Source organism: Passer domesticus, unplaced genomic scaffold (assembly GCF_036417665.1).
Source record: "Passer domesticus isolate bPasDom1 unplaced genomic scaffold, bPasDom1.hap1 HAP1_SCAFFOLD_58, whole genome shotgun sequence".
NCBI lineage: Eukaryota > Metazoa > Chordata > Aves > Passeriformes > Passeridae > Passer > Passer domesticus.
In genome coordinates this window covers 776,763-894,000 of record NW_026990164.1, presented here as the reverse complement: position 1 = coordinate 894,000, position 117,238 = coordinate 776,763, and the positions used below count along the sequence as shown (strand labels likewise).

At 50.8% G+C, this 117,238-nt stretch overlaps 4 protein-coding genes across 4 annotated transcripts; 1 reads left to right on the top strand and 3 right to left on the bottom strand.

Moving 5' to 3' along the window:
* Positions 1 to 25,135: 25,135 nt before the first annotated feature.
* LOC135292920 (serine/threonine-protein kinase pim-1-like) lies at positions 25,136 to 35,994 on the bottom strand. The gene is made up of 7 exons (XM_064406976.1): positions 35,896 to 35,994; positions 28,331 to 28,355; positions 27,551 to 27,642; positions 27,387 to 27,437; positions 26,816 to 27,182; positions 26,023 to 26,199; positions 25,136 to 25,788 (listed from the first exon to the last, which is right to left on the bottom strand). Exons 1-7 carry the CDS (start codon positions 35,992 to 35,994, stop codon positions 25,682 to 25,684), a joined length of 918 nt encoding a protein of 305 aa, XP_064263046.1. The 3' UTR covers positions 25,136 to 25,681.
* Positions 35,995 to 42,577: 6,583 nt separating this feature from the next.
* Positions 42,578 to 46,688, top strand: LOC135292937 (zinc finger protein 892-like). The gene is made up of 2 exons (XM_064406982.1): positions 42,578 to 45,141; positions 45,332 to 46,688. The coding sequence occupies exon 2, from the start codon at positions 45,340 to 45,342 to the stop codon at positions 46,012 to 46,014; it is 675 nt and encodes a 224-aa protein (XP_064263052.1). The 5' UTR covers positions 42,578 to 45,141; positions 45,332 to 45,339; the 3' UTR covers positions 46,015 to 46,688.
* Positions 46,689 to 82,461: 35,773 nt separating this feature from the next.
* LOC135292919 (TOG array regulator of axonemal microtubules protein 2-like) lies at positions 82,462 to 89,943 on the bottom strand. The gene is made up of 6 exons (XM_064406975.1): positions 89,876 to 89,943; positions 88,973 to 89,125; positions 87,693 to 87,810; positions 86,579 to 86,682; positions 85,003 to 85,207; positions 82,462 to 83,832 (listed from the first exon to the last, which is right to left on the bottom strand). The coding sequence occupies exons 1-6, from the start codon at positions 89,941 to 89,943 to the stop codon at positions 83,389 to 83,391; spliced, it is 1,092 nt and encodes a 363-aa protein (XP_064263045.1). The 3' UTR covers positions 82,462 to 83,388.
* Positions 89,944 to 90,442: 499 nt separating this feature from the next.
* On the bottom strand, positions 90,443 to 106,177 carry LOC135292918 (TOG array regulator of axonemal microtubules protein 2-like). The gene is made up of 13 exons (XM_064406974.1): positions 105,969 to 106,177; positions 104,556 to 104,770; positions 103,551 to 103,711; positions 102,190 to 102,236; positions 101,776 to 101,987; positions 100,070 to 100,230; positions 99,573 to 99,619; positions 97,969 to 98,057; positions 96,855 to 97,005; positions 95,596 to 95,757; positions 93,331 to 93,463; positions 91,620 to 91,725; positions 90,443 to 90,882 (listed from the first exon to the last, which is right to left on the bottom strand). The coding sequence occupies exons 1-13, from the start codon at positions 106,006 to 106,008 to the stop codon at positions 90,643 to 90,645; spliced, it is 1,764 nt and encodes a 587-aa protein (XP_064263044.1). The 5' UTR covers positions 106,009 to 106,177; the 3' UTR covers positions 90,443 to 90,642.
* Between the last annotated feature and the right edge of the window lie 11,061 nt (positions 106,178 to 117,238).

Genomic DNA, 117,238 nt, shown 5'->3' with positions numbered 1-117,238 from the left:
AACAACAAAACCAAACAAAATCCAGGCAATCAAACCAGAAAGGAATCGAAAACCGTTCCTGTGTGTGTGTGTGACACAAGGACAGTGAGGGCAAGGATAAAAGGAATGTGGCCCAAAAGCTTAACAGAGCTCAAACTTAACAGGACTTAACTTATAACTTAACCTTAACTTCCACCTTAACCTTAAGTGATACCTCGAATTTCACAATTTAGCAAAAGAACAGAGCTTATCAGTATTTGACCTATGACCTATGACTTTGCAATTTAACAAAGAAATAACATTTAACAGTATTTAACTCAGCTTATAACTTATATTAAACATAACTACTTAGGAGAAAAAGAACTCTTAACAACATTTAACTTAGGTTATTCCTCATGACTTAACCTTACTTACAGGTCTGACTGACTCAACTATCCAAGGCACTCCAACCCCTCCGAGAGCAGCATTTCTGCCACATCTCCCCAGCACAGACACTCCTGTGTGCACACAGACACAAAGAGGCAGTGCAAGGCACCTGTGAGAAATTCCCCTGAGGGCAGGAAATGCTCCCTGTGGATGTTTTGGCATCTCCCCAGTGGGTGAAGGGTTGAGCCTGGAGGAGTGGGGGGATCGGCCCAGGCTCTGTCCTTGTTCAGGATCCCCGAGTGCAGCAAACGGGAGAGTTCCCGGCTGGGAGAGGCCCCACTCAGAGGGAGTCGCTGGCCCAGGAGAGCTCCAAGGGGTTCCTTTTGGAACGCTGTTTGTAGGGCCCCAAGAGAGGGGCTGCAGTCACAGCAATGGTTCATCCTGGCCACACTTGGCATCAACAGCTTTCTTTGGCAGTGTGAGAGCAGGGATGTTGTGCCCCTGAGGGAACAAAACCAGTTCCCAGGGCTGCTCCTCCAGAAACCAGGAGCTGGTTGGGCAGCAGCAGTGCCTGGGGCAGACAGTGTTTGTGCTGAGCTGCAGAGGAGCTGAGCCCAGGGGCTGTTGACCAAGGCCAAGGCCCAAGGAGCATTTCTCAGCTGGCAGGGCAGTCTGAGAGCGGCAGCAGCGCCCAGGCCAGGCGGGGCTCCACGGCGCCGGGCCCGGATGGCGCTGCCGGGGCAGCGGGCGGGGCTGGGGCCGAGCTGCGGCGGGCCGGGGAGGGAGCCCGGCCTCGGGGCTCACCCATGAACCTGATGGCCGCCTCTCGCAGGGGCTCCTGGGGGCTCTCCAGGTAGCGCAGGGCCCGGCGCAGCTGCTCGGCCGCTCGGCTCGTGTCCTCTGCCAGCTGCAGAGAGCGGCAGCAGGGAAGGCTCGGCGCGGGCTCAGCCCCTGTGGCGGGCGCTCCCTGCGCCCAGCCCCGGCCTCCCCTGCCCGCACAGCCCTGAGGCGCGGCCAGCAGCCGCTGGCGCCGGGCTCCGCAGGGGGCAGAGGGCCGGCTGCTGCCCGGGGAGCCGCGGGGCCGCCCCGCAGCCCCGCCGCGCCGGGGCTCCATGGGCACCCGGCTCGGGCCCACAGCAGCCTGGAGAAGAGCCCGCGCCGCCTCTGGCAAGGGAGCGGCGTGTGGGGTGGAGGCTGGCACCCCTGCGTACAGCACTTTACATTGACTGACTCCAGACTTCAGACCTTACAGAACATGGTTTCACAGTGACATTCACACAATAACAGATCTCTAGAGCTTTGGGCAATCACACAGCAGGTTCTTGTTTCCATGTGGCAGGATGGTAGATGTTATGAATAGAAAGTTGTATTTTTTTTAAGTTTCAGAGTTAAAAAAACCAAGCCAGACTGAGTCAGACTCCTTTAGGTTCCCTGCCAAGAAAAGCCTTTAATCACTCGTTGATGGCGGGTGATTAACTGATTGTTTCCCTGATGCTAGCTGTATGCCAAGGGAAACCCTCCAGGGTAAAGAGATGGGCAGTGACACCAGAGACAACATGCAAATGACAAATGCAGTGCACCCTGGGTTTTTACAGTTTTACAGTTTTTATAAGAAAAACCCCTAAAATCACGAGCCAATAAGTGACTTAAAGTGACGTCTAAGGATGGGAGCATTGTCCCGTACCTGCTTGAATCTTTTTATTTCTCACCCTAACCTGAAAAGAAACTGATTAAAGAGACCCCCCGGGTTTCTAAACCAACAAACCAAGGACTCAACGACTCTCCCGTGAGGACAGAGTCCCCAGTTCTGCCTGCAGACCAGCGGACAAAACTGCATCATCCTCCTGCTTCGTGCCACGCCTGGGAGCAGCGGCGGCGAGGGCGCAACCCGTCGATTTCTTCCCACCTGAGCTGATTCTTCTTAATAAAGGCATTAAAAAAGGAGAAAGATCTCCTGCCCATTTATTTCAGTAGAAGTGCTGCCACCTCCTTCGAAGCATCTCCTTCAGAAACCACTTGGAGCAGGGTCACAAGAACAGCCATTCATAGTCCATGCACACATGCACGCCTCACATAGCTCAGCAGAGGAAAGACAGGAGGGGTCTTTGTTTGATGTATTCCAGTGAAGGTTTATTGCATCCACCATGCCAAAGGGATCAGGGACAAAGACCTGGCCATGGGGTCTGCACAAGGTTAAGTAGGGGCCAGTGGGACACGGGGGCAGCACCAAGGGCAGGGCAAAGGGCACTGGCCTACAGGGAAGACGGGGCTGGCCACCAGGGGTACCACAATCAGTGAGGAAACAGGGAAAGGAAAACCAGGAGACTTTGGGACACATAGGGAAAGGAACTGGGGTGGATCATTGTGTTGCAAGGCTCCATGGGGAAGTTTTCTCTTTCAGCCTAGGTGGAGACTCTGGTATATTTTTCCAAGGCAAGGCCCTTGGGATTGGCCTGAAGGGTTCAAAGGATCCCAAAGGTTTTATATAGGAAGGAATGAACAAAAAGCACAGTTTTCACATCCAAGGCAGAGAAATGATTAAGGGAAAATTAATTTTCCAGCAAGGAACCTTATCTCAAGAATGTATGATGCAAGCTAACTGCCATGTGAATGAGTGAAAGCCTGGCAGGAAATATTTCCCCATGTAAACAAATACCACTGCTACTGTTAGTGCTGGATCCCCCAGGATGGTGTCATGCACAGCACACAGTGCAGCTGGGTCATGAGATGCAGGGAGAAAAGAGCAGCAACCTCTCTGAATGTATCATAAGGATATAAAGCTAGCAGGGAGCATCCAAAGTGGAGAATGAAGATGATGAGGGGACAGGAGGGGAAGCTGTATGAGGAACAGCTGAGGTCAACTGGCTTGTTCAGCTTGGAGAGAAGGAGGAGGAGAGAGAGAGAGAGGAGGTCTCAGCATTGTGGAGGATTTTGTGAACAGCTGTCTAGCTGACAAAGGTCACACTGACATAATACCGTTAGTTAATGAAGAAGGAGATAGGTATAGGAGCCAGCAGTCAGTGTCTAAATCAGGCAAGAGCACTGTGCCCTTGGTGCAACATCAGGATGGGGGAGAGGATCGTTAGTTAGAAATATGAAGAAAAGATGAGAACAGCTGCAACATAGTAGTCACAAGAATGCTAAGGTAGGCGTAGTTAGCTGATAAGTAACTAACCAATAATGAGCTCGCCTTTTGCAATATTAGCCCCATTAACACCAATATAAATGTATGTGCCTATCAATAAAGTTCTGAAATTTGCTGATCACTCATATTCAGTGCCGCATTTCTTCTGCCGATCTCAACAAATGGTGACCCCAGACGTGATACCAGTAATGGCAACCACGGTGGGTCAGTGAACGAGTTTGGGTCCTATAGCAGCAAGGATGGCGAATAACCACCCCTGAGAAAGCGAAAGGTGCCGCGCCCTGGGTGACCTTATAGAAGAGCCCGGCCGATACGTGCTGCCGAGACCTTGAAGGGCTGCAAGAGCATTGACGTTCTCAAAAATGGAAATGGAAAGGCAAGCAGCATATGATTTATTTAATTGCTTTTAAAAAAAGCGTCAGGTTAAGGACATAGACTTGCAGAATGAGCTCCCACAGTTGTTAACTTACGGGTATGCACAAGGGTTTTTTCAAAATCCCCATACAGTACATGAATTAACAGAATGGCATAAGTTCGGCGACAAGCTGAGGGAGGCAGCTATAGATGAGGATAAAACTGCAAGGAAGTTAGGAAAGCTATGGTGAGTCATGCACAATGAGTTATTACAACATCAGGTAGAAAAGAAAGCTGCGCAGCAAGCTAGCGTAGCATATGATAAGAATAAGAGTCATGGGGACTGCTCCGACTGTCTGTTACCCCCTACCACATCTACAGTCATTTTTCCACCAACAGCGGCTCCTTCTTCAAGCAGCAGCTCGCCCCCCGTGGGTGCTGTAACAGCACCGTCCGCACCGCCTGTGCCATGGCCAGACCCTCCGTCTCCTCCTCCTTGTAATGAGCCGATCCCTGGGGCAAAAAGTGACCTAGCGGGGGCCATTGCAAGGGAACGAAGGAAAGCATGGGTGGCGGTAGCAAAAGAGATCATGGATTCGGGGGATAGTGGAGCTATAGCTGCAGCAATGGAGGTTGCTTGTCCGGCAGTATTTTTGCCTTTGGCGGAGGGTGGGTATGAAGCCACAATTACAGCGTTGGACTGGAAGCTGCTGTCACAATTACGGTCCACAGTTAGTCAGTTTGGGGTGACTGGTGAGCCCACAAAGCAGATGCTTGATTATATCTGGGGGACTCAGGTATTACTGGCAGCTGATTGCAAAGGAGTAGCGAAGCTTATCTTCACTCAGCATCAGCAGCTCTTGTTTAATGCACACTGGCAGGCACTTTGCCAGAAATGTGTAGCGACACAACGGCAGCAAGGCGACCCGTTACACGGAATAACCCTGGATGAGCTAATGGGTTCAGGACCTTTTCTTCGTACAGAAGCGCAAGCGTTAATTGGTCCCGAAAAATGTCGGGAGGCTATGCGCTTGGTACGGCTGGCCATAGACAGGATAAAAGAGCCAGGCGGGGTCTCCTCTTATATGGGAATAAAGCAAGGAAGAGATGAATCATTTGGATCTTTTATAGATAAGGCAGCCGTTGCTATCGAATGGGCGGGAGTCCCTGACTTTATGACAGGTGCTTTACTGAAACAATGTGCACTCCAGAATAGTAACCAGGCTACGAGGAACGTATTAAATACCCTAGGAGCTAATTGGTCTATAAAAGAAGCGTTACAACAATTGGCAAATATGCCCATAGGGAATCAAGCGATGTTAGTAGAAGCTATTAAGGAGTTAGGAGTAGGATTACAAAAACAAGCGGCAGCTTCAGAGTCAGGTATTAGCTGCTCTTGCACCCCTACAAGCGGCGGCAACAAATAAGCCACAGGCTCCATCTCTTGGCTGATTTAAATGTTACCGGTGCGGAGGCATGGGACATACGCGATGAGCCTGTCAGACAGCTAGCGTCTGGTGCCAGAGTTGTCACTCTGATACCCACAGCACCGGACTGCTGTGGGTATGTTTGCCGACACCGCTCGGGAAACATAAAGACGAGTGCGTTCAACAGCCGCCGCGCCCAGACACAAGTAGCCGCTGTCAACACCTCAGCCCAGCTGCACACCAGCCAGCCAGTGCTGGGAGCTTCGGGCTGGATGTGGCAGCCTCAGTAGTGGTAACACTGATGACCACCCAACCGGAAAAGGTGCCGACTGGAATAAAGGGACCGATCATCATTGATGGACAACCTATGGGAGCTTTGCTTCTGGGACGATCATCGGCCACCATGACGGGATTATTTGTTTTAACTGGAGTAATAGACGCTGATTATACGGGGGAAATTTGTGTCACGGTACATATTCCTTTTCCACCGATACGAATTGAGAAAGGGAAGAGGATAGCCCAATTGGTTCCATTGGAGCAAATTGCTAAAACATTGCCCCCTTGTCAATTACTGTTGAGGGGAGAACGAGGCTTTGGTTCCACTGGAGGGCTGTAGCAGGCACAGGGCCTGCACGACCTCCTTGGCGATCAGAGGCCTGAGAGCTAGGAAATACCAAGTCAGCATGACTAAGGCTTTAGAAGCCCCTCTCTTCTGTCTTTCGGACCCTGTTTATCTCCCTGTAAACTCATAGGTCACTTTCCCCTGACCCTTACTATTGGACAGTTTTCAAAACCCCTGTAGGGTACAAAAACCCCTAATTCTGCCCGGTTGGAGAGAAGAGCTGTCACTGGACCCTTCGCGGAGACCCGAATAAAAGAACCCTGCGGAACCCATACAGCGCTTCTCCCTCTCTCTCTGCGTCTGCTGTGGCGGCACCTAGGGTGGCGGCACAGGCAAGCTGAAAGAGCTGAAATCACAAAAGAGCTGGCTGCAAATCACTATAGCTTGCCTAGGTTGGCTGAGTCCCCCCCGCTGAGCTATTCTGGCTGGCCGGCATTCCCTGCTGGGCTTCTGCCCTGAGGGTAATAGCCCAGCCATATGCGCCAGTGACCACCGCCATGGATTGCAGTGGCAGGCATCTCCAGCATGCTGTGGCAAACTGCATTCAACAAAATTTGACACCTACAACTCCCAAGCGCCGCCAGCAGAGGAGAAATCATCACCAAGCCTGCTCCAGACAGCAAATTAATGTAACTGTACAAGTTTTCTATAGAAATCATAACACTTCCCCTTTTATTCCTCCTTCCTGGTAAATATATTTTCAGTTGTATTTAGATAATTTTAAGTTTAACCAAGTTCTAGATCACCTTGAAGATATGTTTGTTTGATTAACCTTTTACAGCTCCCCAGTCTTCATTAAAAAGGAGTAACTTGATTTAATAGTATTAATTGAAGTGATGTAAGCTATTCAATACCAGTGTTCTTATTTTGTTGGTTAATGTTGATTTAGTTTTTACAGAGTGTTATTATCTCTTTTAATTTTAATATATACAAAAATGTAAATAGTTCTCAAGTAAAGTTACAAGAAGTTAATATGACAGAAACAATCCTAACTCCCATTATTCATGTTAAATCTTTAAATGCCTCTGTTTTAATTAATTGGAAAAATCGAGTTTCCAGAATGCACTCTTTATACCCTGTCTATTGTCCTTTCTGCAAGGAACCCCGCAGAAAGACAATATCATATTGTAAAAGTATGTGTCTGTCATAGGGTAAGAAGGAAGTGAGTTTTTTTGGGAAGCTGTGATTAAAGCAATCAGTGCTTAGATTTGAATATTGGCACTTAGTTTGGCCACTGAAGGTATGGAGTGCCTTTGAGAACACCAGGGGTGAAAAGAGCAGAGAACTCCTAAGAGAACTTTCCTGGTCCCAGTCCGTGAAGCAAGTCAGACCTTCCCTACCCAGCCAGGGCTGGGTGGGGGAGGCGAAGCCTTGCGGCTGGGTGAAGTAGGCCGGAGCTTCAGGCAAAGGAGGGGAGGTGAAGGCCTTGTAAGATGAAAAAGTGGAACAGCCCTGAAAAGCATTGAGCCACCCCCTACTCCCCAGGAGAGAGAGAGAGTCAGTGCCTGTGCTGCCTTAAAATTCAATATCACAGCCTGACAGCACAGCTGGCCAGAAGGAGAAGTAAGGGATGTGGCACAAAAAAAGTGCCCAGCAGCCGTGGGAGTTCTGATTGTAAGACAAGGAGTGATAGTATAGAATACTTGAAAGACTTAAAGGGAAGAGAAAGAGGAAAAAAAGGAAAAAGAAAAGAGAGACAGTGAGAGTGAGAAAAAAGGACTAGTTTACTTAGATTAACGGCATTAAGTTGAGAACAAAGAAATGAAAGAAAAGACTTTCCTTAAGTGTTACTTTGATTATTACATTAAACTTATTTTCTTACCTATACCTTTCAATCTTTACATATGCCAAAATTATTTTCTTGTATGTACCCATTTCATGTTTAATCTTTCCATTAAGATTGTTTATTGTCTGAAGTTTAGCTAAAATTATCAGTTCTATAATTGTCATTTACTTGTTAATAGTGTTTCACTGTTCATTATTATGTCCCCGGGAATCCCTTTATGAGTTGTCCTAATGCCTCTAGAAGTTACCCCATAAGTATGAAGGAATTTAAGTTGAAGAGTATTCTGGGGCCATAACTTAAAGATTGTTCTCCTGTTTCTAAAAGAAATAAAAAAGGGGGAGTTGTGTAGTGCCCCCGCCCCAGGTGGCAGGGATTCTACCCAGACAGACAGCATGGGTTGAGGGGTGTGATTTAAAGAAGATTCCACCCCTCCACCCTGTGGGGCATGTCCCTGGAAGTCCGGAAAAAGGCATTCCACTCCATCTTGTCAAAGAAGGAATGGCTCCAGAATGTTCTTCCTTTCCTGTACCCCCATTGGTTTCAATTCTACTGCAATGTCCTCACCTTAGTTTTTTCCATTGGCTGTCCTCCTTGATCCACCCATTTGCAGTCCCCTACTCCTTCTGCTATTGGACCCTGACCCTAAATGCCACCCGTAGCCTGTCATATAAAACCCATGACTACCCCCTTGTTTCTTGTCTTGGTCGCTGGCACAATAAAGGATCGAGGCTTTTGCTAAAGCAAGAAGCATCCTGTTGCCTGCCTTTCCCTGTTGGTCATCAGTGCCTGCCTGAGGTCTGAGACTCCAGGGCCCAGGGGAGTTGTTGCAGCACAGTCCCCATCCCACTCAATTTGGAATTTTAGGAGGTGGCAGGCCATGGGGGGCCACAGGCCCCTGGGCTGGATGCAGGTCCCTGGACACGAACGCCAGCCGTTTTTCATGGGCAACAAAACTGACCAGGCCAGTTTGCTGATGTCCTTTCCAGGAGGTGCTTCCCACTGCCAGGGCAGCCTGAGCTTTAGGTGGTACCAGGTTGCCTCTGGGAGACATCCTGCGCCGTCTGGGATTTCAGGAGGCAGCAGACTAGTTGGGGCCACGGGCCCCTTGCCTGAACGCAGGCCATTTTCCATTGGAAACAAAACTCACCACCCCAGTTTCATGGTGTCACTTTGCAAGAGGCACTTGGCACTGCCAGGGCAGCCCGAGTTGGAGGTGCTGGCAGCTTGGGTCTGGGAGACATCCTGTGGCATTTGGGATTTTAGGAGGCAGCAGCCCACTTGGGGTCACAGGCCTCTGGACATGAATGCCAGTGGAGGAAAGATATAATGTTAAAAGCATGGCCCAGGCAATGCTCCTTTGACAAGTTCTGCCCTGAGCTTTCCTCAGGAAGATCTGAAATGTTCAATGTCACCAGCAAAAGCTCCTGCAATGGCTGCTCGCCATCAGAGCAGGGCTGTCAGCTGTGAAACAAGTGCTGCCACAAGCAGCACCTTACCCAGGGCAGCAAATCAAGAGCTAGGAAGGAGCTGATCTGAAGGCCAAACTTCCTTAGCTCCTTCTAAAAGAGCTGGAACAGTTCCTCATTCCAGTGCGGTGGAATGCTGGGCACCACAGTTCTCGGTGAGAACTGGGCACAAGTTTTCTCTCACTGAGTGCTGTGATGGTTTCTGGAGGAGCTCTGGGCTCCTGTGCGTGCTGGCCACAATGAGGAGAGAAGGAATCAAGTGCACTGACACTCCTTTGCCTTGAGCATAACCCAGCCTGGACCAAACACACTGAAAGGTTTCCCCCTGTCTCAAAATGGCAGGTCCACTGTTTGACAACTCAGGTTGGTTTGGTGTCAAGGAATTTCCCTGAGAAATACTCAGTTTGTCTTCCTCTCTGCCTTTCCCTCAGCAGCCTTGGGGATGCTCCTATGTGAAGCCATCTGTCTCACAGAGTTTGAGACAACTTAAAACAGGATACTGTGCAATAAGTCGTCTCCTCTAAACTGTTGCAACAATCCCTTTCCAGCAATAGGAAATTATTACTAATAGATGAAAGTGGAAAAAAACCCCAACAGTTTATTAACAAACAGATCCCCCTATGACACGTGTTACAAGGTGGAGCCGGGATCTCTCTCGGGAAGAACAGGAGCTGTCATGGAGTAGTTCTAGCAGCTGATGAAAGCTCGGTGGCTTGTCTGGCATCGACTTTCTGCCAGTGGCAGAGCTCCATGGAACAGTCACAGCAGGTGAAGCAGCTGGGCTGGAGCCCCTCAGTGCCTTTTCTCCCTGGCGTGGCTCAGCTCACAGACTCTTGGGCTGGGAGCGGGGCTGCTCCACTTCTGCCAGCACCATGTCCCTGGGCTTGGACAAACAGTTTTCTGCTAGGAGAGCCCTGCACTCTGTTCCACAAATCTTTCATAAAGGCCCAAACCAACTCCAAACACTCAGTCTACAGCAGCTTTTCACAATGGGCTTCAGAAATCCAGGACTGCTGCAAGTGAGTGTTGGAAGGCTCTTGTTTTGTTCCTGCCAGCAGAATTCCTGATGATCTTATGCAATTTTATTAAGATGTAACATAAAAGCTGTGGTTTTTTATTGTAATATTTCATGATGAGTAACAAGCCTTGGGAGCATGAGGTACAGAACTGACATGTGAAAGCATGAGCATATCCTCCAAAGTGGCCAGTTTAATTGTCCATTTTATTACTCTTCTATTTACTCTACACTAAGAAGGAAACGCCAGCTTTGCTTGGAGGCAAAGCAGGCATGGGATACACTAGGATCCCTCGCAGGCTCACCAGGGCTGGCAGTGACAAAGCAGGCAGTCTGCTTCATTGAGAACCACTACAGAGCTACATCCCAATGCGCTTTTAAGTACTATGGTATTATTAAGAGCTCCTTTTCTGCATGAGATGCAAAAAGGAGGTCCCAAATGATCTTCATGCAAGCATGCAGTAAAGACCTGATCCTGCTATCCTAATGAGGCTTTTGCTTTGGCAATTACACTCTTCCCATTCATCTTTTGATGCAAACACTTGCGGTCTTCCCCTACACCCTTGCAAGGCTGGCAGTTGCTGCTTCCCATTTCCTGTTCTTCCCTAGAGCCAGTACAGTGGCTGCTTTGAAACAAAAAGCCCTGAGATCTGGATAGCTTGAAGGAGCATGAAATGCTAATTGAGTGTTCATGGTGGTCATACCCAGGTCTGCACTTCCCAGTGCTCTGAAGCAGCAGCAGGAGGACCGTGCATCATTCCTGTTGGTGGATGTTCATGTTTCTGGTGTGCAAGAGCAATGACTTGAGGAGGGACAAAAATGCCCCAATTCAAACAGTGGCTGTGCAAGGAGATGTGAAGTTTCACTGCCTTTTCTAGGATATTTTAGAAAGATGTAAGAGAATATTGTGGCATTGAGTAGGTCCCTAATTTTGTCTCCAGAGAAATCCCCAAAGGCCACATTCACTCTGCTGGTGATGGCAACCCCAGCAGCTCACGGGCTAGTTTTCCCGGCAACATGCCACCCTGCCCTGGCTTTACTAGGCCAGGACTAGACCCATAGCTAAGCAAACACATGCAGCCAGGTGACATAGAGTTTTACTTTCAGAAAGCCTAATTAACACAATCCCATGCCGTTTCTTCTGTAACATCAGAAGGTGGCAACCATGAGAACTTTGCTGGCAAAAGGTTACATTTTGCACTGGGCCTAGAAGTGTTTTTCCCTAAGGCAAAGCAAAGTGAAATGTGAAGTTCAAAATCTTCAAATGCCTATGAAAGAAAACTGTGGAATAATTTCTGGAAAGGCAGCATTGTCAATGATCATGCAGCCCACAAACAGGTGGAGCTGCATCCAGAATTGCTTCTTCCAGCTGTGCAGGAATTCATTTCAGTGGCAAGCACTGTTCCATGATGAACAAATTGTCCCCTAGCTCGGGCTGAATGGCACCCAGGCTGCAGTACAGATTTGAGGAACCTTTGTCACTTGTTATTGGCCTCCCAGTGCACTCATCCTTCTGCAAACAAGGTGCAAACAACACAGCTGGGCTGCTGTCCTGGGTAAATATACATAAAGAGACTTTTCCAAAGCAGTGCATCTTTTCCCAGTGAAAGACACGAATTCTTCTTACCTATGAAATTGTGATTCAAGACACCTGTGAGCCAGATCTGTGTGAGACTGCAAAGGAGCAAAGCTTTGGGGTTTGGGCACACTTCTCTTTGTTTCTTTGCTCAGGCCTTTTCTGAGCACAGAACACACCTATGTAGAAAGATTTTGACTATACAGGGTCTTTTGGATCCATTGTCCCCCAAACAAGTCAACAGGTGGCCCTGTCGTAATGCCAAGTAACAAAGAGCAGCACAAATGACACCAAGAAAACATGGCCAAAGAGGAAGAGGAGAGGCCCAGTGAGGAGGAAAGGATGTGGTGGGACACCGGCACATTGAGTGAGCTGCACTCCCATAATCTCTAGGCTAGCAGGACCTGGTCTCACATTCTTCTCCTGGTTTATTTAAATTTGATTTATTTATTTACTTTTTTTTCATCATCAGTATAAAATATATACAATTAAAAATATGTAATCAAGATGTAAAGGTACAATCAAAACACATTTATTCAAAACTACACCTAAAGATCAGAACATATGTACATCTGTAACTATGAAACCTAAAACATAAATCCTATTCTTCAAACAATATTCATACAGGCAGCAGCTTTTTCCTGAGCTTGGAGGAAAGAGATCTCTGTACAGCAGGCAAGGACTTTGTGGATAAGGGAACATCAGAACTGTCCAGAGGAACCTTCTTGGTAAGACTGTAACCAGTCAGATCTGCAAAATGGAGACACAAAGTTTAACGGGGGCCACAATGCAAACCTAAAGCAGCTAAATTCCATATCTCATGGGACACATTCCCTGCAAACTTCTAAAGAGCTGCACAGGGAAACATGCTCCTGCTGGCAGATACTTGAGGCAGGCCAAGGGAAAACCCTGGCCCACTTCCACAGGGCTGCCACAGGAGCACCCTGGCCTCTGGGCTGCCCTGGGACAGCAGGGAGCCCAGAGCCCTGTGCTCTCCAGCAACGGCTCAGCTGCACAAGCACCCTCCTGCTCCTCTGCCTGCCCCACAGCTGAGCAGCCCTCCAGCTCCACAGGCACTGGCAGCAGCACAGCTCATTGCAGGGGCACATGCAGGGCACAGCTGTTCCCTGGCAATGTGCACAGGCTCTCTGGGCTGCCACAAGACCCTTCCTCCCACCAGAGATTGGCCCAGCTCTACCCCCTCACCTCTGTGTGAGGCTGAGCCATGCTCACAAGGAAAGAAGTGAGTTAGGTGAATTCCCACCTTTATCATTAACACATATAATGGGTGTGGCACTCAAGGGGAATAATTTTTAATTGTAGAGAAAATTTATTTGGGTTCATTTTTCATGGAACTAGCCTGCATTTAATTCCTATGAACAGTATGAAGCTGGCAAGTCTGAAGGGAAAAGGCGAAGGCTCCAATGATAAGAGGAGAAAATATTCCTTCTTCAGTCTGGCCTGTGAATCCACAGGAAAAACCCACACCGCTGTGACTGCTATTTCTGTAAACCACCAAGTCCTGTCAGCAACAGGCAGGCCTTATTGGTGTTTCTGTAGCACTGTAATACCATCCTCAGGGTTGGACCTGACCAGCAAGCAGAGGAAGAATGGGAAATTTATCTGTAGTGAGACCTGACATTGATGGCAAGGAAAGCAACAGGACTTGCGTCTCATGACCATGTCCAGTCTGTGCTCAGCTGTGGCCACAGTCCCTGTCCTGGCTGACAGTATGAGTGATTTGGCTGCTGTCAAAAAGGAGAAAGCAGAGTAAACTAATGACAGAATGTTGTGATGCCATGGGCATCCTTGCAGGATCATCTGTATCTGTCAGCCACCTACTCTGACCCAGAACTGACCAGCATGGAGCAGTTTTCCCTGAAATATGGTGGGATTGTTTTTCCATTTGGCTTCAGCCTTTCAGCTCCTTCCTATGCTCACCTTTTCCTTCAGAGGTTTTTCCTTTTCCAGTAAACTCCATCTTTGAACCCGTGCTTCTGCCTGGCAGAAGGATCTGGGTTTGAATTTGGGAGCACTCTCAGTGTAGCCAGCGACAGGAGCTTGGTGCCCAGCCTCAGAACAAGGCCGGGTGACTCCGATCGCCAGCGCTCGGCACAGAGAGGCAGAGCCAGACGCGTCTGCTGCCGCTGCGGCCGTGCCAGCCACAACCTTCACAGTCTTCACAGCCCCAGCGTGGGGCTGCCCCTTTGTGACACAATAGCCCATGGGGCTGCCCCTTTGTGATGCAATAGCCCGTGGTTCTCTCATTTCCATGGCTGCAAAACCCCACCCCAACTCCATCCCTTTCCCTTCCCTTCCCAAGGGCAGCCAGCCTTAAGCCCAGCCTGGCCACGCCTGAGGGTTTCACACTGTCTAGGAAGTAAACCCTCTCCAAAGCTACTTTTCAAGTCCTTTATTTCTGGAATTCCCACTCAGTTCTGGGTTGCAGCTGGTTGGTGTGGGAATTGGTTAATTTCTCTTCACATCAAACAAAGTGCTGGGACACAAACAATGGCACCATGCTGTGGAAGTTAAAGCAGCTCTGCACTCCCCAGTAGATGAGCCCACAATTCAGCTGGCCAATAGCTTTAGGGAACAAATTGACCATCCAAACATTCCACTTTTGCTCTGCTTCATTGTTCCAGTGGTTTATTTCCTGCTTTCTTGATTCAGAGACACCCAAACCCAACATAAACATCATCTTCCTCAAAACATTTCTGACCCTGACAGCTCCTGACAATTCAAAATTTTCTTCATAGAAATAGCACTTGGCAGGTCATTCTAAAATACTCTCCAACAGAGCAGATAAAACTAATCATCCTTGATTTGGCAGAACTAAGCCTAACCCACGGGACACGTGGGTCTGATCCCTTCTTCAGCATCTGCAAAATTATTCTTCAAGTCTCATCTCTCTTATCTATTCAAAGATCTCTGCATTAGATGCCCCCAGTGTTCAGTGGGCTGACATGATCAGTGTATCTGTAGGGTGTAAATTGGCCATGCAAAGTTCTCCATTGTTGTGCAAGGAGTTTATTCCTGCTTTCTTTCCTGCAGACATACCCAAACCCAACATTACAACACCTGCCTCAAAGCAATTCTCATTTGGACTGTCCCTGAAAATTCAAACCTATACTCAGAGTGTTTCCCTGTCCCCAGGGACAGGCTCCAAGGCTGGGCTCTCTCCTGCATGGAATGAAGAAGAGCTGCTGCCCTTGCCAGTGGCTCCGGGGTCTGGTGATTAGGGCTTTGAATGCAGCTTTTGTACACACACTGCCTCTCTGGGCCAAGCAGCATTCCTGGACATTGGCAGCACCTCTGCAGGCCAACATCCTCCAGGCACAGCTGCAGGAACGAGATTGCAGCAAGTGTTGGCTGAAGGAATCTCCAGGCTGCAGCAGCCCTTCACCTCCAGCGGAATCATCTTGTGCTGCCATGGGAGAAAGCAAAGGGGGTGATGGGCTCTTTGCAGATGAGGGTCTCCTCCAAGTGCTGCTGCTCGCTGGGCTGATACAGCTGCTGGTGCCCTCCCCTGCAGATGTACCAGGAGCCTGTCTGGAAAAATAACACTGCCAGTGCCAGTGCCAGCCACCCATCCCTGCCATGGCCCTGCCCGCAGGGCGTCCTGCCTACCAAACTGCTCCAGTCAGGTGATGTCAGACACCATCAAAATACATTCAAACTATGCATTTTACACATTCTTTCCAAATCATGGCCATGCAGTCCACATGCTGGAGGCAGACTGCTCTTGGCAGAATGGGGGAAGCCCCAGCAGCTGCTCTCCCCATGGCTGGATGGCCATGGCAGCAGAGCCAAGTCTCTCACCGTGCCCACTGCTGTTGGGACCCAGTGCTTTGGACATGTTCTCACTGAACTCAGGCTTCTGCTACAGCAGTATTGTGCCTTCACACATTTGATAACTAAGAGTTGGAATGGCAAGGACTCCTTACAAGAGCTACCAAAAAAAAAAAAAAGAGGAGGGAGGGGGTGAGTGAGTTAGAATAGTTTGCTCCTTTTTAATACAAGCATACCTGGATTGAAGCAGGGACACTGGGCTAATCGTACTGGGGACTGGTTTGTAAGCCTTGTCTCTAGCAATTCCCACCAGTCTGCAAGCATTTTTTAGTAGAAAGGGGTAGATAAGATTTTACAGCACATCCATGAGTAAGTTGAAGCCAGAACTCCAAGTACAAAACAAATACTCCCAAATTGGCCACCCATGGGGAAAGGAAGAAGAAAAGCAGGTGAAACAAGTGCCACTGCAACTGAATTGCCTGCATTCATCCCATGGTCCAGCCTTTGTGGACAAAAGCACTTCAATTCAAACACACAGCTTAAGAGCAAGGAATTCAAGTGTTTTGAGAGCATTTAAAACCTGATTCCTATTACTTTCAAGGAAAGGCAGATGCTAAATTCCTTAAAAACACAAATATGTGTCTATTTGGGACTGCATCCTTCAAAGCAGGAATGGAAGTTCAGAATTGCAGAACTGTTTCCATTGGAAAAGGCCTTTAAGATCATAGAGTCTTCCCAATAACCTGACATCACTAACACTGCCAAGGCAACCACAAAAGCATATCCCAGGAAATGTTGGGAGATGAGACATCTTTCTTGTCTCCTTTGTCTCCCCAGGAGCCCCTTGGCAGGAGAAATGCCCACATGGGCTTTATCTGACTCCTTTCTAACCAGCCTTTCCCTCACTCCCAGGTGGCATTTGCTCTGCAGGCTTCACTAGCTCGTTCAACCCAGAGGAGCACTCAGAGGAGAAAACGCTGCCTGGCGTGGGGCTGTCTGATCCCTGTCCCATCTTGATTCCATCTGCCCCCTTCCCTCTCCCATCAAAGAGACCGAAGGATACCCCACAACCCCACGGTACTGCAGCAGATCCCTGGCACGTTCCCTCCTCCGCTCCTTGGTGGCCCTGGGGAGGCTCCAGAGCCCTCCCTGTGTGCGGGACAGCTGCTGCAGCACCGCTGCGCCTGCGGGCCAGCAGCGCCCAAGGAGCAGCTGCGCAAGTTCAGAGTCTGAAACAGAATCCTCAGCGCACACAAATGACAACTGGCATTTCAGGGGCTGGCAGGAGAAGCTAAATCCATCTGCTCGCTGCCCCTGCTAGCCATAGCCACGGTGATGCAACTGGAAGAATTGCCCCTGCCCAGGAAGCTCTCAGGTAGAAGAGAGGAGCAAAAGCCACGTGTTTCTGAGCTGCTAGCTCCCAGTGCCTCAGGTTTTCCTTCCAATTTCTAAAGGGTTTGGGCTATTTTTACTGTTTCAACCCTTGTTGTGCACCCCTGTGAGTGAGTAAGAACCACAAACCCTCTCCCTCAAAGTCTTGAGGTAGTGACAAAGCAGAACTTGTTCTGGTGATTTTCTCACTTCTAAAAGAACTTCTAAAAGAACTAAAAGAACTCACTTCTAAAAGAACTAAAAGAACTAAAAGAACTAAAAGAACTTTTCTCCTGGTGATTTTACAATCCCGTGCAGACTCTGACAGCAAACCCATGCTGTAGAGGAAAGATTGACCTTGGAATTGTAGGGCACTTTCTGGGTGGGTGTTTGTCTTGGTTTGACCCGGAAGTGAGTTTTTGGAATGGTTATGGTCAAACCAATCAGTGGCCAGATTTGAAATTGGCACCTGGTGTGGCCACTGGGATTTGGATACACCTCTGAGAACACACAGTGGTTAAAAGCAGAGCATTCGGAGAGAAACTCCATCTTTGGAGTCCGGCAGGCAGGTGAGCTGGTCTGACGTCTTCCCCCTGCCCAGCTGCGTCTGGGTGGTGGAGGGGAAGGCCATGCGGCCTGTGGGGAGAGAGGCTGGAGCCCCTGCAAGAGGCAGGGGTGGAGGAGAACTGGGACGGTTTGGGCAGCCCCCCCGGGAGAGAGTGATAGAGTCTGTGCTGGCTTGGAATTTGATATCTCCTGCCGGCACCACGGCCAGGAGGAGAAGCGCGGGGGCGCAAGGTGCCCAGCCGCTGGGAGACCGGGCTGAGCTTTTAACTCTTTTAGTATTGAAACAATGGAAGCTGTGAAAACACTGATCCTCCCCAGCTGCGAGTTTAGAGAGGACGGAGGATAAGAAAGAAGAAAGGGTTTGAGTAGTTGAAGGAAATGCCAGCAGATGCGAGTACCTTAGATGGAAGAGATGATTGGAGTGGCTTTATCTGAACTTTTCTCTCACATAGCCACAAGCGAAACAAATTTCTTCCAATAATGCAGAGACTGCACCTTGAGAGAGGCAGTTGGCCGGAAGCCAAGAATGATAAGGCCGCGAAGAGAAATAGAGAGAACAAAGACAAAGGGGGAAAGTGTGGTGGAGCCCTCTGCCTTCAGCGAAAGATCTCTGTTCCTGAGACCCAGACCCCAAGAGAATAAAAATATAGGGGGGACAGGTGTCCCAAATGGTAAGAGGCGGCCACTTCTTAAAACTGGGTGATGCATTCTTAAAAGGACCTAAGGAGCAGTTTGGATCCATGGCCGGTAGTGAGAGCGCTGGACATAGGAAGAAAATGGTCACCACAGCAGATTCTCTCGGGGCGGCTGCCACGTGTGACACAGAAGCACAAGAAGTTCCAACTGTGTTTCCGAGAAAGGACCATGGTGCTAGAGGGAGACTCCTCTCCCCTGATGAACTGGGGGAGCATGTGTGAAGGAGGGTATTGGACTGAGATTTGAATGTTAGAGGACTAGGGGGAGGAGGAGTGTTTTGGGAGTGTTCCATTGTGGATTGTTGTGTCTGTTTTTTTCTTTTTCCCTTATGTTTCTGTGTTGTAGATTATTCAAGTGTTGTGTTTTTCCCTCCATCCCCAGGTGGGAGCCTGCTTTGTTCTGTTTCCGGGTCACATCTCACAGTAACCATTTTGGAAATACACCTTTCATGGGGGCCCTGGCATTGTGCCAGGGTCAAACCATGACAGGCATAAAGGTGTCACCTCTTGTTCTTCAATGAAGTACTGCTCAAGTTCATTACTCAGAGCTCTAATTTGCATTCCCTTTAAAACCTGCTTAATTAGCTGCTATTCTCTGTTACTTTACCAAATGTCCCTTTTTTCTTGAGACTGTGTCTTTTTTTTTTAGACAAGTCTCAGTACTCCATTTCCAGCAAAAGGTGTCACAACAACTCTAACATGGAATCATGACACACCATGTGCTGCAATGATGACAGTGACTGCCACAAATTCATTTCACAGCAGCCTCCAATTTGGGAGCCAATCCCACCAGGAAGAATTTTCTCCTTTCTGCCTCTCTCCTCCTGATCTTTCTATCAAGGAGATTCCTGATGGTTGGATATCAAACCCAGCACTGCCAGACATTCCTGTAACATTTCTGCCCTAGAATAGCCCAGGTTCCTCCCTAGCCAGCAAGCAGATAATCCAAGGCTGTGTGGTTCTGCAGAGCCTCATTTGTGTTGGTTGGAGCTCACAGTATGTGCTATTGGACATTTTCACTGCATCACTTATTATTTCTTGTAATAATTGATTTAGCTCTAATATAAATTGGGGGCAGCCATGCACAGCCAGGGGTTTCCGTTTCCCCAGTGGGCCATTGTTAAGGGCTTGGAGCACACCTGGGAGATGGGTTCTCCATGGGGACACGTTCCCATCTCCTCATTTTGTCAACTGCTCTTTTAACAACCCCTTCACCTGTTCAATCAATCCTGCAGCTTGTGGATTGTCTAGCACATGAAAAACCCAGAAGTCTTAATGTCTTTATTTCTCACAGTAATAGAAAAAGCACTCTGCATCACAGTATCAGCAAACCCTATAAAAATACCCAATTTCATCCTGTCCTCCTTTATTCATTACACACAATATACAAAGTTTACCACTGACATTTGGGTCGTGGCCAGTCCTTTTCTGTAGGGTATTTAGTGTTACAGTGAGCAGCCAAAGCTAACAAATTACAGTTTTCAACATTATTTCACATTATCCATTTTTTATGGGAAGAGGAATACAACTTGTGTTTTTGGGAAGACGAGGGTGAATTTTGTTAATGACACATTGGAAACAACACCAACAGAAGGAAAAACTGTTGTTGGAACACTCCCACATGAAGTGACAGAAAAAGGTTTGTGTCTTGAGCTCAGGTTTGTTTGTGTGATATAATAATATTAATATTAATAGTAAATAGTTTCACTTGCACAAATGAACCTGACCTCAAGATTTAAACTTTCCTCTGTCCCTCTATGTGGGAGCATTCCAAAACCAATTCTTCCTTCAGTTGGTGCTGTTTCCAATGTGCAGTTAACAAAATTAATCTTCGTCTTCCCAAACCCACAAGTTCTTTTCCTTTTTGCATATGCAATTTTTGGATGCATTTTAATACATCTGGCATTAAAAGACTTTTAAGTGCTTGCTCACTGCTCCAATCTCTTTTTAGGGCATGTTTTCTGTTTTACCAAGAAAAAAAAGGAAAAAGAAAAGAAAACCAGGAATTTCTGGCAGGACTGATTCCTCATATTTACATTTAACAAGTGACATTTCGCTCTGATCTGGCCAGACTCTGCCAGTTTTGTTTTACCAGTGGGCAGGGTCAGCACCAAAGACACAGACTCCAACTGAAGGAATCGGTGTCATTTACTGCAGCTCAAAGCAGCAAAGGATCACAAAAGGAGCAGCTCAGCAATGCACTCAATCATCAGAACCAAAGATTGCCTGCAGTGATTAAGAAAGATCCAGCACCTGTTACCCTCAGCCTTCAGCATCCCCCAGATCCACACAGCAGCTGGGGGAAGCTGTCCCAGCCAAGGGCTGCAGATCCACTCCTGGACACTGGGAATTCCTGCAGGTGCCTCCAGCCACAGGTGAGGCTCCAACCTCGCTGTGAGAGGGCCCAGCTCTGACAGTGCTGAATGAACAAACTGACAGCACTTCCAGTGTGGGAACATCTGGTTTCATCCTCCTCTTGGGTTCCTCCCAAAGCCTGGTCAGGGCTCAAGGAGGAACCAAGGGAGCTGACTTTGATCCTCCAGCCCCAAACAAGGCCAGATGTCAGATTTCATGGCCTTGTCCAGCTTCTAAATACAGAAAGGTCAATACATATTTCACTAATAAGTGGCTACATCCATCACAATGCTAATGACCATGCATATTTAATCAGTGAGCAGATACAAAGATAACCTTTGGTTGGAAGGTTCATCCAGAGGTCACCTTTGGCTCAGGGCTTGCTGCTCAGGCCTCACTCAGGGCTGTTGTCCAGGCCTTGGCACTTCAGGGACATGGTTTAGTGCTGGGCTTGACACTGCTGGGTGAACAGCTGGACTGGATGAGCTCAGAGGTTTTTTCCAACAGAAATGATGCTGTGATTCCATTATTCTATCCGCTGCATTTAGCTAGGTCTATTTGAGCAGCATTACTTTGCTCTAAAAGTTCCCTCTTGCTCAGCTCCTGTGGCCTATGGTGGCAGCTCCTTCAGCTCCTGGTGCTAAGCTGCTCATGCTGAACAAGACGACTCGGAGAGTTGAATACAGTCCATGCAATTCCTTCTGGGACACAGAGAGGGGAGGGTGTGGAAACAGGAGCATTGTTTGGTATGGCCTCCTCTCTGCCCTTCATGCCTTTCAGCGCTGTGAACCAGCCAAGAGCTTTCTCCAAGAGTGCAGTGAAGCAGCTGTTCCTGTCCCAGGTCTGGCTCTCTCCAGTCTCTGACTTCGCCTGGTTTTGTCCCTCTTGCTGTGCCCTCTCTTCCCCCAAGGCTCAGTGGCTGCTGCCCAGGACTCTGGGACTGGCTCAGATCCAGTGGTGGAGACTCTCCTTTCTTTGGCCTTGGAGCTGCCTGGGCACAGCAGCCTTTTCCATCTGGAAGCTCCCCATGGACTGGGAGTCCCCAGCTCCGTTCCTTGCACAACCTCCAGGAGCCCAGAGCTGCCATCTCAAGTCCCTGCTGGCACTGGGGGCTCCCAGGTGCCTCAGGCTGCTGTGACACCGCTGCACACAGGAGGGAAGAGGGGCAGGGGCTGTCCTGAAAGTCAGCTCCATGTGCTGCTGCTGCTGCTGCTGTGGGGTCATTTGTCCAGCCCTGTCCCAGAGTCAGGGATCAGATCCAGGCCCTGCTGCTGCTCCCTCGGGATCAGCCCCAGTTTGGGTGTTGCTGTCAGGGTCAGCAGGAGCGGTGGCTGGAGCAGCAGGTGCTGACAGTGCCCCAAGCCCTGGGGCTGGAGGGGTCCCTGGGCTGGGCTGGGAGGGAGCTGCCCCTTGTTCTCCCTCTGCCCCAGGCAGAGCTGGGCTGGGCACAAGTGGGGCAGCACAGCCACCAGGGAGTCTGCGAGTCTCTTCCAGCTCTGGCTGCTCAGAGTTTGGGCCTTGGAGCCTCAGGTGGCCAAAGGCAGCTGCTCCTGGTCCCTCTGTGTGCCCCTGTGTTCAGCAGTGCTGCTCCATCAGTCTGTGCCCAGCAGTGGGGAAAAGCCTCAGCCCTGCAGGGCCAGGAGCTGCCGGGCTCTGCCTGAGCAGCTCAGCCAGCAGGAAGGGAGCTGCTCCACACGGGAACCAGGAGCAAAGGGCTGCAGCACCTCGTGCTGGGGCAGAGCCCAAATTCTGAGAAGGAATAACAGAGTTATTCATGTGCATTGGTGTGTCAGCACTGCAGGTGCTGTGCCTGCAAACACAAGGTTCAAGATCTGCAAAAGAATTCTGCAGCTCTTGACTGGATCAGGATGTCAGCAGTGCTTAACTCCAGCACAGTCCAAATGAAACACTTCACACCTCTGCTCATATCTGCTAGATAATTTTCTTCAGGGTATCCATAGAAAAGGAAACAGAGGAGGAGCCTACATTTTCATTGTTTATCAGAAATATTTCTCATTTTGCTGTACATTCCTTTTGTAGGACGAGTTCTCTGTTAAAAACACTGGACAAAAAAGGAAAGAAAAAAATATGAAAGATAAAACCAAAAATACAAATGTGTACTGAAAATCATCAGTAACTTTGGATTAAGAGGCAACTGATCTTTTCAAGAAGAGAAATCAGTTACTCTGTAAATGTTCTGATGGCATGGATTCATCTTACTGACCTCAGCATCCCTTTTTAAAACATTCAGGGTTTTGTTTGCAATATTATGTTATTTTAAATTGTGATGGAATCAATAGGAAATTGAAAGATCTATTATGCATTTATGCATTACTGTGTCTTGAGTGTAAAAATATTGCAGTTTGAAATTTGGATTTAAAGTGTTGCAAATGAAAGTTATAAATCCCAATAGATTGTGTGACAGCAGCTTTTCCTAGAGGATGTGCAGCACTCTAAGGACTTCATCAGTGGGTTTGGGGGTACTTGGACCTTTGTCCTGTGCCACTCTGAGAATGTCATAGAATGGAACTTCACCTGCCACCAGCCCAGGTCACCCTCTGCCACCAAAGCTCCTTGGACCTTGTGTCCCCCAGGCAAGCACAAAGTGTTTGAGCTGCTCCCCCTTTTGCACAAACCCACAGAGAGCTGGGATTTCTCCAAGTCTCATGTCTGCATTGGGCCAAATTCCTAGAGAAGCAGCAGCCCATCCCAATGAATATGGCGAGTTATGTGGATGGTTGTGAGCTCCACTTCCTACCTAGAAATCCTGAATCTGCTTCTGAATTCTGCTCCTTCAGCTCTTGGACGCCTTCTCCCACAGAGTAGGGAAAAAATCCCCTGGCCACCAGTTAAATGGTGAGTTATGCTAAAGTTACTGCACTGTGGGAAACCCTTATCCATCCATATCCTATTAATATATCCATACCTGGGGGTGTGCATGGTTTTGTCTTGTGTACAAAGGAAGGAGTGTGCAAGCAACATGACTGACACTTTCACTGTCCATGTTCATCCCATACCCATGGGTACAGAGACATTATGGAAACCCTGGCACAGACAGAGCCTTCTGTCCATGGATACAGAGACATCCAAGAGCCCCTGGCACACACAGAGCCTTCTGCCCATGGATACAGAGACATCCAAGAGCCCCTGGCACACACAGACCCTTCTGTCCATGGATACACAGACATCCAAGAGCCCCTGGCACACACAGACCCTTCTGTCTCTGGAGGATGGAGCGTGGTGGGTGGGGGCGGTTGGTGGGCAGCGAGTCCCAGACAGCAGGCCAGACCCGGCTCCAGCCCTGCCAGGCCCTGCCAAGGCTCAGTGCCAGCTCCTCTGGAATGGGAAAGCCCTTCAGCATTGTCCCTGCCCAGAGGGACAGTGCTGGCCTGGCAGCACAGGTTGTTTTCCCCTCAGGCTGCAGGAGATGAGAACACAACACTTGCCAGCACTGAGTGCGAGGCACAGCTGCGGGTGCTCCCCATGAACCTCAGCTCTGGGAGCACTGTCTGCCCCAAGCTCCAGGGGCTGCAGTGGGAGCCCGGCTGGGCTCTGCCCTGGGGCCATCCTGCAGGGACAGCTGGAAACAGGGAGCATTCAGCTGCCACAAACAGCCAAGCCAGGGCTGCAGGGCAGCTGCTCCAGCCCGGACTGCACTGCTGTGTGCTGTGCTCTGGGGCTGGGGCTCCCCACACAGGGGACTGGACTGGTGTGCCAGAGGAGACAGAGAAGCTTCAGCTTCAGCCTAACTGAGGTGGCTGCGTGGGCTGGGAAGAGTGGGGAGGCTCAAGGGGATTCACAGAGCTCATCCTGCTGCAAGGATGAAGAAAAGGGAGTGGGAACTCAGCAGTGAGGAGAGCTGAGGGCTGGAGAGTGGCTCTGAATGACACTAAAATCCCACTGGACCTCTGAGACATTGCTGCTCCTCAGCCAGTGACAGCACGAGTCCCTAAACCTGGGGCTCGGCCTTCCTTGTGGTCAGGGGCAACACGGAAGGCCAGCAAGTGATGGAGACTGCGATGGGCTGGGAATTCACTGGGGGAAAAAAGGGAGCAGTTGAGAAGTAAAAGGCAGGTGGGGGAAAGAACTGTTCAGAGAAGGGCTGAGCTACATCTTGAGCAAGCTGAAAAATGTCATTTGGAGTCATCCCAGATTGATTTGATTTCAGAAGGTATTGAACGATTTTAATTTTTGGGAGGTGTCATGTTTTCCATTGGAGGTGTCCACGCTGCAAACTTGAGCTGCGTTGTCAAAATGCTCAAGCAAGTCTGTGCTGCAGGTGACACCATTTCTTCTTTGGCTGATTCCAGCCCGGTGCTGAGCTCCAGCAGAGCCCTGCCAGAGCCCAGAGCAGCCTCAGCATCTGCAGAGCCCAGCTGCAAGGAGAGAAAGCAGAAACTGCCCGTCAGCTGAGGGCTCCTGTCCCCTTGTCCCAGCTGCCCGCAATGCCCAGGCCGTGCTGGCCGGGCTCAGAGCTGTGCCCAGAGCTGCCCATCAGTGCTGCCTTGGGAAGCAGGGCAGGAGGGCAGGACATGTGCCCAGCCTGCAGCCAGCCATGGCACATCCAGCCCTCAGCAGCTGCCCAGAGACAAAAAGCAGCTGGGCAGTCGACCGAAGAATTTGTTGCATCCCTCCCAGCAAAGGGGGAACCTTTGGTGCCCAGCCAGGCCATGCCATGCCCAGATCTGGGAGCATCCCCCTGGCTGTGGAACTCACCTGCAAATTGGGTGTGGAGTGTGTCTTTAGAGAAGCTGCCAGAATCCAAGTCCATCATCTTCAGCTGGCCAGGCCAAGGAAGAGATTGTCGTCCTTGAGGTTGTCCTTGCTGTCTCCAGCAGCAGCCCCACCTGGTACAGCTTCTCCAGGAGCTCCTTCTCCTTCCCTGGGACCAGACCAGGCTGTCAGGGCTCTGCCCAGGGCCCCAGCCATCCATGAACCAGACAAGCAAAACCAGGGGGGATGGTGGCCACCAGTGCTTGCCACACCAGATCTCCAGCTCAGCTGCAGCCCAAGAGCTGCATGTTCCCTTCTGCTGACCCCTGCTCAGAGCTACAGGCAGGACAAAACCAGTCTGGTTTGCTTTGCCACTGAGTGCCAAGAGATGTGTGGAGCTCCTACCTGCCAGGCCCCTGGATCCAACTGTGCACATGGATCTCTCCCATCTTCTAGGGCCGAGGAACGCCCTGCACCCAAGGATGGCAGAAAAGCTCTTTTAATGATGGCCTGTCTGAGGGTTGCATGGACAAACACCTCTTAATGACATCTTGGCACTCTGGGGAGACAAACCAGAAATCACCAGTCAGTTGGAGAAGTTGCCCCCCTGTTCCTGTGCCCAGGCCATACGGGGTGTGCCCAGAGCTGGGCCTAAACTTCCCCATGGATTCTCTGTTTAGAGGAGAGCAGGACATGTGCCACCTCCTCAGCAGCTGCCAGAGCAGGATGCCCATCAGCCCGCTGCTGTCTCCCAGCACTGGTATTCCCCCTGTGCCCAGAGATGAGGATCCACCTTGAGAGAGCCGTGGTGGGAACAAAATGCGCCCCCAGATGAACTCCTGGCCCCTCCTGAACGGGTGCTTCCCCACGACCAGCTGGTACAGCAGGAGGCCCAGGGACCAGATTGTCGCTGCCTCGCCATGGTAGCTTTGGTGCTGGGTCCACTCTGGAGGGCTGTAGGCCAGGGTTCCTGTGGAACACAGACAGAGCTCAGCAGGGGGATGCTGCTGCTCCCAGAGCCTGCCCCAGCATCCCTGGGCATGTGGGGGCTGCTCTAGCAACACACGGGGTGACCGCTGCCCTCTCACCATCACCTGGGACTTGTGTACAAACTCGGGGCTGGAAAAGAAGCCAGTGGTGCTGGAAGAGGGCAGCAGAAACCCTGGGAAAGCCCAACCATGACACACAAAGGAAAAACCCACCCACTGGTGGAGAAAACCCACTCTCCTCTCTGCCTGCATGGGCCCCCAAAAAATGTTAATAAGCCAAGGCAAACAAGGTGAGTGGAGCAGTCCAAGCCCCTCCTCCCCTGCACACCAAACCATCCAGGGCATGGGTTCAGACCCCCCTCTCCACTACCCCCATGGGGGTTTTTGTCGGGCTAGCTGCACCAGCTCCAGCCCCAGCCCAGGGCACACTGGGTAATGAAGGCTGTCAGCAGGGCTGGGAGCTGGCCCCCCTCACACCCCAACCAAATCAATTTGGCTCCAGCATTAATCCCATCCCAGCTGCAGTAGGGGGAAGCCCCGGTGCTACACCCAGGCTGGGCCATGAGATGCCCAGGAGCATCCCCTGCGAGGTCTCACCTGCAAACTGGGTGTAGGCTGTGTCTTGGAGGAAAGCGCCACAGCCAAAGTCAATCAGTTTCAGCTGCCCGCTGGCCAGGTCAAGCACGATGTTCTGAGGCTTGATGTCCCTGTGCAGGACCCCGCAGCTGGTGCAGTGCCGCACGGCCTCCAGCACCTGGCGGAACAGCCCCCGCGCCTCCTCCTCCGGCAGGAACCTCCGCTCCGCCAGGAAATCCGACAGCTCCTGGCACCGTTCTGGACGCTCCAGCACCATCAAGAAGCTGTTGGGGAGCTCAAGCCACTCCAGGAGCTGAATGACACCAGCACACCCACAGGACACCTTGGCCAGCAGCACGATCTCCAGGGGCGCGCTGGTGCCGTCAGGCTGCGGGAGGAGCGCGATGCCGTCAGTGGAGCTGAGGCCGTGCCAGGGCTCTGGGACCCCTCAGCCAGCCCGGGATGCTCTGCATGCCCTGCTCAGCCCACGCCCGCTCTGCCCACAGGGCTCCTGGCGGCTCCCACCCTGCCGGGCCCCGGCTCCTCACCGCCCGGCACGGCCCGGCTTCTGCCGCTGGCCCCGCTCACTCACCAGCTCGCTCCAGTGCCGGATGCGATCCCGCGGCACGCGTTTGATGGCCACCTGCGAGCAAGGGAGAGCAGCAGGCTGAGCTCAACGCCCTTCCCACTGCTCTCCGACATTCTCGTCCTTGTCTCCCTCTTCCCTCTCTGCCCGCCGCCGGCCCCGCCGCTCACCGGGGCGCCGTCCGAGAGCCGCGTTGCCGACCAGACGCTGCCGAATCCGCCGCGCCCCAGCAGGGAACCCAGGCGGTAGCGCTCCTGCAGGGCCTCCTGCGCCTTCCCTGCGGGCGGGACGCGGCTGTCAGCGCTCGGCCCGGGGCCAGCAACGGCCCCCGAGCGCCCCTCACCCGCCCCGGCCCGGCCATCCCCCAGCGTTCGGTTTTCGGAACGCGGCAAGGGAGGCTCGGGGCCGGCGGCTGCGCTGCCGAGCGGTGGAGCGCTGGCCGGGCAAGCTGCAGCGGAGGCGGCGGGAGAGGCAACGCCGCCTGTGTCCTCCGCGGGCCCCGGGAGGAGCCGGGGCCGGGGCCGGGCTCGGGGTCGGGGCCGGGACTGGACCCTGCGTCGGGGCCGGGGCCGGGCTCGGGCCAGGCGGAGCCAAAAGCCGGCGATGCCGCCCCAGCCCCAGGCATTGACGCCCGCCCAGCAGCGCCAGCGCCAGCACGGCCAGAGCCGGGCTGAGGCCAGGCGGCGGCGGGACGGCCGGGGGCGGGCACGGGGCAGCCCCGCCCGGGGCCGGGGGCGGGCCGGGGGCATGGCCCGGCCCGGCACGGGGAGTGGGAGGCGGGGAGAGGAGAGGGACGGCGGGAAAGGGAGAGCGGGAGAGGTACGGGGCAGCGGGAGAGGGAGAGGAGAAGAGAATCTAAAGTTTCTTTTGTCGCTGCCGCTGCCGCTGCCGCTGCCGCTGCCGCTGCTGCTGCCGCTGCTGCCGCTGCTGCCGCTGCTGCTGCCGCTGCTGCTGCCGCTGCTGCCGCTGCTGCAACTGAAGCTCCGGGGCCGTTTGTCCCCGTGTCCGTTTGTCCGTTGCCCGCTTGCCCCCGCCCCGAGCCCCACGTTCCCCAAGGGTAGCCCCTGAGCCTCTGCAAACACGGGAACTTTGCCGAGTTCAGCCAAGAGCCAGAGTCTGGACTCCTGCACAGTGGCTCAGGAATCCCCTCAGTCCCTGCTGTGCATTGTCCCTGCTGAGGGTCAAACACTCTCAGAGCGCATTCCCTGAATGCAGAATTTGTACCTGACCCAAGCACTGCACTTACCTCTCCAGCATTGATTTCCAAGAAAAACAGGGGAAGCCAAAGTGTGTGTAGGTCATGGTATCTTAAAATGTCTAAAACTTGCCAACTCATGGATCTTAGAAGTGATCTTAGAAGTGAGATGTGTTTGGAATTAATGGGATGGACAACTAGTGCAAGATGGAAAAGGGGAGCATAAAAACAAATCGAGAAAAACGTCTTGAATTGTTTCAATTTTCATTTAATTTCTTAAAAGCTCTTTCAGTTTTTCCAGAATCTTCTCCTCAGTCCTGTTTGCTTTTTCCAAGAACCTTTCCCGGAGAACGAGGTGCAGCTTCTGTCACAAGGTGTGCCACCAACTGCAGCTTTCCACACTGTGGGTGCAGCACAACACTTGCAGCAAAGCAGGAGAAATATTTGAAGAATTTAACAGCTTGTTCTTTTCTTTTCCTTGTGGGCTGGGCAGTTGTGCCATTGGTAAGGTTTTCATTGTTACTGTTCTACCCTAAGAAAACATGACAGGCTACCAAGAACTCTTAGGGAATGCAAGCCTGACTGAATGCAGAGAAAGAAACTCTAGAGGCTGCAGCCAGAAGTGGAGAGCTGTGTGATAATCATTCCAACACCCCCAAGGACATCTTGAAAATGATCTAGAAGATGCAAATGGGCTGACAGGGAGTTTGTTTCTGTCTTCAGTCCAGATTCTTCTACATCTGAAAACAATTCCACAGTCTCCATCTAAATCAAGAGTACAATCAGTTCATAAAAAGCACCAGAACAAACTGTAGCTCTCAGGAGATGACTGAAAGAATCTGAATAGGGAAAATGCAGGAGAAATGCATTTCTCAGCACTGCAGTACTTGCCTACCTGAAACCCTCCTCCATTTCCTCTGCATGCCTGGATCTGTTGGTGTCAGTTCTGTATTCGCTGGTGCCTCCAGCCCTGAATCCCCTCATCTACAGCCTGAGGAACCAGGAGCTCAAGGCTGGAGTGTGGAGACTGATCACTGGACATCTTAGGAAGCATTAAAGTGATTGCCAATTTCGGCAAATCACTTGTAATAAAAGTCATCTTTTATAGCTCTTTTAGTTTGGTTCTTTGATTTCCCTGTCATTTTGCTTTTTTAATATTCTTCCTAAAGCTAGACGATTGTTTCTGCCATCTCTGACTTTGTTTCTCTCCACCTTCCCTGTGGCCACAGACTGTGCCAATGAGGGGCTGCAGTCTCAAAGGTTTTAAAAGAACTAAAGGATATCCCAGCAAAGTTTTCTGCAGAGATCCCTCTATTCTTGCCTTCTCTGGAGCTGCAGCAGCAATGTCGGTGTGCAGAGCTGGGGCAGAGCAGTGCTGGCACAGCAGCTGTGCCCAGCAGCAGCAGCAGCACTTGGTGTTGCCAGTGCTGCTGCCGTGGCCCTGCCCCGCTGCCCTGGTGGCCCTGGTGTTGCTGCAGGGCCTGAGTGCTCTCGGGGCCGGGCACAGTCCTGGGGGTGGCAGTGCCGGGGCTGCAGCAGGGACAGGCCATGGGCACTGCTGGGGCAGCGCTGACGCCTCAGGCCAGGCCCTGGGGGCTCCAGGCTCCTTGCCCAGGCTCTCTCAAGAACACGGCCAGGCCAATGCTCAGCACAAAAAAGCCCCAGGGTGAGCAGCCCCACGCTGGCCGTGGGCAGGCTGGGGGCAAACAGCATGGCTGGGGCTCTGCAAGGGCCCTGGGGGAGACGGGAAGGAGCAGCAGAGCAGGGGCTGATCCATCCCCAGGGTGCTGCACAGCCCAGGGCAGCGTCCCAGAGCATCCTCATGGAGCTGCCAACAACATCCCCCCTCTGCAGCCCTGGCCTCTCCCCCAGCTCACAGAGGTGCCGCATCCTTGCAGGCACAGCCACGGCAGCACTGGCTCAGGAGCCCCTGTTTGCATTGCACAGAGCAGGCAGGAGCACACCCATGCTGCTGCTGTGGGGACATGAACCTGAGGGAGCACAAATGCCATCAGCCCCTGGGGCCAGGAAGGGCTGGGGGACAGCAGGGAAACCACTCAGCTTTATCCTGGCCTCTGCAGTCAGCCAGAAACTTTGTTCCCATTAGCTGGGAGTTACCTGTCCCACTGCAGATGCTGTTGCTCAGAGCCAGGGCTGCCTGACAGCCACCCCCAAAACTGTCCTGAGTATTTCCTTGGCTTCACCTTTGCTTTTTATCCCCCTTTTTTTTGGTACAAATTTCTTCCTGTTGCCCATCCCTGTTCCCTCCCCTGCAAAAAGCCCATCCCTGTTTGCCCTTTCCTCTCTGGCCCCACTCCCCATTGCAGTTCCTGACTTGGCACCATGGGAATGTCCCTTGGGGAGCAGGATCATCCTCCAAGTGCTGCAGGAAACTGGCAAGTCTTCAGGCTCCTGCAGTGCCTGGTGCTGCTCCCTTGTCAAAGGCACCACAGGCCAGGGGGGCACATCTGGGCTGCTGTGTCTGCCTGTGGGGCTCCCTGTTCTGGGCAATGAGGAGGAGCTGCAGAGGCTCTGAGGACTGACAGGATGGGCTTTGGGCCTGGGAGGAGAAGCTGAGGCACCTGGGCTGCTGGAGCTTCTGAAGAGGAGGCCCAGGGCTCATCCTGCAACTGCTGCAAGGGTGGTTTCAGAGAATCACAGAATCAGCAAGGTTGGAAAAGACCTTGGAGATCATCAAGTCCAACCTGTGCCCTGACACCACCTTGTCTCCCCCGGGCCACCTCTTCTCCAGGATAAACAACCCCAGCTCCCTCAGCCTCTCTTCACAGGATTTTTGCTCCAGACCCTTCACCAGCCTTGTTGCCCTTCTCTGGACACACTCCAGCCCCTCCAATTCTTGCTAAATTTGGGGTCCCAGAACTGGACACAGCACCCGAGGTGCTGCCCAACCAGCGCCCAGCACAGGGGAAGAATTGCTGTCCTGGTCCTGCTGGTGACACCATTCCTGGTCCATAGGAGTGCCAGGGGTTGGATGAGGGAAATGGTCGGGAGGGGGCAGGAGACACAGTCTGATTGACTCTCAGCCATGAAGGGTCTTGATTTTCATAGCTATTCAGTCTGCATTAGAAGGTGCTGGGGGTCAATATCAACTGGACATTGCTGATATCAATCTATAAACAGGAAAAAACATTAAACAGAACAAACTGTTCTCTCTGCATTGTTTTCAAGACAGTATATACACTTTGAATACACTTCAGATATCTGTCGAATTAATTACAGAAAACTAGAAAACTTCTGTTATTCCAAATGGCTTTTCTTCTTTGGGCATGTTGAACAAATGTTTATGAGCTTTTCTCACTGAATTCCTGAACTGAAGAGCTCAAGAAAGAAGAGGCCTTGGGTGTAGGAAAATTCATCATCAACCTCCAAGTGGCTGAGGATCCATCCCCATCAGAGCAGCAATGAACAGAAATGGGCACAGCTTTGTGGCTGCCCCAGTTTTGGGATCGGCCCTGGGCCTGGAGCAGGAGCAGCTCTTGAGGGCCCCAAGGCCAGGGCTTTTGTGCTGCCCTGGGCACATGGGATGGCAGCAGGGGCTGCAGAGCTCTCAGCACCTGAGCCAGAGGGGAGCAGGGCAGCCAGGGAGCCTCCTTTGGCCTTGTCCCAGCACCTTCCGCCATGGCTGGGGCTGAGTCCTGTGTGAGCTGCAGCTGCTGCTGTGCCCTTGGCAGGGGCTGAGGCCGTGGGGCCAGTGGCCAGAGCAGCCTGGCCTGAGCAGAGCTGTGGGGCCAGAGCCGGCTGGGCTGGGCTGGGGAGAGGCCCTTGGTGCTGCCCAGAGCTCAGGGCAGCTGGCAGAGCTTGCAGGGAGCTGGGCTGGGCTCAGAGAGCCTGCCCCAGAAACCATCAGTGTCCATCTCAGCCTGGCTGAGCGTGCAGGGGCAGGACTCAGGCCAGGCCTTGTGGGGCAGGGCCAGCGCCTGTGCAAGGCATTGAAAACAGGCAAGTGCCCCAGAGAGGAGGCTGCTCTGTGCCCTTGGGGGCACGGACAGAGCAGGGAGGGGGCCCAGGACATTTGTCACCACCAGGCTCTGTGCTCAGCCCTTGGCAGCCCTGGCTGCTGAGCCCAGCTTTGCCCTGGGCTGAGTTTGGCTGTGGCCCAGCTCCATCCTCCTGCGGGGCTCAGGGCCTGTTCCCGGCCATGGCCAGCCCTGGCCGGCCTCTCTGCTGGCCCAGAGGCCGGCAGAGCCCGAGGCAGGGCTGTCTGTGCAGGCCCACAGGTGCCAGGGGCTGTGCAGGAGCTGGCAGAGGCTGCCCAGCAGGGAGGCCATGGGGCACAGAGCCCCAAGGTTGCTGTGGGCAGCACAGCACAGGGGCCGTTCCCAGCCGCGATGCTCCTGGCCTGGGCTGGGCCTGCACAGGGGCTGGGCCACCATGGCTGGGCCAGCACAGGGCCACCAAGGGGCCACGCAGCCACTGCCGGGGCTGACAGCAAGGCCAGGCACACACAAGCAATTGCTGAGCATGGCCTGCGCTGGCCAGGGCTGACTGTGCCACAGGCAGAGCTCAGCTGCCCTTGGGGGCTGCAGACACAGTCAGGAGCCCAAAGAGCCTCCATGGCTGTGCTGGAGACCAAGGCTGGAGCAGGGAAATGCAGGGCTGCTGCAGGATGGGGAGAGCATGGAATTCCAGCACACACCTCAGCTCTCTGATGATCCCGGCACCATGCTGGGCCCTGTTTCAGACTGGGGCAGGGCAGATGTTGATGGGACAGGAGCCATGCAGGGTTGTCAGGGACCTGCAGCTTGCAAGGTGTTCTGCTCTCCCTCAGGTGCTCTCAGAGAGATCCAATCCCTGGGCACCTCAATGCAGAAGTGGCACTGCCTCTTCATGGACACAAAACTGATGTCTGCCTGGAAAGGGGCACAGGTTTTAATACCTGTTGCTTTCATAATATACCAGAAAATATTTTTTATCTGAGGCATTTGAGTACTTTTAAGAAATGGCAAAATTTTCCCACCAGGAAGGGGAATTTCCTGGATCTACTGGTTTCTTCTACTGATGTCAGGAGAAGAAATACTGATCTTCCCCTCAACCATTGCTACCAACTTTCAGTCTAGTATTTAATGGCTTTCTTCCTTCAGGTGTTTCCAGCTCTCTTGTTGAAATGGCCATGTCTAAGGAGATCTCTTGATTTGGAGCAGCTGGATCTATATAATTCCCGTTGTTCCCAGATCTCCTCCTGCAGCTGGTCTCTGCTCATTCCATTGTGTCTCTGTTGACTGCCTTAGTGCTTTGAGCATCAGGGAGTTGCCCAATCTTTCAGGAGTTTCAACACCTTCTTAGTGAACATCTTAGTTGTATTTGTATCTTTTATGTCACCTCTTCCTAAGTCTTTGTCTAAAATCCTTCCTGTATGGCAATCCGTTGTGGATGGTGGACATGTCAGATGTTGCTGGCATCACAAGCTGCTGAGGGAAGGGTTTTGATGTTTCTTAAATTTTATCATGTTTACATTTATTATGTGTGCCATGAAGAGAAACCTTTCTATGCCTCTGAGTCTCACCCGTTCCTGCTCCCTCAAAGCACACAAACCTGATGAGTTGTGGCTCCCACTCCAGGGGCTGCACTTGGATCTCTCTCCACAGCCACAGCAGAGCTCCCTGGCAAAGGAGGGATGAAGGAAACAGGACAGGCTGTGGGGATCAGGGCCAGGGCAGAGCCAGGGAAAAGAATGACTTTTGCATTTGATGGAGCTGTGCCTACCCTCGGCTTTGTTGGCTGACAAGAAATGAACATCCCTCTGTGTCTCAGGCAGCTCCTTCTCCAAGGAAAGCAGGTGGGAGTTGGAGCCAAGGAGCTGAAAGCTGCAGGTGCAGCCTAGGCTGGAGGGAGCTGAGATTTGCAGTGCCAGGGCTTGGATGGGGGAAATGGTGGGGAGGGGGTAGGGACAGAGTCTGATTGATTGTCAGCCATGGAGGGTCTTGATTTTCCTATCTATTCAAACTGCATGAGGAGGTACTTGGATTCAGTGTCAATTGTAGATTGCACATATCGATTTATGATCAGGAAAAAAAACCAAACAACTAATTAGGACCTAAATAATATTTTCTCACTGTCTTTGTAAGTATTCATTCAATTATACATTCACTTTGAATACACTTATGAAATGTGTTGAATTAACCACACAAGATTTGAAAGCTAAAATCAAATTATTCCCAAAGGCTTGGCTTGTTAAGGTGTTCTGAATGTTAATGAGCCCTGGGACACTGAATTCCTGCACTGAAGAGCTGCAGGCTGAACAAGCCTCTGGAGCAGTGAAATCCAGCAGCAGGCTCCAAGTTGCTGAGGATGTCAGCAGCCCCCACTGAGGCCATCCCTGCCCAGAGAGCGTGGGGGAATGGGCAGACAAGGAGAGCGTCCCTGGGGCTGGGCCAGCAGAACTCAGAGGCACCAGCGGCTCCAGCTGGGCAATGGAGTGTGGAATGTGGCTGGGAAAGCCCTGCCTGGGCTGTGCCAAGCAGGACAGACAAGCCCTGACTCCCATCCACTAAAAAACTCTCTCAAGGAGACTTTTAATAGGAATTACAATTCTTTGTGTACTCTGAGTTGGACTCCCTGGAGAAATACTGACAAGAGAAAGAGCAATACAGCCTTTACTGGCAACTTTAGAAAATCAGAGAAACTTTGGCAAAAGTTTTATTATGACATTAAATCAACAAAAAACACTTTTCAAAGCATTAATTTGGCACATTCAACTTCGCAAACTCTAAGCTGTTCAATTTTAAGTTCATCAAAATTTCCAAGGGGCATATAAAGTAGAAGCAGACAGGGAGAGAGAAAAAAAGTAAGAAAAATACAGAGGAGCACACACACAGCTACTGCCTCCTGGATTTCAGCAGTGTTCAGACAGAAATTCCAAGAGGAGGTAGGGTCAAGATGTGTGCTTGCCTTGTGGTCAGCCTTCAATACCCCTTGGTCTTCCTGGGCCCTTCCCCCAGGTGAGACTTGGGCTCATTTGGTCACTCAGGAGCTGGGCGGGGGCTCCAGAGGTGGCTGTGGAGCATTGCCTGTGCTGTGCCAGGGACTGGCAGACACTGCTGGGCTGGGATAGAGGCTCTGGGGGGATTGTGGTCCCAGGGCAGGGCAGTGCTGGGCTTCCAGGGCAGGGCTGGACCTGCCCCTTCCTCCCCTACACGTGAAATGTTTCCAGCCAACAATCTCCTCCAGTCTGTCACAATAGGGAATATTGGAGGTGAAATCCCAGTTGTGGTCATGGGCACCTGGACAAGAAGGACAGTTCTTTTCAATTGGAAGGAAAGCACAGAGCCCCAGTGTTTGGAAGGCAGGTGAGAGCCTCACTAGGCCAAGGTCAGCAGAGTTGTCAGCAATGGCAGATTTTGTCTGGGAGCAGTCTTTGGATTTAGGGAATTTTGGAGATGGAACCCCAGTCTTGGCCATGGGTGCCTGGAGAAGCAGGACAGTTCTTTCCCATAGGAAGGAAAGCACAGAGCCTTCACCAAGCTTTTGAAGACAGATGGGAAGTGACCATGAAACCACTGCCAGCTAGACTTGTCCTGGCAATATTCCTGTGGAAAGAATTCCTTGATATAAGGAAATTTGGAGGTGAAATCCGAATTCTGGCCATGTGTGCCTGGAGGAGAAGGAGAGTTCTTTTCCATAGGAAGGAAAGAACAGAGCCCCAGTGTTTCAGTAGGAGGTAACAGGAGATTCTCAACATACCAAGGTCAGCTGGACCATTCAGGGGGCCCAGAAGGCCAAACCAGCCAGACTTGTTCCGTGTTCCCTTAGTTTTATGGTGCCTCATAATGTCACAACGATGCCTGGGTTCCATGAAGCCTTGCATTGTCACAATGGTCTCTGTGGTTCCCTAGGCCCCACAATGACATGTGACTCCTCTGTTCCATGAGCACTGCAATGTCACAATGGACCTTTGGACCCTGGGGGTTTGCAGTGTCACAATGGTCTCCTTTGGCTCCACAGTGTCACAATAGACCATTGATGACAGGAGGCCCCTCTGTGTCACCCTGGAGCTTTGGTTCCATGCAGCCCTGGAGTGTCACAATTGTCTCCTTTGGTTGCCCAGTGTCACAATGGAGCACTGATGCAACGAGGCCCTGCAATGTCACAATGGAACTTTGGTTCCAGCCCTGCAGTGTCACAAAGGCCTCTTGGTTTCACAAGGCCCCACAGTATCACAATGTTCCTCTTGGTTCTGTGGGGACCCCCAGGGTCACAATGGTCTCACTGGTTCCATGAGGTCTCACAGTATCAAAATGCTTTGCTTATTCCATAGGGCCCCATAGTATCTTCATGATTCCATGAGTCCCCTCCTTGTCACAGCGGCCCCATGGTTCCATGAGGCTGTAAAGTCACTTAATGGTGCCTCCATGGTTCCACGAAGCCTTGCAATGTCACAAGGGACATTTGGTTTCATGGAGTCCCCTCAGTGTCACAGTGGCCCCTTGGTCCCATGACACCACAAAGTGTCATAATGGTCTCCACGGTTGCAGGAGGCCCCACGATGTTACAATGGACCCTTGGTGTCACAAGGCCCCAGAGTGTCACAATGGTCCCTTGGTTCCATGGGCCCTGTGCTGCTGCATTCCCCCCTCCCCTTCTCAGGCCGCCCTGCCAGCTCAGAAATGCTCCTTGGGCCTCGGCCTTGGCCAACAGCCCCTGGGCTCAGCTCCTCTGCAGCTCAGCACAAACACTGTCTGCTCCAGGCACTGCTGCTGCCCAACCAGCTCCTGGTTTCTGGAGGAGCAGCCCTGGGAACTGGTTTTGTTCCCTCAGGGGCACAACATGCCTGTTCTCACACTGCCAAAGAAAGCTGTTGATGCCAAGTGTGGCCAGGAGGAACCATTGCTGTGACTGCAGCCCCTCTCTTGGGGCCCTACAAACAGCGCTGCAAAAGGAGCCCCTTGGAGCTCTCCTGGGCCAGCGACTCCGTCTGAGTGGGGCCTCTCCCAGCCGGGAACTCTCCTGTTTGCTGCACTCGGGGATCCTGAACAAGGACAGAACCTGGGCCAATCCCCCCACTCCTCCAGGCTCAACCCTTCACCCGCTGGGGAGATGCCAAAGCATCCACAGGGAGCGTTTCCTGCCCTCAGGGGAATTTGTCACAGGTGCCTTGCACTGACTCTTTGTGTCTGTGTGCACACAGGAGTGCCTGTGCTGGGGAAATGTGGCAGAAATGATGCTCTCGGAGGGGTTGGAGTGCCTTAGATAGCTGAGTCAACCAGGCCTGTAAGTGAGGTGACTTATCACAAGGTCTAAGTGAAGTTAAATGCTGCTAAGAGTTGCTCCTTTGCTATGTTGTTATGTTTAATATAAGTTATAAGCTGAGTTAAATACTGTTAAGTGTTATTTCTCGATTAAATTGGTATGGCATAGGTTGCAAGTTAGGTGAAATACTGTTAAGCTTTTTTCTTTTGCTAAATTGTGAAGTTCGAGGTAGAAGTCAAGGTTTAGTCCTGTTAGGTTTTAGCTGTGTTAAGCTTTTAGGCCATATTCCTTTTATCCTTGCCTTCACTGCCCTTTTGGCACACTCACACACACAGGGAGAGTTCTTGTTTCATTTCTGGTTTGATTGGCTGGATTTGTCTTGGCTTTGTTGTTTCTTTGTTTCCTTTGTGTGCCTGAATTGCCCATTCAGGAACAGAGTGACTCTTGCCAAGGAACTTTGAGCTGCTGTCCCTTAATATTAAATCCGGTTTTTGCTGATCCCTTGCTGGGGATTTTTTGCGCGCTCTCAAGCGCTCGTGCATAAGAGGGTGAAAGAGCCCTGGCCCAGGCTCTGGCCCTGGGGGACACGAGGACGCTGCCGGGGGGTCCCTGTCCCCCTGTCCCCCCACCAGGGCCCCGACCCCCTGTCCCCGTGTCAGGCTCTGGGGTCGATCTCGTGGAACATCCTCTGGGGGAGGCTGCGGAACCGGGGGTGGGGGGAGCCAGTCAGGAGACCCCACTGTGCATGAGCAGCATTGGACTGCTCTGGGGGAACTGTGAGGGGGGGCTGGGGCAAAGGGACCTCCCCAGTGACCTCACACAGCTCCTGTGATGTCACACAGCTGATCTGTGATGTCACAGCCCCCTGTGATGTCTTACAGCTCCTGTGATGTCACACAGCTGATCTGTGATGTCACACAGCCCCCTGTGATGTCACAGCCCACATGATGATGCCACGCATTCTTCTGTGATATCACACAACCTACCCTGCGATGTCATACAGCCATTCAATGATGTCACAAACTGATCTGTGATGTCACAGCCCCTCTGTGATGTCAGAGAGATACCCTGTGATGGCATAATCCGTTCTATGATGTCCAGCCATTTATGTCACAGAGCCTACTCCTCGATGTCGAAGGCAACTCTGAGATGAAACACACCTACTCTGTGATGTCACAGCCTGCTCTGTGATGTTACACAGTCACACGGCGATGTCACAACCCACTCTCTGATGTCACAAAGCCACTTTCCATGTTGGCAAAGTTTGCTCCATGGCCTCACACCCTATTCTATGACATCACAGCCAGCTCTGTGATGTCACAACCCCCTCAGTGATGTCACAAAAACCTCTCTATGATGTGATACTGCCACTCTCTAATGTCACAGCACAAACTTTGACCTCACAGCTTGATCTATGATGTCACACAGCCATATCATGAAATAACAGCCTGCTGTGTGATGTCACAGAATCCCCTCTATGATGCTGTAGTTACTCAGTGACCTCTCACAACAAACTCTGTGATGTCATAGCCCAACCTGTGACCTCACACAGCCCACTCTGTGCTGTCACACAGCCCCTTGCTGACATCACAGCTGCTCTGTGCCTCTAGGACACAGCCACAGAGGTGCCGCTGTGACACAGCCCCCTCTGGGACAACCCCCAGCCCCTGCCAGTGCTGAGCCCCTGTCAGCTCTGTCTGTGCCCTGCTGGTGTCCCTGAGCTGCCCTGGCAGTGCCCCAGCCCTGCTGGGCTGTGCACAGGAGCTGCTCCTGGCCAGAGCTGTCTCTCTGCAGTGCTGCCCTTGCCAGGAGCTGCCTCTGGGCCAGGAGCCCAGCCCAGCTCAGCAGCACAGACACAGCACCAGGACTTTAATGACCCTCTGGGGCTTTGGTGCTCTTTGCATCAGACTCAGTCCCTCAGAGTGTGCTCAGAGAACTTCTCAGAGACTCAAAAAGAGACTGAAACACAGAAGTTTCTCATACTTTAAACCGATCCTTCTGAGGGACAGGTCTGAGAAAGTGTCCCCAGGTTTCAGCCAGAGAACAACACTGGAGGCAGTGATGACAGGTGGGGAGAAGGAAGGGAAAGATGTCTCTGATGCTGAGCAAACCTGCGCTTCTGTCCCTGCAGGCTGTCGTCATCCCCTGGCTGCCCCACCTGGCTGGCCCCTTCCTTTGCTGACAGCTCTGCCTCCTGCCTGCCTCTGCCTGCCCACACAAAGCCTTGGACTGCTCCAGGCGCCTTCTGGGGGATGTGTTGCACCACAGCCCTGCCCTGGCAGGGAAACTCCTTTCTCCCGCTGTCCAGTCTGGGCCTCCCCAGCTGCCCTTAGCACAATTATTTCTTCTTCAGGCTCATTCCCACTATGAAGAGAAGCTCCAGCCTCTATGAAACCACCCTTTACTCCCTCCCAGTCTACTCCTGTTCTGTCCTCAGTCTCCACACCAGTGAGCCCAGAGCTGCAGCCTCCTCCCGCTGGTTATGTTATGAGGCCTCCAAACCCCATCTTGGGAGATTTTTGGGTCCTCTCCAAGGTCTGTGAAAATAGAAGAACAGTGGTCAAAATTATTTTCTCCCAAATCTTGCAGTGAGAGAAAAAGGGTCAATGTCTTTAAACTGAATGAGGGTGGATTTACATTTGTTAGAAGGAGGAAACATTTTACAATTATGAGAGCGGCACAAAACTGCAACTGTTTTCCCAGAAAAGTAGATTCCCAACCCCAGGACTTCTCCAAGAGCAGGACCTTTGTGCAGCCTGACCCAGTGAAACCCTCTCATCCCCAAGGACAGAATTGCTGTTGTGTGGGTTCTCTGATGTGCTGGCTGCCCTCACTACGCTTCTGGCTAGAATGTCTGCTGAGGGCAGCCAGGCTGCTGCAGGGGCAGTGAGCTCACAGCCATCACCATGGCAGCCCTGTCCCCTGCGCCTGGCTCTCTCCTTTCCTCTGCCCCTGCCTTGTCTCTGCTGGCATGAAGAGTTTTGTCATTCATATCTTGTCCCCAAGGTGCTGGGGCCAATGGCTTCCCAGGCAGACTCCTGGAGCACAAGCTTTTCAGAGCCCAGGCAGAAATGAGCCCTGAGGCAGCAGCTCTGCAGTGCTGGCCACCAGGCCGGGCTGCCAAGGGAGGCTTCTGGCCATGCCCTGCAAGCAGCTGCTGCTGCCAAGGTGCCTTTGCTGCCTCAGGCTCTGCCTGGCACAGCTCCCAGCATGGCACTCTACCCTTGTGCCAGAGCCCTTCCCTGTGCTGGGGCTGGCCTGGGGCTTTTCCTGCAGTGAGACCTGCCCTGTTGATGGCACAGGAAAGGCAGTTCCTGCTGGAGCAGGAGGCTCTGCCTGCAATGGGCTCCAACAACTCCAGCAAGGCATTGTTGACTTCAAAATTGCTTCCTAGAACAGAATATTCTAATAATTGTTATAATTCCAGTACTGTGGTTAAGATCTTTCTGACTAATCATGATCACAATCCATCAGGGCTGTATTTATATAAATTTCTCTGGTACTCCATCATTAATCGTGTGGGACAAATTGCATTAAGGTTCAATTCCACCTCTCCAATCTTTTATACATAAACCTTTGACAAAGTCTGGGCTGGGATTGGATGCAGCCTCTCCCAGTCTCCTCTCTTAGAAGGAATTTTACAAGTCTAGGGGTCCTGCAGGGGTTTGAGGTTCCATGGTGGCTGTTGGAAGTAATTTCTCCACCTCATGTCTCAACAGGAGTTTCTGTAATAAAGAAATAAAGCTTTTGCCTGAAGCTCCCACTGTGCTCATGACAGGAACCGCTGTGAGTGTCTGGGACATCCCGGCTCTGTGGCAGCCTGGGGACTCCTGGGATGTCACCATGGAATGGCTGTGTCTGCCTCTGACCACAGGGCTCTTTACCATCCCCAGAAACCCCTGGGAGGTGTCCATGGAGCCCCTGTCTCTGCCTGTGACATTCTAGCTCTTAAACAGCCTGGAGACTCTTGGAATGTCCCCATGGAACCCCTCTGTGGGCCTGTGACAAATCTGATCCTTAGCAGGCAACCATCCCCAGCCCCCTGTTGCTATGGTCAGTTTCCATGGCAACCATCCCCAGCCCCCTGTTGCTATGGTCAGTTTCCATGGCAACCATCTCCAGCCCCCTGTTGCTATGGTCAGTTTCCATGGCAACCATCCCCAGCCCCCTGTTGCTATGGTCAGTTTCCATGGCAACCAGCCCCCGCCCCCTGTTGCTATGGTCAGTTTCCATGGCAACCATCCCCAGCCCCCTGTTGCTATGGTCAGTTTCCATGGCAACCATCCCCAGCCCCCTGTTGCTATGGTCAGTTTCCATGGCAACCATCCCCAGCCCCCTGTTGCCATGCTCAGTCCCTCGGCAGCTCCATGCAGACCCCAGTGGTTGCCATGGACACCAGCTCAGGCCTGCAGCCAGAGCCCGTTGCCATGGCAACCATTGGCAGTCCCATCCCCAGGGTCATGGGATCCCAGATCCACAGAATTGGCTGAGCTGGGAGGGACCCATCAGGATCCTGGAGTCCAACTGCTGGCCCTGCACAGGACACCCCAACAATGCCAGCCTGGGCCTGGCAGCGCTGTCCAAATGCTGCTGGAGCTCAGAGAGCCCTGAAGCTGGGAGCCTTCCCTGGGGAGCCTGGGCAGTGCCCCAGCAGCCTCTGGGGAAAAAACTTTTCCTGAGATCCAGCCTGAGCCTGCCCCGACTCAGCTGCAGCCGTTCCCTCCAGTCCTGTCCCTGGGCACCAGAGGGAAGAGGTTCCCACAGCCCCAGCCAGGGACCCACTCCCAAGGCTGTTGCCATGGCCAACAGGGCTGGGACCAGCTGGGATGCTCGGTTTCCATGGACCAGGGTTTAGGAATGGGATTCTCCCCCACTCCCAAGGATGTTGCCATGTCCACCAGGGTTGGGACCAGCTGGGATGCTCGGTCTCCACAGGCTGAGGTTTAGGAATGGGATTCATTCACCCCAATGTGAGGAACGCAAGGCTGCTAGAAGTCCCACAGGAAGCCCAGCTCAAGTAGCTAGATTCCTAAATTAGTCCTGAATTCACAGGCTTGGAGACTTTGCCACATGTGAAAATCATAAGTGTCTTCGTCCCTGTCACCTTTGTCACAGCTATACAGAGTTTTTCCTTCCTTTTAATAATCTTGGGCCAAATTTCCATCTTTTTTTTTTTTTTTTTTTTTGGAACCTGCCAGCAGCTGAGCTGGAGCTGTGCAGGAACCGATGAAACTTGGAATTGGCACAGAATTGCTTCCATTGTTGGTTTATTAATGTTTGGGATTTGTTTACATTTCCATCACAAGTGACTTGTGGCAAGAGCAAATGTTCCTCAAGGCATTTAACATGGTGTTAAGTTTGATTTCTGCCAAGTTTATTTTGTCCAGTGCCCAGGGGATGCTTGAGGGATGCTTGGGAGGGGCTTGGGGGGATTCTGTCCCTGTCCCTGTCACCTCAGGCCATTCCTGAGGTGGTGTCCATCATTCTCACCCCAGGGAATGCCTGGGGGTCTCCCTCTCTCTCACCCCCATGCCAGGGGTATGCTCGGGGCAGTCTCTGTCCCTCTCAGCCCAGGGGATCCTCGGGGGTCTCTGTCCCCTTGCCCTGCTGGTTGCTCGGTGGTCTCTCCATCCCTCTGGCCTCAGGGAATGCCTGTGCAGGGCTGGGGACCAGGGGCTCTGTGTCCCTCTCACTGCTGAGGGTGCTTGGGGCTGGGGGGCTCTCCGACCTTCCCATCCCTGTGGAGGCTGGGGGGGTCTCTGTCCCTCTCAGCCCTGGTGTGACCCCACCCAAACATCATCGGGGTCAGAGGGACAGAGACACCCCAAACCCCCAGAAGGGCTGGACCTGGGATCATGCTCCTACCCACATTTGTCTGTTTAGCCCAGAAATGAGTTCTGCACATTTAAGGCTGGTTCTGAGAGCGAAGGGAGGGAGGAAGAAGTGAGCAGTTTGTTTTACAAACTGCACTCACTCCTCCACATTCCAGCTCCTGGAGGGACAGATGGTGGGACAGGGCTCTCCTTGGCTTTTAGGGGTTTTTTAGCTCTCTGAGGCAGAGAAGTTCCCTGGACTGTGATTTTTCTTTTTCTTTGGAGCTGTTTTAACCTGCTCTGGACTGAACACCCAGAAGGGCACTGGCAGCTCACACCTGTGGCCCATTGGGCTGAGTCTGGGCTGTGGCTTTTCCAGTGATGGAGGAACTGATAAGAGACAGATAAGAGACTGATAAGAGAATGAGTGTGCTGAGCTACAGCCCAGGGAGGGACTTGCTGAGTTTGTCATCTCTTTTGAAGTGGCAAGAGGTTTTGTTGTTTAATATTGGTCATTTGCTCTGCTCGTGAATCCCTTGCCTGTTAAATAACCAGGTTTTTTCTACTTTTCTCCAAGGAAATCTTTTCCCAAACTGGTTGGTGGAGGGGCCGCTTGAATTTGCTTTCTAGTGGAATCCCCTTTTCGAGGTTTTCTCCCAAATTTGCCCTAAACCAGGACAGGACAGTGGGGAGAGGAGAGAGCCCCAAGTAACTGGATTGGGTGGAGGCTGGAGATGGGGACCCTGGGACCCCAAAGTGTGACATTGTCCCCTGTGTGTGTGGCCTTCTCAGGGAGAGGGTTTTACACCTGAGCCAGTTTGGGTAGGGGGGGTGGTGTTCACCCCCCGAGCAAGGATTACCCCACTGTTTCAGGTTGCAGTGCAAGATGTAACCAAATGCATGTTTTCCATCACCACCTTTAGAAACTGTTATAAACAGGCGGGGCAGTGTTCTTTATCTCTTCCATGACTCAGCCCTGATAACATCCCCAGGGGCTATCTTAGGTTAATGGGCCATTGAGTGTCCCTGCAGGACTGGTAAAATGACATCATCCCATTGTGGGATGCTCCACCCAGGGGGAGGAGCCACACATTCCTACCTGGATATAAGCTGAGACTTGCAGCACCAGGAGCACCTTGGCTACTGGATTCCCAGAGGACAAGAGCTCCATCACCACCACTGGACCTTAAGAGGAAGACCAGACCCTTCTACAGGATCACCGCTTCGACAGAATCACGTTCATCACTGCAACAGGACTGAGGCCACCATCTAATGGGACTGCTACCAGCACCCTGACCAACAGGGTGCCAGGTTATATCCTGACTGTCAGTTTAAGGCAGTGTTTCTGTATCATTGCCTTAATCTTAATTTTCTTCTTAAATTGTAATTCTGTCTTAGACTGTACCCCTGGTTTACCCTCAAACCTGTACATAACTCAATGCACTCAGCTCTTGTTTTCCTCCCAAAACAGAATTTCCCATCTCAAAACCACTGCCAGATGGAGGAGAAGGCTGCGAGGAAGAGGAAGATGTCCCGGGACCATCAGGTAGGTGAGGAGGAAGTCACAGCCCCTTTCCCTCTCTCTCCTGCTCCATCTCCCTGCAGAGCACAGCCCAAGGCTGCAGGACAACCCTGCTCCCAACGCCGTCATGCCAGGGATGCACGGGGAGAATCTCCTTCCCCTTCCCTCTGGCATGGTGGGAAATCCCATCCTCTCCTTGCCCTGCCTTCCTCAGACAAGGAGATGAGGATGGAGACCAGCGAGGACAAATCTCCACAGCAGAACCTTGTGGAAGAGGCCGTTTTGAGTGGCTCCATGGCACAGGAATCCAATGGGGAAGAAAATTCCCTGAGATCCTGCAGGAGGAGGTGCTCCAAACCCAGCCCAGGGTGCTCTGAGGAGGAAAGACCCAGCCTGTTGCAGGAAGGTGGACAGAGCTTCAGCCAGAGCTCAGAGCTGATGGTCCATGAGCAGCTTCATGATGGGGAGAAGCCCTACAAGTGCTTGGAGTGTGGGAAGAGCTTCAGGCAGAGCTGCCACCTGATCTGCCACCAGAGGATCCACACCGGGGAATGGCCCTACGAGTGTGGGGAGTGTGGGAAGGGCTTCAGCTACAGATCCACCCTTGTGACCCACCAACGCATCCACACCGGGGACAGGCCCTATGAATGCCTTGAGTGTCAGCAGAGATTTCAGACCCGCTCCACTCTCCTCAGGCACCAGAGGATTCACAGCGAGGAGAGGCCCTTCCTCTGCCCCGACTGCGGGAAGGGCTTCAAGCAAAACTCCCACCTTGTCACCCACCAGCGCATCCACACTGATGAGAGGCCCTTCCTCTGCCCCGACTGCGGGAAGGGCTTCAAGCGCAATTCCCAACTCGTCAGCCACCAGCGCATCCACACTGGGGAGAGGCCCTAGGAGTGCCACACCTGTCAGAAGAGGTTTCACAGCAGCTGCAATCTCCTCCTGCATGAGCGGATTCACAGCGAGGAGAGGCCCTTCCGCTGCCCCGACTGCGGGCAGGGCTTCAAGCACAACTCCACTCTCGTCACCCACCGGCGCATCCACACTGGGGAGAGGCCCTACCAGTGTCCCCAGTGTGGGAAGAGCTTCACCAGCAGCTCTAACTTGACCCAACACCAATGGAGTCACTGGTAAGGGAAGCCCTGCAAATGCCCCTGCTGCAGGAAGAGCTTCATGAACTGCTCCAGCTTCATCCCCCACTGGATGACCCATGCTGGTCAGAGCCCTGGTGATCCATGTTTCCTGTGATCCATGCTGGGAGGACACCTGTCCCTTTTCCTGCCCCTGCCAATGACATGATGTGGAATCGAATAACATGAGGTTGTGTCCATGGCCGTGACATTCCATTCACTCCCACCTCTGGTCATTGCCAGGGGCAGGAAAGGGAGTCTCTCTCTCCCCTCGAGGAGAAGGGTGTCCTTCCCAGGCAGGAGGAAATTGTGGCCGGGAAGAGACAGTCAGCTGAGTTGTAGTTTTCCATTTTTCTTATCCCTTTTGTTATCAATATTGTTGCTGTTCCTGTTTGTTCCTGATCTTGTTGCTGTTCCCAATAAATTCTTCCTATCCTAGCCCAGGATCTTTGCCTTTTGTGCTTTCCATGGGAGGCAGGAGGGCAGCAATCGGCAGCGCGGTTTTAGGGGGAGCAGGAAATTGGGGAATCCCATTCCTGAACCCCGCCCTGTGGAAACCAAGCATCCCAGCTGGTCCCAGCCCTGGTGGCCATGCTAAGGATCAGATTAGTCACAGGCCCACAGAGGGGTTCCATGGGGACTTTCCAAGAGTCTCCAGGCTGTTCAAGAGCTGGAATGTCACAGGCAGAGATGGGGGCTCCATGGACACCTCCCAGGGGTTTCTGGGGATGGTAAAGATCTTCTGTGGTCAGAGACAGTCACAGCCATTCCACGGTGACCTCCCAGGGCACCTTGGGCTGCAAAGGCACCCATCTGTCACAGGCACTCACGGGGGCTCCACGGTGACATCCCAGTGGTCCTCAGGCTGCCAACGAGCCGGGATGTCCCAGACACTCACAGGGGTTCCTGTCATGGGCAAAGTGGGAGCTTCAGGCAAAAGCTTTATTTCTTTATTGGGGAAACTCCTGCTGAGTCATGAGGTGGAGAAATGACACCCAACACCCACCATGGATCCTCAAACCCCTGCAGGGCCTCTACTTCTAAAATTCCTTCTGAAAAAGGAAACTGGGAGCGGCTGGATGGAATCCCAGCCTCAGAATTTTTCAAAGGTGTAAAAGATTGGACAGGTAGAATTGAACCTTAATTCAATTTGTCCCACAGGATTAACAATGGAATACCAGATATATTTATATAAATATGGATCTGAATGATTCTGATCATGATTAGATAACACGGCTTATTTACACCACAGAGTAAATTTAAAAAAAAACAAACTAGTTATTTACTCCACAATATGGGAACTATAACAGTTATTCAAATATTCTGCTTCAGGAAGCAATTTTGAAGTCAACAATGCCTTGCTGGAGTTGTTGGAGCCCATGGCAGGCAGACCCTCCTGCTCCAGCAGGAACTGCCTTTCCTGTGCCATCAACAGGGCAGGTCCCACTGCAGGAAAAGCTCCAGGCCAGCCCCAGCACAGGGGAGGGCTTGGGCACAAGGGCAGAGTGCCGTGCTGGGAGCTGTGCCAGGCAGAGCCTGAGGCACCAAAGGCACCTTGGCAGCAGCAGCTGCTTGCAGGGCATGGCCAGAAGCCTCCCTTGGCAGCCCGGCCTGGTGGCCAGCACTGCAGAGCTGCTGCCTCAGGGCTCATTTCTGCCTGGGCTCTGAAAAGCCACTTGTGCTCCAGGAGCCTGCCTGGGAAGCCATTGGTCCCAGCACCTTGGGCACAAGATATTAATGACAAAACTCTTCATGCCAGCAGAGACAAGGCAGGGACATAGGAAAGAGGAAAGGAGAGAGCCAGGCCCAGGGGACAGGGCTGCCATGGTGATGGCTGTGAGGTCCCTGCCCCTGCAGCAGCCTGGCTGCCCTCAGCAGACATTCTGGCCAGAAGCGTAGTGAGGGCACCCCAGCACATCAGAGAACCCACACAACAGGAATTCTGTCCTTGGGGATGAGAGGGTCAGGTTGCACAAAGGTCCTGCTCTTGGATAATTCCTGGGATGAGGAATCCACTTCTCTAGAAAAACAATTGCAGTTTTGTGCCACTCTCATAATTGTGAAATATTTCCTCCTTCTAACAAATGTAAATCCACCCTCATTCATTTCAGAGATATTGAGCCTTGTTCTGTCACTGCAAGACTTGGGAGAAAATAATTTCTACCACTATTCTTCCATTTTCACAGACTTTGGAGAGAACCCAAAAATCTCCCAAGATGGGGTTTGAAGGCCTCATCACATAACCAGCGGGAAGAGGCTGCAGGCTCTGGGCTCAGGGGTGTGGAGATTGAGGACAGAACAGGAGTAGACTGGGAGGGAGTAAAGGGTGGCTTCACAGAGCCTGGAGCTTCTCTTCATAGTGGGAATGAGCCTGAAGAAGAAATAATTGTGCTAAGGGCAGCTGGGGAGGCCCAGACTGGACAGCGGGAGAAAGGAGTTTCCCTGCCAGGGCAGGGCTGTGGTGCAACACATCCCCCAGAAGGCGTCTGGAGCAGCCCAAGGCTTTGTGTGGGCAGGCAGAGGCAGGCAGGAGGCAGAGCTGTCAGCAAAGGAAGGGGCCAGCCAGGTGGGGCAGCCAGGGGATGACAACAGCCTGCAGGGACAGAAGCGCAGGTTTGCTCAGCATCAGAGACATCTTTCCCTTGCTTCTCCCCACCTGTCATCACTGCCTCCAGTGTTGTTCTCTGGCTGCAACCTGGGGACACTTTCTCAGTCATGTCCCTCAGAAGGATTGGTTTAAAGTATGAGAAACTTCTGTGTTTCACTCTCTTTTTGAGTCCCTGAGAAGTTCTCTGAGCACACTCTGAGGGACTGAGTCTGATGCAAAGAGCACCAAAGCCCCAGAGGGTCATTAAAGTCCTGGTGCTGTGTCTGTGCTGCTGAGCTGGGCTGGGCTCCTGGCCCAGAGGCAGCTCCTGGCAAGGGCAGCGCTGCAGAGAGACAGCTCTGGCCAGGAGCAGCTCCTGTGCACAGCCCAGCAGGGCTGGGGCACTGCCAGGGCAGCTCAGGGACACCAGCAGGGCACAGACAGAGCTGACAGGGGCTCAGCACTGGCAGGGGCTGGGGGATGTCCCAGAGGGGGCTGTGTCACAGCGGCACCTCTGTGGCTGTGTCCTAGAGGCACAGAGCAGCTGTGATGTCAGCAAGGGGCTGTGTGACAGCACAGAGTGGGCTGTGTGAGGTCACAGGTTGGGCTGTGACATCACAGAGTTTGTTGTGAGAGGTCACTGAGTAACTACAGCATAATAGAGGGGATTCTGTGACATCACACAGCAGGCTGTTACTTCATGACATGGCTGTGTGACATCATAGATCAAGCTGTGAGGTCAAAGTTTGTGCTGTGACATTAGACAGTGGCAGTATCACATCATAGAGAGGCTTTTGTGACATCACTGAGGGGGTTGTGACATCACAGAGCTGGCTGTGATGTCATAGAATAGGGTGTGAGGCCATGGAGCAAACTCTGCCAACATGGAAAGTGGCTTTGTGACATCAGAGAGTGGGTTGTGACATCGCCGTGTGACTGTGTAACATCACAGAGCAGGCTGTGACATCACAGAGTAGGTGTGTTTCATCTCAGAGTTGCCTTCGACATCGAGGAGTAGGCTCTGTGACATAAATGGCTGGACATCATAGAACGGATTATGCCATCACAGGGTATCTCTCTGACATCACAGAGGGGCTGTGACATCACAGGTCAGTTTGTGACATCATTGAATGGCTGTATGACATCCCAGGATAGGTTGTGTGATATCACAGAAGAATCTGTGACACCATCCTGTGGGCTGTGACATCACAGTGGGCTCTGTGACATCACAGGGAGCTGTGAGACATCACAGGGGGCTGAGTGACATCACACATCAGCCGTGTGACATCACAGATCAGCTGTGTGACATCACAGGAGCTGTGTGAGGTCACTGGGGAGGTCACTCTGCCCCAGCCCCCCCATCACAGTTCCCCCAGAGCAGTCCAACGCTGCTCGTGCACAGTGGGGTCCCCTGTCCCCCGGGTACCCCCGCCGCCCATGCTGCAGCCTCCCCCAGAGGATGTTCCACAAGATCGACCCCAGAGCCTGACACGGGGACAGGGGGTCGGGGCCCTGGTGGGGGGACAGGGGGACAGGGACCCCCCAGCAGCGTCCTCGTGTCCCCCAGGGCCAGAGCCTGGGCCAGGGCTCTTTCACCCTCTTATGCACGAGCGCTTGAGAGCGCGCAAAAAATCCCCAGCAAGGGATCAGCAAAAGACAGATTTAATATTAAGGGATAGCAGCCCAAAGTTCCTTGGCAAGAGTCACTCTGTTCCTGAATGGGCAATTCAGGCACACAAAGGAAACAAAGAAACAACAAAGCCAAAACAAATCCAGCCAATCAAACCAGAAATGAAACAAGAACTCTCCCTGTGTGTGTGAGTGTGCCAAAAGGGCAGTGAAGGCAAGGATAAAAGGAATATGGCCTAAAAGCTTAACACAGCTCAAACCTAACAGGACTAAACCTTGACTTCTACCTTGAACTTCACAATTTAGCAAAAGAACAAAGATAATAGTATTTCACGTATCTTGCAACCTATGCCATACCAATATAATAGAGAAATAACAGTATTTAACTCAGCTTATAACTTATATTAAACATAACAACATAGCAAAGGAGCAACTCTTAGCAGCATTTAACTTCACTTAGACCTTGTGCCTTAACCTCATTTACAGGTCTGACTGACTCAACTATCCAAGGCACTCCAACCCCTCCGAGAGCAGCATTTCTGCCACATCTCCCCAGCACAGGCACTCCTGTGTGCACACAGACACAAAGAGTCAGTGCAAGGCACCTGTGACAAATTCCCCTGAGGGCAGGAAATACTCCCTGTGGATGCTTTGGCATCTCCCCAGCGGGTGAAGGGTTGAGCCTGGAGGAGTGGGGGGATCGGCCCAGGCTCTGTCCTTGTTCAGGATCCCCGAGTGCAGCAAACGGGAGAGTTCCCGGCTGGGAGAGGCCCCACTCAGAGGGAGTCGCTGGCCCAGGAGAGCTCCAAGGGGCTCCTTTTGCAGCGCTGTTTGTAGGGCCCCAAGAGAGGGGCTTCAGTCACAGCAATGGTTCCTCCTGGCCGCACTTGGCATCAACAGCTTTCTTTGGCAGTGTGAGAACAGGGATGTTGTGCCACTGAGGGAACAAAACCAGTTCCCAGGGCTGCTCCTACAGCAACCAGGAGCTGGTTGGGCAGCAGCAGTGCCTCGGGCAGACAGTGTTTGTGCTGAGCTGCAGAGGAGCTGAGCCCAGGGGCTGTTGACCAAGGCCAAGGCCCAAGGAGCATTTCTCAGCTGGCAGGGCGGTCTGAGAGCGGCAGCAGCGCCCGGGCCAGGCGGGGCTCCACGGCGCCGGGCCCGGATGGCGCTGCCGGGGCAGCGGGCGGGGCTGGGGCCGAGCTGCGGCGGGCCGGGGAGGGAGCCCGGCCAGGCGGGGCTCACCCATGAACCTGATGGCCGCCTCTCGCAGGGACTCCTGTGGGCTATCCAGGAACCGCAGGGCCCATTGCATGCGCTCGCTCGCTTGTCTCCTGTCCTCTAGCAGCTGCAGAGAGCAGCAGCAGGGAAGGCTCGGCGCGGGCTCAGCCCCTGTGGCGGGCGCTCCCTGCACCCAGCCCCGGCCTCCCCTGCCCGCACAGCCCTGAGGCGCGGCCAGCAGCCGCTGGCGCCGGGCTCCGCAGGGGGCAGAGGGCCGGCTGCTGCCCGGGGAGCCGCGGGGCCGCCCCGCAGCCCCGCCGCGCCGGGGCTCCATGGGCACCCGGCTCGGGCCCACAGCAGCCTGGAGAAGAGCCCGCGCGGCCTCTGGCAATGGAGCGGCGTGTGGGGTGGAGGCTGGCACCCCTGCGTACAGCACTTTACATGGACTGACTCCAGACTTCAGACCTTACAGAACATGGTTTCACAGTGACATTCACACAATAACAGATCTCTAGAGCTTTGGGCAATCACACAGCAGGTTCTTGTTTCCATGTGGCAGGATGGTAGAAGTGCTGCCACCTCCTTCGAAGCATCTCCTTCAGAAACCACTTGGAGCAAGGCCACAAGAACAGCCATTCACAGTCCATGCACACATGCACGCCTCACATAGCTCAGCAGAGGAAAGACAGGAGGGGTCTTTGATGTATTCCAGTGAAGGTTTATTGCATCCACCATGCCAAAGGGATCAGGGACAAAGACCTGGCCATGGGGTCTGCACAAGGTTAAGTAGGGGCCAGTGGGACACGGGGGCAGCACCAAGGGCAGGGCAAAGGGCACTGGCCTACAGGGAAGACGGGGCTGGCCACCAGGGGTACCACAATCAGTGAGGAAACAGGGAAAGGAAAACCAGGAGTCTTTGGGACACATAGGGAAAAGAACTGGGGTGGATCATTGTGTTGCAAGGCTCCATGGGGAAGTTTTCTCTTTCAGCCTAGGTGGAGACTCTGGTATATTCTTGCAAGGCAAGGCCCTTGGGATTGCCCTGAAGGATTCAAAGGATTCCAAAGGTTTTATATAGGAAGGAATTAACAAAAAGCACAGTTTTCACATCCAAGGCAAAGAAATGATTAAGGGAAAATTAATTTCCAGCAAGGAACCTTATCTCAAGAATGTATGATGCAAGCTAACTGCCATGTGAATGAGTGAAAGCCTGGCTCCTTTTCAGCAGGAAATATTTCCCCATGTAAACAAATAGCACTGCTACTGTTAGTGCTGGATCCCCCAGGATGGTGTCATGCACAGCACACAGTACAGCTGGGTCATGAGATGCAGGGAGAAAAGAGCAGCAACCTCTCTGAATGTATCATAAGGATATAAAGCTAGCAGGGAGCATCCAAAGTGGGGAATGAAGATGATGAGGGGACAGGAGGGGAAGCTGTATGAGGAACAGCTGAGGTCAACTGGCTTGTTCAGCTTGGAGAGAAGGAGGAGGAGAGAGAGAGAGAGGAGGTCTCAGCATTGTGGAGGATTTTGTGAACAGCTGGCTAGCTGACAAAGGTCACACTGACATAATACCGTTAGTTAATGAAGAAGGAGATAGGTATAGGAGCCAGCAGTCAGTGTCTAAATCAGGCTCAGGGCCCAGTATTCGGTGTCTGCACCTTCAGCGAGGGCAGGGGGCCAGCAGGGGCTGTTGTCTGGGTGCTGCCAATAAAGGGCAGGGGGCAGTCGCAGGGCTGGCAGCCAGCCCGGGCCCTGGCGGCTGCCCAGGCCACGGTGCCGTGACCGCGGCCCCCCTGTCACAGAGCTCTGAGCCCACAGAGCTGCTGCCACCATGGCGAGGGCTCCCGCGTCTCCTCCAGCAGGGCTGCACAGTCGCTGCTGCCCCGGCAGCTTTTGGCCCCACAGAAACAGCAGCAGAGCCTGCTCAGGAATGTGCTCAAGAACAGCAAGTCTACTTTCAGCACTTCCATTGGCTGCTCCTTTAGGGTGATCGCACCACACTCAGAGACACAGAACACCTTCTCCTTCTCCTTTGAGAATTATGTCTGTCCTCTGCACTTTCGCAGTGCTCCAGATATTAGCTGCTGGCCTCAGCTAGACATATAAACAATGCTGCATTAAACTTTAAACTCCCCTGGTTTTTTATGCAAGGATGCATGAAAAACACACAGAAAAGTCCAAGAAGACATGCGAGTGGCTCTGTAGAGTCTCTCTGTCCTGTGAAATTCAGTAGCTGTTGGTGCTTTTGTACTGCAGCTAATCCCAGCTATGGAAAAAATCATTCCAGGAAAGAGCAACATCATCTGACAGAGACCAAGTGTTGCAGCAGTGCTCCAGGTGCTGCTGCCAACAGCCCCTGCAGGGAGGAGCACAGCCCCCAGTGCACGTGGGCTTTGGCTCCCTGTGGCACAGAAGCCCCCTGGGGCACACGTCTCTGGGGCAGGAGAGGGGCAGCAGCGCTGCCAGGGCTCGGGGGGTGGCAGCTCTGCTTGGGCGGGGACTCTGCCACACCTGCTGATGGCAGCGCTGCCCGGGCCCCAGGGCTCAGAGCAGCATTGGTGCCCTGGCCCACACGTTCCCTCTGCCTATCACAGCCGCGGGTTTAGGATGGCCAGCAGCCGGGACGTGTCCCAAGGAGGCCGTGCCAGCTTCCCTGGAAGGCCCCGTGCCGTTGCCAGCGCGGCTGCCTCGGCAGCCCTGGCGGCTCCTTCTCCTGCCCTGAGCCTGCAGAGCAGGGCAGCGTTTGCTGATGGGCTGAGCCCTTCCTAAAGATCCTGTCAGGCTGCCTTAGACACTTGGGGCCAGGGATTCCTTCCAACCTGGGCCACTTTGGGTGGGCTGGGGGCGGCCCCAGGGCAGATGGCAGTGTGTGCAAGGGCCCTTTGTGACACGCTGCAGCACGGTCACCGTGGCATGGAATGGTACTGGGTATCCAAGGGCCTTTGTGATACGTGCAGACATAGGAGCTGGAAGTGATAAGAACACTCCAGAGTTCTCTGAGCACGCGATGGGACAGAGCGGTGCTGTGAGGAGCCCCCACACAGTGCACTCGTTCTTGTCTGACCCAGAGGTTTTCTGAGGCGTTGTTCCTGCAGCTGACCTTGAGGCCAGAGCACAGGACCTGGTGACCTGTGGCCTTCCGAGGCTTCTGTTCTGCAGGTGCCCTCGAGGGCAGAGCTTGGGACTTGGTGCCCTGGACCTTTTCCAAGGCCTCTGTCTTGCAACTAGCTCCAGTCACTGACATGGAGCAGAGACCCCCGAGAGTACCCAAGATGGCCTGTTTGGAGGAGGAGAAAGAAGGCTCTGGAGCTGCCACAGCAGAGCAGACAGAAGAGGTGGTGCCATTCCATCCACCACAGGAGGGTGAGTGGCAGAGTTGGGCCACAGTGCTGGAGCCTGCGGCCAGCCTGGCCCCATCCCATGGCATCCCATCCCAACCTATCCCATGGCTTCCCATCCCATGGCATCCCATGGCATCCCATGGCATCCCATGGCATCCCATGGCATCCCATCCCATCCCATCCCATCCCATCCCATCCCATCCCATCCCATCCCATCCCATCCCATCCCATCCCATCCCAGGCATCCATCCCTGGGGGCCATGCCCATTGACAGGACAGAAGAGGGCCCAGGCAGACACCCCGCAGTGGCCGTGCTCCATCCCCCTGGGGCATCCCGGGGCTGTCCCTGCCTGGGGAGCGCAGGGCTGGGCTGTGTTCTCCGGCCTCTCCCGCAGCCCCTCAGCTCTGGCTGCGCTCACTCTTTGTCAGATGCAGCCGTGGAGCGCACACAAGAGCAGCAATCCAGCCGTGGCCGCTTCCGCAGAATAGCGCAGGTACCTGCAGCCATGCCCACCTGGGCTGGGCCTGCTGTCCCTGCTCGGCCGAGCACCGTGTGTGGAGCACTCCATGGAACATCCCTGGCTTCTTGCCTTTCTCCTACAGCTCATTTGCAAATTCATCAAGAGGATTCGGCAGGAAGAGACCATCACCAGGGGAGCTGCGTACAGACCATACTCGCCCATCTTCCAAAGCAAGACCAGTGCTGCCCTGCTGTATATGCTTGTAGAGGAAGATTGTTACCATCCAAAGCAAGTAAGCAGCCTGTGGCCAGGGTTTGATCCCCCAAGGAATTGCTTGGTCTCCGAAGCCACGCCTGCTGGTCCTTGTGAGCCTCTGAAGCCATCGCAGTGTGATGGGAAGGGAAGAACATCTCTGGGGAAGCTGGGGACATTGCTCCCTCTGGCAGCTTTCCAAGTCTCCCTGTGCCTTCTCCAGGTGCCCGCCATGGTGAGGTACATCCACCAGTGGCTCCTGGCCAATGATTCCGCTGAGCACAGGCTGGACAAGACCCTGCTGAATCTCACTGAAGCACTGACAAATGACGCAGTCATGACGCTCCTGCGTGTGGCCCCGTCCTGTGACAGGTAAGGGCCCAGCTGCCCAGAGAGCTCAGGGCTCCCCAGCCCATCACCCTGCACAGCCTGGCCCAGGTGTCTAAACAGCAGAGACTTCCAGGGCCCTCTGGCTGCTCCCTTTCCCAGCCCTGGCATGTCAGCCCCCGAGCCTGCTGCCGTGCTCCCTCCCTGCCCCTCAGGGCTCTGTCCACACAGGGCTGGGCTGCCTGAGTGCTGCTGGCGAGGGATGGTGGGCAGAGGCAAAGCCAGCAGTCAGCCTGGGCCCTTAGAGATGCCCAGGCCACAGTACTGTGTCTGAGACCCGCCCTGAGACAGAGCTCTAACCCTGCAGAGCTGCCATGGCCATGTGGAAGACCATCATGGGCTCAAGCAGGACTGCAAAGCCAGTGCAGCTGACACTCCTGGATGTGCTGGGGAACTGGCCAGTGTGCAGCACGTGCACCTCCGATGGGGACAAAACGGGTGTCTTTGCCCTGGCTGTGAGTTTCTGCAAGTGGCCTTTGCTGGCCCCAAGGCTGCCTCTCCAGCAGCTCTCCATCCTCCTTCCCCCACTGCATCTCCCTGCCTCAGGCACTGGCCTGAAACCTGGCCCAGGGGCAGCTTCAGGGCCACCAGGCCCCCTGCTCCCCCTGCGTCTCTCCGGGCCTCTCCCTGCCACGCTCGGGCCCTGCCACACGGACACCTCGGCACTGAGCGCTCTCTGTGGGGCTTTGTCCTTTGCAGGCAACTCTGGTGATGTGGAAGGTCCTCCAGGTGCCCTGTATCCCACGTATAATGAAGGTGTATTTCCCACACCTGTTTGTGCACCTGCTCTTCCAAGTGTTCTTCAGCACTCTGGATATGCCAGGAGAGGTGGATACCTTCTGGAAGGGATGCCAGGAAGAACACGGCCTTGCCACCAGCCCCAACAGGTGCTCCATCCTAGAGCTCCTTTTCCTGCCACGTGGCCTGGGAAGGAGCCAGTGCTCCCAGTGTGACCTGGGCTTTGCTCTGCACACAGGTTTGCAGTGCGGACCCTCAAGTCCCTGCTCTGCCTTCTCCGCTGTGAGGATGTGGTGGTGGCAATGGAACGCAAGGGTGCCTGGGACACGCTGCTCTGTGCTGACACCCACCACTATGCTGTGGGTCTGCTGGCCAGGTGAGACCCCCTTCTCCCCATTGCTCCAGCCACTTGTGCTCTGTGCCCAGGGTGCCCCACACAGTCCCTGTGGCTGTGGGCCAGAGGCCCTTGTCACTGAGGGATGGCCAAGCAGACTGGTAAAGCCTGGGAGAGGAGGGTGCCCCCAAGGAGCTTCCTCCCAAATGGCCCAGGTCCCCTTGCAGGCTGCTGGAGAAAGACCAGACCTGTGTGAGTGAGTCCTGGGAGAGGTTAACTCTCCTGACTCACAGTCATGTAGACTTTTTCTCCTGCCAGGGAGATGTCCTGTGTCTCCATACCCTCCTGTTCCCAGATCTTTCGCTACCTGCTCCGGCTGCTGAGCACACAGGAGCCACGCTGGGATCTGCCTGCCCTGGCGTTCCTTGTGGAGGTGAGCCTGAAGGCCAGCGCTGCCTGGCTGAGCTGCCTCCCAGCTCTCTGCCCTCTCGTAGCTGCAGCTGCCTGGGACGGTGCCCGTGCCCTGTGCTCCTGCCTGGGCCCAGCCCTGTGCGGTTCCGGGCTGCTGCTGGCCGGGTGCCCTGTCACTGCCCTGTGCCTTTCAGGTCCTCGAGTGCCTGGACTTGAGGGAATGCAGCGACAGTGTTCTGGAGATCATGACAAAGAACCTGCGGAGCAAGGACGGGGAGAGGCGTCACTTGGCACTCCGAGGCCTCGTGGTGCTGGGCAAGAATCCCTTGATGGTGAGAAGGGGGCAGTGGCTGAAGCCCTGCCGGCAGTGTGGGGCTGGAAAACGCTGTCACTTGGGCTTGGCTGGGCTTTGGGCCCAGGGCAGCTGCTCCCAGCTCTCCTGCCTCCCGCTTCAGCTGCCCGAGTGCTTCGGGACGGGCTTTGGCCTCTAGGCCCTGCTGCAGCCGGGTGGCCTTTCACAAACTTGTGTTCCACACAGGCCGAAAAAATGTGGAGCCTGACTGAAAGTCTTGTGGAGCTCCTGGAGGAAAATGATAGTGACGTGATCAGGATGACCATTCTCCTACTCAGATATTTATTCCTGGATAATGGTACCCCAATACCCAGCTCCCTCGCCCTGCAGCTGGCTGAGGTGCTCCTGCCACTCTTTGACCGTGTAAGGCTCTGTGCCCACAGCCACGGCCACTGGCTGCTGCCCGGGCACTTGGTGCCCTGTGGAGATGCAGGCCTGTGCCCTGCTGGACCCGAAGCAGCTGATGCTGAGCTCTTTTGTTCTTGCTTTCATACAGGATGATAGCCAGGTGCAGCTGAGCTCCATGATGGTCTTTCAAGAGATGCTGGAGTTATTAACGGAAGATGGAAAACATGCCCTGAAGTCACCCGTGCACCACAGCCTGCTGCCACTCTACTTCCACTGCCATGATGAGAATCAGATTGTTGCTGAGGTGAGGACTTATGGCTGGCTGCTGTCTCCCTGGCAGGGGGCTGGGCTGCCTCCTGTCCTGGCGCTTTGCAGGCTGCAGCCTCCCCCAGGCTGTGGCACTGGGATGCTCCTGTGCCCTGGGCTGTGGGGCCATCTCCACGTTTCTGCTGCTTTCCAGTGTTCTCGGGAAACGCTGCTTTGTGCAGCCAAGTTCCTGAAGAGGAGGGATATAAAAAAGCTGGTGAAGGAGGAAAAACTGTGGAAGTTCAGCAAGTGCCTGGTAAGGACGACCGAGAATCCCCAACCTCAGCCTGGAGAAGGCCCCTGAGCGCGGTGCTCAGTGTGCGGGGCTGGCAGCTGTGCCCCTGCCCGCTGCTGCACCCAGAGGCCGCGCGGGCTCTTCTCCAGGCTGCTGTGGGCCCGAGCCGGGTGCCCATGGAGCCCCGGCGCGGCGGGGCTGCGGGGCGGCCCCGCGGCTCCCCGGGCAGCAGCCGGCCCTCTGCCCCCTGCAGAGCCCGGCGCCAGCGGCTGCTGGCCGCGCCTCAGGGCTGTGCGGGCAGGGGAGGCCGGGGCTGGGCGCAGGGAGCGCCCGCCACAGGGGCTGAGCCCGCGCCGAGCCTTCCCTGCTGCCGCTCTCTGCAGCTGGCAGAGGACACGAGCCGAGCGGCCGAGCAGCTGCGCCGGGCCCTGCGCTACCTGGAGAGCCCCCAGGAGCCCCTGCGAGAGGCGGCCATCAGGTTCATGGGTGAGCCCCGAGGCCGGGCTCCCTCCCCGGCCCGCCGCAGCTCGGCCCCAGCCCCGCCCGCTGCCCCGGCAGCGCCATCCGGGCCCGGCGCCGTGGAGCCCCGCCTGGCCCGGGCGCTGCTGCCGCCCTCTGGCAGCCGTGCCCTTGGGCGGCAGCGTGCGGCAAGGGCCCGGGCTGAGCCCTGCCGGGCCAGCAGGGCGTGTGGCCACAGCGCTGGCAGCGCCGCTGGCAGGGAGCTGTGCCGCTGCCGCCGTGACAGGCTCTGTGTTCACAGGGGTGGCCGGGCGGCACCTGAGGGGGCAGCCAGGAGAGCTCCAGCTCCTCACTGAGAGTGAGTGCGGGCAGCGGGCTGACAGCGGGGCTGGCAGGGAGAGCTGCAGTGCCTGGGCAGGGAGCTACTATCCCTGTCCTGGCTGCGGCAGGCTCGCTCCCTGTGTGGATGAGGGGTGGCATGGGCAGAGCACAGAGAGATTGCAGGGATGTGGGAGTGTGGATTCGTGGCCAGCTGATCCAGTTGACACCCCCTCTCTTGTGGCCATGGCCAGAGCTGGGTGGGATGGCCCTGGCAGGACGGTCTCCTAGGATTCCCACCGATCCAGGCTCTGACCGTGGCTCTGTTCCTCTCCGTTCCAGCCCTTCAAGCCCTGAGGAGAGATGACAGCCCTTCCCAGGCATACATGTTAGTTCAACAGATAGTCAGTGGGAGAGCTGCAGAACTGGCACAGAAGAACCAGAGTTTGTTGAAGACCTGCAAATGCCATGGAAGATGAGACTGCCTTGAGACCAGAAGAGACCAGCTGGAGCTCCAGGCACCGCTGATGATTGGCACAGCTGAGCCTGTGGGAAACTTGTGTGGCTTCAGCCCTCTCCCTGCTTATAGATAGCTCCCTCCCTCCAGCCCTCAGACTCTGCCCATCCCTTCTTTTTCCCTCCATTCTCCCTCCCTGTTCACAGCTCTTTCCCTCTAGTCCTCAGATCCTGCCCTTCCCCTTTTCCCCTCCCAGCTCAACCCTTTGCTTCGCCTTCCATTAATAAACAGTTTGGCTTCTTCACTTTGCCTGCATCCCTGTGGAGCTGCAGCAGAACAAATCCGGGGCCCTGGGACACACAGGCCCCTGCTGCCGTTCTCTGCCACGCCGTGTTTTGTGCACAGACCCAGAGGAACGAGGGCAGCTCAGGCTGGCACGGTCCCTGTGCTGAAGGTGCAGTTCCACAACCATGTGCAGGTACAGATCCTGCTGAGCACACGGAAGGCCAGCAGTGGCACAAGGAGCCCGTGTGTCAGGAGCCAAGTCGTGTCTAAGGCCCTGCCACATTTGATCCGCTGTTGAGCACGTCAGCAAGATAATGAAGAACAGACAGTGAAGGAAACCTTATGGTTGAACTGGTGGGAATGTGACCCTTGAGAGAAACAATGGATTGGTCAGTTGATGGGAAGTCAACCTGTGAAAGAGGAACAGCACACAGTGGAGCTGTGGTTGGCATGGAGGTGGTATCAGAAGCGATTGCGGCCTCATCTGATGCGCTGGCCAGGTGTGAGATGACGTCCTAAGTGGAAAAACTGCAGAGGAGGAGATGTCAGGCCTGGTTCTGGTGTGGAGGGATGAAAAGGACAAAATGCACGCCCTGTTGATGCAGGGGATGCCCTGAAGGTGGGTGGCCTGCCTGCCCCTCCCACTGGAGCACCATGCTGAGATCCCCTGAGAGGAGCCCAGTGCTCCTTGCTCCTCTCTGCTGACACGTGAGCCTTTGTCTGGGTTCGGGGTGGCCCTGGCTGTGTGAGGGCTGCTACGTGGACACGAGACAGCCGGCTGTCCCACTGGGTCCCAGCAGTGCCTGGCAGCTGTCCTGCATCCACGTCAGGATGCTGGCCAAGAGCAGCCCTGGAAGCTGAGGCACAGGTCAGGGCCCATGGTGTTCCCTCAGGATACAGCAGTCCCGAGGGGTCTCCCTAATTCAAAGAAATCTGCAGACAAATGCACTGTCCACCAAAAGCCCTTTTCTTGAGCTGACGGGAGGGCAGGGGTCTGCACCCCACCAAAATGCTTCTCTGCCATGTATAAATTTCAGTGGGTTGATGTAGGAATTGTGTGAAAAATACCATCCATCTTTACCCTGCCGAGGTGATTGCATAGGCAGGGGGTTAGAAATACATTCTGTCAGATTCCTGTACTTGAAGCTGATGTGCAGGCGCTGGCCAGAGCGGTCTCCATGCCCTAAAGCAGCACTTCTTCCTCATGGCTTCCCTGCACAGGGCTCATTGCCTACTTGCCCTTCCTTCTTCTGCTAGAATGTGTCTAAAGCTTTTTTCAAGTCCCTCTCCTGTCAAGTTAGCCCCGCCAGGTTTTTCTTATGCTAACTGCTGCGAAGTACTTCCCTGTGTCTGTGCTAAGTACTTGTTTGCTTATGTGAATTGCTTGTGCTTATGTCAAACAAAGGCCTTGTTTCATCCTCCCCTTCTCTTTATCCTGATGCAAATTCTTTTGCAAGATTCCCTCCACAGTCCACAGGACATATGTACTGTTATGCTGCTCTTTTCATTTTCTACCACATCCATAGGTTCATGATGATTTAGAGGAGGGTTAATTTTTTTAAAAATTAGAACGGGTTTGCTGAGGAAGCTAAAAATCTGAGGAGCTGTTGGTGATTGCAGATTTGTCCATCACAAGAAGACATCTGACTCATGATGTTCTCTATCTTTCTCTATTTTAGTGATGATTTTGGTAACTTCTTTGATACCAATCTGAGTGTCCATAAGGCTCTGTGAGATGCATTTTTGACTTCTGCCACTAGCCATTATATATTAGGCTGGTACAGTATTTGTTTTGGAACATCAATGTTCCTTCCAGTTTGGAATTTGGGTGCTTCATGATACACATCGTACACATTCTGCATAATCTGAAGAGAAGTTATTGTGTGGTGCAGCTCAAGTCATATCCACTTTTGGTTGTGAATTACAAATAGAGAAGGTAGTACCATTAGCAGTTTCATTAAATGAATCTGTTGTAATAGTTGTGCTAGCAGATCTCACCCAGGCACATCCCCTTCCCACATAACATACCTGTGACTGTGCATGGGTTACTGGGCTCATTTCACAAATACAAGAGCTGTCCTCAGTGTGCAGACACCAATCCTCTCTGTCAAGCCCTGCATTTTTGCACACAAAATTCAGTGCATCCCTTGGCACACATGCTTTGATACTAAGAGTTTGCCAGTTTCCAATTTTCTTGTTGAAAATGGCCCAGACATTATGCTGAACGGGACTGAGAGTTACATGAGTTCTTATAGCTCCAAGGGCCAAAATTGGAATGACACAGTATTTTGTTGCGTTCTTAATGGTTAATGTAAAACACTGCAGGGTTCTGTTCATTCTATGTGAAACTGACCAACTGCCACCAAGTGTGGAAGTGTTTTTCAAATTCCTTTGTGGTTTCATTTTTAGGCATGATTTAGTTAATTCTCTTGGCAATTTCCTCAGCTCTCCTTTTTCTAAGTTTTCCTGAGATTACAGACTGTAGCCACAGCTGAGCTTGTCTACACTGAAATGCTAAAGAAATGTTACCCTGTAGTTTCCCCATAAAGCCAACAACTGCTGGAAACAATCCTGCTGTGTATTGTTGGCCAGGGTGGTTAATAGGTTAGCTGCCAGGCTGTGGGTTTGGGCAAGTGTTAGCAGGGCTGATCTGAGAGGAGTTTGTGTCTGTCCAATATAAGAATTCACAGTGCTTCATTTATTGGCTAAGACTTCTTGATCAATAGAATTTCATATTCCCAGTTCAGACCCAAACCATCCCCTTAAGCCTTTTTTAGACCTATGATTTGGTGTCTGGGAATGCATCCATGTCTCCCAGCCTTTTAGGCTTTGCTGTATGAATGGGTAGTATTGCTGTTTAATTTTGGATCTATTAGCCTGTATCTTTACATCCAGCATTTTCAGAGAGTACCTTGGATTTAGAAGCAACAATTGTTCATTTATTTTTCTTACCACAGAGTGAGAGACTATATTATTTCACACATGGGTCCCGTGCTATGCCATTGTTTGCTCATGTAAAGTTGTTTGTTTTAATTTTAAATGCCTGTTGTGTGACCCGTTCTGTTTCGCTCCTTGTCAAGTACCCAAGGCATGGTAACAGGTTTCTTCAGATACATTGCCTGCCTTTAGGCAAGCGTTTCAGAAAACTTCAGAAACCTTACACTGGCCCCTGGTAGTATTACAAAGGACACTTACTTTACTAAATTTCCTACTACAAATGGCTGAGTATTCTGAGTACCTCAGCCCATAAGAGGATGTAGTTGTGCTGTCAGGATTCCATTCATATCTGGGTTGCCATCACGCGGTCATGACATTGGGCATGATATACCCTAACAGGATGATTGTGCTCCCGGCTTCCCCTCCAACTGGATTGGTGACTATTTCTGATGGCCTGGAATAAGCCAAGAATGAAATTCAATTCTCAAAAGCAGATGCTCTGTGAGACCTGTTCCATGTACTAAGCATACCAACAGGACAATTTATTATTCTAGTGGCACAAGAGCTGCCTGCTGGAAACAATATTTGTTGGGTTGCATTCCTGGCAGGCTCAATTCCTGTATCTCTGTGTGATGATGGTCCTCCCACCCCACCTGTGCACTGCAGAAGGAGGGAACTATCTTGTGCTAGGTTATAGTCTCCCATTTTAATTTGCATAGCACAAAAATCCTGATAGGAATCACATGAAAATGGATTCACACGCTGCTTTTTAGAAAGGTCACAGATGTGCATGGTCACAGTAATAATCACAACTAAAAGAGGTTTGTGAGTTTCAAATTCACACGCCATAGAGGTCCTGCTTTCAGGTGGGACAAGAAAGGCTGGCATGGAGTCAGGTTTTCCTCAATCTTCAACTGCTTGGTCATTAATCCTTAAAATAGCATAAAGTGTTTTTACCTTATTATTCCCTTTTAGCCAATTAGGTCCCAAATATTTTTGAATGTTCCATCTAGCAGGATCTCGCAGGCCAAGCAATCATGATGGTAGTGACAGTCACCTACTGTGGCTTGGATTCTGATCAGAAATATCAGGAAGATGATGATGGTGTGAAGTGCATCTTGGTTTCTTCTGTTCTTTCTGAGGTCCAGCTGGGGACTCCTCTTGCCTTTTGCAGAAGTCTTTTAATTCTGGAACAGTGTAGCCAAGAGGTTAACACTTCAAGCTTTAAAGGCTGTATAAGTGATTAATAGTACCAAATAGAGTCCTTTCCATTTTGGGATAAGAGGCTTTCCCCCAGGGGATTTGACATATACCTGGTCCCCAGGCTGGATTTGTGGAGAGGAGCATCCTCTTGCTCCTCTGCTCAAAATGTGTTGATTTATTTGATGCAGTGTCCTGGTTTCGGGCAAGTTTGGGAGATAACTCCCAAAGGGGCTTCTCTACAAAAGCAGATTCAATTGCCCCTCCCCCCTCCAACCGGTTCGGGAGAAAATATCTCCTTGGAGAAAAGTGGAAAGAAACCTGTTTATTAAACAATAGAAACCAAACAATATTAAACAATAAAACTTCTCACTGATCCAAGGAAAGCAAACTCAGAACAGTCCCCTCCCCGGGTTGCAGCTTGGCTCACTCAGTCTTTGATCAGTCTCTCTGGTGCTGGAAATGCTGCTGCCCAGGCCCAGCCAGGGGGGCCACAGGTGGAGCTGCCGGTGCTCTTCTGGGTGTTCAGTGCAGAGCAGGCTTGAACAGGTCCAAGAAAAAAGGAAAAAATCACAATCCGGAGAACTTCCTTGCCTCAGCTAGCTAAAACTAACTAAAAGCAAGAAAAAGGGAAAAAAGGAGGTCTGTCCGGCTGTCTGTCCATCCGCAGACAACACAGTCCAGGAGCAGGAATGTGGAGGAGTGAGAGCAGTCTGAAAACAAACTGCGCGCTTCTTCCCTCCCCTCCTCACTGTCTGGAAGAGAGTCTTAAAGGTGTAAAACTTATTATTCAGTATAAACAGAACAAGACGATTGGGGATAAAAGCATCATATAGTCAACCCAGGACATTCCACCCCTTATCCTCATATCGTCACCTTACTACTAAAACTAATATATATATTCTAACTCTACAAACACATACATTATACATCTAATATACAGCTATAGACAGACAATGGTGGCAACATTCAGCAAACAGTGATATTTATACATGGTTCTCACCCAACAATCAGATCTCCCTGAGGTACACATCGTGTTCTTCCATTTTTGCATTATCCACCATGTGCACCCTGGTCCCTGAGCAAAAACAAACCCGCGAATGGGTTTGTCTGTACTCGAGGCAGGATTGATCCAAACTGTCTTCCCTAACAAACCCCTGACATGTACCACTGGGACTTTGTCTCCATCTACTCTGTGCAAAGGCTCTGATTGGGCAGGGCCCACTCGGTTAGTAGAGCCACGGGTATTAACTAACCAGGTGGCCGTTGCCAGATGCTGCTCCCAATTTTTGAAAGATCCCTCACCTAAGGCTTTTAAGGTGGTTTTTAGCAGCCCATTTTACCTTTCCACTTTTCCCGAAGCTGGTGCATGGTAGGGGATATGGTACACCCACTCAATGCCATATTCTCTGGCCCAGGTGCTGATAAGGCTGTTCTTGAAATGAGTCCCGTTGTCTGACTCAATCCTCTCAGGGGTACCATGTCTCCACAGGACTTGCTTTTCCAGGTGCAGGATGGTGTTCTGGGCAGTAGCATGAGGCACAGGGTAGGTCTCCAACCACCCTGTGGTGGCTTCTACCATTGTGAGCACGTAGCGCTTGCCTTGGCGTGTCTGGGGCAGTGTGATGTAGTCAATCTGCCAGGCCTCGCCATACTTGTACTTGGACCACCGCCCACCATACCATAGGGGCTTCACCCTCTTGGCCTGTTTGATGGCAGCACACGTCTCACAGTCGTGGATAACCTGAGAAATACTGTCCATGGTTAAATCCACCCCTCGGTCTCGTGCCCACTTATAGGTGGCATCTCTACCCTGATGACCTGAGGCATCATGGGCCCCTCGAGCTAGGAATAACTCTCCCTTGTGCTCCCAATCTAGGTCTATCTTGGACACCCCTATCTTTGCAGCCTGGTCTACCTGCTCATTGTTTTGGTGCTCCTCATTGGCTCTACTCTTGGGGACATGGGCATCTACATGGCGGACCTTCACAGGTAGCCTCCCTACCCTGGTAGCGATGTCTTTCCACTCTTCAACAGCCCAAACTGGTTTTCCTCTACGCTGCCAATTAGCCTCTTTCCACCTCTCCAGCCATCCCCACAGAGCACTGGCTACTATCTATGAATTAGTGTAGAGGTAGAGCTTTGGCCACCTCTCTCTTTCAGCAATGTCTAAGGCCAGTTGAACAGCTTTGAGTTCAGCAAGTTGGCCTGATCTACTTTTTCTTTCAGTTGTCTCTGCAACTTGTTGTGTGGGGCTCCATACGGCTGCTTTCTACTTCTGATTCATTCTTACCATGAGACAGGAACCATCAGTAAAAAGAGCATATTGTGTTTCTTCCACTGGCAATTGGTTATATGGTGGAGCTTTTTCAGCACGTGTCACTTCTTGTTCTTCTTCATCAGTGAGACTGAAGTTTTTACCTTCTGGCTAGTTTGTAATTATTTCCAGAATCCCAGGGTTGTTCAGCTTTCCAATACGGGCACGCTGTGTTATGAGAGCAATCTACTTATTCCATGTAGCACTGGTGGTATGGTGGGTAGAGGGAACCTTTGCTTTGAACATCCACCCCAGTACTGGTAGTCGGGGTGCCAGGAGGAGTTGTGCTTCAGTGCTTATTACTTTTGAGGCAGCTTGGACTCCTTCATAGGCTGCTAAAAATTCTTTTTTTGTTGGAGTATTGTTGGCTTCAGACCCTCTGTAGCTTCCACTCCAAAATCTTAGTGGTTGGCCTCGAGTCTCCCTAGGCACCTTCTGCCACAGGTTCCAGGACAAACCATGGTTCCCGGCTGCAGAGTAGAGCATATTTTTCACATCTGGTTTTGTCTTGACTGGGCTAAGGGCTACTGCATGAGCGATCTCCTGCTTAATCTGGACGAAGGCTTGCTGCTGTTCAGGGCCCCAGTGGAAAGTGTTCTTCTTACAGGTGACTAGATAGAGAGGGCTCACGATCTGACTGTACTCAGGAATGTGCATTCTCCAAAAACCAATGGTGCCTAGGAAAGCTTGTGTTTCCTTCTTGTTGAATGGTGGAGACATTGCTGTGATCTTGTTGATGACATCAGTGGGAATCTGACGCCGTCCGTCTTGCCACTTCACTCCCAGAAACTGGATTTCTTGAGCAGGTCCCTTGACTTTGCTCTTCTTGATGGCAAAGCCAGCTTTTAAGAGAATCTGGATGATTTTTTGTCCTTTCTCAAACACTTCTGCTGCTGTCTTCCCCCATACAATGATGTCATCAATATATTGCAGATGTTCTGGAGCTTCACCCTTTTCTAGTGTACTCTGGATCAGTCCATGGCAGATGGTAGGACTGTGCTTCCACCCCTGGGGCAGTCGGTTCCAAGTGTACTGCACACCTCTCTAGGTGAAGGCAAACTGAGGCCTGCATTCTGCTGCCAGCGGAATGGAGAAAAATGCATTGGCAATATCAATAGTGGCATACCACTTTGCTGCCTTGGACTCAAGCTCGTACTGGAGCTCTAATATGTCTGGCACAGCAGCGCTCAGTGGTGGAGTCACTTCATTCAATGCACGGTAGTCCACCGTCAGTCTCCATTCTCCTTCAGATTTACACACAGGCCAGATGGGGCTGTTGAAGGGTGAGTGGGTTTTGCTGACTACCCCTTGGCTCTCCAGCTTTCAGATCATCTTATGGATGGGAATCATAGCATCTTGAGTGGTTTTATACTGTCGACGATGCACTGTGGAAGTGGCAATCGGTATCTGTTGCTCTTTTCTCTTCAGAGGCTCTATTGTAGATGGATTCTCAGATAGTCTAGGCAAGGTATTCAATTGCTGGACGCCCTCTGTCACTACAGCTACTATCTTAAATGCCTACTTCAGTCTTTTTGGGTCTTTGAAATACCTACTTTGGAGATAATTTATGCCCAAAATACATGGGGCTTCTGGGCCAGTCACAATAGGATGTTTCTTCTACTCATTTCTAGTCAAGCTCACATCAGCTTCTACTAAAGTGAAGTCTTGTGATCTCCCTATTACACCAGTGATAGAAACGGATTCTGTCCTTACATGTCTTGATGGAATTAAGGTACACTGTGCACTAGTGTGGACTAAAGCTTTATACTCTTGTGGTTCTGATGTGCCAGGCTAACGAATCTACACTGTCCAGAAAACACGATTTTCCTTAGCCTCTACCTGGTTAGAGGCAGGGCTCTTCTAAGCTTGGTTATCTTTCTTTTCTTGGGCATATATCTTAGAGGTTCCTTCAAGGGGATCGGATATGTCATCATCATCATCATACCTGGCAGTTCGGCTATGGGCAACTGGAGTTGCTTTTCTTGTGGTGGAACTTCTTCTCTGAGCTCTGTCTTCTTTCAATTCATGCACCTTTCGGGCCAGAGCAGCGGTGGATTTTCCATCCCACAGCCTCAAGTTTTTTCTATAATCGCGCAGGAAAAACCACAGCTCAGCTGGTGGGGTGTACTTTCTCTCTCTATCTGGGGAACGTCTGTGTTGGGTACCAGAACTTTTGATCTGTACTGCTGAGATTTGGAGAAGGTCTTCTTTAATCTCCTGTCTGAGCTTCTTATGATTCTCCTCTATCTTATCCTCTAATCTCTGCAGACGTGTTTCCACTGCTGCGATTCTGGCATGTGTTGGGCCGTGTACAGCATCTGCATAAGCTCGGAGCTTCTTTGCCATGTTAAGCATGGTCTCATCCCTGTCATCCCACTTCATGATAGCTAGAGCAGAAGCATATTCGTGTGGCCCAAGTCGTACCAGTTTTCGCCACATCACAGATGTGCATGGTACCAAGTCTGGATTCCTAGTTGTTATGTCATCTGAGAAGATAATCTCAGCCACTGCCATTTCTCTCAGGCATTGAATCCCTTGTTCTGTGGTCTTCCACTGTGTTTGCTGCATGTAGAGATCATCGGCACACAGGTATCTTTGCGCTACACTGTCCAAGACCCGTGCCCAGAAGCTGTGAGGGTTAGCCCCCCTCATCATGCCTTGGTCGATGACAGGATCATGTGACAGGGATCCCAAATGCCTCGCTTCAGTGCCATCCAGAATTGTAGCCTCGGCTGCAGCATCCCAAAGACAGACTAACCAGCTAATTCTGGATTCATCAGATGGTCGGGTGTAATCCTTCCTTAGGCCACGCAGGTCCTTCAGGGAGAAGGACTCAATATTGGCTTCTGATCTTGTGCCAGTTGCTTTGACTCCTGATTTTATGTCAGGAAATGTTGAGGGTCCTTCTCCTGCATCATCATCATCATCATCATCATCATCCACTGGTCGATCGGTCTTGTCTGTGCACTTCCCACTTCTAGTGCTAGTAGCAACAGCCATTGGTTGAGGCTTATTGTCTGGTTTAACTGCTGGCTTTGAGCCTGGGGTGTTGGCTGGAGCCTGAGTGACTGGGATAGCTCTTGATGTATCTCTCTGCCCTCTTTCTTCTGTCTGCTGCCCTAGAGTATCTAGCAGTGTGTGATAAGCATATGCTAGGGCTTAGCTCACTGCAATGATCTTTTTCTCCTTAGGGTCATTATGATATTTCTCTTTCAGATATTTCTTCACCGTAGCTGGGTTCTGAATTTGTTCATGGGGAAAGTCCCAGACTATAGGGTCAGAGAATTCTTTCAGGATTTGGCCCATATTTTCCCATTCTCCACCCCACTCAGGATTCTCCACATGTGGGTCTACTTCTGGGTCAGGGGTCTCATCAGCCCTTCTAGACATCTCAGCCCTCATTCTAGAGAAGCTGTAGACCATATAGAGGAAGCTTACCAGATTAAATACCAGAAAGATGGTGTCTTTAACATTCAGGGGAAACTGAACATTCTCCAAAAGTGACGTAACAGATTCAAAGGAGAAGAAGGAAAGGAAAGGCTGGAAAGCCTCATTCCCCGCTCCTCCTCTAACTAGCTGGGTGTAATTACTAATAAATTCTCAAAACATACTGTTAGAACTGGGATGCAGGGTAGGACAAAGAAACCATAAACCACACATATCATAAACAGACGCCAGTATCTTTGTAAATGCCCTATAAAGCATTATCACCAAGGCCAGCACAATAGCTAATCTAATCCGTGTCTTTTTACTGCAAAAACTACATGATAGGGACAATAATTTTAGTGACCAGAAAGGTATTGAAACCTCAAAAAGGTCTAGAGACCAGAGCCACATAAAGGCCTCCCCAAGAGACATTACAAATTCAAACAACATGGCTACTGGGTACTTTAACTTAGTACACAGCAAGCATAACCAACCTGCGATCAATAAAGGGTTTTTTTCTACTTTCTCAAGCCGCACGTTGGGCGCCACTAACTGTATTTGTCTTGGTTTAGGGCAAGTTTGGGAGATAACTCTTAAAGGGGCTTCTCTACAAAAGCAGATTCAATTGCCTTTCTTTTTTCTAACTGGTTCGGGAGAAAATATTTCTTTGGAGAAAAAGTGGAAAGAAACCTGTTTATTAAACAATGGAACCCAAACAATATTAAACAATAAAACTTCTCACTGCTCCAAAAAAAAAAGCAAACTCAGAACAGTCCCCTCCCCGAGTTGCAGCTCGGCTCACTCAGTCTTTGATCAGTCTCTCTGGTGCTGGAAATGCCGTGGCCCAGGCAAATGCCGTGGCCCAGGCCCGGCCAGGGGGGCCACAGGTGGAGCTGTTGGTGTTCTTTTGGGTGTTCAGTCTAGAGTAGGCTTGAACAGGTCTAAGAAAAAAGGAAAAAAAAATACAGTCTAGGGAACTTCTTTGCCTCAGCTAGCTAAAACTAACTAAAAGTAAAAAAAAAAAAAAAAAGGAAAAAGGAGTTCTGTCCGGTTGTTTGTCCATCCGCAGACAACACAGTTCAGGAGCAGGAATGTGGAGGAGTGAGAGCAGTCTGAAAACAAACTGTGCGCTTCTTCCCTCCCCTCTTCACTGTCTGGGAGAGTCTTAAAGGTGTAAAACTTATTATTTGGTATAAACAGAACAAGATGATTGGGGATAAAAGCATTATATAGTCAACTCAGGACATGTAGTTAAAAACATTTTGTGGATTTTAATTGTAATTTTTTTTTGTTTTGCTTACATTTTCATGGTTTTTACGCTGTTGTAAAAAAGCCATGGGAGAAGCCTTTTTAATGAATAAAGGTAGTGGAGTTGTGAAGGCCAGTGGGCCAACAGGTAAAAGTCTACAACTGTCCCCTGGATGGAAAACCCCTCAAGCAATAACCACTCTTGTCAAGGTGAGAAGAAAGGCTTCTTCCAGCATGCCTTGCTGTGATATGCAGATTCAATGTATCCCATTGGCCCTTCCCACTCTCTCCACCCCTCTGCCCTCATCCCATTGGCCCTGGTGTACTGTCCCGCCCCTCAAGAACCCTATATAAAGCTGTGCTTTCCCTGCCTGAGTGGCTCCTAGTCCCCAGACTTTCCTGAAGAAGAAGCTCAATGAAGGCTCTCCTTGGAACCCCACACAAAGACCCCATCTCTCTTTCTGCGTCGCCTGGATCTCAGAAGAGCAGAAATCACCCAGCATGAGCGCAGTCGTGCCTTGTGCTCCTGAGGAGTCTTTTCCAAGACACTTCTTTGGGAAGGTACTCTAGACAGCCACCCACCACGACAAGTGGTGCCCAACGTGAGGCAGCAATGCTAAGGGCCCTGAGGCCCTGATGATCATTGATTGCCAGCGTACCAGACACACTCCCCTTGGTAAGAAAGGAGAAGAGCTGAGCATCAGAGGCAGCAGAGAGCGGGTCAAGACCAACAGCCCCGTAAGTCTTTTTTTTAAAAGTGCTGTCAAGCTAGGACAATTTTATAAAGAAGACCCAGGTCTCATCCCCAAGAGCTTTCAGGCCAAGATTGCAGGAACCCCCAGTCCTAGTGTTGCGTGGGGGAAGGTTTACAGGGACAAAGATAAAGATGGGAACAATAATTACAAAGGAAGAACAGGTCATTTATAAACATTTTAATTTATTTTTAGATTCTTAAGGGACAGAGTTTTCTAAATGGGATCTGAAAAGAATTGTTTGGTGGCTTTACAACACTTTTCCTGGTGCATCTGCAAGACTCCATATTTACCATCAACTTTTGGGACCTAGTTTGTGTGAAGAACACTCACTATGGCACCTGAATTGCTGCCCATGTCCTCTGCCATCCAAGAGACCTTACACCATCATGCAGCACATGGAGGCCTCCTGCCTTTGGTCATGTCTCCCATAAAACCCCTTCTAGCTTCTGTGAAGCTCCCCTTATTCTGCCCCTCTCTGATTTTCCCATACCCTCCCCAGTCCCTGATCTGGAGTAGTGTTGGCCATGCCATCCCAGACCCTCCTTTTCAAGATGGTAATGGTCACACCACCTTGAAACTGTTTTCCAGCTCTTCACCTTCTCTTCCTGGCTCTGATCTCGCCTCTGGCTCTGCCTCTTCTCCCGAATGCACCATCTCTGGAGGCTCTGACCGTTCCATCATAGGGCACGCCTCTTCTAGGGAAGATGGAACCAGAGACCCCGCTCTGGAAACCATTCTTTTTTTTACTCCGCCAAAATGGTGGCGCCCATAACCCCCTGACTGGACCCCCAGACAACTTGCTACAGTTACCCAACATACAACATCAGGGCTTCCACTCTCTCTCCTGAGAGGGTCTCCCCCTTAGTTGCCTCCACCAGCACCATACAGCCCCTCTAAAGCCAGGCTGATCCATCAGACAGTTTGGGACATGTGTTCCAGTGTCGAGAGCCTCCTTTAAATGCAGCCATTGCCATCTGGACTCCCCAAAGAAACTTCATATTCAATGAATTTGTGCCTGCGCCAGTGACCACCGCCATGGATTGCAGTGGCAGGCATCTCCAGCATGCTGTGGCAAACTGCATTCAACAAAGTTTGACACCTAGAGCTCCCAAGCGCCGCCAGCAGAGGAGAAATCATCACCAAGCCTGCTCCAGACAGCAAATTAATGTAACTGTACAAGTTTTCTATAGAAATCATAACACTTCCCCTTTTATTCCTCCTTCCTGGTAAATATATTTTCAGTTGTATTTAGATAATTTTAAGTTTAACCAAGTTCTAGATCACCTTGAAGATGTGTTTGTTTGATTAACCTTTTACAGCTCCCCAGTCTTCATTAAAAAGGAGTAACTTGATTTAATAGTATTAATTGAAGTGATGTAAGCTATTCAATACCAGTATTATTCTTTTGTTGGTTAAAGTTGATTTAGTTTTTACAGACTGTTATTATCTCTTTCAATTTTAATATATACAAAAATGTAAATAGTTCTCAACTAAAGTTACAAGAATTTAATATGACAGAAACAATCCTAACTCCCATTATTCATGTTAAATCTTTAAATGCCTCTATTTTAATTAATTGGAAAAATCGAGTTTTTAGAATGCACTCTTTATACCCTGTCTATTGTCCTTTCTGCAAGGAACCCCGCAGAAAGACAATATCATATTGTAAAAGTATGTGTCTGTCATAGGGTAAGAAGGAAGTGAGTTTTTTTGGGAAGCTGTGATTAAAGCAATCAGTGCTTAGATTTGAATATTGGCACTTAGCTTGGCCACTGAAGGTATGGAGTGCCTTTGAGAACACCAGGGGTGAAAAGAGCAGAGAACTCCTAAGAGAACTTTCTTGGTCCCAGTCCGTGAAGCAAGTCAGACCTTCCCTACCCAGCCAGGGCTGGGTGGGGGAGGCGAAGCCTTGCGGCTGGGTGAAGTAGGCCGGAGCTTCAGGCAAAGGAGGGGAGGTGAAGGCCTTGTAAGATGAAAAAGTGGAACAGCCCTGAAAAGCATTGAGCCACCCCCTACTCCCCAGGAGAGAGAGAAAGCCAGTGCCTGTGCTGCCTTAAAATTCAATATCACAGCCTGACAGCACAGCTGGCCAGAAGGAGAAGTAAGGGATGTGGCACAAAAAAAGTGCCCAGCAGCCGTGGGAGTTCTGATTGTAAGACAAGGAGTGATAGTATAGAATACTTGAAAGACTTAAAGGGAAGAGAAAGAGGAAAAAAAGGAAAAAGAAAAGAGAGACAGTGAGAGTGAGAAAAAAGGACTAGTTTACTTAGATTAATGGCATTAAGTTGAGAACAAAGAAATGAAAGAAAAGACTTTCCTTAAGTGTTACTTTGATTATTACGTTAAACTTATTTTCTTACCTATACCTTTCAATCTTTACATATGTCAAAATTATTTTCTTGTATGTACCCCTTTCATGTTTAATCTTTCCATTAAGATTGTTTATTGTCTGAAGTTTAGCTAAAATTATCAGTTCTATAATTGTCATTTACTTGTTAATAGTGTTTCACTGTTCATTCTTATGTCCCCGGGAATCCCTTTATGAGTTGTCCTAATGCCTCTAGAAGTTACTCCATAAGTATGAAGGAATTTAAGTTGAAGAGTATTCTGGGGCCATAACTTAAAGATTGTTCTCCTGTTTCTAAAAGAAATAAAAAAGGGGGAGTTGTGTAGTGCCCCCGCCCCAGGTGGCAGGGATTCTACCCAGACAGACAGCATGGGTTGAGGGGTGTGATTTAAAGAAGATTCCACCCCTCCACCCTGTGGGGCATGTCCCTGGAAGTCCGGAAAAAGGCATTCCACTCCATCTTGTCAAAGAAGGAATGGCTCCAGAATGTTCTTCCTTTCCTGTACCCCCATTGGTTTCAATTCTACTGCAATGTCCTCACCTTGGTTTTTTCCATTGGTTGTCCTCCTGGATCCACCCATTTGCGGTCCCCTGCTCCTTCTGCTATTGGACCCTGACCCTAAATGCCACCCCTAGCCTGTCATATAAAACCCATGACTACCCCCTTGTTTCTTGTCTTGGTCGCTGGCACAATAAAGGATCGAGGCTTTTGCTAAAGCAAGAAGCATCCTGTTGCCTGCCTTTCCCTGTTGGTCATCAGTGCCTGCCTGAGGTCTGAGACTCCAGGGCCCAGGGGAGTTGTTGCAGCACAGTCCCCATCCCACTCAATTTGGAATTTTAGGAGGTGGCAGGCCATGGGGGGCCACAGGCCCCTGGGCTGGATGCAGGTCCCTGGACACGAACGCCAGCCGTTTTTCATGGGCAACAAAACTGACCAGGCCAGTTTCCTGATGTCCTTTCCAGGAGGTGCTTCCCACTGCCAGGGCAGCCTGAGCTTTAGGTGGTACCAGGTTGCCTCTGGGAGACATCCTGCGCCGTCTGGGATTTCAGGAGGCAGCAGACTAGTTGGGGTCACAGGCCCCTTGGCTGAACGCAGGCCATTTTCCATTGGAAACAAAACTCACCACCCCAGTTTCATGGTGTCACTTTGCAAGAGGCACTTGGCACTGCCAGGGCAGCCCGAGTTGGAGGTGCTGGCAGCTTGGGCCTGGGAGACATCCTGTGGCATTTGGGATTTTAGGAGGCAGCAGCCCACTTGGGGTCACAGGCCTCTGGACATGAATGCCAGTGGAGGAAAGATATAATGTTAAAAGCATGGCCCAGGCAATGCTCCTTTGACAAGTTCTGCCCTGAGCTTTCCTCAGGAAGATCTGAAATGTTCAATGTCACCAGCAAAAGCTCCTGCAATGGCTGCTCGCCATCAGAGCAGGGCTGTCAGCTGTGAAACAAGTGCTGCCACAAGCAGCAGCTTACCCAGGGCAGCAAATCAAGAGCTAGGAAGGAGCCGATCTGAAGGCCAAACTTCCTTAGCTCCTTCTAAAAGAGCTGGAACAGTTCCTCTTTCCAGTGCGGTGGAATGCTGGGCACCACAGTTCTCGGTGAGAACTGGGCACAAGTTTTCTCTCACTGAGTGCTGTGATGGTTTCTGGAGGAGCTCTGGGCTTCTGTGCGTGCTGGCCACAATGAGGAGAGAAGGAATCAAGTGCACTGACACACCTTTGCCTTGAGCATAACCCAGCCTGGACCAAACACACTGAAAGGTTTCCCCCTGTCTCCAAATGGCAGGTCCACTGTTTGACAACTCAGGTTGGTTTGGTGTCAAGGAATTTCCCTGAGAAATACTCAGTTTGTCTTCCTCTCTGCCTTTCCCTCAGCAGCCTTGGGGATGCTCCTATGTGAAGCCATCTGTCTCACAGAGTTTGAGACAACTTAAAACAGGATACTGTGCAATAAGTCGTCTCCTCTAAACCGTTCTAACAATCCCTTTCCAGGAATAGGAAATTATTACTAATAGATGAAAGTGGAAAAAAACCCCAACAGTTTATTAACAAACAGATCCCCCTATGACACGTGTTACAAGGTGGAGCCGGGATCTCTCTCAGGAAGAACAGGAGCTGTCATGGAGTAGTTCTAGCAGCTGATGAAAGCTCGGTGGCTTGTCTGGCATCGACTTTCTGCCAGTGGCAGAGCTCCATGGAACAGTCACAGCAGGTGAAGCAGCTGGGCTGGAGCCCCTCAGTGCCTTTTCTCCCTGGCGTGGCTCAGCTCACAGACTCTTGGGCTGGGAGCAGGGCTGCTCCGCTTCTGCCAGCACCATGTCCCTGGGCTTGGACAAACAGTTTTCTGCTAGGAGAGCCCTGCACTCTGTTCCACATCTCTTTCATAAAGGCCCAAACCAACTCCAAACACTCAGTCTACAGCAGCTTTTCACAATGGGCTGCAAAAATCGAGGACTGCTGCAAGTGAGTGTTGGAAGGCTCTTGTCTTGCTCCTGCCAGCAGAATTCTCTATGATTTTATGCAATTTTATTCAGATGCAACAGGAGAACTGAGGTTTTTTATTAAAATATTCCATAATGAGTAACAGGCCTTGGGAGCATGAGGTACAGAACTGACATGTGAAAGCATGAGCATATCCTCCAAAGTGGTCAGTTTAATTGTCCATTTTATTACTCTTCTATTTACTCTACACTAAGAAGGAAACGCAAGCTTTGCTTGGAGGCAAAGCAGGCATGGGATACACTAGGATCCCTCGCAGGCTCACCAGGGCTGGCAGTGACAAAGCAGGCAGACTGCTTCATTGAGAACCACTACAGAGCTACATCCCAATGCGCTTTTAAGTACTATGGTATTATTAAGAGCTCCTTTTCTGCATGAGATACAAAAAAGGAGGTCCCAAATGATCTTCATGCAAGCATGCAGTAAAGACCTGATCCTGCTATCCTAATGAGGCTTTGGCTTTTGGCAATTACACACTTCCCATTCATCTTTTGATGCAGACACTTGTGGTTTTCCCCTACACCCTTGCAAGGCTGGCAGTTGCTGCTTCCCATTTCCTGTTCTTCCCTAGAGCCAGTACAGTGGCTGCTTTGAAACAAAAAGCCCTGAGATCTGGATAGCTTGAAGGAGCATGAAATGCTAATTGAGTGTTCATGGTGGTCATACCCAGGTCTGCACTTCCCAGTGCTCTGAAGCAGCAGCAGGAGGACCGTGCATCATTCCTGTTGGTGGATGTTCATGTTTCTGGTGTGCAAGAGCAATGACTTTGGGGAGGGACAAAAATGCCCCAATTCAAACAGTGGCTGTGCAAGGAGATGTGAAGTTTCACTGCCTTTTCTAGGATATTTTAGAAAGATGTAAGAGAATATTGAGGCATGGAGTAGGTCCCTAATTTTGTCTCCAGAGAAATCCCCAAAGGCCACATTCACTCTGCTGGTGATGGCAACCCCACAAGCTCACGGGCTAGTTTTCCCGCCAACATGCCACCCTGCCTGGGCTTTACTAGGCCAGGACTAGACCCATAGCTAAACAAACACATGCAGCCAGGTGACATAGAGTTTTTCTTTCAGAAAGCCTAATTAACACAATTCCCATGTCGTTTCTTCTGTAACATCAGAAGGTGGCAACCATGAGAACTTTGCTGGCAAAAGGTTACATTTTGCACTGGGCCTAGAAGTGTTTTTCCCTAAGGCAAAGCAAAGTGAAATGTGAAGTTCAAAAGCTTTAAATGCCTATGAAAGAAAACTGTGGAATAATTTCTGGAAAGGCAGCATTATCAATGATCATGCAGCCCACTAACAGCTGGAGCTGCATCCAGAATTGCTTCTTCCAGCTGTGCAGGAATTCATTTCAGTGGCAAGCACTGTTCCATGATGAACAAATTGTCCCCTAGCTCTGGGCTGAATGGCACCCAGGCTGCGGTACAGATTTGAGGAACCCTTGTCACTTGTTATTGGCCTCCCAGTGCACTCATCCTTCTGCAAACAAGGTGCAAACAACACAGCTGGGCTGCTGTCCTGGGTAAATATACATAAAGAGACTTTTCCAAAGCAGTGCATCTTTTCCCAGTGAAAGACACGAATTCTTCTTACCTATGAAATTGTGATTGAAGACACCTGTGAGCCAGATCTGTGTGAGACTGCAAAGGAGCAAAGCTTTGGGGTTTGGACACTCTTCTCTTTGTTTCTTTTCTCTGGCCTTTTCTGAGCACAGAACACACCTAGGTAGAAATCTTTTGACTATACAGGATCTTTTGGATCCATTGTCCTCCAAACAAGTCAACAGGTGGCCCTGTCGTAATATCAAGTAGCAAAGAGCAGCACAAATGACACCAAGAAAACATGGCCAAAGAGGAAGAGGAGAGGCCCAGTGAGGAGGAAAGGATGTGGTGGGACCCTGGCTCATTGAGTGAGCTGCACTCCCATAATCTCTAGGCTAGCAGGACCTGGTCTCACATTCTCCTCCTGGTTTATTTAAATTTAATTAATTAATTTATTTTTTTTCATCATCAAAATTAAAAATATGTAATCAAGATTTAAAGGTACAATCAAAACACATTTATTCAAAACTACATCTAAGGATCAGAACATATGTACATCTACTACAAAACCTAACATATAAATCCTATTCTTCAAACACTCTTCATTCAGGCAGCAGCTTTTTCCTGAGCTTGGAGGAAAGAGATCTCTTCTGTACAGCAGGCAAGGACTTTCTGGGTAAGGCACCATGGGAATTGTCCAGAGGAACCTTCTCGGTAAGACTGTAACCAGTCCGATCTGCAAAATGGAGACACAAAGTTTAACAGGGGCCACAATGCAAACCTAAAGCAGCTAAATTCCATATCTCATGGGACAGACTTCCTGCAAACTTCTAAAGAGCTGCACAGGGAAACATGCTCCTGCTGGCAGATACTTGAGGCAGGCCAAGGGAAAACCCTGGCCCACTTCCACAGGAATGCCACAGGAGCACCCTGGCCTCTGGGCTGCCCTGGGACAGCAGGGAGCCCAGAGCCCTGTGCTCTCCAGCAATGGCTCAGCTGCACATGCACCCTCCTGCTCCTCTGCCTGCCCCACAGCTGAGCAGCCCTCCAGCTCCACAGGCACTGGCAGCAGCACAGCTCATTGCAGGGGCACATGCAGGCACAGCTGTTCACTGAGAATGTGCACAGGCTCTCTGGGCTGCCACAAGACCCTTCCTCCCACCTGAGATTGGCCCAGCTCTACCCCCTCACCTCTGTGTGAGGCTGAGCCATGATCAGCCTTCACCTTTTCCTCAGTCTGGAGTTGCTTCAGGCTCCCCATGCCATGACTAGGAAGGGCGATGGAGAGAGAGGGGGCAGGTGCACACCCTTCCTTAGCATTTGGTCTCTTTTGGCACAGCTAACAAGGCAGATCTGGAGGTGTCCAACTCAGCACGTTGTCATCTCTCTGGAGAACATCATGCCTTCACCAGCCCAACATTTTGGAGAGGTTTTCCCGCACATGTGGAGGCTGGCTGGCAGCACATCTCTTCAGCTTGGTGCCCATCACCTTGTAGAGGGCATAGGCAAGCTTGGTGGCCACAGTGCGGACATTGGCGCTTCGCACCGGCAGCGCCTTGTTCTCCAGGAAGGACCAGAGCACGGGCAGGGCGTCGTGCTGGACCACTTCAGGGCTCCTGGCATAAACCCACTCCACAAGCACTGCCGGGAGAGAGACACAGCTTCTCAACCACCAGCCTAATGCAAACAGGGATCTACCTCTGCTCTTGCTAATTGGAAGCCTTCTGGCTAAGATCAGCAAAATAGCACAGAGCCCCATGATCCAGAAACGGGCAAAGCAGCTGATCATCCTGGAAACAGAACCACCAACCCCTCAGGACTAATTTCTCCAACCACAGCCTTGTCCCTGTGGCAGACTTTGTACCTTTACTAAATTATTGCACAATCACTTTCTGCATGAGCAATGAATGAAATGTCCAGTTGCTTTTTATTTCCATTAAGAAGTTGTCTAAACCCACACTGAAGATTTGGAAATGCACCATAGAGAAGAAATGGAGGGATTTCTAATAAAAGGGATGATTCCATTTTCATAACTTTGATGTCAAGTGCCACATGTTTAATCTGGCTCTTCCCTTTGCTCAGTGGCACACTGCAAAGGGCAGGATTAGAACACACCTCAAAACTCCAGCCCACCAGAGATGGCTGCTGCTTGACAGTTGGATTGGAAACATCAGTGACTAGCTGGTGTCTTTGGCAGAATGCTTCTGGGGCTTCCAACAAGCAGCTGTTTCAAACCTCAGGGTGCCTTAGAGAATTATCCAGACCCCATTGCTATGGCATTTGAGCATCTCCACATTTTAATGCCATTTCCCCTCCCAATCTTAATGGCATTTTTTCTTATAATGTCCACTGAAGTAGGGGCATAGAGAGAGCAAAATGCTACACAAGGGACTGAAATTCATCCAAAACACAAGTATTTTCTCATATTGTCTCTGAAAACTGCTCTCTGCTCATTTTCTGAACCAAACTATGTCAAACACAGACAAAAATTTACTACCAACAGGCTCCTTGCATGGCAGATTTGGCTGAAAGATCAAATCCTGAAAAGCTCTGGAGACCATTCTTATTTTCTGATCAGGCAAAATGTTATCTAGTAGCCATTTATTATTCTGTGGTGGAAGAGACTTCATTTTCTCTATGCTTTTAATCCACTGGCAGTCATCAACATTAAAACAGCTCCTGAAAGTACCCAAACCCCAATTGTGCTAAGCAGGAAAAGGGTTATGATACCCATTTTAACATGGGAATTCATTTGAGTTTAAATACAATTAAAGACATTGGTGACTATTGAAGGTAAGGAACAGCTGTCTCTTCCTACTGAATCTCAGAGAGAACATCTACTTTTTCTAAAGTAGTCCTAATTTATGTTTCATTCCTTTATTTGAAAAAGAGATCAAAAGATCTGTAAAACTAAATTCCCTGTTGCTGGAGATCTACTTTTTTCAAAGCTCTTTAAAGGGCCTTTGACATTCCCAATTGCTGAACATGCCCTTTTGAGATTCCTAATGAAGACACAAAGTGTATTAAACCTTGCATTCAAAGATATTGGCCTAATTAGCAGTGGCTTTAGCCCCAGTTAAAGCAAGGCTATCAATAGTCTGTTCTAGTATATATTGGGATTATAATTTTCCCATTCCTTGGCTATTGCTGACATAGCAAGCACCTCTGAGGAATCAATTATCAGCTGCATTTGTAACATTTTGGACAGTGCTGACACAGGCAGACACTGTTTGCACACCCTGAAATGCTCAGTCCAGTGCCACTTTGACAGCACAGGCAGGGAGCCTCAGCACTCTGCTTCTGCCCCTCTGCCCCCAAAGGCTGCCTTGCACTAAATCCCTGCCTCTAATACGTCTGTTGACTTTTGACCTAAGCTGTGACCCCAGGCTCTGCACAGTTCAGCCTCAAAGCTTTCCAAGAGAAAAACAAGAGTTCTGTGAGGACAAAACAAACTGATCCCCTGAAACAGCATTTGCCACCATTTTCCCTAAAAGATGACAGATGTCCCTGAGCTTCCAAGAGAGGAGCCAGCTGGGGTATTTTGAGTCCCTCCCTTTCCTGGAGCTGGGTTCTGAGATGCCCCAGTGGGAGCTCAGCCCCGAGGCCGAGCTCTGTCCCCATCTCAGGTGCTGCACAGCTCTGCAGCAGCCAGGGAAACCTGCCAAATACACCTGCCTTGGGCACTGGGCAGGAGGGACAAGCTCAGCACCTCCTGGTTTGGAGGAGCTACTCTGCTGTCTGCTCACAGGCATTGCCTGTAAATACTCCCTGGGAAGACCTCTTGGCTTACAAGGGGAGGCCATACCTGTGATACACTCCGTGACATCCAGCAGAGCTTGGCCACTCAGTTGATTCCACTGGTAGCTGAACTCCTTCAGCAGTGACACTTTATCTACAAGTGAAACACATGTTTCTGCTCACTTTTCTGAGGCCATAGGAGAAAGGACAGTGCAGAGGGAAAGGGTAGGGGCAACCCCATTCTATAAAATAAAGTACATTTCTGCTGGTTTTTGAATCCTTTTCTTCTTTCCTTCCAGTCTGCTTGGCAGGGATTTAAATTGCAAAAGAAAAGCTCTCCTTTCACATTTGTAAATGCAAAGTTGTCTGCTGTATCAGGAGCTATGTTAAAACATTTCCCATCAGGGACATCAAGAGTTCAGTCACATGTAAGTAGTGAAATGGTTTTGCATCCCAGAGCAAAAAGGAAGAACCCCATACTTGGGACACAGAAAGGCACCGAGTCAGGCAGTTCCTGAGTTCACAGAGCAGCTGAGGAGGAGAAAGTGGCAACTCCCCTTGAACACCTGCCTCTTCAACACTCCTATTTTCAGGCATATTTCCTCAGTGTGGCATTTTCAGAGCTGACATAAATCTGTGTGGCAAAGGAATTGAGAGCAGCCTTTGCCTATGTAGCTAACTGCTGTAGACATCTTGCCCCATGCAAAACAACATGTGGAACAGGGCATCATTGACAGCTGGGTTTATACCTGTTTGTTATAAAGAAATGAACTTGGGGAATCCTAAGTTCCCCTTTGAAAATAGAAGACAAAGAAGAAAAGGGGTAAATAGGCAGCTAATGCCTATCATGTAGAGCATTCCCGGTGGCTGCTCTGCAGGAGCTCTGATGGGTCACTCTCCCTTCATGCCAAGAGCAAAGCTATTCATTTGGGAAGTCAAACGGGGCCCAAGCAAACTCCAAACCCCCTTTGCCTCTGAACTGTAGCAAAGCTGTAGTCTGGGACTTGCTCTTCAGACAGGCAGCACAGAGCCAAGGGCTCCTGGGACTTTTGGGAAATGCTGATCACGTTCAAGCCTGTTGGGGGACTGGTGCATAAGGACTGCACCTGCACAGCTTCTGGGGGATGCCAGCTGGAGCTTTCCACAGACAACAGCAGCTATCAAGGCACTCAGCACTCTCTTGTGTCGGAGAGACAGAGACACAGGTGAGGAGAGTCCATGCCAGGGCTCAGCCTTACCTAAATGAGCAATGGATTCTTCCAGCGCTTTCACAGCTGCGGCACGAACCCTGGGGTCCTTGGAGTTCAGGTTCTTCGTTATTCCTTCCACCAAACCAATGATCACCGGGTTCAAGGCATCTTTCAGGACGCCTGTGATTTCAGCCAGCACGTCCAGCGCCTTCTGCTTCACTTTCTTGTGGCTGTCAGATATTCTCAGGACAAAATAATCAAAAATCTGTGAATAGAACAAACATGAAAGCTGGATTCACATGTCCTTGTTTGAAGAGTGGATGTAGCAGTCAGCAATGTAAAAGATGAGAGTGATCCTTTCTGTCAGGTCAGCACTTGCTTGCACAATTTCACTCTTTTCCTGTGGGCCACTCACTGGAATGGTGGCGCAACCTCATGCTGCTAGAAAGATTTTCTTCTGTTTTTAAGAGGTTTTGTTGGGGACAGAAGAGTTCCTATGGTATTTCACTCCATCTGTAAATCATTAAATCCATTCCATTTATTCATGCTAAAGACTACCTTTGCTTTAGAAGTATGGAAGCAGATGTTTACAATGCCCGGTTTTCTATACAGTTGCCTCAAGTACTGAGGGCAATTAGGATTTTGCCAAAACTACGGCTGGAGGAGATCTAAGTTTTCTTTTGTTTGTCTCAGCGGCAGTATCTGGAGAAGTGCAGGACTCTGATCAACTCTTCCAGGACGCAGACCATTTCTCTAAGTAACAGGTAGACTTCTGGAATTTAATGAGCTGTACAGCCCTCATTAGAGCAGGTTCAGTCCCTTGACAGACACATCATCAGGCACCTTTTCTTGGAGAAAGGGGAAAAGCAGCTACTGGGAGGAGATGGCAGAGATGAGTCCTTAGCTGTTTTCCTCCTTTTCCAAGGAGAAAAAAAGACCCCCCAAGAAGGGTGAGCACTGTCTTTACCAAGAGGAATAGGAACAAGGATGGAAATGAGAGCCAGAGTTGTGCCTGTGCAAGACTAGATGGAGTATATGGAAGTATTCTTAAAAAAAACCTGGGTTTAAACCATCCCAGTCTGATCTTCTCTTCCCTAGGTAAACCCATTTTTGGTCTAGAGAATAATTGCCATGCTTTCAGTGGCTGGATTGCCTTCACTTAACCCAGCTGGGAGTAGGAGAGAGCAGCAGTCACACCAGCAGAAAATTCTGTCATCATCTGATGAACAGCATCAATAGGCTCCTGCCAGACGTATACAGCTGGACTGAAATAACTTGTCCTGAAGCCTGGACCTGCATTAAATTTGTCTGGGTAAGAGGGACCAGCATGTCCCAAACAGCCAGGATGGAATGCCAAGACACACTGAATTAACTTTACTGCTACAGGCTTAGGAAAGGAGCTAAAGGAAAGGAGCAATGAAGATACCCTACATACTTGGACAATGTTAGTGGAGATGAGCTGGGGGCTGGTTTTGCACAGGTCTTGGAGGAGTGACACTCCTTCCATGCGCATCTGAAACCCGTTGGCCTCCAGGAGATTGTAAAGCTTCTGGAGCAGCTCCGTTTCTTCCTCAACCGGAGGTAACGTGACCTGGGCTTGTGCACGGTGTAGGAGGCATCCATCAGAGGTAGATTTCACCCTGGAAAATAAAACCAAATGAGGACCTGTTGGTGATAATACCTTCAGTAAATTGTGAGCAAAACATCTTCAGTAGCTTTTCTAATGATGTGATTTCAAGCTGGAAAGTCATGAGGCTCTGAAAAACAACGTGGACCTAATGACAATCATTTTGGGAGACAATCTGCAAGGAACGTTCTCACCAGTGCTCACTCAGAAAAAGCAAGGATAAGATGCATCTGATCTATCTTCAGATGGCTGTCAAGGCACACAGGTCACATTGCTTTGTGGAGAAAGAGACACACTACTTCCAAGTTTAAGTGGCTCCTCATATGGGATGTTTTTGTCTCATAATAAGGAAACTCATCACTCTGGAGAAGTGTCTCTACAACCAGGCATGACAATCTGCAAAAATAGCTCAGATGCATCTGAACAGATGAACAGGGTCATATGTGAAAGATTCAGAAAATCAGTCACAGAGATAAAAACAGAAGCCAGACACCCCAGAACTATGCTCACATTTCATTTGCTTCCCTAGAGACTAGATCCACAGCTTAACAACCCCCCTGGGAACAATTCTCCTGGATCAACCTGTCTCTTCCATGAGCATGGAAAGATGCTAGCTATGCTACTGAGGCATGTGGTCACTTTCCTGCCACTGCTGAGCGTGACAGAGCTAAATAAATCCCCTCTGTGATCAGAGGAGAACAGGTACAAGTAGCTCTGCAACTGCCATGAAGAGACAGCAAGGACCAAATTCCTGTCTTAAATGCTGATTGCAGCACAGGATGAAATAAACCAAACATGCTGTCTCCATCAAGCAAATCAGATGAAGGACAGGAATATCAAGACAAAAAGTCCACATTGAGACACCTGTTGCCTGAAGTTGATCAGGAATTGCATTGCTACTTACTACTCAAACTTGATACTGTTTCAGGGTAAGAAAACCATGATTCAGCCAGGCCAAACCACATGCATGAGAACTGCATCTTTGTGGAATGGCATCCTGCTTCTAGACTGAGACTTCTCATCAAAACACCCATCAGGAAAAGACTCCACTCAGATGAAAAAAAAGCCCTGGTTGAATTTCCTTGTCCCAAGTCAGGCAGCAGAAACTTGGCCCTGTCACAGCCTCCATACCACTGCCCTTGCCACTGCACTGGATCGTCTGAGCTGCAACCAATGGGGTCTTTTTGTCTCTCAGTTGTGAAAACCCCTCCAAAGAAGTTGTGTTCAGTGTAATGCAGAAGTAGACATTTTTTTATCATAGAGCATTTGTAGGGAAAGAGAACAATCTGTGTCACTGGCCATCTCTGCCAGAAAGATTTTCCTGAGGAAGAGACATGTACAGCTTGTCATGTGCTTTGTCACATCTGAATAAAGTGCTCAGTACTGTTTGCTAGAAGACAATGTGGCCTGGGGCTTCTTGGAGCCATCGTTCCTCTTCTTCACCAGCTCCTTGACAGATGGGCATTCAGCCTTCTGGTTTTCCATCCCCTACAAACACATAGAGAAACCCCATCAATCTTTAGAGTATAAAATAGGAAATTCCCTGTTTAAAACACAAGTTAGAACCAGGATCACTGCTACCAAGGCTTAGGGAAACATTTCCTAACTTGCAGATAGAAACAGCCCAGGGATTCAGTGATGCCAACTCTTTGCTTTCAATAGCCCAAGGCAGGCTATGGGTGCTACTAGACTGAGCAGCAGTCTAAAATCCCAAATTCATTAGTCTTCAGCATAAATGGGAATAATGCAAACTGGCAGGCAACAAGTGTTCGTAAACAACAGAAGCAACAGAAAAATCTGGACTCTCTGGGGGTTGGCCCATTGTGTTGGAAGGATTTGGTTCAACACTCACTCTCCCTCTGCCTGAACAAAGGCATGCTCCCTTCTGTAATGTCGATAAAAAAAATAAAATCCCCGCCCCCCCCACAAAAAAAACAAACAAAAAAAAAAAAAAAAAAAACCCAAAAAACAAAAACAAAAACAAAGGGGTTTCCACTGGATGCTGCTGAATTCACCAAGATTTTTCCAGTTCCACAGAGCTTGACAGCAGGGCAGTATTCCCAAAAGACTGTAACTGTAGTAACTAGGATTGACTTGGCCATCTTTTGTAAATTTGGAAATTTTTAGTACTACTACTTCCAGTATCTTTTGCAAAGACTCTGTTCTCTTCAGAAGCACTATTCTCACTTAATTGCTTTACTGGGGACAGAGGAGGGAGAGCATGGTGGGGGCTTACACTTAAATGTAAACCCATTTGCTCTCTTTCCCTTTCTTCTTTGTGAATGATATTGAAAATATTCCAAACTCCACTTTTTCCCTAATAACATCAATTTCTTTGTGGTTTGCAGATGAACAGGCTGAGGATTAACATCTCATTCCCAGGAGAAAAATGATTCAGTAGAAGAGGAATGAGATCAAGACAGATTGGGGATGTTTGATCTCATATTAGCAGTGGCAATACTTGCACCAAGGAGCCATTTCTACTGCCAAGCACTTACTTTCTTCTGCATTCTTGTCAGAATATCTTCCAGGTCATGGGTGGAAAGAGATCGCTCCAAAAGCATTTTAAATTTTTGATGATTGAGCAACATCTTCACCATCTCCTGTCCATAATGCCTAAGGGAGGGAGGGAGGGAGGAAAGGAAAGAAAAGTGAACAAAGAAAGGAAGAGTGTGAACAGAAGAGGCTTATACCTTAAACTCATCATGTGCAATCCTTGCACAAGAAGGCATTACCTACTCAGCAAAGAAGGAGATTTGCCTCCACTTGACACTGCACAGTGCTGTCAGATGAACACAGGAGGCAAGAGGAGAATGTGGGGCAACAGAAAAATACCATTTCACTCTGAAACTGTGGGTGTGCTCCTGTGGGATCAAAGGATCCCAGAGAACAAGCAAAACACATCTGCTTTGTTGTCAGAGCCTATTAGCAGTGTCTTGCTGCCATTGCACAATAATTTGCCTTTCTTTAACTGGCAGGGAAGCCAGGACAAAACACCTCCTGCATCCTATTGATTATTCTATACTATATGCATGCACAGGGGCAGCTAGTTGCTCTGGTGTTCTTGGCAGCTATTAATGGGAATTTCATCATCAGAGTAAGGGGACTTTGGTTGTTTGGGTTGATTTTGCCACTGGGAAACCACAGTTTTCTTCAAGAAGAAATTTGGAGGTCACTGAGCCACAGATAACAGCATTCTAGAAATCTGCAGACCAAGTTCAGAAAGACTGAATATGTTGGCTAAAGACCCCTGAAATATTTATAGGAATGTATTAAATTAATGAAAAACAAATGTTTGGGATCCTTCAGTAATGAATATTAGCCAACACTTTGGCTTTGTGTTGTGCACCTAAAGACAATCAAAACTGTTGGACTGGCTCATCTGAGCTCTTTTGATCTCAGTAAAGAATCCTTCAAGCCACAGGAAGTTGGCAATGCTCATTTCTGCTGGCCAACCTCAGGTTACCCAGTACAGCCATTTGCCCAGGCAAGCCAGAGCAGTGGTCAAAGCACCAAGGCTGACAGAGCTCCAGAAGCCTTTGGACAATGCTCTCAAGCACATGCAGTGACTCTTGGGGTCACTGCATATGACCAGGAGTGTGACTGGATGACCCTGATGGGTCCCTTCCAACTCAGCATATTCCATGCTTCTACGACCCTTATTCACACAGTGAGGGAACTTCATATTTCCTTTAGTTTCCACTCTTGTGGGGTTTTACCTTTATAACCAGGCACAAAAGGCTTTTCCTGTTTTAGGAGGTGAAATGAAGATCATTACCTTGTGTCCTGGTGACAGTCCTGAGCAAGCTTCCCTGCCACGTGTGCCAGCCTCTCAGCCCTGGCTGTGCCTGCCAGCTTTGTGACTCCAATTCTCTCCATCAGGGACAGGAGGAGCTCGGCCCCACACTTCCGCACCTGGGCGTGGCGGCTCCTGGGAAGGAGAGAGCAAACCCTGGGGCACAGGGAGAAGGAGCAGCAGCAGCACAGGCCTTGGCCAGAGCCTGCTCCCTGTCCTTGCTGGGGGAAGGAGGCCTGGCTTCTCCCTGCAACTTTAGACACCGCTAGAAGGTTCTGAACTCAGGTAAACACAAAGCTAGCATTCTACAGAAGGACTGCCTGCAAGGCAGAGGGAGGAATTCAGTCTCCCTGCACTCTCTGATACTCAGCTCCTTTCACAGTATTTACTCTGAGAAAGATTAAGGAAATAGATTACACATGAATGATTTAGAAATTAAAGATAACTCATGCTGACCCATCAGAGGGCACCCAGTACACAGAGCTGCAGCAGGACTGAGGCTCTTTCCACCCATGATCCCCAAATCTGCAGACCTCTGGGAAGAAACAAATGCAGGGAAAACACATTGTGGGCCATGAAGTTGCAGAATATCCAGCAATGCAGCCTGTTTCTTCTGTGAGGCTTGGCAACGGATACATCTGAATGTTTTACCCTATTCCAAAGCTGAGGAAAGGAGGGACAGGCAGTTTAGCCAGGCTGTCCTGTTCTAGAGAGTGTCTCTTGGGAACTATCAGGCCCAGCACCAATATTTAAGGCAGCATTTGCTTCAACTGTCCCATGGCAGTCAGGCTGTGAAGGTGCCTTTAAAGGGATTCATCATCCCAAGGCTAACATGAAACATGAGTTTGAATAGAAAGTAGAGTTCTATGGCCAGGACAGTCATACAAGACTCCTTTTGGCAGGAGCTGCACCTGCTGTGCAGGCTGTGCCACACCCAGCAGATTGTCTCCCATGTGCTCCACGCCTCAGCAAGTACCCTCCTCCTTTCTCAAGCTAATGGCATCATGAGGAGACATGGTTTTCCCAGGGCCCCTGTGGTTAGTGCTGTGAAATACCAAACAGCACTCACAGCTGCAATTGCAATTGTCCCTCTTGCCACAAAAGCACAAGGCTCTATCCTCAGGCTTTGCAGGCACTTTCACTTCCCCACCAGTCACCACAGCTAGGAAAATCTGACAGCCTGGGAGAACTCCAGGAAGCAGCAGGAAGCTGAGTCAGAGGACCTTTCATTTGGGTATCAGGAAAAAGGTTTTTCACCCAGACGGTGGTTGGGCACTGGAACAGGCTCCCAGGGCAGTGGTCACAGCACCAAGCCTGACAGAGTTGAAGAAACATTTGGACAACAATCTCAGGCACTTGGTGTGACCCTTGGGTTGTTCTGTGCAAGGCCAGGAGTGGACTCAATGGTCCTGATGGGCCCCTTCCAACTCCCCATATTCTAAAATTCTGGGATTCTGAGAACTAATAGGCTGCAGGAGGGCAGAAACAGGTGACAAGAAGAGAGAAATGATGTTGATTGGAGAATGAAGTCACTGAGTTCACAGAAGATGCAGCATACAGGACCCTTCCCTCTCAGCATTCCCATTCTCTGTCTCATCCCTTCTCCCTCCCACACACTAGAAGGTGAAGAATATCACTAAAAGAAGAACAACCTACTTGACTCCCATGTCCATGAGAGCAGTCATTGCTCGTGCAGGAGTCACATTCTCCACCATGATCCCCAGGGTCTGACTGGCTGCTTTCTGAACAAATTCTGGGGAGTTGGACACCATCTGCAGAAGGACCCGAGCAACCTCATCCACCTCAGAGTCCATGTTCTTCTTCAAGGTCACAAAGAGCTCTCCCAGAGTGACAATTGCAGAGTAGGACACCTTGGAACGGAGGTTGGCCACCTGGACAAGTCATGAGGGGAAACATAAGAATCACCTTGAAAAGAAAACCAGTTGCCTTCAACAGAAGTCCCAGAAAATGACAACACATCCCACTGTGTCCAGAGAAACATCAAAGTACAGTAAGAGCAGGAGAGCACAAGTACAGAAAGGCTTTTACTCTGGCACCAATTTCTGGTCTCAGACCTGCTTACTGCAGGCCTAAAAAAAATATTTCATTCAAGTGTTCTACTTAACTCTTCTAAAATGTTCACAGCTTTGATTTTAAGCCCTTTGACTAGAAAACTGAAGCAAGGGCTGCTTTCAAATCATAAAAGCACAAATAATAAAGATAGAAGAGTCAGGTGCTCCTGTTCAAAAAACAACACCAGCAGCTGAAGCACTCAGCCAGGAAACAGAAAACACAGGCTCAGACCCAGAGACCAATTTGCAGTGTTGAATTACAGCTTGGGCAGAGACTGGGACTCTGGCAAATAACCTCATTAGTGTCTCAGTTTCTGCATTTGCACATTGCATTATAAGTGCACCACACTCAAAGACAAGTGTCAGATACCCAACTTACCAGTAAATACAGCTACATGTACCCACAGATCCTACAGATAGCTGACAGACATTAGAAATAGAAGGTCTAAAAGCAGAAATGAAGGCAGACCCTGAGCACACATGGAGATGAACAAGCACATACCTGCTCTACACACCATGTATGAAGTATGTGGGACAATTCAGAACAATGTTCTCACCTCGTTGGTAACTGCCAAGCAAATGTCATGAAGTCTGGAAAGCAGGACCTCTGAATGGGACCCAGCCAGGTGTTTGATGTTGTAGAGTCCCTCCTCCTTCAGCTCCCTGAAAGGCAGAAGATTATTTTTTTCTCTCCACCAAGGCAGCACCTGCTGAGATTATCAGGCTGGCAGCTCAGTCAAACAATGGGAGGTGCTTTTCAAGGAGTACTTAATTTAGTTATGGAAAAGGTTGCCACAGGATGATGTGGCTGTCAAAAGCCTACACAAATCCAAGAGGTGAATAGAGGGGTTTCAGAGTGGCCATTTAAGCAGACAGCCTTTCTGAAATCTCTGGCACATGATGCCCCCCTGGCACTGCTTCCTAGAAGCTGTAGACCAGACCAAGCTGCTGTTTCTTGTCACCTCCCTGTGCCTGTCCCTGAGACACAGTCCCACCTGGCTGTTTTTGGGGCATTTTCCTTCTTTGTCAGCTGCAGCAGGCAGTTCAGCACTGAGAGTCTGCACTGGCACTCTGGAGCTGATTTTCCCCTCTGCCATCTAGGCCTCTCTGTCACCCCCTCCACTCCACCTCACACATTCCTCAAAAAAGCAGCAGGATGTCCCAGAAGATTCCACCCCTGAGCAAGAACTGTTGAAACTCTGGCTTTTCCCAAAACCCCCTACCTAAAACAACCCCCACAACAGCAACATGTTATTTAAAAGGTGCAAACAACTCTGTCTCTCAGCACTTTGTGCAGGGCCTCAGCTACAGGAAGGAATGTGAGGCATCAGGGCTGCAGCACAGGGCTGGCGACTGATCCCACAGGCACCCCTGAGCGTCATCCGGATCCCCCACACCTGCAGAAGCTCTCTGCACCTCACAGGACACCCAAGAGAAATAGGGAAGAGAAAGCAGAAGAGAAAGGACAAAACAAAGGTGACTGCACAAGGAGATGCATCGTGGCAGATTTTTCATGCTCATCCCAGTGTGTATGGAGTCCTTACCCCTGTGTGAATGAAGCATCTACCAGGGAGAGATCAAAAGGACATTAAAAAGGAAACCAATATCACCTAACATTTGTAGGGTTATCACCTCTGGGCCTCCTTCTGCCTGTGTATAATTTTGGGACACATGGTGAGTGTTGACAAAACATCTCAGGCCCATATGAAGCAGTGAGAAGGAAAAAGTTGAATTCCAAAAGTGCAAGATTCCTAGAGGATTTCATATCTTTTTCCTTCTCTTCTGCCATGAGCCCTTCAGGAGTAATGAGAGGCTGAGGGACTGGACAGCACAAGTCCCTGGAGGAACTCCCTGGAGCTGCTTCTGGGACTCCCATGCAGGAGGTCACAGGGAGACGCTGTCACCTGCCATTGCTGTCAGCAGTGGGGGCAGAGAGGAATCTTACTCAGTCCCACTGGGCCAGTGGCCCAAGGCACCCAAATGTCTACACTCAAAACTTCTGCCATCCCCTCAAGGTTTCCTTTGCAGCTCCATGGAACAACAGGCAAAGCGAGGAAACAGCACGGAGCTGCTGCAGCTGGAGCAGTGCTGCAGAGCAAGGCCAAGAAAAGGCTGCTCTCAAATCTTTATCCTCTCACTGCTCTGGAGTGGTTTCACGAGTGCCCTTTGTCCACTCTGGGCTCTGGGGGGCTCAGAGGTACTAGCAAGACACGATTCTAACCTACCTTAATGCCAAGAGGGACACAGAGTGAACAAGGCCTTTCTTACCAGTCATCGCTGCTGAGCAAGGAGAGTGCCTCCAGCAAGGAGTGCTGTGGGTCTGGAGAGGCTCTGTCCTTCTGCCCATGCCCACGGAGCGGCTCCTCTCGGCGCTGGGCACCAGTGGCCGTCTGCGAGGTCACTGCAAGGAGAGGGTCGGCCATGGGCACTGCGGCCCGGGCAAGGCACCCCGCCATGGAGCGGCCTGCAGCCCCATCTCCCAGCCAGGGTTCCCTGTGGTGCCAGCTGGCACTGGCTCAGAGACTTCCCTGCTCTCTGGCTCCTGGGGCTCCTTGCTTTCTCCCAGCCCCCCAGCTGGGCACAGCTCCAGGCTAAACCTGACAATTGCCCCGCAGCCCCAGCTCCCCAGGGCCACAGGTACCACGGCCAGCGGCAGGTTCCTGCAGCCGCAGAGCTCCCGCTCCCTGCCAGACAGCGCTGACCAGCAGCACTCGCTACCCAGGAGGGAACCCCTCAGTGCCCCTCTTGTCTCAGCACCCTGATTTCCCCAGCCCTGAGGACAGGGGCCCTCTGCAGCTCCCTGAGGAGAGACCTGCAGCTGCCTGGAGACAGCACCAAGCCAAGCCTGAACAGGCCAGCCCTGCTGGGCCCGGCTCAATCCCCACGGAGCAGCTACCAGGGAACAGCCATACCTGACCCTTCCCACCTGACAGCGCCTCTGTTCCCACGGACTGCAAATATTCTAGACAGCAGGCAGCTGAGTGCACATACATTTTAGTATCCCTACTATTGTGAAGGGAGTACTTTATGGATGTTGTTCTTTCCAAACATCATCAATCTGTACTCTTTCAGAGGTGCACACTGCCTGTATTTCAAAGATGCTGAGGTGAAATTTGTCATCTAATGGATGTGTTTGCAAACTCAGTAGGTTCTAAGCTTTCTCTTGTGGAAAAAAATGTACTTTCCAGACTAGACAGTTGATTAAAAAGGTTTCCAAATGCACTCTGAGGATAAAAATATGCAAATACAGATCCACATTGTTGGCAGACACACTCTCTTGTTGATCAGTTGACCTGGGTTTGCCTTAATTAAATTTATGGTAAGGAAAAAAACTTACAGGGTATGAAGAAAATCAGATGATAAATGCATTTCTTATGAAACCCATTTGTCATCAAAAGCACTGTCAATCAAAAATTTCATGTTGTGCACTAAAAAGCTCCTTTTCTAATGTGTAGATGAAAACATTTGAGCTGTCTACAATGATGGATTATAAATATTGCACAGAATCTTGATGAACTGCCCTAGACTTTATAGGGTTTTTGTGCTACCTTGCATGCTCTCACAAAATATGGAGGAACCATAACAAGAAAAATATTCAGACAGGAGCTAATCTGGGTGTCCCTGAGGTACCCCAGCCACTGACACCAGTGATGTCACTGCAGAAGTATGTAGGCATACACATCTGGATTCAGTATGAATGGAGAGCCACCTCAGGCTAGTTCTGGTCAATTCTGGGCATGGAAGCAGCATCACTAGAAAAGAGCATTGAAGTATCACTCCTAGCTGCCATCTTCTTATCTCACCCTGCTTGGGATCACAGCACAGGCAGGCTGCCCACAAAGGAGAGACAGGAGCCACTAGGGACTGTCTGCTGTGTATTTCCTGCAGGCAGCAAACAGCCTGGGAGCAGCAGGCAGCCCCTCCTGGTGTCATCGGCTGCACAGGGCCGCTGTATTTGCTGGGTGACACAGGAGGCACTGCTTGTTCCCTCTTGGCACTGCAGGCTGTGGGATGGCAGCAACGAGGAGCCTTCGGGCACTTCTGGGAGCAGCAGCAGCACGACTGCACCAAGCTGCTGACTGCCCTGCAAAGACAGCCCTTGCAGGGATAGCAGAAAAGCTGGCTGCAGAACTGGACAGCAGCACAGGCAGAGGGCCAGATGGTGAGTGAGCAACTGATGGTGGTGGTTCTCGCAGGTGCACGGTGAGCACACCCTGGCAGACTGCCCTGCAGCTCACCCTGCAGCCACAGCTGCCTCCTGGCACCAGTGCTGTAGTTTGGACTATCAGGATGGGCAAAAGCCAGAGCTTAGGCCTTTACACTACTTGATTCAGCTCAACTTTCCAACAGAGCTCTAAGAACCACTGCTCCAGCACTCCCAAGCTGGAGTAACTCAAAAGTAGATTTGCTGTTCCTTCTCAGGACAGACTATGGACCCAAGATCCCAGCTGTGCTGGCTGAGGCAGGAGGCAGTTTGTACTCCTTGTGCAAGGAAAAACCTGTGTGGAGAAAGCTGCCATGGAGCAGGCTTACCTGAGGAGCTGCGTGGGAAGCTGCCATCCCCATGGATGATGGGCCTATTGGGCAGTAAGGACACATTGTCCTGCTTCTTCAAGACCTTCTTCTTCAAGGCACTACCAGGGTGTTTTCTCTGCACTCTAGAAGCTGTGCCATCAACAGGTGGTAGGCTAAAGCCTGCAGGGACCAAAGAGGAGCTTCTAAGTGGAAGGCACTAGACAGGGTGATGATGGAAAGGGTGAGAAAACTTGCCAGAGCTGGGTAACATCTCATTGTTATCCCAAAGAACTTCACATATAACAATGGCACACTAATATGGGAAAAAGAATCACAGATTCCTAGAAGAGTTTGGGTTGGAAGGCACCTTTAGGCACCATCTAGTCCAACCCCTGTGAGCAGGGACATCTTCATCCTGATCAGGTTGCCCAGGGCCCCATGTAAGCTGGCCTTGAACACCTTCAAGGATGGACCAACAACAGCTTCTCTGGGCAAACCCTTCCAGCTTTTCATCCCCTTCCTTTAAAAAAAAAAATCTCTAATATCTACTTTAAATCTACTCTCTTCTAGCTTCAAACCAAATTGCAGTAATGCTTCCCCTAAGAAACAAGGAAACCCAGTACTGCTTTGTTTTTGTTTTCCTGTTCCAGAGGCTGGCAGGGGAAGTTACCAGAGAAAGTGCAGATAACCTTGCGTGCTGCCCTGGGGCTGAGTGCTGCCTCCTGAGGGCCCTGCTGCCGCCCTCGGGCAGCGCTCACAGCCCTGCAGGCAGAGCCCCTCGGCCAGGATTCAGTCGGGAACACTGCTTGCTCCTGGGGCTACAGCAGAAGCACTGCATGGGGGCTTCAGCACAGCTCTACAGCACCAGCTCCTCAGCAGGGAGTGGCAGGAGAAGGATCTCTGGTGTTTTCATGAGAAGGAGTTGCATTTTGTTTCTTCCAGGTTGCACCCTGGTTGAAAAGCATTCTTTTGGACTCACCTTGCCTGAAGACTGCTCTCCAGGAGAGAGTCTGAAGCTCTAGTGTGCTTTGCAAGACAGAATTTTCTACTCTGAAAGACTTTTGAGGTGAAGGGGGGAAACTGATATTCTGTTACTGACTCACTGAGGCCATGGGCAAGACACTTCATGCCCCTGTATTTTTCTTTCAGAAACAGAATTAAATCCCAAGCAAGCTTCCACTCAAATGCAAGTGGAACAGTCCCCCAGTCTGACTGCAACACTGCAAAGGGCAAGCAAGTGGTCAAAAAGGACCACCACAAGTGTAGCCACCACTTACTTGCTTCAGCTTCATCCCCGGGCTCAACTGTCTCCAGAATGGGTTGCAAGGATGTGTTCCTTTGCCTCCTTTTCTTCATCTCTCTCTCCAAAAGCTCTGCATCCTTCCGCTCTAAGTTCTTTTGAGCCAACATGCACAATGCAGCACGGATCTAGGTGCAATGAAAATGCATCATAGACTGTAAGGAGAGACACACAAACCAGACACAACATCTCCTCAGGAGCACAGAGTCCACAGAGTGCCATAGATTTCAATGCAGCTCCATATCCATTCCAAAAGTTTCAGAGGAATGTCTCCCGTCCTCACCTTGGCAATTACACACAACCAGGTGGAACATTTCTGTGCCACAACCTTACACTGCTCCAATTGCAGCCTATGTCAGGAAGCCCTGCTTGAAGCATGAAGGTCATAGGAGTGCTCCAAGACAGAGGAAGAGCTGACACGGCCAGTGAGCAGGCAGTTCAGTTCCTACGGGCCATGGCAGGAGAATAAAAACCATGCGCAATATCCAGCAAGGAGGGGTAATTAGCTGTTGCTTAACACTCATGGCCAGGAATTGCAGCTGTTTCTCACTTCCTGGCTTCTGAAGGACTCAGCTCTAAAGGACTCTGAAGGACTTGGTCTCTGACATCAGGAGACCAAAATGGGGAGTCATATGAAAACAAGCTGCAGAAACACTGCTGTTAATGAGCAGAAAACTTGAGAATGAGAGGGCTGTGACATACAGCCACAAAGGTAACCAGGAAAAATCAAACTCTCCCATTTTCTTTTTCAGACTTGCTTACACACAACATTAGAATCTTTGCTTCTCTGCTTCCAAGGATGCACTTTGCCCACGTTCACTGATGTGTAGCTTGTTCTGTCATTCAGGACTTCTCTAAAACAGCCTTTGCACATAAAGAATACTTCTGACATGACCTTAGCACCATCTGCAAACCAGACACCTTGACACCACTGGAAACAGCCAAGCAATTGCTCTCTAGTTGTCAAATATATTCCCAAGAGAATCCACATTGCCCAGGAGAGGATGATTATGATTTTCAGTGACATTTTGGGCCAAGCACTAAACCGCCACTGGAAAGGAAATCTGCTCATCCCTGTCCTTCTCCCTTACCTTTCCAAAACCTTCCCTCAGGTCTGTGTCACTCGTAAGACCAGGATCGGTGTGATGATCCATCTCCTTGGCCTGGCTCAGTGGGAGGCCTGGAAATGAAAGCAAAGGTTTGTGTAAATCTCTGGCAGATGTCAAGCCCCCAAAACCACAATGCTGGGCAACAGGCAAGACAGGTTCCAGATTGCAGAGCCCTCAGAAGACACAGAGACTGTGACTGAGAGCAGCAAGGTACAATGCCTAGAGCCTCTCCCAAGGGATGGGCTACTGGCAGCAGACATGACATTACTCTGCTGGCCAGCAGACTGAAACCTGCTGCATGATGAAGGCCCCAGCCCCTGGATGCTGGAGAGCCTCTGTGTCTGACAGAGATGGGCAGAGATGGAGATTGCTCTTGACAGCAATTCTTATCTGCTCTTATTCATGCTGATATTAGTAAGCATCTTCTTTTAGTTCCTAAAAGTCCCAGGTTCTAATACCTGAATGCATTTAGATCAACATTTTCTTCTCTTTGTTGGAATATTTTAGAGGACATGCAAAGAAAAACTTAGCATTGCAGGAGTGTTACCCAAACATGAACTGTGTTCTTGACACTAGATAATTCATTTTCCCCAAGGATTTTCCTTCTGAACTGTATGAGAGTGGGCCAATTTTGGGCCAGCCTGACTAAAGGCTGATTTTCTAATTGCAAGAAGAACAATGGAGCTCATTCTGAAATACTCTCCAACAGAGCTGTTAGAGCTAAGAGAACTAATTCTTTACATGGCTTCACAGAGGGTAAATTCATACAGCAGCCAAGCAGTTTGAGAGGAATCCCTGTCCTAAAATGGGATTCCTTCACCCTGTAGAATGCTTCAGTCAGTAATAAAAGTGGGCCAGCTAAGGATTAATGTCATAGGTCATTTCTAGTCCAGAATGAGTCCAGAAAAAAAGTCACCTTCCTTACTGAGCAATACTTCTCCCTAGCTGCATTAAGCATTCCAGCTGCACATCAGCAATTAAGGAGTCATTCCAAAGGGGCTGTACCCAGGATTTGCCAGAACTAACCCGGAGCAAAAGGATCAGGTCATCTGATCCATTCTTCTGCATCAGCAGAATTATTTCTTCAAGTCTCATCTGTCCCATCATGACACACCCAGAGATGGCAGAGGAACAACAACAGTGTCATTGAGGCTTTCAACTTGAAAGCATTGGCTGACCCAGATGCACCAGAGAGTGCATTTTGTCTGGCACAATTCCACTTGTCAGGGATTAGGCAAGGCAGGGAGGGAGGACAAGGCAGAAGGCATCTCCTTCCCCAGCCTCAGTCTGCAACACTGACACAGGCAGAGAGCCAGGGAAGAGATTTGTCATGGTGAACCTGCCATAGGTGGCTTTGGGCCACTCCTGCTCCTGCCACTCAACAATTCACACTGCAGGAATTTTCACTGCACCACCAGAGAACACTCCCAGTGACTGGACTCTGGGAGAGTCCACTGAGCCTGTCAAGCAATTTAAATGCATTTAAAGAAATTTTAAAAAGAATGGGTTTTAATCAAGCTTTCCAAATGTCACCTCTGAGTCAAGACCACAATGGTCATTTTAGGACAGACATGCCCTGTACCTACCAGCATGTTCAGAGTTCTCCTCCTTGCTTCTGCTGTTGGATCTTGGCCTGCAGAAAATGGAGGACAATGAACATGTGAGGAGGTAGAAAGAGAAGGGAGGGAATGCCTGTACCATGAAAGAAGGAAAACCGCCATAAGATGGGCACTCTGATGAAGGAGGAAATGCAACACAGAAACACACCAGGATGCAAAGCTGATTAATTTTCCTTAAGCTTTCCATTGCGGGAGTCACAGAGAGCTGGCCAAGCTCTGTGTGAAACAATAACCAAGTCCAGCAGAAGACTCATCTTGAGGTGCTTTGAAGCCCTGCCTCCTCTTCCCCACCACCACCTCTGCTCTTGGCACATTGGTGTTGGCTTTGACATTGTGCTGGGTCATCATAGATGGGCAAATTGCCTAAATACATGGGACACCTGGCTGTGCAAAATAACCACACTTTGGAACGGGAACACACAGGTGAACAGCACACTGCAGCAGCAGCAGACACCTTGGCTTACCTCATCTCCTGGGACTCCTGGGATTCCAGCTGCGGAGAGCTTTGCAGAGAGCCCACAGCACTGCCAAGAGGGGGATTTACTGCCTTGCCTATGGGGGGGATCAGAGGTGGTCCCAATGACCCCTTCTTCATATCCCCTCCACTTGAATACAGCAAGGAAGCCTGCAAAGAGTAGAACACAGTGCTCAGATCAAGCATGCAGCCTTGTCCCTATTCATGCCTCAAGACATTTAGATGTGCATTTAATTGGGACCTGGCAGGAAAAGACAAGGCAAACTGATGGAGCAGCTTGGCCCAGGATGGGGAATGTTGACCTAGGAAAGGAAAGTGGTGAGGGAGATCCCAGGGCACACATTTGGCACCTCTCCCGTTGTGCTCAGTTTTCTGCATTCCCAGCTGGAATTCACATATTTGACATCAAAATGTTCTGAGGTGCCACTGCCTCCACCTGGAGGACAGGATGTCATGGGAATGGGTTTAGATCACTATTCTCTCCCTGCCCCTAAGGTACCTCACAGCCAGTGCTGATCTCCAGCCACGTCCCCACAAAGCCATTCTGCAGGAGGCCAAAGCCTGCTCTTCTCAAGCCCCTCATTTCTTCTGCTGCTGCCCTTCCCTCCTACACTTCCCCAGCAGCCTTTGAGCCCAGATGCTGCTGCTGAGCTCTCAGGATGCTCGCTGCTCTCCAGCCCCCACACATCCACCATCTCAGCCTCACTGGCATTTAGGATGTTCAGCAGAGCTCCCTGCCCTGCTGCTCTCTGCAAGGTCTCTGCCTGCCCAAGTTCCTCCAGGGCCCCCATGCCATGGCCAGGAATGGGAATGGAGGCAGCAGGGGCAGATGCACACCCTTTGTTTGTATCCCATCATTTCTGGGCCAGCTAAAGAACCAAATCAAGACCTGTTCAGCTTCAGTGAGAGGGACAGTTCCTGTCAGGGAGACACTGGACCTTTCTCAGCAAGGCTGAAATCAAGTATCCAAGCCTTTGATTGGACATTTTGTCTACCAAAACTCTTGTTCATCTGCCTCCTCCTGCACCCCATGGCAAACCCAAAACAACTGCAGCTCCTGGTCCTGCTGCCAAGGCAATTGTGTGCCTGGGCTCTGGGCTGCTCTCCCCATGGCCACCTCCCACCCCTTCCCTCTGGACAAAGCCATGCCACAGCACACAGCTGCGCAGAAGCTGATGAAGTCTAGAAATAGCAGCAGAGACAACTGCAGAGGGCATGGCTGTACAAGTCAAAAGCTGAGACAACCTGGAACTGACTTTGCAGGACTGCCTGCTCCAGCAAAGACCTTTTTCCATCCCAACCAGACACAGCTGACCAAAAACACCACCAAGACATAGACATGGCTCACAGATACCCATAGGTTACTAAATCTAGAAGGACAGCTTGTCCAGATTGGACAACTTTAGCTGCTCAACTTTAGCTGCTGCTGGTGTTTTCTCAGCCATGAGACAGAGGAGGAACCACAACAGAGCCCAGAAACCATTCAAAGACCTCTCCTGTTATTGACACATGCTGAGGATATGAAGTCTGCACTCTACATCCACTGCAGAGACAGCCTGAAGCACAGTGTCCAGCTGAGCTCTTCTTTGGCTCAGCTGCTTCCCTGAGGTCACACCACAGGAAAAGATCTCCAATCTCTGCCTCCAGCACATAAACTGAAAATCTACTGCACAGGACGTAGTTTGGTCTCCTTACCTTATAACATTTTTCTTCTGAACTCTGCTCCTGGTGTTTTCTACTGTCATTATCATAGCCAGTGCCAATGTCCTTGTTCTCTTTCTCCATGCTGTACATTTTATTATTGTTAGAAGAAGGAGAGCTGATCCTGATGGGAGGCAATGGCTTTGAGGGAAGGAGCGAAGAGGGACATGGCCGGAAAGACGTGGAGAAAATGAACCTAGTCACGCCTGCAAAGTGGAGGAATTTTCACTGCACCACCAGAGAACACTCCCAGTGACTGGGCTCTGGGAGAGTCCACTGAGCCCATCAAAAAACTGAAATGCATTTAAAGAAATTTTTAAAAGAATGGGTTTTAACCAAGCATTCCAAATGTCACCTCTGAGTCAAGACCACAATGGTCATTTTAGGACAGACATGCCCTGTACCTACCTGCATGTTCAGAGTTCTCCTCCTTGCTTCTGCTGCTGCATCCTGACCTGGAGAAAATGGAGGACAATGAACACGTGAGGAGGTAGAAAGAGAAGGGAGGGAATGCCTGTACCATGAAAGGATGTAAACATTCTTAGCGTGGGCACTCTGATGAATGAGGAAATGCAGCACAGAAACACACCAGGATGCAAAGCTGATTAATTTTCCTTAAGCTTTCCATTGCGGGAGTCACAGAGAGCTGGCCAAGCTCTCTGTGAAACAATAGCCAAGTCCAGCAGAGGACTCATCTTGAGGTGCTTTGAAGCCCTGCCTCCTCTTCCTCACAACCATCAGTCATTCCTCAACTGTCATCCTAACTCCCCAATTCTGCTGTCTCTCCTTTTGGAGCCAACTGGCTCCTACAGCCACACTGAAGCAGCAAGAGCTGCTCAGCTGAGACACGAGACTGTATGGAGGGCAGCTACTTTTGTACAGATGCCAAAGCTTGACTTTGCCTGCTCATGCCTTAACCTGGTGACAGTCTCATGCTACATGTGGTCAGAGCACTGCTGTCTCCCGAGAATGCTATGACACCTCCTGGCTCTTTCAAGAACAAAAAGGCTTTTTCCAACTCAGCTGCTAGGGGAGGATATTCAGATTGCACTTTAAAAGCCCTCCCAAAGATTTCCAATTCAAATGATACTTCTGTGTCTCCTTCTTTATTGTTATCACTCGGATAAGCTTGACAGCTACATTTTCTCTCCCATATCCAAGCCAATATCTTTCCATCAGGTACGGTCCTGTAACTCTTGTCTACCACCTTGCCCGCTTTGATCTTAAGCCCAGATCAAAATATTAAACATTGATCAGATTATACATCTATACCCCAAAAGTTCTCTGGCATCTCATTTCACAGTGGAGGCCCAGGCACAGAGAAATTATTCCTGATGTTTACAGAAGCAGCACCTGAATTTGCAGACCCCTCTCCAGTAGCCAGTATTGGCCCATACATAATCTCATGGGTGCAGAAGTTAACAGTCAAGAATGACAGCATTCAAATATCTGCAGGACCCAGACCCAAGCAATTCACTTCCCAAAAAAGAGCACAACCATTACAAAGGGAATCAATAGCCAAGTCCAGCAGAGGACCAATCCTGAGGTGCTTTGAAGCCCTGCCTCCTCTTCCCCACCACCACCTCTGCTCTTGGCACATTGGTGCTGGCTTTGACATTGTGCTGGGTCATCATAGATCGGCAAAATGGGGAATACACAGAGGTTTGCCTAAATACATGGGACACCTGGCTGTGCAAAATAACCACACTTTGGGATGGGAACACACAGGTGAACAGCACACTGCAGCAGCAGCAGACACCTTGGCTTACCTCATCTCCTGGGACTCCTGGAATTCCAGCTGCGGAGAGCTTTGCAGAGAGCCCGCAGCACTGCCAAGAGAGGGACTTACTGCCTTGCCTATGGGGGGGATCAGAGGTGGTCCCAATGACCCCTTCTTCATATCCCCTCCACTGGAACACAGCAAGGAAGCCTGCAAAGAGTAGAACACAGTGCTCAGATCAAGCATGCAGCCTTGTCCCCATTCATGCCTCAAGACATTCAGGAATGCATTTAACTGTGTCCTGGCAGGAAAAGACAAGGCAAACTGATGGAGCAGTTTGGCCTAGGATGGGGAATGGAAAGGGAGATGATGAGGGAGAGACCATGGCACATATTTGGCACCTCTCCCATTGTGCTCACTCTTCTCCAAAAGTGGCTTCATTCCCAGCTGGCATTCACATGTTTGACATCAAGGTGTTCTGAGGTGTCACTGCCTCCACGGGCATTTTGGATGTCATGGGAGAGGCTTTATAACTCCCTGCCCCTAAGGTACCTCACAGCCAGTGCTGATCTCCAGTCATGTCCCCACAAGGCCATTCTGCAGGAGGCCAAAACCTGCTCTTCTCAAGCCCCTCATTTCTTCTGCTGCTGCCCTTCCCTCCTACACTTCCCCAGCAGCCTTTGAGCCCAGATGCTGCTGCTGAGCTCTCAGGATGCTCGCTGCTCTCCAGCCCCCACACATCCACCATCTCAGCCTCACTGGCTTTCAGATTGTTCAGCAGAGCTCCCTGCCCTGCTGCTCTCTGCAAGGTCTCTGCCTGCCCAAGTTCCTCCAGGGCCCCCATGCCATGGTCAGGAATGGGAATGGAGGCAGCAGGGGCAGATGCACACCCTTTGTTTGTATCCCATCATTTCTGGGCCAGCTAAAGAACCAAATCAAGACCTGTTCAGCTTCAGTGAGAGGGACAGTTCCAGCCAGGGAAAAGGTCTGAGAGCTCTGCTGACAGCACAGAAACTGGAAATTGACCACACTGCACTTAGCTTGGTCTCCTTACCTTATATCCTTGTCCCTCTGAACTCAGCTCCTCTTCTTTTCTCCTGCCCTCAGCATACCCAATGCCATCTTTCCCATTCTCCCGCTCTCCGCTGCATATCAGGCTTGTCTTGGTAGAAGGAGAGCTCTTCTGGATGGGAGGCAATGGCTTGGAGGGAAGGAGCATAGAGGGACTTGCCAGGGAAAACCTCTTGGCAAGCGGGTAGCCAGACAGGCCTGCAAAGTGGAGACACAAAATATAAGAGAAACCAAAATGCAAACCCAAAGCATCTGAAGCTCCATATCTCATGGGACACATTCCCTGCAAACTTCTAAACAGCTGCACAGGGCTACATTCTCTTGCTGGCAGACACTTGAGGCAGGCCAGGGGAAAACCCTGACCTACTTCCACAGGGATGCTACAGGAGCACCCTGGCCTCTGGGCTGCCCTGGGACAGCAGGGAGCCCAGAGCCCTGTGCTCTCCAGCAATGGCTCAGCTGCACAAGCACACTCCTGCTCCTCTCCCTGCCCCACAGCTGAGCAGCCCTCCAGCTCCACAGGCACTGGCAGCAGCACAGCTCATTGCAGGGCCACATGCAGGGCACAGCTGTTCCCTGGCAATGTGCACAGGCTCTCTGGGCTGCCACAAGACCCTTCCTCCCACCAGAGATTGGCCCAGCTCTACCCCCTCACCTCTGTGTGAGGCTGAGCCATGCTCACAGGGGAAGAAGTGAGTTAGGTGAATTCCCACCTTTATCATTAACATATCTAATGGGTGTGGCACTCAAGGGGAAGAATTTTTAATTTTAGAGAAAATTTATTTGGGTTCATTTTTCATGGAACTAGCCTGCATTTAATTCCTATGAACAGTATGGAGCTGGCAAGTCTGAAGGGAAAAGGCGAAGGCTCCAATGATAAGAGGAGAAAATATTCCTTCTTCAGTCTGGCCTGTGAATCCACAGGAAAAACCCACACCGCTGTGACTGCTATTTCTGTAAACCACCAAGTCCTGTCAGCAACAGGCAGGCCTTATTGGTGTTTCTGTAGCACTGTAATACCATCCTCAGGGTTGGACCTGACCAGCAAGCAGAGGAAGAATGGGAAATTTATCTGTAGTGAGACCTGACATTGATGGCAAGGAAAGCAACAGGACTTGCATCTCATGACCATGTCCAGTCTGTGCTCAGCTGTGGCCACAGTCCCTGTCCTGGCTGACAGTATGAGTGATTTGGCTGCTGTCAAAAAGGAGAAAGCAGAGTAAACTAATGACAGAATGTTGTGATGCCATGGGCATCCTTGTAGGATCATCTGTATCTGTCAGCCACCTACTCTGACCCAGAGCCAGCACTGAGCACCATGGAGCAGTTTTCCCTGAAATATGGTGGGATTGTTTTTCCATTTGGCTTCATTCTTTCAGCTCCTTCCTATGCTCACCTTTTCCTTCAGAGGTTTTTCCTTTTCCAGTAAACTCCATCTTTGAACCCGTGCTTCTGCCTGGCAGAAGGATCTGGGTTTGAATTTGGGAGCACTCTCAGTGTAGCCAGCGACAGGAGCTTGGTGCCCAGCCTCAGAACAAGGCCGGGTGACTCCGATCGCCAGCGCTCGGCACAGAGAGGCAGAGCCAGACGCGTCTGCTGCCGCTGCGGCCGTGCCAGCCACAACCTTCACAGTCTTCACAGCCCCAGCGTGGGGCTGCCCCTTTGTGACACAACAGCCCATGGGGCTGCCCCTTTGTGATGCAATAGCCCGTGGTTCTCTCATTTCCATGGCTGCAAAACCCCACCCCAACTCCATCCCTTTCCCTTCCCTTCCCAAGGGCAGCCAGCCTTAAGCCCAGCCTGGCCACAGCTGACGGTTTCACACTGTCTAGGAAGTAAACCCTCTCCAAAGCTACTTTTCAAGTCCTTTATTTCTGGAATTCCCACTCAGTTCTGGGTTGCAGCTGGTTGGTGTGGGAATTGGTTAATTTCTCTTCACATCAAACAAAGTGCTGGGACACAAACAATGGCACCATGCTGTGGAAGTTAAAGCAGCTCTGCACTCCCCAGTAGATGAGCCCACAATTCAGCTGGCCGATAGCTTTAGGGAACAAATTGACCATCCAAACATTCCACTTTTGCTCTGCTTCATTGTTCCAGTGGTTTATTTCCTGCTTTCTTGATTGCAGAGACACCCAAACCCAACATAAACATCATCTTCCTCAAAACATTTCTGACCCTGGCAGTTCCTGACAATTCAAAATTTTCTTCATAGAAATAGCACTTGGCAGGTCATTCTAAAATACTCTCCAACAGAGCAGATAAAACTAATCATCCTTGATTTGGCAGAACTAAGCCTAACCCACGGGACACGTGGGTCTGATCCCTTCTTCAGCATCTGCAAAATTATTCTTCAAGTCTCATCTCTCTTATCTATTCAAAGATCTCTGCATTAGATGCCCCCAGTGTTCAGTGGGCTGACATGATCAGTGTATCTGTAGGGTGTAAATTGGCCATGCAAAGTTCTCCATTGTTGTGCAAGGGGTTTATTCCTGCTTTCTTTCCTGCAGACACACCCAAACCCAACATTACAACACCTGCCTCAAAGCAATTCTCATTTGGACTGTCCCTGAAAATTCAAACCTATACTCAGAGTGTTTCCCTGTCCCCAGGGACAGGCTCCAAGGCTAGGCTCTCTCCTGCATGGAATGAAGAAGAGCTGCTGCCCTTGCCAGCGGCTCCGGGGTCTCGTGGTCAGTGCTTTGAATGCAGCTTTTTTACACACACTGCCTCTCTGGGCCAAGCAGCATTCCGGGACATTGGCAGCACCTCTGCAGGCCAACATCCTCCAGGCACAGCTGCAGGAACGAGATTGCAGCAAGTGCTGGCTGAAGGAATCTCCAGGCTGCAGCAGCCCTTCACCTGCAGCAGAATCATCTTGTGCTGCCGTGGGAGAAAGCAAAGGGGGTGACGGGCTCTTTGCAGATGAGGGTCTCCTCCAAGTGCTGCTGCTCGCTGGGCTGATACAGCTGCTGGTGCCCTCCCCTGCAGATGTACCTGGAGCCTGTCTGGAAAAATAACACTGCCAGTGCCAGTGCCAGCCACCCATCCCTGCCATGGCCCTGCCCGCAGGGCGTCCTGCCTACCAAACTGCTCCAGTCAGGTGATGTCAGACACCATCAAAATACATTCAAACTATGCATTTTACACATTCTTTCCAAATCATGGCCATGCAGTCCACATGCTGGAGGCAGACTGCTCTTGGCAGAATGGGGGAAGCCCCAGCAGCTGCTCTCCCCATGGCTGGATGGCCATGGCAGCAAAGCCAAGTCTCTCACCGTGTCCACTGCTGTTGGGACCCAGTGCTTTGGACATGTTCTCACTGAACTCAGGCTTCTGCTACAGCAGTATTGTGCCTTCACACATTTGATAACTAAGAGTTGGAATGGTAAGGACTCGTTACAAGAGCTACCAAATAAAAGGGGAGGGAGGGGGTGAGCGAGTTAGAATAGTTTGCTCCTTTTTAATACAAGCATATCTGGATTGAAGCAGGGACACTGGGCTAATCGTACTGGGGACTGGTTTGTAAGCCTTGTCTCTAGCAATTCCCACCAGTCTGCAAGCATTTTTTAGTAGAAAGGGGTAGATAAATTTTACTGCACATCCATGAGTAAGTTGAAGCCAGAACTCCAAGTACAAAACAAGTACTCCCAAATCGGCCACCCATGGGGAAAGGAAGAAGAAAAGCAGGTGAAACAAGTGCCACTGCAACTGAATTGCCTGCATTCATCCCATGGTCCAGCCTTTGTGGACAAAAGCACTTCAATTCAAACACACAGCTTAAGAGCAAGGAATTCAAGTGTTTTGAGAGCATTTAAAATCTGATTCCTATTACTTTCAAGGAAAGGTAGATGCTAAATTCCTTAAAAACACAAATATGTGTCTATTTGGGACTGCATCCTTCAAAGCAGGAATGGAAGTTCAGAATTGCAGAACTGTTTCCATTGGAAAAGGCCTTTAAGATCATAGAGTCCTCCCAATAACCTGTGACCACTAACACTGCCAAGGCAACCACAAAAGCATATCCCAGGAAATGTTGGGAGATGAGACATCTTTCTTGTCTCCTTTGTCTCCCCAGGAGCCCCTTGGCAGGAGAAATGCCCACATGGGCTTTATCTGACTCCTTTCCAACCAGCCTTTCCCTCACTCCCAGGTCGCATTTGCTCTGCAGGCTTCACTAGCTCGCTCAACTCAGAGGAGCTCTCAGAGGAGAAAATGCTGCCTGGCGTGGGGCTGTCTGATCCCTGTCCCATCTTGATTCCATCTGCCCCATTCCCTCTCCCATCAAAGAGACCGAAGGATCCCCCACAACCCCACGGTACTGCAGCAGATCCCTGGCACGTTCCCTCCTCCGCTCCTTGGTGGCCCTGGGGAGGCTCCAGAGCCCTCCCTGTGTGTGGGACAGCTGCTGCAGCACCGCTGCGCCTGCGGGCCAGCAGCGCCCAAGGAGCAGCTGCGCAAGTTCAGGGTCTGAAACAGAATCCTCAGGGCACACAAATGACAACTGGCATTTCAGGGGCTGGCAGGAGAAGCTAAATCCATCTGCTCGCTGCCCCTGCTAGCCATGGCCACGGTGATGCAACTGGAAGAATTGCCCCTGCCCAGGAAGCTCTCAGGTAGAAGAGAGGAGCAAAAGCCACGTGTTTCTGAGCTGCTAGCTCCCAGTGCCTCAGGTTTTCCTTCCAATTGCTAAAGGGTTTGGGCTATTTTTACTGTTTCAACCCTTGTTGTGCACCCCTGTGAGCAAGTAAGAACCACAAACCCTCTCCCTCAAAGTCTTGAGGTAGTGACAAAGCAGAACTTGTTCTGGTGATTTTCTCACTTCTAAAAGAACTTCTAAAAGAACTAAAAGAACTCACTTCTAAAAGAACTAAAAGAACTAAAAGAACTTTTCTCCTGGTGATTTTACAATCCCGTGCAGACTCTGACAGCAAACCCATGCTGTAGAGGAAAGATTGACCTTGGAATTGTAGGGCACTTTCTGGGTGGGTGTTTGTCTTGGTTTGACCCAGAAGTGAGTTTTTGGAAGGGTTATGGTCAAACCAGTCAGTGGCCAGATTTGAAATTGGCACCTGGTGTGGCCACTGGGATTTGGATACGCCTCTGAGAACACACAGTGGTTAAAAGCAGAGCATTCGGAGAGAAACTCCGTCTTTGGAGTCCGGCAGGCAGGTGAGCTGGTCTGACCTCTTCCCCCTGCCCAGCTGCGTCTGGGTGGTGGAGGGGAAGGCCATGCGGCCTGTGGGGAGAGAGGCTGGAGCCCCTGCAAGAGGCAGGGGTGGAGGAGAACTGGGACGGTTTGGGCAGCCCCCCCAGGAGAGAGTGATAGAGTCTGTGCTGGCTTGGAATTTGATATCTCCTGCCGGCACCACGGCCAGGAGGAGAAGCGCGGGGGCGCAAGGTGCCCAGCCGCTGGGAGACCGGGCTGAGCTTTTAACTCTTTTAGTATTGAAACAATGGAAGCTGTAAAAACACTGATCCTCCCCAGCTGCGAGTTTAGAGAGGACGGAGGATAAGAAAGAAGAAAGGGTTTGAGTAGTTGAAGGAAATGCCAGCAGATGCGAGTACCTTAGATGGAAGGGATGATTGGAGTGGCTTTATCTGAACTTTTCTCTCACATAGCCACGAGCAAAACAAATTTCTTCCAATAATGCAGAGACTGCACCTTGAGAAAGGCAGTTGGCCGGAAGCCAAGAATGATAAGGCCGCGAAGAGAAATAGAGAGAACAAAGACAAAGGGGGAAAGTGTGGTGGAGCCCTCTGCCTTCAGCGAAAGATCTCTGTTCCTGAGACCCAGACCCCAAGAGAATAAAAATATAGGGGGGACAGGTGTCCCAAATGGTAAGAGGCGGCCACTTCTTAAAACTGGGTGATGCATTCTTAAAAGGACCTAAGGAGCAGTTTGGATCCATGGCCGGTAGTGAGAGTGCTGGACATAGGAAGAAAATGGTCACCACAGCAGATTCTCTCGGGGTGGCTGCCACGTGTGACACAGAAGCACAAGAAGTTCCAACTGTGTTTCCGAGAAAGGACCATGGTGCTAGAGGGAGACTCGTCTCCCCGGATGAACTGGGGGAGCATGTGTGAAGGAGGGTATTGGACTGAGATTTGAATGTTAGAGGACTAGGGGGAGGAGGAGTGTTTTGGGAGTGTTCCATTGTGGATTGTTGTGTCTGTTTTTTTCTTTTTCCCTTATGTTTCTGTGTTGTAGATTATTCAAGTGTTGTGTTTTTCCCTCCATCCCCAGGTGGGAGCCTGCTTTGTTCTGTTTCCGGGTCACATCTCACAGTAACCATTTTGGAAATACACCTTTCATGGGGGCCCTGGCATTGTGCCAGGGTCAAACCATGACAGGCATAAAGGCGTCACCTCTTGTTCTTCAATGAAGTACTGCTCAAGTTCATTACTCAGAGCTCTAATTTGCATTCCCTTTAAAACCTGCTTAATTAGCTGCTATTCTCTGTTATTTTACCAAATGTCCCTTTTTTCTTGAGACTGTGTCTTTTTTTTTTAGACAAGTCTCAGTACTCCATTTCCAGCAAAAGGTGTCACAACAACTCTAACATGGAATCATGACACACCAAGTGCTGCAATGATGACAGTGACTGCCACAAATTCATTTCACAGCAGCCTCCAATTTGGGAGCCAATCCCACCAGGAAGAATTTTCTCCTTTCTGCCTCTCTCCTCCTGATCTTTCTATCAAGGAGATTCCTGATGGTTGGATATCAAACCCAGCACTGCCAGACATTCCTGTAACATTCCTGCCCTAGAATAGCCCAGGTTCCTCCCTGGCCAGCAAGCAGATAATCCAAGGCTGTGTGGTTCTGCAGAGCCTCATTTGTGTTGGTTGGAGCTCACAGTATGTGCTATTGGACATTTTCACTGCATCACTTATTATTTCTTGTAATAATTGATTTAGCTCTAATATAAATTGGGGGCAGCCATGCACAGCCAGGGGTTTCCGTTTCCCCAGTGGGCCATTGTTAAGGGCTTGGAGCACACCTGGGAGATGGGTTCTCCATGGGGACACGTTCCCATCTCCTCATTTTGTCAACTGCTCTTTTAACAACCCCTTCACCTGTTCAATCAATCCTGCAGCTTGTGGATTGTCTAGCACATGAAAAACCCAGAAGTCTTAATGTCTTTATTTCTCACAGTAATAGAAAAAGCACTCTGCATCACAGTATCAGCAAACCCTATGAAAATACCCAATTTCATCCTGTCCTCCTTTATTCATTACACACAATATACAAAGTATACCACTGACATTTGGGTCGTGGCCAGTCCTTTTCTGTAGGGTATTTAGTGTTACAGTGAGCAGCCAAAGCTAACAAATTACAGTTTTCAACATTATTTCACATTATCCATTTTTTATGGGAAGAGGAAAACAACTTGTGTTTTTGGGAAGACGAGGGTGAATTTTGTTAATGACACATTGGAAACAACACCAACAGAAGGAAAAACTGTTGTTGGAACACTCCCACATGAAGTGACAGAAAAAGGTTTGTGTCTTGAGCTCAGGTTTGTTTGTGTGATATAATAATATTAATATTAATAGTAAATAGTTTCACTTGCACAAATGAACCTGACCTCAAGATTTAAACTTTCCTCTGTCCCTCTATGTGGGAGCATTCCAAAACCAATTCTTCCTTCAGTTGGTGCTGTTTCCAATGTGCAGTTAACAAAATTAATCTTCGTCTTCCCAAACCCACAAGTTCTTTTCCTTTTTGCATATGCAATTTTTGGATGCATTTTAATACATCTGGCATTAAAAGACTTTTAAGTGCTTGCTCACTGCTCCAATCTCTTTTTAGGGCATGGTTTCTGTTTTACCAAGAAAAAAAAGGAAAAAGAAAAGAAAACCAGGAATTTCTGGCAGGACTGATTCCTCATATTTACATTTCACAAGTGACATTTTGCTCTGATCTGGCCAGACTCTGCCAGTTTTGTTTTACCAGTGGGCAGGGTCAGCACCAAAGACACAGAATCCAACTGAAGGAATCAGTGTCATTTACTGCAGCTCAAAGCAGCAAAGGATCACAAAAGGACCAGCTCAGCAAGGCACCCAATCATCAGAACCAAAGATTGCCTGCAGTGATTAAGAAAGATCCAGCACCTGTTACCCTCAGCCTTTACCATCCCCCAGATCCACACAGCAGCTGGGGGAAGCTGTCCCAGCCAAGGGCTGCAGAGCCACTCCTGGACACTGGGAATTCTTGCAGGTGCCTCCAGCCACAGGTGAGGCTCCAACCTCGCTGTGAGAGGGCTCAGCTCTGACAGTGCTGAATGAACAAACTGACAGCACTTCCAGTGTGGGAACATCTGGTTTCATCCTCCTCTTGGGTCCCTCCCAAAGCCTGGCCAGGGCTCAAGGAGGAACCAAGGGAGCTGACTTTGATCCTACAGCCCCAAACAAGGACAGATGTCAGATTTCATGGCCTTGTCCAGCTTCTAAATACAGAAAGGTCAATACATATTTCATGAATAAGTGGCTACATCTATCACAATGCTAATGACCATGCATATTTCATCAGTGAGCATATACAAAGATAACCTTTGGTTGGAAGGTTCATCCAGAGGTCACCTTTGGCTCAGGGCCTGCTGCTCAGGCCTCACTCAGGGCTGTTATCCAGGCCTTGGCACTTCAGGGACATGGTTTAGTGCTGGGCTTGACACTGCTGGGTGAACAGCTGGACTGGATGAGCTCAGAGGTCTTTTCCCACAGAAAGGATGCTGTGATTCCATTATTCTATCCGCTGCATTCAGCTAGGTCTATTTGAGCAGCATTACTTTGCTCTAAAAGTTCCCTCTTGCTCAGCTCCTGTGGCCTATGGCGGCAGCTCCTTCAGCTCCTGGTGCTAAGCTGCTCATGCTGAATGAGACGACTCGGAGAGTTGAATACAGTCCATGCAATTCCTTCTGGGACACAGAGAGGGGAGGCTGTGGAAACAGGAGCATTGTTTGGTATGGCCTCCTCTCTGCCCTTCATGCCTTTCAGCGCTGTGAACCAGCCAAGAGCTTTCTCCAAGAGTGCAGTGAAGCAGCTGTTCCTGTCCCAGGTCTGGCTCTCTCCAGTCTCTGACCTCGCCTGGTTTTGTCCCTCTTGCTGTGCCCTCTCTTCCCCCAAGGCTCAGTGGCTGCTGCCCAGGACTCTGGGACTGGCTCAGATCCAGTGGTCGAGACTCTCCTTTCTTTGCCCTTGGAGCTGCCTGGGCACAGCAGCCTTTTCCATCTGGAAGCTCCCCATGGACAGGGAGTCCCCAGCTCCTTTCCTTGCACAACCTCCAGGAGCCCAGAGCTGCCATCTCAAGTCCCTGCTGGCACTGGGGGCTCCCAGGTGCCTCAGGCTGCTGTGACACTGCTGCACACAGGAGGGAAGAGTGGCAGGGGCTGTCCTGAAAGTCAGCTCCATGTGCTGCTGCTGCTGCTGCTGTGGGGTCATTTGCCCAGCCCTGTCCCAGAGTCAGGGATCAGATCCAGGCCCTGCTGCTGCTCCCTCGGGATCAGCCCCAGTTTGGGTGTTGCTGTCAGGGTCAGCAGGAGCGGTGGCTGGAGCAGCAGGTGCTGACAGTGCCCCAAGCCCTGGGGCTGGAGGGGTCCCTGGGCTGGGCTGGGAGGGAGCTGCCCCTTGTTCTCCCTCTGCCCCAGGCAGAGCTGGGCTGGGCACAAGTAGGGCAGCACAGCCAACAGGGAGCCTGCGAGTCTCTTCCAGCCCTGGCTGCTCAGAGTTTGGGCCTTGGAGCCTCAGGTGGCCAAAGGCAGCTGATCCTGGTGCCTCTGGGTGTGCCCGTGTTCAGCAGTGCTGCTCCATCAGTCTGTGCCCAGCAGTGGGGAAAAGCCTCAGCCCTGCAGGGCCAGGAGCTGCCGGGCTCTGCCTGAGCAGCTCAGCCAGCAGGAAGGGAGCTGCTCCACACGGGAACCAGGAGCAAAGGGCTGCAGCACCTCGTGCTGGGGCAGAGCCCAAATTCTGAGAGGGAATAACAGAGTTATTCATGTGCATTGGTGTGTCAGCACTGCAGGTGCTGTGCCTGCAAACACAAGGTTCGAGATCTACAAAAGAATTCTGCAGCTCTTGACGAGATCAGGATGTCAGCAGTGCTGAACTCCAGCACAGTCCAAATGAAACACATCACACCTCTGCTCACATCTGCTAGATATTTTTCTTCAGGGTATCCATAGAAAAGGAAACAGAGGAGGAGCCTAGATTTTCATTGTTTATCAGAAATATTTCTCATTTTGCTGTACATTCCTTTTGTAGGACGAGTTCTCTGTTAAAAACACTGGACAAAAAAGGAAAGAAAAAATATGAAAGATAAAACCAAAAATACAAATGTGTACTGAAAATCATCAGTAACTTTGGATTAAGAGGCAACTGATCTTTTTAAGAAGAGAAATCAGTTACTCTGTAAATGTTCTGATGGCATGGATTCATCTTACTGACCTCAGCATCCCTTTTTTAAAACATTCAGGGTTTTGTTTGCAATATTATGTTATTTTAAATTGTGATGGAATCTATAGGAAATTGAAAGATCTATTATGCATTTATGCATTACTGTGTCTTGAGTGTAAAAATATTGCAGTTTGAAATTTGGATTTAAAGTGTTGCAAATGAAAGTTATAAATCCCAATAGATTGTGTGACAGCAGCTTTTCCTAGAGGATGTGCAGCACTCTAAGGACTTCATCAGTGGGTTTGGGGGTACTTGGACCTTTGTCCTGTGCCACTCTGAGAATGTCATAGAATGGAACTTCACCTGCCCCCAGCCCAGGTCACCCTCTGCCACCAAAGCTCCTTGGACCTTGTGTCCCCCAGGCAGGCACAAAGTGTTTGTGCTGCTCCCCCTTTTGCACAAACCCACAGAGAGCTGGGATTTCTCCAAGTCTCATGTCTGCATTGGGCCAAATTCCTAGAGAAGCAGCAGCCCATCCCAATGAATATGGCGAGTTATGTGGATGGTTGTGAGCTCCACTTCCTACCTAGAAATCCTGAATCTGCTTCTGAATGCTGCTCCTTCAGCTCTTGGACGCCTTCTCCCACAGAGTAGGGAAAAAATACCCTGGCCACCAGTTAAATGGTGAGTTATGCTAAAGTTACTGCACTATGGGAAACCCCTATCCATCCATATCCTATTAATATATCCATACCTGGGGGTGTGCATGGTTTTGTCTTGTGTACAAAGGAAGGAGTGTGCAAGCAATGTGACTGACACATTCACTGTCAATGTTCATCCCATACCCATGGGTACAGAGACATTATGGAAACCCTGGCACAGACAGAGCCTTCTGTCCATGGATGCACAGACATCCAAGAGCCCCTGGCACACACAGAGCCTTCTGTCCATGGATACAGAGACATCCAAGAGCCCCTGGCACACACAGACCCTTCTGTCCATGGATGCACAGACATCCAAGAGTCCCTCGCACACACAGATCCTTCTGTCCCTGGATACAGAGACATCCAAGAGCCCCTGGCACACACAGACCCTTCTGTCCATGGATACACAGACATCCAAGAGCCCCTGGCACACACAGACCCTTCTGTCCCTGGAGGATGGAGCGTGGTGGGTGGGGGCGGTTGGTGGGCAGCGAGTCCCGGACAGCAGGCCAGACCCGGCTCCAGCCCTGCCAGGCCCTGCCAAGGCTCAGTGCCAGCTCCTCTGGAATGGGAAAGCCCTTCAGCATTGTCCCTGCCCAGAGGGACAGTGCTGGCCTGGCAGCACAGGTTGTTTTCCCCTCAGGCTGCAGGAGATGAGAACACACCACTTGTCAGCACTGAGTGCGAGGCACAGCTCCGGGTGCTCCCCATGAACCTCAGCTCTGGGAGCACTGTCTGCCCCAAGCTCCAGGGGCTGCAGTGGGAGCCCGGCTGGGCTCTGCCCCGGGGCCATCCTGCAGGGACAGCTGGAAACATTCAGCTGCCACAAACAGCCAAGCCAGGGCTGCAGGGTAGCTGCTCCAGCCCGGACTGCACTGCTGTGTGCTGTGCTCTGGGGCTGGGGCTCCCCACACAGGGGACTGGACTGGTGTGCCAGAGGAGACAGAGAAGCTTCAGCTTCAGCCTCACTGAGGTGGCTGTGTGGGCTGGGAAGAGTGGGGAGGCTCAAGGGGATTCACAGAGCTCATCCTGCTGCAAGGATGAAGAAAAGGGAGTGGGAACTCAGCAGTGAGGAGAGCTGAGGGCTGGAGAGTGGCTCTGAATGACACTAAAATCCCACTGGACCTCTGAGACATTGCTGCTCCTCAGCCAGTGACAGCACGAGTCCCTAAGCCTGAGGCTCGGCCTTCCTTGTGGTCAGGGGCAACACGGAAGGCCAGCAAGTAAAGGAGACTGCAATGGGCTGGGAATTCACTGGGGGAAAAAAGGGAGCAGTTGAGAAGTAAAAGGCAGGTGGGGGAGAGAACTGTTCAGAGAAGGGCTGAGCTACATCTTGAGCAAGCTGAAAAATGTCATTTGGAGTCATCCCAGATTGATTTGATTTCAAAAGGTATTGAACAATTTTAATTTTTGGGAGGTGTCATGTTTTCCCTTGGAGGTGTCCACGCTGCAAACTTGAGCTGCGTTGTCAAAATGCTCAAGCAAGTCTGTGCTGCAGGTGACACCATTTCTTCTTTGGCTGATTCCAGCCCGGTGCTGAGCTCCAGCAGAGCCCTGCCAGAGCCCAGAG

Coding starts and splice junctions, on each gene's coding strand:
- LOC135292937 (XM_064406982.1), top strand. CDS start 45,340: ATGAGGATGGAGACCAGCGAGGACAAATCTCCACAGCAGAACCTTGTG.
- LOC135292919 (XM_064406975.1), bottom strand. CDS start 89,943: ATGGGAGACAATCTGCTGGGTGTGGCACAGCCTGCACAGCAGGTGCAG. Junction 87,811..88,972: donor GACTGTCACCAGGACACAAG/GTAATGATCTTC, acceptor TCCCTCCCTTAG/GCATTATGGACAGGAGATGG. Junction 85,208..86,578: donor ACATTGTCTTCTAGCAAACA/GTACTGAGCACT, acceptor TTTATTTTCCAG/GGTGAAATCTACCTCTGATG.
- LOC135292918 (XM_064406974.1), bottom strand. CDS start 106,008: ATGGAGTTTACTGGAAAAGGAAAAACCTCTGAAGGAAAAG. Junction 98,058..99,572: donor GGAGAACTCTGAACATGCTG/GTAGGTACAGGG, acceptor TTTCATTTCCAG/GCCTCCCACTGAGCCAGGCC. Junction 95,758..96,854: donor CGGGGATGAAGCTGAAGCAA/GTAAGTGGTGGC, acceptor TGGTCCCTGCAG/GCTTTAGCCTACCACCTGTT.
- LOC135292920 (XM_064406976.1), bottom strand. CDS start 35,994: ATGGCCAAGACTGGGGTTCCATCTCCAAAATTCCCTAAATCCAAAGAC. Junction 27,643..28,330: donor GCAGCGGCAGCAGCGGCAGC/AGCAGCGGCAGC, acceptor AGGCGCAGGAGG/CCCTGCAGGAGCGCTACCGC. Junction 25,789..26,022: donor CCCACCACGGCTCTCTCAAG/GTGGATCCTCAT, acceptor TTGTCTCCCCAG/AGTGCCAAGATGTCATTAAG.